General features: G+C 40.4%; 2 protein-coding genes across 5 annotated transcripts; one reads left to right on the top strand and one right to left on the bottom strand.

The window, feature by feature from the left end:
- Window positions 1–21,157: 21,157 nt before the first annotated feature.
- Window positions 21,158–107,561, bottom strand: C7H2orf76 (chromosome 7 C2orf76 homolog). Of its 4 annotated transcripts, none has more exons than XM_033860269.2 (7): window positions 107,408–107,450; window positions 76,744–76,812; window positions 73,712–73,856; window positions 48,024–48,074; window positions 35,878–35,915; window positions 28,857–28,938; window positions 21,158–21,348 (listed from the first exon to the last, which is right to left on the bottom strand). In XM_033860269.2, the coding sequence occupies exons 3-7, from the start codon at window positions 73,842–73,844 to the stop codon at window positions 21,272–21,274; spliced, it is 381 nt and encodes a 126-aa protein (XP_033716160.1). In that variant the 5' UTR covers window positions 73,845–73,856; window positions 76,744–76,812; window positions 107,408–107,450; the 3' UTR covers window positions 21,158–21,271. The 4 variants fall into 4 exon arrangements, with proteins under 4 accessions (XP_033716160.1, XP_073663895.1, XP_073663896.1 ...); XM_073807794.1 differs by having other exon boundaries at window positions 107,356–107,416; XM_073807795.1 differs by lacking the exon at window positions 107,408–107,450 and adding an exon at window positions 104,858–104,884.
- On the top strand, window positions 107,543–112,580 carry DBI (diazepam binding inhibitor, acyl-CoA binding protein). The gene is made up of 4 exons (XM_004311175.4): window positions 107,543–107,681; window positions 108,710–108,827; window positions 110,896–110,958; window positions 112,291–112,580. The coding sequence occupies exons 1-4, from the start codon at window positions 107,673–107,675 to the stop codon at window positions 112,362–112,364; spliced, it is 264 nt and encodes an 87-aa protein (XP_004311223.1). The 5' UTR covers window positions 107,543–107,672; the 3' UTR covers window positions 112,365–112,580.
- Window positions 112,581–144,179: the final 31,599 nt, after the last annotated feature.

Consider the following 144,179-nt stretch of genomic DNA (forward strand, 5'->3'; position numbering starts at 1 on the left):
TGGTCCCGTGAGCCATGGCCGCTGATGCCTGCGCGTCCGGAGCCTGTGCTCCGCAGCAGGAGAGGCCACAACATTGAGAGGCCTGCGTACCACAAAAAAAAAAAAAAATGACGAGGGCCCAAAGCAGGGCACTGGAAGTGGCAAGAGAAGGGGAGGGCGGTCTCGTGAAATGTTAATTCCAGGAATTCTGAGCTGACTCGTCTTGAGGAGATATCAGAAAGCAGTGAAAGGCAAAGAAGGATATCATTCTCTCCAGCTACAATTAGGAAAATTTTTCTAGTACAGCTGGTGAGTCTGAGGAACCTCTCTTTTACCCTTAGATTCCCTCCTGGCTTCCTTACAAAGACAGTGTGACAGCTGCTTGTGAGCAGGCTCTAAACCCCAGCTACATCACTTACTAGCAGGGTAACTAAGTGTGTCAATCTAGTCGCACTCACTAAATGCTGCTGGGTCTCTCTTCTGATGGCCTAGCTTGTCCTACAGAGGTTGCTGACTCTTGTTGTGGGAAAGACACTCAGACTTAGCATTTTAAAATATGGCTTTTGTCATTCATGGAAGGTCTACATGAAGGGAACAACCACCAGGCAGAAGCTAGGCAATTAGAACAACGCAGTCCTTATCACAGGTCCCCTCTACATACACCACCCAAGATCCACCCTCCCTGCCACCTGTGCCCTGAGGGCCTTGTGCCACAAGTGCACACACCTCAGAAGGTATTTGAAAGGATGGCTAATCATATATGTTTTGATAAGAGGTCAGATATCCATTTGGAAACAAGGGGGATCTTGGGTTTTGTTTAGAAGAACAAAGGGGAGTGTGACCTTGAAGATCCGGAAAGAGGGCATGATGTTTGTTCAAAGATATTAAGGATCGTTTTTGACTACTTGTGTTTTTAACTAAACATGTGATATGAAGTTCTGTTGGTTATGGAGGAAACTGATTTCCTCAAAAGCCTTTCTAGATAACAATAAATCTCTCTTCACTCCTGAAGAAGGATGTTAGATTTGGACAAAATTCTGTGCTTTTTTTTTTTAAAATAAAACAGAATTGCTCTCACTTATATTTCGATTTCTTGTAATAATAGAGTTGTTCTGGGCTTCCCTGGTGGCGCAGTGGTTGAGAGTCCACCTGCCGATGCAGGGGACACGGGTTCGTGCCCCGGTTCGGGAAGATCCCACGTGCCGCGGAGCGGCTGGGCCCGTGAGCCATGGCCACTGAGCCTACGCGTCCGGAGCCTGTGCTCCGCAACGGGAGAGGCCACGACAGTGAGAGGCCCGCGTACCGCAAATAATAATAATAATAATAATAATAATAATAATAATAATAATAATAATAGAGTTGTTCTTCAGTTAGATAATGATAATAATGATAATAATGGGAGAATGATTTGTACAATATAAATACTTCCCTCAAACATTCAAAAATGAGGATCCCAAACTTATCTATAGTGACAGAAATCAGAACAGTGGCTTTTGATGGTGGAAAGGCAGGAAGGGAACTGAAAAGGGGCATGAAGGAACTTGCTGGGGGATGGGCACGTTCTGTAAAGATACAGGTAGGGATATAGATTGCACATTTGTCACACCTCATGGAACTGTACACTTAAGGTCTTTGCATTTTACTATATGTAAATTATACTTCAATTTTTTTTTTTTTTTTTTTTTTTTGCATTACGCGGGCCTCTCACCGTTGCGGCCTCTCCCGTTGCGGAGCACAGGCTCCGGACGCGCAGGCTCAGCGGCCATGGCTCATGGGCCCAGCCGCTCTGCGGCATGCGGGATCCTCCTGGACCAGGGCACAAACCCGTGTTCCCTGCATCGGCAGGCAGGCTCCAACCGCTGCGCCACCAGGGAAGCCCTATACTTCAATTTTTAAAAACGAAACAGGGAAAGAGCATGCAAGCAGATTTCCAGTTCAACATGATAGACCAACCATATTCATTATATCATCTCCTCTGGAAACTCCAATAAAATGAGGATAAAGGAATAGCATAGGTATAAGCCTATGAAGACAAAGAGATTAAGAAAGTTCATCCAATTTTTGAAGATGGACAGTGAATAGAGGAGTAGGAATTGCCAGAATGAAGAAGCTCTGAGTAAAGTGCTCACAGAAAGTGATAAGAAGCTGGCTTACTACCTTTCTGGACCCTGGGAACCTCGGGTTGTCCCCAGGCAGGAGACTGGAAATTTATCCTCTGGACTCTGGGTCCTGCAGCACCATTCAGCAGGTCCCATCCACCCACAGAGCGCTTTTAAGAAGCTGTTTAGCACCTCAAGCTTAATATAAATGGACAGACATTTGACGAATACCTCTACCACACAAGAAAGAAACTAAAGCAAACTGGGAAAAGGAACCCAGAGGAAACAGAAACAATGTAAGGAACAGAATAAAACATTTCAATAAAACTACACCTAACATCTTTAGAGAGAAAAGAGAAGATATTGCACCCATAAAATAAGAAAAGGACACTATAGAAAGGAAATAGAAAACAAAAAATTGAAAATCAAAAACATGAGAGCAGAAATCTTTAAAAATCAATAGAAAAGTAGGAAGATAAAACTTCGTAAATTTCCCAGAAAGGCAAATCAGAAGACAAAAGATAAAGGCTTTAGAGGAGAAATCCAGGAAGCAGAGAAAACAGAGAAAAAAAGAAATCATCAACCTATACAAGAAAACTTCCCCAAACTGAAAGACACAAGTTTCTAGATTAAAATGGTCCACCAAATGCCCAACCCAAAGCCTTAAAACGCAAGCACCAGGTTGCGAGATTTTATCACACCTGGGATAAAGAGAATGTTCTATAAGCTTTTAGAGAGAAAAAAATGGTTTACCTACAAAAAGTAAGACTTAGAATGTCCTCTCAACAGCTTCCTTTAAGCTAAAAGCAATGGGACGATGCCTTCAAATTTCTGAGCATCAGTGTTTCAGCCTAGATTTCAATACCCACAAACAGTGTCTGAGAGAAAAACAAAGACATTTTCAAACATTTCAAAACATGGACCTTCTGTGTGCTCATTTTTAGGAAACTACTAGAAGCTGTGCTACAGCACAACAAGTGAGACAAGAAAACAGTAAAGTATTCAGGGAACAAAGAGGACAGGAAAGCAAGGGAGGGGAGTCCCAGATGATGACAGTGGGAAGCCCCCTGTAATATTTTTACAGCAGACCCAAGGAGCAGCCCATCCTGGTTGGAGCAGGACAGAGGTCTCAGAAAGCAGCAGGCCAGGGAGAAGAGGTTATCTGATGTGCTTCAATAGTTGGGAAAAACTACAAAAGGCTTAGACCAATCTGATGGGGAAACGTATGTATGTGTATATAGACAACTACACACGTGAAGGTGGAAAGCATTTACAAATTCCCAAGAAAAGGCACAATCATGGTATACAGTCGTAACAGTGTAAACACCGAATGTTGATCTAACTAAAAACTGTTCAAATACAGTGTGAAAACAGGGGGCAGAAATGTGAAAGTAGCATAAAAGAGTTAAATCCTCATCTACCTATAACAGGTGAGTCAATAGATTCTTCCACAAATGGACAAATCAAGGAAAGGAATAGGAGCATAGAAGATGAACTGTGGAGATAGACAGCAGAAGGAACTAATACAAGAGTTTAAAATAGTTGCTCTTGGGTTTTGAGACTAGGGAGAGGAGTTAGGTTGGGAAGCTAGTGTAAGGCTTTCAGTACCACTGGACAATTTTTTAACTTGGTAAAAATAAAATAAATATATTTTTTAATTCTCCAAAAAAGAGAGGTGTTTCTTTTGATAATTTGGGAGTAGAATTTAATTCTGTTCTCTATTTTTATTAAATTGTCATTTTGGTTGGTAACCAAGAGGCTACATTGCCCTTCCTTAAATATTAGGTTGGGCCAACTTGGTATAGTGTGTATGAATCTGCAATTGCAAACATATGTGTAAAAGAAATTTCATATTTTTTTGATTTTCTGAAGTCCGATTCCAAGTCCCTATCTGGCTTGAAATTCAACCTCAGTCATTATTGAGCTTCCTTATGAGCTTCCTGCCTGAGGGTATGCAAAGGTCCTGGGGCCAAGCATTCCAGAGACTCTTAGTCTTCAGTTCACAGTGGCTTTCCCAGAAATGCCTGTTGTCTCAATCCCTGTGGTTCTGAAAGGCTGAGAAACCTGGCTCCTCACATGAAGAGTGGAGGCCCGGGGTCTTGGGTGGAGTTGGAGTGCTGCCCCTGCTTAGGGCTAGCTCTTTGCCTCTGAGGCCAGACCCCCGCGAGAATGCAGACACCTGTTTATGGTAGAACCCACAGGCCTCCATCCTCGCCTGCCTTGGGGAATCACTCCAGCTCCCCAGTCTCACCCACCCTCCCTTCCAAAATCTGCCTGACCAGCTAAGGCTTTCAGGAAAGACTTAAAGAATTTATCTTCAAGTTGCTTCTGCTTTCAACCCTTCAAGCACCCCTGGGCTAGGACACCAAAGAGTCCAACTACCTTGGAATGAGTGGAGGGAAGAATACAGAGGACCACACACAAATCCCTGTCTCTATACTACTCTGTCCTCTTGAGCTGGAGACTCTGAGGAAGGCTAGTCACCATGCCTTTGCACAACAGGTCCCAACATATTTCCATCAAATATAGGAGACCTAAGACCGTAGAATGCTCACTGGGTCAGTGGAGTCCCATTCAGCCCAGGGCTGTAAGAATTTGGAAAAGGGAGAGCTGGGGAAGTGTTGGACTAGCTCCTACATCAAATCTTCTCCTCCTTTCCAGACTCTGTGTTTCATCTTACACTTGACCAAGTCTTTCATCAGCATCTTAGTCTGGAAGCATCTACCAGCCGTAGATCTACAGCACTGGGGCTGAAATTAGACATCAACAGAGTCCCCAAAGCTGTAAAGAGACCCTGCTACCTCAGACCTACTCTCAGGCCCCACTCCTCGCACCACCTCAGCCCTCTGTCTGCCCAAAAAGTTTTCTTCTAATAGCCAGACTGAAGCTAAACCATGAAGAGAACCCACGGAGGCAATTCTGCACCACGGCAGATGGGATTTGAATTCTGTTCACTAACTTAAAGTGATGTTTTAAAGTTTTTTAAATAATTCAGAAAAAAACCACAGGGTTTTTTTGTAAACTATTCAGGGTTAATGGCATTGCCTAATCATGTGTGAGAACATCCAGCCTTCAGAAGGGAAGAGAGACACTACCTCCCTCGTCCAAAGTAATTCCTGTGTCCTTGAGGTGGGAGTCTTTGCTCCCAGAGCTGTGGGCACTGCTTTAAGGCTCGCAAAAAGAGAGCTTCCAAGGCCTTCCACCAAGTGGAATGTATGCACAAACCTCACTGGTTTGGGAAGGAATTGGTTCAAGTATCTCACCTCAGCCAAACAAAGGAAGTTGTATATAATGCAGTCTACAGTAAGTCCCCTACATACGAACCTTCAAGTTGCAAACTTTCAAAGATGCGAAAGCGCGTTCACTCGTCAAATCACGTAAGTTAGGCACCATGTCTGGCATACGTTGTCACGTGTGTACATTCTCTACAAGTGGTTGTGCTTTTGTGTACTTTACTGTACAGTACTGTATAGAGTACAGTAGTACAGTATCTTTATTTCAAGCCCAGGATGTCCTGAAGCAGGCGTAAAAGCAGCAGTGATGTAGCTGGTGCTGCTAAGAGGCGCCAGGAATTGGAGGCCCAGAGGAAGGACGAAGAGAGACAAGAGGAAGAGGTAACTGAAGAACGGAAGAGACTCACGATGCAGGAAGTGGCAAGGGGATTTTCTTTATTTGAGGAGGCCCTGTTAGTTTTTGAGGCACAGGACCTGAACGTAAACAGTACACGAAGGTTGCAGCAGCTGTTCAGAATGCAATCCAGTGCTACCCTGTCATCTATGATGAGAAAAAAAGAGCTACTACCCAGACATCACTGGATCGTTTTTTCAAGAGGGTAGATAGAAGTGAATCCAGCAAGGAACCAGATCCTGTGCCATCAGCGTCAGACGTGAGTGACATTGCAGCCTGCCCTCCATCTCCTATTGCTGACGACCCTTCAGCTCTACCATCTCCCACCTCCTCTCCCTCCTCCAGTCAGTAACTCTTCTGGCCTGTTCACTCGATGCCAGCCCCTGGATGACAGCTGTCCTACTGTACGACTGTACTTTTCAAGGTACTGTACTGTAAGATTAAAAATATTTTTATGTTTGGTGTTTGTTTTTTATGTATTATTTGTGTGAAAAATATTATAAACCTATTACAGTACAGTACCATACAGCCGATTGTGTTAGTTGGGTACCTAGGCGAACTTCGTTGGACTTAAGAACAAATTGGACTTACGAACGTGCTCTCAGAATGGAACTCGGTCGCATGTGAGGGACTTGCTGTACTTGGAAGCTTTCAACAAAGCCTCTATTAAAACTTGCTTGCCACCTTTCAGTCCTTAGCTTTAAAAAATAATCCTCCTCAACAAATAAGTAGGAGCATTTTCTGAAACGTTAACACATTATCGGTATTCGTTGTAGAAATAAACAAGATTATAAAGGTATAGCTGACTAAAGGTAAGGCATTGGCTTTGTAATTAGGCACTGGTTTCAGAAACAAATCAAAATTTTAGGCAGTAGAAACCACACAGTCACTTTGTACATGAGTACAACATACCATTTACTGGTTGAAGGCTTTGACTTTCAGCTGACGGACTGCAGGGCCGACTCAACAGGTGTACGAACCTCCCCACTAAGCACAGTCATTGACGGACGCCTCGGCCCTCTCTGCCCTGGCGGCTCTGAGGCCCAGCAGCCTCTGCTGACACCTGCTGGTGTCCATAGCAGAGTTTCCTCCTCCTGACCCGCTGCCTGGACTTCTGGTCTGTGTAGTGGATATTGGCTAAAACAGCAGGAAAGGTGTTATAGTAGAGGGAGAGCTGCTCTATAAGATCTGGATATTAATGGCCAGGCATTAATCAGCACCAATAACGAAGCCCAGGCAGGTATCTAGAAAATTCAAAGGGTGAAACCGGCTTTTGCAAGATTGCTTTTCCCAAACAGGATATTTGTCTGAAAACCATCCATATCCACCTCTGTGGAACCCATTCATTCTACCACTCCCGATCTCCTCCCCATTTTAAGCAAGTTATACCCAGAGAACAGAGAAAGGGCTGGCCTTATTCTCTTCAAAAGGGAATTTAAATTGTTCTGCTGTTGTTAATTAACTCAGTCCTAATTGGGAACAATGCCAACCAGAAGAAAGGGGACATGCACACGAAACACTTGACAGGTAATGTGCGAAGGGTGAGCTGCATCCGGGGACAACGCTCCTCAGGAAAGGAAATGGGATGGGAAGATTTCTTGGAAAAAAGAAAAATGAATTCTTCCCTGGGTCCAAGAACATTGTTGGGCTGTGTTGTTGGAAGCAACAGGTCAAGCAGAGAGAATTGGCAAGCAGCAGGAAACAGCTCGGCTCTACTGCCCAACGTTTGATGCGGGATAATCTCACCTGTCTAGATTGTCCCTAATTGGGACGAATAGTCTCCTTTGTGAAAATAGCAACACAATAGTTCGTCCCCAAATAGAGTATGTGTGTGCCAGGCACAGAGCTAGGCCATCTTACCGAAGCTCAGAGCAATCCTGTGTTATTATCCCCATTTAACAGGACAAGAGACTGAGACCCGGAGAGGCCGAACCGCTTGCCCAAGGTTACACCTCCACGCCAGTGACAGTGTGTGTGTGTCCTTCCAACCCAGGGCTGTCTGACTTCAGAGCCAATGCTCTTTCCTCCTCCTCATGCTTTCCTAAAGCAAACATTGAAAGATAAATAATTCCAATGCAGGCAAAAGTGCACCATTTGCCTTTTTCAATTTGTATAATTTTAAATGTCACCACAAGTTCACTTCTAAGTCACTTTTAAAACAACTAACTTTGTTTTAAGGCGAGTGGGGAAAAAGCCCTGCTGTAATTTGTACAGTTGTAGAATCCGCTGTGCAGTTTTCTACTCGGCTTTCCAGGGACAGTTCAAACAGAAACAGATGACAGTCTAGGACACTTATCTTGCCTATTGCGAATACCCACCACCGCGTTTTTTTCCAGCTGGTAAAAAAGCCGTCACACGAGGTACACAATGGCCTCCAGGCACACACAGGGACTGCACGGCGAAGAGAGCTGTCAGCTGCATGCCTAGGCACGTGTGGCAGCAACCAACTTCAGACGAATAAACACCAACTGTAACAAGAGTTTTAATCTCATTTCCTCAACTGCATTAGAAGCACATATGCATTCAGGACTGCTGGCCGATTACCGCAGGGCCCAGTCCATATTAGTTTACAAATCTACATGACTGTCCTTCAAGTGAAAGAGCGTCTAGAATTTATCCGGTCTACTTTGCTAAGCGATAAGCTTCAAGAATCTATAAAGTTTTGCTTTAAGATTCAAATATAATCCTAAAGTCATTCTTTCATTCAAGAAATATTTGTGCTGGCCTGTTAAGTGTCAGCACAATGCTACATACTGCCGATAGCCTGTTAGGAGACTGACTAGAAAAGGATGTTTTAAGAGTAGAGTTAGAGAGACAGGGAGTGCTGCAGGGGGCAGGCATTTGCTATTTTATACAGGGTGAGCAGGGAAGCCTTCTTTAATGGCATTTGAGCAGATATCTGACAAAAATGAGGGGGCAGCCCATAAAAATAACTGGGAGAAAAGGCATTGCAAGCAGTGGGAAGAGCAAGTGCAAAGGCCCTGAGGTGTATGTTTGGCATGTATCAGGAAGAGAACCAAGACCAAGGTGGCTATTGCAGAATGAGGGGAGATGTTAGATAAAGCCACAGAGGTGGCAGGGGCTGATCACTTAGGGCCTTGTATGCCTCAGCAGGAAACTGGCTTTTTCTCTGAGTGAGGGTTTTAAGCTGAAGCATGACAGGATTTGACTTATGTTCTAGAAGAATCACTGTGACTGCTGGGTGGAGCATTGTAGTGGGGTAGGAGTGGGAACAGGGAACCCAGTTAGATGGCTACTGCAATAATCCAGGTGAGGGATGCTGGTGCCTCGGACCAGGTGGTAGTAGTGAAAAAGGCTACTACTGGGCTTCCCTGGTGGCGCAGTGGTTGAGAGTCCGCCTGACGATGCAGGGGACACAGGTTCGTGCCCCGGTCCGGGAAGATCCCACATGCCACGGAGCGGCTGGGCCCGTGAGCCATGGCCACTGAGCCTGCGCGTCCGGAGCCTGTGCTCCGCAACGGGAGAGGCCACAGCAGTGAGAGGCCCGCATACCGCAAAAAAAAAAACCCCAAAACAAAAAGGCTACTACTGGACACTGGATATACCTTAAAGGTGGAACAAACAGGGCTGGCTGATGGACTGGATGTGGAGTATAAGAGGAGAAAGAGAGATGACTCCAAAGTTTTTGGTCCGAACACATGGACAACTAGAGTTCTTTCCTTTGCTGGGGAAGACTGAGGAGGGACCAGGTTTGGGGAGAAAGCTCAGAAGCTTGGTTTCTGACATGTTAAAGTCTGAGATATCTATTAGTTGATGCCTATTGACCATCTTAATGGAGAGTAGCCAGTTAGATGTACACACGCAGGATTCATGGGCGAGATCTGGGCTGTTGTATAAAGTCAGGAGTCCACAGCATCTAGTAGTCATTTAAAGTTGTGAGATGCATGAGGTCATTGAGGGAGTAGAAGGGTTGAGAAGATGAGGAAGGACCAGCAAAGGAAATCAGGATGAGTTGTAAGGGGCTCATGAGGAAGCTAAATGAAGACCATGTTTGCAAGTAGGAGTGCCAAGTCAATCTCTGTGTCAAATGCTTCTGATAGGTTAAGTAATTTGAAGACAGAGAATCATATTCCTTTGGCAACAGGGAAACCATTGGTGATCCTGACCAGACCCATTTCAGTAGAATAATGGGGATGGAAGCCCAACTGGAGAGAGTTCAAGGGAAAATGGGAAGAGAGAAAGCAGAAAAAAAAAGAGGGTATGTATAACCCTGTTAAGGAACTTTGCTGTAAAGGGCAAATGGGACCACTGCTGTGGGATGGTCAAGATGGGAGACGTTACAGCACGTTTACATGCTGCTGGGAATGATCCAGTGGAGAGGGGAGGTGAGACGACACAGGAGAGGGAGAGGCTGACTGCTACGGTGGAGCTCGAGAGGCGGGATGGATGCACGAGTAGAGGACAGACTCAGAAAGGAGCACTGCTCATTCACTACCGTCACTGTGGTGGAACAGAAGCAAGCTATCTTCTGATGACCACTGTTTTCTCAGTGAAATACGAAGCAAGGATAACAGCTCAGAGTTAGAAAGAGAGGAGGTGTTAGAACTGAGGGCCAAGGACAGCGATGGAACCAGGGAAGTCTTAAGAACCGCAGGGCAGCGTTAGGAACTCACTTGAGCTCAGTAGTCATGAACTAAAGCTTTGTCAGTCAACATGTCCTCAGGCAGTCATGCAGCTATTCAGGGCAGGTGTGGAGAAGGCAGAGCATGGAATTAAACCTGGGGGCTTGGGGGTAGTGAGGGTCCTACAAAGGCATGATAATGGAGGACCAGAAAATCTCAATTAGGTTAGGGGAGGGACAGTGAGAAGACAGTGGAGTCAACGATGGTGGAGTCTTGTGAGGTTGAAGGGCTGTGGGAGAGGGCACCAGAGGGAGAGAAAGGGAACGGCAGTAGGCAGCGGTTGATGAATGAGAGGCATGATGCCGAGACGAAGGCGTGGACGAGGATGTGGTTACTGATGATAACTATGGCTAAAGTTTGACTGTAGGAGCAGGTGGCTGAGACCGCTGAGCTGGCCAGTGACTGCAAGGCCCCTGGTACTGGAAGGCTTGCCTATACCAAATGATGCCAGGAGTAGTATTGGCATGAGCCAGGAGCTGATCTGAGTTTGCAAGGAACAAGGGGGACTGGCACTGGCCCTACAACAAGGGGGTGGGGAGGCAGGCGATGTACAGTCTGATGGCATAAGGCACAAAACTGGGGGTTACGTGGAGGAGGAAGGGGCAATGATCAGGAAATTCAATGGGATTCTTGTATTTCACTAAGTAGGATTTAACAACAAAAGGATTGAACATGACAGTCCTTGACCTTTCTGGCTCTCATTTCCCAAGAAGTGAGAAATGGGGGGCAGAAGCACCCACAATCTTATCCTTATCACTTGCCTTAGTCCTGTTAAAGAATTAGAGCCTCAAGCGTACTCTACTCACTCATGGACCACAAGAATATGATTATTGGGGGTGGCATTGTTCCTGTGTACTGGACTTAATAGGAAGGAGGCTAAAACCAAAGCCTCGAATCTCTAAGGCAACATTCCCAGCATTTTCCAAACGGTTTGCCTTCACGTATTTCAGGAGTCGTATGACATCACCTGGGACCTGAAATGGATTTTCTCCATCTTAAATCTCGCTGCCTATGAATGACATTACTTACTGAATACTCACGTGAAGAACCAGAAGCACAGAATAGAGTCGGGTCACTGCTCTCTAAAAACTCACATTGCAGAGCAGCATGACACACACCCTGCATATTCCTTTTATTTCTTAATTTTTATTGGAGTATAGTTGCTTTACAATGTTGTGTTCGTTTCTGCTGTACAGCTAAGTGAATGTTATACATATACATATATTCACTCTTTTTTTAGATTTCCTTCCCATTTAGGTCACCACAGAGCACTGAGTAGAGTTTCCTGTGCTATACGGTAGGTTCTCATTAGTTATCTGTGCTATACATAGTAGTGTATGTATGTCAATCCCAATCTCCCAATTCTTCCCACCCCTCCTTCTCCCCTTAGTAACGATAAATTTGTTCTCTACCTCTGTGACTCTATTTCTGCTTTGCAAATAAGTTCATCTGTACCATTTTTCTAGATTCCACATATAAGCAATATTATACAATACTTGTTTTTCTCTTTCTTACTTCACTCTGTATGACAATCTCTAGGTCCATCCACGTGTCTGCAAAGGGCACTATTTTATTCCTTTTTATGGTTGAGTAATATTCCATTGTATATATGTACCACATCTTCTTTATCCATTCCTCTGTCGATGGACATTTAGGTTGCTTCCATGTCCTGGCTATTGTAAATAGTGCTGCAATGAACATTGGGGTGCAAGCATCTTTTTGAATTATGGTTTTCTCTGCATATATGCCTAGGAGTGGGATTTCTGGGTCATATGGTAGCTCTATTTTTCATTTTTTAAGGAACTTCCATACTGTTCTCCATAGTGGCTGTTATCAATTTACATTCCCACCAACAGTGCAAGAGGGTTCCCTTTTCTCTGCACCCTCTCCAGCATTTATTGTTTGTAGATTTTTTTGATGATGGCCATTCTGACCAGTGTGAGGTGATACCTCATTGTAGTTTTGATTTGCATTTCTCTAATAATTAGTGATATTAAGCATCCTTTCATGTGTTTGTTGGCCATCTGTATGTCTCCTTTGGAGAAATGTCTATTTAGGTCTTCTGCCCATTTTTTGATTGAGTTGGTTTTTTTGTTGTTTTTTTGATATTGAGCTGCATGAGCTGTTTGTATATTTTGGAGATTAATCGCTTGTTGGTTGCTTCATTTGCATAAATCTCCCATTCTGAGGGCTGTCTTTTCATTTTCTTATGTTTTCCTTTGCTGTGCAAAAGCTTTTAAGTTTAATTAGGTCCCATTTGCTTATTTTGATGTTTGCTGTAGGTTTGTCCTATATGGCCTTTATTATGTTGAGGTAGGTTCCCTCTATGCCCACTTTCTGGACATAGTTTTTATCATAAATGGGTGTTGAACTTTGTCAAAAGCTTTTTCTGCATCTATTGAGATGATCATACAGTTTTTATTCTTCAGTTTGTTAATGTGGTGTATCACATTGATTGATTTGCAGATATTGAAGAATCCTTATATCCCTGGGATAAATCCCACTTGATCATGGTGTATGATCCTTTTAATGTGCTGTTGGATTTGGTTTGCTAGTATTTTGTTGAGGATTTTCATGTCTATGTTCATCAGTGATATTGCCCTGTAATTTTCTTTTTTCGTGATATCTTTGTCTGGTTTTGGTATCAGGGCGATGGTGGCCTTGTAGAATGAGTTTGGGAGTCTTCCTTCCTCTGTAATTCTTTGGAAGAGTTTCAGAAGGGTAGGTATTAACTCTTCTCTAAATGTTTGATAGAATTCACCTGTGAAACGATCTGGCCCTGGACTTCTGTTTGTTGGAAGATTTTTTTTTTTTATTGATTTAAAAAAAATTTTTTGGCTGCGCTGGGTCTTCGTTGCTGCACGCGGGATTGCTCTAGTTGCGGCGAGTAGGGGCTGCTCTTCATTGCTGTGCACGGGCTTTCTCATTGCAGTGGCTTCTCTTGCCACGGGCTCTATGCGTGTGGGCTTCAGTAGTTGCAGCACATGGGCTCAGTAGTTGTGGTGCATGGGCTCTAGGGCGCATGGCCTACAGTAGTGTGGCACATGGACTCAGTGGTTGTGGCACATGGGCTTAGTTGCTCGGTGTCATGTGGGATCTTCCTGGACCAGGGATCAAACCCATGTCCCCTGAATTGGCAGGCAGATTCTTAACCTCCCTGCACCACCAGGGAGGTTCCTGTTGGAAGCTTTTTAATCACAGTTTCAACTTCAGTACTTGTGACTGAGCTGTTCATATTTTCTATTTCTTCCTGGCTCAGTCTTGGAAGGTTGCATCTTTCAAAGAATTTGTCCATTTCGTCTAGGTTGTCCATTTTATTGGTGTAAAGTTGCTTGTAGTAATCTCTTATGATTCTTTGCATTTCTGTGGTGTCCATTGTAACTTCTCCTTTTTCATTTCTAATTTTATTGATTTGAATCCTCTCCCTTTTTTTCTTGATGAGTCTGGCTAATGATTTATCAATTTTGTTTATCTTCTCAAAGAACCAGCTTTTAGTTTCATTGATCTTTGCTATTTTCTTCATCTCTGTTTCATTTATTTCTGCTCTGATTTTTACAATTTTTACAATTTCTTTTACAATTTCTTTATTATTTTACAATTTCTTTCCTTCTACTAACTTTGGGTTTTGTTTGTTCTTCTCTCTCTAGTTGCTTTAGGTGTAAGGATAGGTTGTTTGAGATTTTTCTTGTTTCTTGAGATAGGATTGTATTGCTATAAACTTCCCTCTTAGAACTGCTTTTGCTGTGTCCCATAGGTTTTGGATTGTTGTGTTTTCATTGTCACTTTTCTCTAGGTATTTCTTAATTTCCTCTTTGATTTTTTCAGTGATCCATTGATTATTTAGTAACATATTGTTTAGCCTCCATGTGTTTGTGTTTTTTACAGTTTTTTTCCTGTAATTGATTTCTAATCTCATAGCGTTGTGGTTGGAAAAGATGCTTGATATGATTTCAATTTTCTTAAATTTACCTAGGCTTGATTTGTGACCCAAGTTGTGATCTATCTTGGAGAATGCTCCACGTGCACTGGAGAAGAAAGTGTATTCTGCTGCTTTTGGATGGAATGTCCATTAAGTATCAATTAAGTCTATCTGGTCTAATGTGTTATTTAAGGCTTGTGTTCCCTTATTAATTTTCTGTCTGGATGATCTATCCATTGGTGTAAGTGGGGTGTTAAAGTCCCCCACTATTATTGTGTTACTGTCAATTTCCCCTTTTATGGCTGTTAATATTTACCTTGTATATTGAGATGCACCTATGTTGGGTGCATATATATTTACAATTGTTATGTTTTCTTCTTGGATTGATCCATTGATCATCGTGTAGTGTGCTTGTCTCTTGGAACAGTCTTTAAAGTCTAATTGTTTTTTTTTGTCTGATATGAGTATTGCTACTCCAGCTTTCTTTTGATTTCCATTTGCATGGAATATCTTTTTCCATCCCCTCACTCTTAGTCTGTATGTGTCCCTAGGTCTGAAGTGGTCTCTTGTAGACAGCATATACATGGGTCTTGTTTTTGTATCTATTCAGCCAGTCTGTGTCTGTTGGTTGGAGCATTTAATCCATTTACATTTAAGGTAACTATCGATATGTATGTTCCTACTGCCACTTTCTTAATTGTTTTGGGTTTGTTTTTTTTTTTAAGATTTTTTAATGTAGACCATTTTTAAAGTCTTAATTGAACTTCTTACAGTTTTGCTTCCATTTTATGTTTTTTGCTTCCATTTTATGTTTTTTGGCCACAAGGCATGGGGGATATTGCTTCCATTTTATGTTTTTTGGCCACAAGGCATGGGGGATATTAGCTCCCCAACCAGGGATTGAACCCACCCCCTGCATTGGAAGGTGAAGTCTTAACCACTGGACCTCCACAAGGAAGTCCCTGTTTTGGGTTTGTTTTTGTAGGTCTTTTTCTTCTCTTGTGTTTCCCGCCTAGAGAAGTTCCTTTAAAAGGAACTATGCCAACCAGGGATCGAACCTGTGCCCCCGGCAGTGGAAGCACAGAGTCTCAACCACTGGACCACCACGGAAGCCCCGTATGTTTCTTTTAAATCATTATACATTATATGATCCTCTCACTAACAACCAAAAAATGAGTCTCCAAAGGCCATTATCCAAAATCAGTGTTAGTATTATAACCCAAAATGCACACTTGGGGATGGGGGACTGGTCTCAGGTCTGATTCATTGAATAAATACATCTCCTTTGATGGAGGGAAATGACAAAAGCCGTGCTCTCCTCTACCATGTCCTCACTTCCCATAAATGCTGAAGGTACAGAGGGAAAAGGTCGATAGTGACCATGAGCTTCACGCTGGGGGTTCAACATGAGAGATGGGTACTTTCCAGGGCCACAGATACCCAAGACCCCCCCATCACGACAGTGGAGTTCAAAATGTTCACCTCAATCCAAGTAAGAAACCATGTCACGTATTTCAGTTACCTTTGCTAATCTGATTAACCATGAGAGCCTTTTAAGAGTAAAATGAAGGGAAGCAACCTGTAACCAATAATCAGAGCCCCTCCCCCAACACACATGCATGCCCACACAGCGAAGAAAAGAGGACCAGAGTCTGGATCCTTGGACACCATCGTACTTGGACTTCTCTGTGCTCTAGAGATGTAGTTCAGCAACCTCAGGCTCCTCCAGCCCCTGCCGCCACATACAGGAAGTGGGAAAGCCTCACTCTCCCCTTGTCCACCCTCCTCAGCAGTGAGCAGCAGTTTTCCCAAGGGGCCCAGGCCAGGCCATCTCTCTGAGTGTCCCGCATAGGCAGGAGCACCACCACCTCTCCCGCATGCATCTGCAACAGGCAGAAAGGGAAGGGAATGAAACACCTTTGCTGTGGCAAAAAGCTCCTCAGATTCCCATAAAACTAGGTGATTATTAAGTGGGGCTAGGGCCTGTATGTTCCTTTGGCACAAGAAGAGAAAGTAAGTTCAACTGAGAATGGCAAAAATGCTTGGAGAAGGGGTGACAATCAACAAAAACTGGACACAGTCTCTCGGCCCGTGGTTGACAACCTTCCTACCATGCTTCTCCAAGTGCCCGACACCCCTTGTTTTCAGTGAGTGGCAGAACGTTCTTTGACTTTCCAGATTTTAGGCCTTGGGAAAGTGGCTTAACATCTGAGAGCATCAGGGTTTGGGGCTCCAAATTGAAGTTGATGCTGCTGCACTGCTCATAATAAGTATCATAAGACATCTGATGAGCACTTACCTCATGCCAGGCCCTGCCTACTAAGTCCCATGTAGGCAGTGTCTCACTTGATCCCCAAGACTCTGTGAGGTGGGCATCATCATCTCCACTTCACAGATGGGGCTACTCACAGCTCTACCCAACTCGAGAACTTGAATAATGGATAAAACACATGCAATATCTGGTGTACAATGATGATTCAAAAAGAAAATGAGACTTCTATATATAAGAGAATGATATTTTAAAATAATCAAATGATAATGCTTTAAAATGCACATTTAAATAATGATATGTGTGCAGAAAAAAAAGCTCCTAAAGTATAAACACCAAGTTATGCAAAAAAAGTGACCTTTCAAGGGGATTTTTACTTTTACCTGAGTTGTTTTTAACAAGCATATATTACTTGTATAACTTAAAACACACTCAAAAGATCAGAAACATTAAAAAAATACATAGAAAAAATAACCTAGATGGAATATGCTGAAATATTAATGGCAATTGCCTGATTGATTTTTTTCCTTTTTCTTTTAATTTCTACACATGCATTAGTTTTTACTAATTCTTAACACAAATACATTCTCCTTAAATATACAGATACAGGCTGTTACCACCTTCACCTCCCAATTCTAGGCCCCTCCCCAGAGGTAATCGATGTTATCAATTTGGTGTATATTCTTTTGTGTATATGTATATATGTGTATACAATGTGTATATTCATATACACACACGTATTATATATACTCATTACATATATATTATCATTTGGTGCCTTTTTTAAACAAACGACATCAGTTTATGAGTCTCTCTGCAATTTTATCCATCAAGATGTCTCAAAGATTGTCCCATGTCAGTAAGTAATATGAATGTGCCCCATTGTTTTAGATTAAGTAGTAACCCAGAATATAGATATACCAAACGTCATTTAGATACTTACAGCATTTAGGTTGTTTACAGTGTTTTTCTACTACAAATAACACTGCAGTGAATTCCCTTATAAATACCTCCTCCTGCAGGCATGAGAGGGTTTCTTTGGAACAAATTTTAAGAAGCGGAACTGCGGGGTCAACAGAAGATGTACATTTGTTATTTCAATAGATAGCACATCAAATTGCTTGACCAAGTGACTGCACATGACTTTATACTCCCACTGGCAGCGTAGGCACACATCACTGCCAATACTTGTTATCAAACCCTTTACTTTTTGCCATCTTGATGAATGGAAATGATACCCTGCTGTTGTTTTAATTTCCTTGAATAACAGGATGTGCATCTTTTCACATTTTTACAGGCCATATATGTTTCCTTTTTTTTTTTTTTTTTTTTTACAAATGTCTTCTTTACAAAATGTGTCCATTTTTCTGTTGCAGGTTCGTCCTTTTCTCATTGACTTGTAAGAGTTCTTCATATATTCTGGAACCTAATCTTCTGTCTACCTTGTAAGTGCAAGTAGTTCTTCCCAGTCTTTGCTGGCCTTTCAACCCGTTTATAATTTTTCTGGGGGGAGGGGGAATCTAGTTTCTCATATAGATACATCAAACTCAGAAAATTACGGCACTTGCACATTTTGTGTTTTAAGAAGGCCATCTCTACCCCCAAGGTCATAAAAATAATCCATTTTTTTCCTAATAAATTCATCATCTTGTTTTTCATGCTTATTTAATCCATCTGAAATTTTAGTGAATGGTAGGAGGTAGGGTCCTTAATCATTTTTTTAATGCCTAGACAAGGGATAAATATCCACCTTTCTTCACTGATTACAAATACTACCTTTATTATATACTAAGTTTCCATATACAGCAGTCAGTTTCTATTCATTGATTTTTTTGGTCTACTTCTGTATCACAACCAAGATGTTTTAATTACTACAGCTTTAAAATATATTTTGACATCTGCTGGCAATCCCCCCTCCTTTTTGTTTTTCCAAATTGATCTTGGCTATTCTTATACATTTGCTTTTCCAAATGAACCTTAAAATCAGTTTGTCAAATCCCAATATAAATCCTGGGATTTTGATTGAGGTTGCACTGAAGTACAGATTAGGTATAAATCGACATCTTTACTACATCAAAGCTGCCATCTATAAACATGTAGTATCTCTCTTTTTACATCTTTTATATACTCTAGTTAACATTTTATAGCTTTTATGCACAATTTAAGTTCATTATCAGGCACTCATAAAGTCTCTTATTAGTTCTTATAACTTGTCAGTTGATTCTCTTGCAATCACATTGTCTGCAAATGAATGTGTAGTCTCCTTTCCAATGTCTGTGGGTCTCACTACTTTTCTTTTCTTATTGCACTGGCTACAATAAAAGGCAGGACAATTATGAATAGTACTGGTAATAGTGTCCTCCCTGTCCTATTCATCTAATAGGTTTGCTTAAGCACTTCTCCATTAGTAGGTTTTCTGTGGGTAACCTTCAACAGGTTAAGGGGATTCTGTTCTATTCTATTTCTATTCACGCATGGGGTTGCCCATCATCAGATGCTTTTTGGGGGCAACACTGAGATAGCACAATTTCTTTCTTCTTTATATATATATATATATATATATATATATATATATATATACAGAGTCCGGACACGCAGGCTCAGCGGCCATGGCTCACGAGCCCAGCTGCTCCGCGGCATGTGGGATCTTCCCGGACCGGGGCACGAACCCATGTCCCCTGCATCGGCAGGCGGACTCTCAACCACTGCACCACCAGGGAAGCCCTTCTTTATATATTTTGAGAATTATGTACATTGATAAGTTTTCTATGTTTTGAACCAATCTTTCACTCTTGGTTAAAAGCCCTTTTTAGTCGTAATGTATTTTAGTTTCTGATTTTTACATCTGTGTTTACAAGTGAAAAAAGCCTATATGTAACTTTCTAATAAGGAAAATAAATACACGCCAAAACAAAGGATTAGACATATGTACATATTTTTGCATTATATGTTAAAAAGAAAACATACAGGTAAAGGTATGCTTAATTTTTCTTAAAAAAGAAACAAAGTGTGTGTAAATTGAATGTTTGCAAAATAATCAAATGGAGTATGCTTTAACCTGTTCTTCTACCTACTAAATTCCCTATTTGGGTTGATGGTGTCACCATCAATCCAGTCACTCGCTCCAGGAAGAATCATTGAAGTCTCCACTCCTCCTCCTACACCTTCCACACCAGCCATTCACCTAGTCCCAAAGATCCTACGTCATACCTCTCCTGGGAGGCCACAGGATGAAATGGGCAAGGTGGGGAATTTAAGAAAGACCTCGATCCACTCCCAGTGCAAATTACTGCATTGCCTTGGGTAAGTTACCATACCTCCCTGGGCCCCAATTTCCTCAGCCATAGATAGATAAGATACTATCAAGACTAGAGAGTTGTGGTAAAAATTAAATAACACATGTATGTACCTAACACAATGCCTGCCATCTAATGCATGACCAAATGTTAGCACTATGTCAACAAGGTCTCCTCTTCTACATTCCCCCCTTCTGTCAAGTCCTAGGGGAGTCCTTCCAATCTTCCTCTGGACTACGACAACTGTCCTCTAGTCTTTCTGCCATCTGGACATTGCTGCCAAAGCTTACGTTCTAAAATACAAATCTAATCATGTAATTTATCTGTTTAAATCTTTTCACCGGCTCCCAACTACCTACTAGATAAAATTTCCAACTCCTCAGCATAGCTTATAAGGCCTAGCTCAACAGACCTTCTGCCCTTACCTTCCTCTACTCCAAGTGCTTTGTCTTTAAACAAAGCAACGCATCTTCTGGTTATGTTAACCAGACTTTCAAGTTTGATTTTTTAAGCAGAATAGGCTTTCTTAAATTAGCCTATACCACAATGAAACCAATTTGCCCTTCTAGCAGTTTTAAGCTTCATGGAATAATTCTAGAGCCAACTAACCTCTCTCAGAGTTCCGATTAGATGCATGCTGGCTGAAAGGCCCCCTTGAATTCACTACTCTTCGGGTGCTGGTAGTCCGTCATTAAAGTATTATGTTATTTTGAAAGAATGTATCATCCATGACTTAGACTTGTTCTCAATGAACAATTTTCTTCCAGAAGTGCAATCATCCTGCTATCTTCTCTCTCCAAATAAGAGTTTGATTCTATTATAGTTTGCTCCTGAAGTCAGGAAACACAGCTCAGAAAAAAACATTTCAGCAATGTTATTTGTGTGGGCTTAATACAAAAAGAAAGAAAAGCCCTTTAACATCAGAAAACCTCCCTAAAATATACCCAATTCAATTTCATGTGTGGTGGTGTGTAACATGGTAAGTGAAAAGATGGCATTCATGGTCATAAGAGACTCTTACAATCCCTGCTAGCCAAAGCTAGTAACAGGGGTCTAATTAGAAACTATGGAGAAAACACAAAATAAACAGAATGACCTTAAGTCTTATACTCTTTTTAAAGAATCCAACATGCAAGTCACCAAAATGACCTCTAATTTCAGAAAAACAAATTATAACTAAAGAACCAGCACTCCATGGTGATTTTTGAATCACTATTTCTTTCACTTAAAAAAATCACGTTTTCCCCATAAATAAATATATTATTTTACAACAAGAAAGAAAAAAATGAGACCTGCAGAAGAGAGAACACACAGCAGATTCTACCTCAAATGGCAGAGCTTGGGATTAATTTTTTTAAGTTTATTTGTCAATTTAAAAAACTCACTAGTGGAATAAAGAGCTTAATACAAGTAGGCAAAAAGGAAGTCCTGTGAAGTTTTCACCAGGATGAAAGGGGATTAGCTTTGTAGTTCTTATAGTCGTCTTCACAGAAGAATGCAATTTCAGTTTCATTGGCTGAAAAAAAAGAAAAATAGAAAATGGAAAAAAAATTGAATGTAAAACTAGATTTTAAACAAGTATGGAAATCCATTTCTTTGATTCAGTGCTTTAGTTGCCTAAAGTTAGAAAGATGAGTTACTTGTTTGATTTCACATTTCACAAAATCAACAAGAAGTATAAGTTGTGGTTATAAGACTCTAGAATTCAACTGATTAAAAAGAAAAATAACCAAAAACATTAAAAACAAGAATTAACACATGAATCTGGTTTTCAGGAAATCATAAAATTGCCCATTTATAGTCCTCTTAACAGTCCTAGAAATAATAAGCCTTTATTTTTTCTTACTGAAGAAGGAGGAAAACACTTTTTTTTTCCCCTCTCTGAAATTGGCCTGTAGGTATAATAATTTAATACTTAGAGGATCAGTAGAATATTTTACAGATCACTTTACATTCTCCCTCATGACCCATCAAAATATGTGTCTGAAGAAGTTAATTTTTTGCCTGCTTATGACTAATTCATGAGGCTTCAACAATATGCAAAGTGAAAGACACAAATTGGCTTCTACCGCAATACGTTCAAATACCTCTAATTATTCACAGGGGATATGGCACAGCTAAAGGACCCACAAAGGTTCAGAGCAGTCACAATTCTTTCAACTTAACAGGTCAAGGACTCTGTCTTCTGAAACAATAAGTCAGCGACATTATTAATTCAGAATGGAGACAAACCTGATGGAAAGCCTTCCAATTATTAAACATGCGATTCTTTAAGGCGTCACGCCAACAAGTTCCACATTTGTTTTTTAAATTAAACCAGAAGTTAATACAGTCTGCTTAGCTTTTACAGAAAGAGCAAAAGGGCCTTCAGAATCTTGACAAGAAAACAGACAAGATTATTTGTAAGGAATACTGATCACACAATTAACATATCCTCCTAAAACTGACAAGTGAAACTCTTCAAGCCAAATAAATAGGATAATAAGGAAGGATGCCAAGGATTACCACTGGTCTCCTAGTTTACAGCTCTCATCTCATTAGAATTTATCACAGAAGAACGAAATTAAAGAACTTAGCATGACATTTCTTTAAAAATGCTTTTTGCTGCTTTTAAGAATACCAAATTTAATGTTTCTCAAACCTAAATTACCGTGCTCTTTACAGAAAATACAGAAATACTGAAAGAGGAAAATAAAATCACCCATAGTCTCAGATCCTCATTCCAGTCCTACCGTATCTTCAAGATTAGATGAAGATTAATCTTGATAAAAATCAGATTACAAACTTTTGTCACAATAAGCCTGGATGTGCGTGGAGGGTGTAGGGGATGGAGAGACACAGAGGAAAGAAGCTGGGAATCAATGAGAGGGGCTGTAAACAAATGCACCCTGGGCAAACAGTAAGTTAAGGTACAGTGAAATTTTACAAGAAAATAGCATTTAAAAGAACGGCTAACAGCTCTACACTTGGAATCAAGGGGCTTCAAAAAATTCAACATTCAAAGAGAAGATATTTTGAGATCTATCCTTCATATAAAAAGCTCCTGGGGTTTCCTTTTTTGAAGAGAAGCAAGCCCAAAGGTACACTACATAATTTGCAAGTGATTCTAATATCCTCCTCCTAATGGAGAATGAGCAAAAGCCCCCTGTTCTTAATAATCACAATGCAAGGTTTCATCCATGATGTGCTATTTACATACAGAACTTTACATCGTGCTTTGCCCACACAGCACTTTGCTCAATACACACTAACTGTAATTACAATTTTACTTACTGCAGTTGACATTTATCTCTGTACCCCTTCTGAGAAACTAATATATCGTATGGCTCTTCAGGACACCAATAACAGGTTTAGAATTAAGCGGATAAAACGAAAGAACTGACAAAGCATTTTTGTTTTGACACACAGGTTCTCTTCGTTCTAATTAACTTACAGATCAATCCATTATCTACATAATACATATAATACAGACTCAAAATGAGATCATCTAGGTAAAGATTTTATTTTCAGATGAATGAATTTTTTTCAGGAAAACTAGATTGACAAATGGGTTAAAAACTCAAATGGTCCAGGCTGATGAAAATTTTTCACCCTTAAGTCGGAGAATAACACACAAATTAAGAGTTAGTTGCTCTGAACATTCAAAAGAAAGACATAAAATGGATTTTAAACTTTAGTAATGTGGTCCTCAAACAGAAATAGAATATAATGTCTTTTTTAAACCTATAGAGCTCTGTTGAAAATGTTTGAATGATTTCACGTATTTAGACTGCAAATCGACTTGCCAATCAAAATGAAAACAAATAACGAACGATTTTCAAGACCTCTACATACCACCCTTTCCACCATTATCCCTTAAATTCCTGCTTCCCAAATTCTATTTAAAATGGCTCCAGAAGAACCCTCGGGAAGTCTACCACATGCCAGTCCCCTAGGGCACCTGATTTTAAATTAAATGTGCTGCAGGCGGCAGTGCACTCAGGTGCACAGTGCTTTGGCATGTGAATCTGAAATGAATGTGCATTCTCAAATCCAATAAATACACTCCAGCTCATCCCTTTGTCTTACTATCAAATGAAATCAAGTAAGAACTCTCCAAATACATTTGCGGTTCATTTTAATACTGACTTTCAAGTTTAATAAAATGAATGCAAGCTAGGACATCACATGTTGGATATGAAATTAAGAATTTTATAAAGTTTCCATTATAAAATACACATATATACACCTTGAACAGTAGAATAATGACTTCAATTTTTTTAAATATAAGAAAAACAATTTTAAATGTAAAATCTCAAGAAAAATTAAGTGCAATGTACTTAAACTCCTCAACTAACTTATTTCAATAAACTCGCCTACCAACAAGGATTTAGTGTATAGTTTCTAAATCCCTAGGCTTGTACTAGTCAGTACCAAAGCTGTGCACAGCACAGCAACTGTCATCTGAGGAAGGAGACTGAGACGTGCATCCTGACTGCAGTACAGATAATTAATGATCGGGGCAGACTGTCATCGGGTGGGCTGTAATGTGAAAATAACTGCAGATTATTGGCAAAAACAAAAACAGAAACAAAAAAACCACAAAGGGCCAGGTGTGATTTCTGCAGCAATTTGAGACCAAAAGGACAAAGTTTCACCCTCTCCCCTGGTCCAGGACTATACCCCGTCCTTGCAAGTTTCACAAAATCCTAATCTACAAATCATTCAAAACCATGCTCTCTGCTGAGTTATATTTTTAGCTTTTCACCAAAGGAGGTCAACAATCCAACAGATAGTTCCAAACTACTGTGTCTTTTATTTCGTAGCTGCTTGAGCGTCTGTTTTCAAGCTGGCAGAGAAGATTTCAAACTAGTTTGAAGAAAACAAATAGTAAAATGAATCTGACCTTTGATAGACTGGACACTGTGATTTCCACAACAATGAGGGGAGGGCAAAAAGGGAAGAAACATGTCTGGGAGGTTGCTTCTGACCCTCTTGCTCTGGGATCTCAAATTCCCTGGTCCCACCACCTACTTAATCGAGTACAAGACCACCGCTGTTATGATGTTAACGTGAACAGCCAGTTTAACGCACTGTCAAAGGAGAAAAGCACGTATGCCCCAAGATATTACTACTGAAAAGAGAATGGGAAAGGGACCCAAACCTTCAGGAAACACAAATCAAATATGATCCTGATAAAGAAGTGGGAGCCAAGGAATCCTATAATATGAGCTGCTTATCCAAGATCACCCAGAGGTGCTAGGCACAAAGACTGGGTTCTGGTTGTGGGCAGACAACAGGAGTGACACATAAGATGAAAACAAACCACAAGGGAGTTTGGGAATTATTACAAGATCTGGCTTGATGCGAACTCTTCCCACAGATGAGCACTTATGGTTTGGCCGCCTGTATCTTGTTTTAAAATATTTCCAATGAAACATAACTGACTTTAGAAGAGTTACCCTACCCAAGTTTCTTTCCTAAACCAGAGAAGATTCAAAAGATAGCAGCAGTAGAATGTAGCGAAATGAAAGAGATAAAATATAACCCCAAAAATATTTAACACGCAAATTTATTACTTAGGGGAATTAGTCCATAAAACCACAATTGTTAATAACAAGATGAAAATCTTTAAATTATAAATAACAATTCTAGGTAAGGCCTTCTTCTTCCTTCCACAAAGCAAATCTTTTTATTTATGTATTTTAGAACTAAATCCACAAGCAAAAACCTCCCCTGACGTCAAGCGTAGGCAGAATATACAATTGGGATCTGCAATGTAGATAAAAGGCCAGAGAATTTCTCGGTGAGAAAAGAAATCTTCAAACCAGTTTGTTCCCCTCATTTCCCCCCTCACAGTCTTTCTATTCCTTTCATGTTTTTTACAGAAAAGTCCTAATGATACATTTGTTACATTGGCATTATTCCCATGGCAATTGGCTATGATAGCAGAGTGACAGCTCTATAGAAAGATCAAGTGGTAAAAAGGGAGAGAGTGATGACTTAGAATTTTTCTCTTAAACCTCTTAAAACCCTAACCAGGCATGGCACCGGGGGAGGGAAAATTCCCTAGAAAAATCACACACTTCAAGTAACACTTTTACCATCTACTTGCACTTAGAATTTTTTGCACTGCTCTAGGCAACAAAGGGGAACATGCAGGAGAGGGGATCATTCCTCACAGGGACCAAAGTAACCCTCAGGCAGGGCTGCAGGCTTGCCATGGCAGGAGAGCAGTTTGAAGTACCACCCTGAAACCAGTGGAGAACCCACAAAAAGGATCTGATGCTGATCTAAGATCTATGGCCTTAAAACAAGAATGACAAAAAGAGGGATTTGATTTACACCGTTATAGGTGGTTCGTTACTTAAGTCTGAAATTAGTAACAATTAAACCAACAACTTGATGTTTTAACAAATTCAAAACATTTGCCAATTGCTTTCTCCAAGATGGCTTCCAAATAAACTAAGTATTTTTGAGGGCCTTTACATGCATTGCTCTAGATACTTTCATATACATTCTTTTACTCAACCCATGAAAACCCTCTGAAATAGGTTTAATTATTTCCGTTTTGTTTTACAGAAATCAAAGTAGAAGTTCAGAGAGGCTAAATGGCTTCCAGGTCACAAAGCAAGCAAAATGTGGAGCCTTCATTCAAACCAATTTTCTCCAAATTTAGGAGTTTATTCCTTAAAATTGGGTCCTCACTTTACAAGTAATACATGTAAATAGTAGAAAAGAGTTTAAATTATCAATGCAAGAACAATTAGATAATGTGGAGAATAAAGGGAAAAAGATTAATTACTGGCAATGCCACCACCCAGAGAAACCATTTCTATAATTTTAGCATATGATCTTTTCTCCATATACATATACAGACATGTAAACACATACATTTTAAAATAATAATGGTATCACACAATATAGTCTATTTCCATTCAATAAACAAAGCTCTACATCAATGAATCCCAAACAGAGAAGGTGAGAGATAACACCTCAGAAGGCATATCACAACCTGGGGGGAGTCACAGAGTTGAAGAAGCACTTCTGTTGGCTTGGTAATAGATATGACAGAAAATTAAGTTTGAGAAAGTCTTATTCGTCAAACTGACCTACAGAAAGTTAGAGGTAATACAGCTTCCAAACAATAGTACGAGAGAACATTCATTTCCTAACACTCCCTCAGATACTACCACGTTCTTCACGTCTGCTAGTCTTATAATCACTGCTTGTTGAAGGTCACCCAGACATTAGGTGGCAGAGTCAAGCTGTGAACCCAAGCACTCTGACTCCAGCCTCTAATTCTTAACCACTAGAGTAGAAAATTACAAAAAATAGTATCTACTTTCATGTGCATTTCTCTCATTTCTAATAAGGCTGTACTGTTTTTTATGTTAGCTATTTCTTCTATCAGTAGAATTTATTTCTCCTTTTTATACTAATTATAAGACCTCTTTAAAAAGTCAGGCTAATAACTTTTTCTTTGTCATATATGCTGCAAATATTTTTTCACAATTTATTGCTTCTCGTTTAACTCTATGTGGTCAAATCTATCATTTCTCCCGGCTTTATGGCTTCTGGCTTCAAAGGCATGCCCTTTCTAAGGGCATGCCCTTCTCCCCAAGATTATGAAACTACTGACTTACGTTTAAGAAAATTTTTTTACACTATCACATTTAACCTATAGAGAATTTATTTTGGAATGAAGACTAAGAATTTAAATTTGATTTTCCCAAATGTTTTGGCAATGGGCCCAACGTTTTCTGGCTAATTCATTCTTTCCCCCACTTATCTGAGATGTCAAAATTTTGTTATACTGTGAAATTTCTTTTAGTTGGTTTTTGGATTTTCCAGTCTTTTCCATGGAGTTATCTGTCAATTCCTATATCAATACCAGTCTATTATACTAATTATAGTTTTATGCTTAACAACAAGCAGTTGTTAAGTGCCACCTGCTATAATAATATAATAGCAATTGAAGAAATAAATGCCAAATTGAAAATTGTTTTTCCAAATAACAGCAATCAATCTCATGTATTCACAATAAGGAGACACTGAATCTAGCCAATAGTATAGACTTAAACACAGTAAACAAGTCTGACGTTATACAACATGGTATTTAAAATCATATTTAAATTGGAAGATATGTCAGGAACCCACTTTAGCCACATGTGTCATTTAAAAATGAATTCCTGACAGATGTGACTAAAATAACTCAATAAAACACCTGTCAAAAAAATGTAAGGCTTCCTAACATGGACTTCATGAACTTTAGAGTGTTCCTTAACCCGTGCATATAAAAAAATTAGAAAGTAAGTATGATTTGCGCTGTTTCATTAGAGTCACTGACCACAAAGGCATGTCAGAGGCATAATGCCTTCAACTGCTCACATCTCTCTCACAAACTTCATCCAACTGCCACATCATTTGTAAGTGTACACATAAGTAGAATTATAGTGACATCTAATGGTCATAAAACACGTCACACAGCACTTCTTTAAAACTACATGCATATTCCAAGTTGAAAGGCTAAATCAGGCAATTGTTCAACTGTACACACTAGGCTCCTATTTGAAATTCCATGACTTGGTCGGCCCCGAGTGATCCGGATGACTAACAGAAACTACGCTGCATGTTACACAAACAACATCTCACTTCATTATTCCACATGAGTTCTACCAGGCCCTATTCTCTTAAACTATCTGCTCAAATGATGCTGATATGAGTAAGTAGGTTATTAAGTGAGTAATAACCTGTCAATCACTTAAAATAACCCTCCGCAGAATTCTGAGCATACCTTCTGGAAAGAACTATTTGCATTCTGAATGTTTGGAGAGCAGATATCTACTTCCCTGGGTCAAATGATCTGAATCTACATCATTCTTGTCCTTTTCCTCTGAATAATTATACGGTAGTGTAAAGAGCACCAAGGGTACCATTTACATTGCATTAAGTTATCCAAATATAATCAGCCAGGTATCACCATACAGGCCAGGAAAGCTAGGGCCCCCTCCAACTCTACATGGCACGCACACTCCTTCTCACCGATTCCAGCTGCTTTCAGGGTGCTGTCTTCTTTTAACAGGAGTCTGTCATCATCTTCCAAACTCAACACAAGTTCATTTGTCTAGAAAGAAAGAAAATCTGCATTTTACCAGTACTTATATGTGTTTCATACTTGGTAAGATTCCTCAAAGACAACTGAATTGGTACTTTGGGTCACAGCAATAATTTACATTCTGCTGCCATCATTGTAGGGAGAGAAGTGAACAGATAGATACACAGCGAGTACCTGCTAAATGCACACACTCCATAAAGCACTGGGGAGACAGTGCTAGAACACAGAGCTTTGGAGCTGGAGATGGGTTAAAACTCAGGTTCCACCAATATCCAGCTGCGTGGTCTCAACAACCACCTCTTAGAGGTCTCAACAAACAAACCTCTCTTAGAGGTGCTCTTATTGTGCTCATCTGTTAGAAAACAAAAAAAGTAGGGGGAGGGATGCATCTTCTTACTACCCTGTGGAGAGGATGAAAAGAGATGAAGCATAGAAAACCCTCAGGACAGTGTCAGCCACACAGGGAGTACTGTTAGCTGTCACTGTTTTGTTATCATCATCATCATCACATCCTCACAATAATCCAGGAGGAATCAGAGAGGTTAAGATATAGGCCCAGAGTATATGGCTAGTCAGCCAGGGGGCTGAGGTTCCAGCTTTGGCCAGTCTTTTTTTTTTTGTTTTTGAATTTTATTTAGTTTTCTATACAGCAGGCTCTTATTAGTCATCCATTTTATACACATCAGTATATACATGTCAATCCCAATCTCCCAATTCATCACACCACCACCGTCCCCCATGGCTTTCCCCGCTTGGTGTCCATACGTTTGTTCTCTACATCTGTGCCTCAACTTCTGCCCTGCAAACTGGTTCATCTGTACCATTTTTCTAGGTTCCACATGTATGCGTTAATACGTGATATTTGTTTTTCTCTTTCTGACTTACTTCACTCTGTATGACAGTCTCTAGATTCATCCATGTCTCTACAAATGACTCAATTTCATTCCTTTTTATGGCTGAGTAATATTCCATTGTATATATGTACCACAACTTCTTTATCCATTCGTCTGTTGATGGGCATTTAGGTTGTTTCCATGACCTGGCTATTGTAAATAGTGCTGCAATGAATATTGGGGTGCATGTGTCTTTTTGAATTATGGTTTTCTCAGGGTATATGTCCAGTAGTGGGATTGCTGGGTCATATGATAATTCTATTTTTCGTTTTTTAAGGAACGTCCATACTGTTCTCCATAGTGGCCGTATCAATTTACATTCCTACCAACAGTGCAAGAGGGTTCCCTTTTCTCCACACCCTCTCCAGCATTTGTTGTTTGTAGATTTTTTGATGATGGCCATTCTGACTGGTGTGAGGTGATACCTCATTGTAGTTTTGACTTGCATTTCTCTAATAATTAGTGATGCTGAGCAGCTTTTCATGTGCCTCTTGCCCATCTGTATGTCTTCTTCAGAGAAATGTCTACTTAGGTCTTCTGCCCATTATTTGATTGGGTTGTTTGTTTCTTTAATATTGAGCTGCATGAGCTGTTTATATATTTTGGAGATTAATCCTTTGTCTGTTGATTCGTTTGCAAATATTTTCTTCCATTCTGAGGGTTGTCTTTTCATCTTGTTTGTAGTTTGCATTGCAAAAGCTTTGAAGTTTCATTTGGTCCCATTTGTTTATTTTTGTTTTTATTTCCATTACTCTAGGAGGTGGATGAAAAAAGATCTTGCTGTGATTTCTGTCGAAGAGTGTTCTTCCCATCTTTTCCTCTAAGAGTTTTGTAGTGTTCAGTCTTACATTTAGGTCTCGAATCCATTTTGAGTTTATTTTTGTGTATGGTGTTAAGGAGTGTTCTAATTTCATTCTTTTACATGTAATTGTCCAGTTTCCCCAGCACCACTTATTGAAGAGGCGGCTGTCTTTTCTCCATTGTATATCCTTGCCTCCTTTGTCATAGATTAGTTGACCATAGGTGCGTGGATTTATCTCTGGGCTTTCTATCCTGTTCCATTGATCTATATTTCTGTTTTTGCAAAAACAAAAACAGTCTGACTTCTGAGAGAAGCAAATTTGCCTCTGCTGAAAGTCCACATATCTAAACACCCTGCTGACAAACACTTGGTCCCATGTCATGTTAACTAACACTTCTCGTGTGATTTGGGGTGGGGGTAGATGAGATTGCTCTCCGATGCTATTCACAAATTCAGTTAAACATCATAAATACAGGAGGATTGCTATCTGCCCGTAAACAGCACCTAGTAGTGAGCACTAGTTGGGCACACAGTACCACCTGTCAACCAGAACGCAGCTGTTTAGTGACGGATTCTCTTTCTAGAATATGGCTGAGAGGGAGGCTCAGCAATGAGGCCTCTCAGCAGCCAAAAGAGCTGACCCAGAAGCCATGCTCCAAAGCTTCACTCACTAGAGAGCACAGCGGCTTAACCTCCAAAACACACAGATTAAAAGGGGGAAAAAGAACTTCACTAAAGACATCATTAATTAATTGATTTAATATTTATTTATTAAATAAATAAATAAATAATATTTATTTCATAAATATGCACCAGGTCTTAGTTGCAGCACACAGGACGCTCCATGCTGCACGCGGGATCTTCGTTGCAGGCTGCAGGGTCTTTAGTTTTGCAGCATGTGGGATCTAGTTCCCTGACCAGGGATTGAACCCAGGCCTCCTGCATTGGGAGCGCGGAGTCTAAAGAAATCATTTTAGAATAGGTAATACGTACTCACAATACAAAATTCTCCAAGTACATAGGGACAGAGTGAGAAGTAGTCTCCTCCCAACCCCATCCAACTAGTTCTTCTCCAGAGAATTTGTACTAATTCTTATGTATCCTTCCAGAGACTGTCCCTGTATGTGTACATGCAGGTGGAGGTGGAGATGTGCATGTAAACTTTTTCACACAAATAATGGCATATTATATGCTGTGTTCTAACACCTTACTTTTTTCTCTTAAAATATCTTAAAGTCATTCAAAATCAGTGTAAGAGCTGCCTCATAACTTATCAAGGTTGCAGCATATTCCAATGAAAGTATTAACTCTCCCTCTCTGTCCCTACTGATGGACATTCAGGTTGTTTCCTATGTCTTCCTACCATACACAATCCTGCAACAAATATCCTTGCACATATATTATTTTGCATAAGTTTTATCTGTAAGATAAATTCCTAGAAGTAGAACTGTTGAGTCAGAGAGTAAGGGCAATTTTTATTCTGACAGATACCGCCAAATTACTCTCCAAAGAAGCAGTACCCATTTATACCAATGCTACCCATCACTGAGAGTCCCTGTTTCCCACACCCTCACCAACACAGTGTATTATCAAAATCTTTTGATCTCTGCCAATCCAGCAGATATAAATTAAGTATAGTCTTAATTTGTATTTATTTTAAGTAAAGATTTGAATATTTTCTATTTTTTAAGAAACTTGTAGGATAATTTTTTAAATGGAATTGTAAAGTTAGGCCTTTTCTGTAATATAAGTTAGAAAATTTTCTCTTGTTTTTCAGTTGTTCCTTCATTTTTCTTATAGTGTCTTTTTTTAAAAAGAAGGTGCTGAATGTCTGTTGAATAAATTAATGAATAAAGTAAAATGTATCAATCTTTTATTTTCCTATCATATTTGGACCTTCAGTCTAAGATTACTTTTAAAATTCCATGTTTACTTCAAATATTTTAATTAATTTCATCTTTTAAACTTTTAATCATAGAGAATTTCAAACATACAATGTATACAGAATAGTACAATTAACCCTCCTGTATCCATCACGTGGCCTGAACAAATTATTCACTCATGTTAATCTATTTCATTTCTACCCTCACCTGTGGGTTTCATCTTTGATTTATGTCATTAACCCAATGAGTACTTATTTTGGCATAAAGAAAAGGATATGGATTCAATTTAACTGTTTTCTAGATGTCTACCTAGTTCTTCCAATAACATTTACTGAATCCTCCATATTTTCTCCATAAATTTGAAATGCAATATTTAATATATATTAAATTCCTATATATAATAAGGTCTATTTTGGGGCTTCTAATTCTGTGCCATTGAACTAACAGTTCATGTGACAGTACCACACCATTTTAACTAGTATAGTTTTATAAAATGTCTTAATATGTGCCAGGGTTAGTCACTTCCATTTCTCTTTTTTCTGACTATTCTTCATTATTTATTTTTTGCATGTTAGTTTTATAATCAGTTTCTTTAGCTCATATATATATATATATACACACACACACGTCTACACACACACATATATATACAAATACATATATACACACAACTGTAGAATTTTATTTCGATGGCATTAAGTTTGTAAATTAACTATGAGAGAACTGACATCTTCTTGCTGTTGCATCTTCCCATCCAAATATCCTAATATTTCCACTTAAGTCTCATCTTGTACCCCTCTTTACATGCTTTACTTTTTTGTTAAATTGAGGTAGAATTTCACATAAAGAAAATGCATATATCTTAAGAGAAGTTCAGCTCAATGAGTCTGGACAACTGAATACCCTCACTGGCATTTTAAAGTCTCCTTCTTAAAGATCTTGCATATTTCTTACTGAGTTTATTCCAGAGTGTGACTTCTTCCTTTCATATATTTTTAACAAGGATAGCTATCTGGTTTCCAAACTCACAAAATATAAGATAGAAATTATGGTTTCTCTTTCAAATCTTTTTGATAGGAATTATGACTTTACAAGTAGCCTACTGATTATAATCAAAATACAGACACACAAATACATTTTCTTGATAAAAAATAAATCATATTATGGTAATTATTTGTAACTATTGATTCATTCAATAAACACTGAGCTCATCATCCAAACAGGAGGCTCTGGTGGGAAGGTATCCAGTCACCTTTTTATTGTGATGGCAAGAAATTTCTGTGTATACCTGGTAATTGTAATTAAGAAAGTCTTTGGACCTAGAAAATTTGAGAAATGGGGAAAATGCCTTCCGTGAACAAGTTCATTAAGATACAGGAGTTATTTGGAAGTCTCTCCCTTTGGCTAAGGAAGGAGATTAAAATTACAGGTGGGTTGGAAAACTGACAGTCTGAGCCAGTGATGCTTATAGGCCCTGCAAATGAGGAGTAGAATGCACATGGAAAAATGAGAAAAATGTCTGGTAGTTGGAAAAGGCACAAATGAGGACGTGTGGGTAAAATTTTCAAGTCTTAAAACCATATCTGTGAAAATATATTGACTTCTTCCTTACAAAAGTTAAAGTGGAAATTTGAAGAACCATCTCTGGGGTATATAGTCTGTACTTAACTAGAATGATTATGGTTTAGATGCAAGTTTATAAAGCCAGATCCCAGAAACATTCTAAGTGACTTAATTTGTTCTGGGACTCTTTCTTTAAGTAAATACATTGTTCAACTAAAAAATAGGCCCGAATTTTTCAACTCTAACATGCCAAGATGGAACATATGTTTTAAATATAAGAAACAATTCTAAGATATTTCCAACTATAGCAGGAAAATTTCCTGATTCTTTTAAAATGTAATAATACTGATTATTTGAATATTATGAACTAGGTCTTCATTAAGGATAAAGGAATAATTTACTTATTATTCCTTTTAGGATACATGAGCTCCATGATGTAAAAATGCAACACTAAATGGAGAATGACAACCTTTTCAAAGAGCATACTGTTTCATTTTGACTTCATTTTATATATTTCCCTTCTACAATCAGACCAAGCTTCCTACTCTCCATGTTTTGGGGACAAGGTTGTAAAGGGTCCTGGCTTGGAGAAGAGAAAGTGGATGGAGTCTGTGGACAGATACAATTCTAGCATCGATACAAAGTACAGATCCCACACCACAGTCCCAGACACACACAAGCACTAAATTTTAAATAGTTTGACAATGGATACTGTCAAATTTGTATATATAATCCTCGGTATAAAAAAATAAAGTTACTGGAAAGACCCAGCTTGATTTTAGCCCAGGGAAACTGATTTCAGATTTCTGACCTCCAGAACTATAAGAGAATAAATGTGTGTTGTTTTAAGCCATCAGAAAAAAAAATGTTTTTGAGTTACTAATTCATAGTCAACAGACATACCCTCAGGCCAACTTCTTTATGATCTTTTGTTATATGTTTATTTCAAAGCTGATTGAGTTTATGGAGGGCATCTATGACTAGAGAAGAGAATGAAATTAAATGAATTCATAAAATACTTCCTTCAAAAATTGTTATGGAAACACTCCTACGAATGAGGCATTGTGCTAGGTATTGGAGATATGAAGAATAAGATACAGTCCCTTGTCCTTGAGTAGTCTGTATAATAGAGAAGGTTATTACTTTACTGAGAAGTCTACACAAGGTCACTGAGATTCAAGAAAAAAGATCACTCTGGTCTATCTGTATGAGAAGCAAACATAAAAACATCGCTCTAAAAAGGTAAGAAAACAGAAACGGAAATATACTATAAACACATAACTAATCAGTCCTCTTTTGGGGAAGGCCATGTCCTCTGTGGAACTAATAGGTCTGTTCCCAAGAGCCACAGTCCAGGGCCTTCTCTCATACACCGGAAGAGTCAAATCAGAAAAAAACACGTTATTTTCATCTGCTTTTGGCTCTCTTCTTCTGGTACAGAATTAAGAAAATCAAAGAAATTGGACTGACAGATAATACCTGACTTCCTTTATATGTAACCTGAATTAATTTTACCACGTTTTATGCTTATTTTATGTTACACATTTGCTTGATATATAACGTTGCTTTTTTTTTAAATTAACACTTTCTTTTAAAGGATCTACTAACAGGAATATGACTTAGAGGTCTTTTTTTTTTTTTCCTTTAATGGAAAAGTAAGGCTATAGAAAGGGTAGCTACAAAATTAAAAATGCTATTATAATGGAAAATATTTTAGAAGTACATGTGTTCATTCATTGATTCACTAAGTCAACCAAAATTGATTACTTGCTATGTGTGTGCCAGATACTGTACCTACAAAACATACCTTTGATTTATGTGGTTGATGCACAATCTTTAGTTTATCTGAAAGAAAAAAAAAACAAGTTGTCTTTTTACTAAAACTATTCTAAAACTTCATTTCAAACTATTAAAGTGAGATGAGGGGAAGGTGGCAGCTATGAAATTGAGAAATCTGAGTCTTTGCCTTATGATCAGGTTCACTTAAACCTCTCGTACACAGTAAAGTAAAAATTACATTTGCATATCATTAAAATTAAAGATCACTGTATAAAGATATTTTAAAGCACAGGCCTTTGACACACACAACTGTGTTTGTACCATAACCTGAAGTCAACTCAGCACAGTTTCCCTTAGAAGACAGGTGAATGACATTATTCTACCCTGTTTGTTAGAGTCGCTAAATGCTAAGATTAGCAAATAAGGTTTAAAAAAAACAGTCTGTCTTAAATTAAGACAGACTTTGTTAATGTCTAGTACTACTACTATTACTAATCTATTAATCTCTCAGAATAGATTCAGTGACAGGAGGTCAAATCATACCAACAAGTTGTTACCACTCTCAGAATTCAAACACCATCAAGGATCACTGGTAATCTGAGCAAGGCTGCTAATACCCAAAGACTACTACAGTTTCCTGGTTTGGAAATACTACACAGGCTCACACCATCTAATCTGCTTTACTCAATTCAGAAAGTATCCAATTCTCCACTCAGTTTTATCTAATCATTTAATTAATGTGTTATGATTACATGTGTTATTATGTCTGAATAAACTCTTAACCTTAAACTAAAATTCATTTCTATCAATCACGCTGTTTGATTCAACAAGGAATTCACTGAAATGAAATGAAACAAGATTAAAAAGGAACAAGATAAAACCCCAGAAAAGGGAGGAACCAAGATGGCGACCTAGAAGGATGTGCTCTCACTCCCTCTTGCGAGAATACCAGAATCACAGCTAGCTGCTAGACAATCATCGACAGAAAGACACTGGAACTCACCAAAAAAGATACCCCACCTCCAAAGACAAAGGAGAAGCCACAATGAGACGGTAAGAGGGGCGCAATCACAGTAAAGTCAAATCCCATAACTGGTGGGTGGGTGACTCACAGACTGGAGAAAAATTATAACACAGAAGTCCACCCACTGGAGTGAAGGTTCTGAGCCCAACGTCAGGCTTCCCAACCTGGGGATCTGGCAACAGGAGGAGGAATTACTAGAGAATCAGACTTTGAAGCCTAGTGGGAATTGATTGCAGGACTTCAACAGGACTGGGGGAAACAGAGACTCCAGTCTTGGAGGGCACACACAAAGTAGTGTGTGCATTGGGACCCAGGGGAAAGAGCAGTGACCCCATAGGAGACTGAACCAGACCTACTTGCTAGTGTTGGAGGGTCCCCTGCAGAGGCGAAAGTGGGTGGGGGGGCTCTGCTCACCGTGGGGACAAGGACACAGACAGCAGAAGTTCTGGGAAGTACTCCTTGGCGTGAGCCCTCCCAGAGTCTGTCATTAGCCCCACCAAAGAGCCCAGGTAGGCTCCAGTGTTGCCTTGCCTCGGGCCAAACAACGAACAGGGAGGGAACCCAGCCCCACCCATCAGCAGACAAGTGGATTAAAGTTTTATTGAGCTCTGCCCACCAGAGGAACAGTCAGCTCTACCCACCGGCAGTCCATCCCATCAGGAGACATGCAAAAGCCTCTTAGATAGCCTCATCCACCAGAGGGCAGACAGCAGAAAGAAGAACTACAATCCTGCAGCCTGTGGAACAAAAACCACATTCACAGAAAGATAGACAAGATGAAAAGGCAGACGGCTATGTACCAGATGAAGGAACAAGATAAAACCCCAGAAAAACAACTAAATGAAGTGTATATAGGCATCCTTCCAGAAAAAGAATTCAGAATAATGATAGTGAAGATGATCCAGGACCTTGGAAAAAGAATGGAGGCAAAGATCGAGAAGATGCAAGAAATGTTTAACAAACATCTACAAGAATTAAAGAACAAACAAACAGAGATGAACAAGACAATAACTGAAATGAAAACTACACTAGAAGGAATCAATAGAATAACTGAGGCAGAAGAACAGATAAGTGACCTGGAAGACAGAATGGTGGAATTCACTGCTGTGGAACACAGTAAAGAAAAATGAAAGAAAAGAAATGAAGACAGCCTAAGAGACCTCAGGGACAACATTAAACGCAACAACATTTGCATTATAGGGGTCCCAGAAGGAGAAGCGAGACACAAAGGACAAGAGAAAATATTTCAAGAGATTATAGTCAAAAACTTCCCTAACATGGGAAAGGAAATAGCTACCCAAGTCCAGGAAGCGCAGAGAGTCCCATACAGGATAAACCCAAGGAGAAACACACCGAGACACACAGTAATCAAACTGGCAAAAATTAAAGACAAAGAAAAATTATTGAAAGCAGCAAGGGAAAAACGACAAATAACATACAAGGGAACTCCCATAAGGTTAATAGCACACTTCTCAGCAGAAACTCTACAAGTCAGAAGGGAGTGGCATGATATACTTAAAGTGATGAAAGGGAAGAACCTACAACCAACATTACTCTACCCGGCAAGGATCTCATTCAGATTTGATGGAGACATCAAAAGCTTTACAGACAAGCAAAAGCTAAGAGAATTCAGCACCACCAAACTAGCTCTACAACAAATGCCAAAGGAACTTCTCTAAGTGGGAAACACAAGGGAAGAAAAGGATCTACAAAAACAAACCCAAAACAATTAAGAAAATAGTCATAGGAACATACCTATCGATAATTACCTTAAATGTGAATGGATTAAATGCTCCAACCAACAGACACAGGCTTGCTGAATGGATACAAAAACAAGACCCATATATATGCGGTCTACAAGAGACCCAGTTCAGACCTATGGACACATATAGACTGAAAGTGAGGGGATGGAAAATGATATTCCATGCAAATGGAAATCAAAAGAAAGCTGGAGTAGCAATACTCATATCAGATAAAATAGACTTTAAAACAAAGAATGTTACAAGAGACAAGGAAGGACAGTACATAATGATCAATGGATCAATCCAAGAAGAAGGTATAACAATTATAAATATATATGCACCCAACATAGGAGCACCTCAATACATAAGGCAACTGCTAACAGCTATAAAAGAGAAAATCGACAGTAAAACAATAATAGTGGGTGACTTTAACATCTCACTTACACCAATGGACAGATCATCCAAAATGAAAATAAATAAGGAAACAGAATCTTTAAATGACACAACAGACCAGATTTAATTGATATTTATAGGACATTCCATCCAAAAACAGCAGATGACACCTTCTTCTCAAGTGCGCACGGAACATTCTCCAGGATAGATCCCATCCTGGGTCACAAATCAAGCCTCAGTAAATTTAAGAAAACTGAAATCATATCAAGCATCTTTTCTGACCACAATGCTATGAGATTAGAAATCAATTACACGGGAAAAAAACGTAAAAAACACAAACACATGGAGGCTAAACAATACGTTACTAAATAACCAAGGGATCACTGAAGAATTCAAAGAGGAAATCAAAAAACAGCTAGAGACAAATGACAATGAAAACACGACGATCCTAAACCTATGCGATGCAGCAAAAGCAGTCTTAAGAGGGAAGTTTATAGCTATACAAGCCTACCTCAAGAAACAAGAAAAATCTCAAATAAAAAATCTAACCTTACACCTAAAGGAACTAGAGAAGAAAAAACAAAACCCAAAGTTAGCAGATGGAAAGAAATCATAAAGATCAGAGCAGAAATGAATGAAATAGAAACGAAGGAAACGATAGCAAAGATCAATAAAACTGAAGGCTGGTTCTTTGAGAAGATAAACAAAATTAACAAACCATTAGCCAGACTCATGAAGAAAAAGAGAGGACTCAAATCAATAAAATTAGAAATGAAAATGGAGAAGTTACAACAGACACCACAGAAATACAAAGCATCCTAAGAGACTACTACAAGCAACTCTATGCCAAAAAAATGGACAACCTGGAAGAAATGCACAAATTCTTAGAAAGGTATAACCTTCCAAGACTGAACCAGGACGAAACAGAAAATATGAACAGACCAATCACAAGTAATGAAATTGAAACTGTGATTAAAAATCTTCCAACAAACAAAAGTCCAGGACCAGATGGCTTCACAGGTGAATTCTATCAAACATTTAGAGAAGAGCTAACACCCATCCTTCTCAAACTCTTCCAAAAAATTGCAGAGGAAGGAACACTCCCAAACTCATTCTATGAGGCCACCCTGATACCAAAACCAGACAAAGATACTACAAAAGAAGAAAATTACAGACAAATATCACTGATGAATATAGATGCAAAAATCCTCAACAAAATACGAGCAAACAGAATCCAACAGCACATTAAAAGGATCATACACCATGATCAAGTGGGATTTATCCCAGGGATGCAAGGATTCTTCAGTATACGCAAATCAATCAATGTGATACACCATATTAACAAATTGAGGAAAGAAAAACCATATGATCATCTCAATAGATGCAGAAAAAGCTTCTGACAAAATTCAACACCCATTTATGATAAAAACTCTCCAGAAAGTGGGCATAGAGGGATCCTACCTCAACATAATAAAGGCCATATATGACAAACCTACAGCAAACATCATTCTCAATGGTGAAAAACTGAAAGCATTTCCTCTAAGATCGGGAACGAGACAAGGATGTCCATTCTCACCACTATTATTCAACATAGTTTTGGAAGTCCTAGCCACGGCAATCAGAGAAGAAAAAGAAATAAAAGGAATACAAATTGGAAAAGAAGAAGTAAAACTGTCGCTGTTTGCAGGTGACATGATACTATACACAGAGAATCGTAAAGATGCCACCAGAAAACTACTAGAGCTAATCAATGAATTGGGTAAAGTTGCGGGATACAAAATAGATGCACAGAAATCTCTTCCATTCCTATACACTAATGATGAAAAATCTGAAAGAGAAATTAAGGGAACACTCCCATTGACCACTGCTACAAAAAGAATAAAATACCTAGGAATAAACCTACCTAGGGAGACAAAAGAACTGTATACAGAAAACTATAAGACACTGATGAAAGAAATTAAAGATGATACCAAGAGATGGAGATATATACCATGTTCTTGGATTGGAAGAATCAATATTGTGAAAATGACTATACTACCCAAAGCAATTTACAGATTCAATGCAACCCCTATCAAATTACCAATGGCATTTTTTACAGAACTAGAACAAAATATCTTAAAATTTCTATGGAGACACCAAAGACCCCGAATAGCCAAAGCAGTCTTGAGGGGAAAAAACGGAGCGGGAGGAATCAGACTCCCTGACTTCAGACTATACTACAAAGCTACAGTAATCAAGACAATATGGTACTGGCACAAAAACAGAAACATAGTTCAATGGAACAAGATAGAAAGCCCAGAGATAAACCCACGCACCTATAGTTAAGTAATCTATGACAAAGGAGGCAAGGATATACAATGGAGAAAAGACAGTCTCTTCAATAAGTGGTGCTGGGATAACTGGACAGCTACAGGTAAAAGAATGAAATTAGAACACTCCATAACACCATACACAAAAATATACTCAAAATGGATTCGAGACCTACATGTTAGACCGGACTGTATAAAACTCTTAGAGGAAAACATAGGAAGAACACTCTTTGACAGAAATCACAGCAAGATCTTTTTTCATTCACCTCCTAGAGTAATGGAAATAAAGACAAAAATAAACAAATGGCACCATATGAAACTTCAAAGCTTTTGCACAGCAAAGGAAACCATAAATAAGACGAAGAAACAACCCTCAGAAAGGGATAAAATATTTGTAAATGATTCAACAGACAAAGGATTAATTTCCAAATATATAAACAGCTCATGCAGCTCAATATTAAAGAAACAAACAATCCAATCTGAAAATGGGCAGAAGACCTAAGTAGACATTTCTCCAAAGAAGACATACAGATGGCCAAGAAGCACATGAAAAGCTGCTCAACATCACTAATTATTAGAGAAATGAAAATCAAAACTACAATGAGGTATCACCTCACACCAGTTAGAATGGCCATCATCAGAAAATCTACAAACAACAAATGCTGAAGAGGGTGTGGAGAAAAGGGAACCCTCTTGCACTGTCGGTGGGAATGTAAATTGATACAGCTGCTATGGAGAACAGTATGGAGGTTCCTTCAAAACTAAAAATAGAATTACCGTATGATCCAGCAATCCCACTACTGGGCATATACCCACAGAAAACCATAATTCAAAAAGATGCATGCACCCCAATATTATTTGCAGCACTATTTACAACAGCCAGGTCATGGAAGCAACCTAAATGCCCATCGACAGATGAATGGATACAGAAGTTGTGGTACATATATACAATGGAATATTACTCAGCCATAAAAAGGAATGAAATTGGGTCATTTGTTGAGACATGGATGGACCTAGAGACTGTCATACAGAGTGAAGTAAGTCAGAAAGTGTAAAACAAATATCATATATTAATGCATGTATGTGGAACCTAGAAAACTGGTACAGATGAACCGGTTTGCAGGGTAGAAGTTGAGATACAGATGTAGAGAACAAACGAATGGACACCAAGGGGGGAAAGCGGCGGGGGGGTGGGGATGGTGGTGTGCTGAATTGGGCGATTGTGACTGACATGTATACACTGATGTGTATAAAGCTGATGACTAATAAGAACCTGCTGTATACAAATAAAATAAAATTCAAAAATTAACAAAAAACAATTAATACTAAACTTTCTTTGGGTTATTTGTATGGAAATATGTTAATATAAATGTTTCAGACATTACATGAAATTCCTAAAAATCTTATATGTTCTTGTATAATGTTATAAGTCATAATTCTAGTTATTATTTTAAAATGTGTATCTCAGAAATAACTAAATTTCTTTGTCAAATCCATTATTATGAACTTTCATCAAATCTTTAACTGTGGCCATTTTTAAGTCTTTTGTCATTTACAGACAGTTCTGGGTGTACTCTGATGCTTTTGCAAAAATGTTCCTATAAAAGGGTTTCATCTTCAAGGAATTCATGGAAAAGACTCTGACAAGCACAGGTTTCTGGTAACTGACTATACTGCTGAACTGAATGAATAAGCATTTTCAGAACTCTAATGGAAAACTGATGAATTCATAAAAGTGCTAACAAAAGATCAAGATGAAAAAAAATTAATTACATGGGACTGAGTGAACTGATGAGGATGATTATAATTTTTGTGACTTTCTGTTTGAATAAAAAATATATATCTGTTTAAAAACAACAAACCTTGATTTAACTATGTTCTAATAATACAGAAGAACAGGGTACCTATTCAGTTAAGAACAAGCACCCTGAATTACCCATTATTAAATAGTCAACTTTCAATTACCTATTGCAATTTTTTAATATAAGGTCAACCTAATCCCTGGACTATATGTATTATTAAGAAATAAAAATAAATCTAACCTAAGTGAAATACACACACTTAGGATGTAAATATGCCACAACTGCTAAAAATAAGCTTACAATGTACACAAGAAAATAAACAAATGTGACTTGTGAATTATCTATTATACTGAGTTACCTATTACACTCTTTTTCTCACTGCAAATATATATCAGTTTGTTACTGGAGACTAAAGAAGCCAACAGTAGTTTTTTTTTTTTAAACAAAAGGACCTTGCAATCAATTTGCAAAACTGTAGTTTGACTTTGCCAAATGTTAATCATGTTCTATATATTTTGCTAACAAGTCTTTAAATTAGAAATATCTTTGTTCTGATAGGTTCTAGAACCCCACAAGAAGGAGGCCACATTTTTAAGAAATGTGGTGAAGAAAATTTAAGAAATTTTCAACGGATTTTTCTCTCCAACAGAAATTGGTAAGACTTGGGAAGAAGGTAAGAAAGGATAAATGACAAGGTAGCAAAAGATGTTGTATTAATGTCTCTTTCTTTGTTAAATCATCTCTTTCACTTGTTTTTCCCTCTTAAAAAAATAATCTTCATTATTAACAGAAACAACTTCTGTGGATATTGTTTCCTTAATGCAAATTCCTTGAGGAAAGCAACCTCATAAAAATAAAAACAAGATCTTATGTTTGTGGAGTATGTAATGTGTTCACACGTGCATTGTTTAATCTAATCTCACACAGCCTTAGAAACAAACAGGATTAGCAGTCCCATACTGCACAACAATCAACATTTACTGCACACATGCACCATGCCTAAACGATAAGGATTTAGAAATAAAACAACATCCCCTGTGCTTTATGAACACATTGTCTGGCCAGAGTAAATCAGTAATAGATGTAGATGCCAATTAAATGGGAAGAAGGGCTCTGAGAAATCTCAGACTCTTGGTGGCCTGGCAGAGAGAACTGGACCTTTGTCCAAGGGCACAGAAATGGCAACTAACAAAAATGAAATCTGAGTCTGTGCCCTTTCCACTCCCCAACACCCAGTGTGTTCAATCCCATAGAATGTAGCAATACTGCAGGACAAGGACAGGTGAGAAAGTAACACTTCAGCCTTTCTTGTCAAACACAAAGTGGCAGATTGTTAAAGAGCCAAATAAAGACAGTCAGTTGAAATCTATCAAAGCCATGGCGGTTCTCTAATTTCTTCACAGATAAATGTATCATTTTTCCTGTCAATTCATCTGAGTAGTATAGAAATAACAGGACAAGAGAATGTTAAGAAGGTAGAATAATATGAGAGGTACATTATCCACTACCATGGAAAAACAAAAAGGAACAAGGAAGAAAAACAAAATCAACTGGAAAACAATGTTTAAAATGGCAATAAATACCCATCTATCGATAATTACCTTAAATGTCAATGGACTAAATGCTCCAATCAAACGACATAGAGTGAAAGGCTGGATAATAAAACAAGAACCTACAGTATGCTGCCTACAAGGGACCCACTTTAGGGTGAAGGACACACATAGATTGAAAGTGAGGGGATGGAAAAAGATATTTCATGCATGGAACCATAAAAGACCCAGAACTGCCAAAGCAATCCTGAGGAAAAGGAACAAAGCAGGAGGCATAACCCTTCTAGACTTCAGACAATACTACAAAGCTACAGTAATCAAAACGGTGTGATACTGGTACAAAAACAGACATATGGATGAATGGAACAAAATAGAGAGCCAAGAAATAAACCCACACACCTACAGTCAATTAATCATTGACAAAGTAGGCAAGAATACAAAATGGGAAAAAGTCTCTTCAGCAAGTGGCGCTGGGAAAGTTGGATAGCTGCATGTAAATCAATGAAGTTAGAACACACCCTCACACCATGTACAAAAATAAACTCAAAATGGCTTAAAGACTTACACATAAGACAATACACCATAAAACTCCTAGAAGAAAACATTCTCTGACATAAATCATACCAATGTTTTCTTAGGTCAGTCTCCCAAGGCAATAGGCAATAGAAAAATAAACAAATGGGACCTAATCAAACTTACAAGCTTTTGCACAGCAAAGGAAACCAGAAACAAAATGAAAAGACAATCTACAGAATGGGAGAAAATATTTGCAAATGATGCAACCAACAAGGGCTTAATTTCCAAAATATACAAACAGCTCATTCAACTCATCAATAAAAAACCAAACAACCCAATCAAAAAATGGGCAGAAGACCTAAATAGACATTTCTCCAAAGAAGACATACAGATGGCCAATAGGCACATGAAAAGATGCTCAACATCACTAATTATTAGAGAAATGTAAATCAAAACTACTAGTACCACCTCACCCCGGTCAGAATGGTCATCATTAAAGTCTATAAATAACAAATGCTGGAGAGGGTGTGAAGAAAGGGGAACTCTCCTACACTGTTGGTGGGAATGTAAGTTGGTGCAGCCACCATGGAAAACAGTATGGAGGTTCCTCAAGAAACTAAAAAATAGAACTACCGTATGATCCAACAATCCCTCTCCTGGGCATATATCTGGACAAAACTATAATTCAAAAAGATACATTCACCCCTATGTTCATAGCAGCACTATTCACAATAGCCAAGACATGGAAACAACCTAAATGTCTACTGACAGAGGAATGGATAAAGAAGACATGGTACATGTATACAATGGGATACTACTCAGCCATAAAAAAGAACGAAACAATGCCATTTGCAGCAACATGGATGCAGCTAGAGATTATCACACTAAGTAAGTCAGAAAGAGAAAGACAAATACCATATGGTATCACTTATATGTGGAATCTAAAATATGACCCAAATGAACCCTATCTACAAAGCAGAAACAGACTCACAGACATAGAGAACAGACTTGTGGTTGCCAAGGGGGAGCAGTGTGGGGGAGGGATGGACTGAGAGTTTTGGAGTTAGTAGATGCAAACTATTACGTATAGAATGGATGGGCAACAAGGTCCTACTATATAACACAGGGAACTATATTCAATGTACTGGGATAAACCATAATGGAAAAGAATATAAAAAAGAATGTATATATATGTATAACTGAGTCACTCTGCTGCACAGCAGAAATTAACATAACATTGTCAATCAACTATACTTCAATTAAAAAATAAGCAAATAAAACAAAAACAAAAATTTTTTAAAGCTACTTCAGGCAAATGAAAAGGACAAGAAAGCAGAGGTGGAAATATTTATATCAGACAAAATAGACTTTATAACAAAGGCCATAAAGAAAGAAAGGACACTATATAATGATAAAAGGCTCAATACAAGAAGAGGATTACACTCACTAACATATATGCACCCGGGACTTCCCTGGTGGTCCAGTGGTTAAGAATCCGCCTTCCAATGCAAGGGACGTGGGTTCGATCCCTGGTCAGGGAACTAAGATACCACATACTGCGGGTCAACTAAGCCCATGTGCTCTACAGCCTGCGCCCCACCTACTGAGCCCGCACGCCACGAGAGAGAAGCCCGCGCACTGCAACAAAGAGCCGATGCAGCCAAATAAATAAATTAATTAATTTTTAAAAACATATAGCACACAATATAGGATCACATAAAAACACAAAACAAATACTAACATACATAAAGGGAAGAAATTGACAGGAATATATTATTTACCACCGTGATGATTAACAGTCAGATATTTTGATGATTTCATGATCTAAAACTGATCTTTTAAAATAACTTACATGGAACACAAGTTTGAATACACACCCACACCACGCAAAAAGGGAAACTATATGTAGCTATGCTAACTTTAAGTGGCATCTGCAGGCTGATTCAAGTTTAAGGTTATATTTCAAGGCATGATACTTTGAAAGCCATGAAAGACGAAAGTTGAGAAGTTTCATATTTAATTAATCATGCTTTTTATTCCTTTCTCTTATTCAATATTTAGTATGTAAATTCTTTAAGTCCAATAAATCAAAGTACTTTCCACTCAGTGTCTTTAACTTCTGCTTGACTACCCCTTGTGACCTCACAATTAGTCTCTGGATATTAAAATGCATACACACGGTGAAGATTGTGATTTCAAAGTATTTTAGGTCAGAAGTTGCTCTACCAAATGGCAGCAGAATTAAAAACCACTCCAAAAATGATCTAGGGTAATAAAAAATTTATGCTTTAAAAATGTCTGCACCAATTAACAGAAATATTTATTAGGTGCATTGTAATTCTCAAGTGAAGTCTCAAATTCAAAGTTTGGTAAGTGGCACTACGCGGAAGGTTAATAACTGTACCATCTTTATAATAAATAATGAAACCCAGCTTCTCGCCTTATTACTACATTTTAAAATCAATAATTGCAACATATAAAATTACTATGTAACATGCTCAAGTTACTGGCATCTAAAATGTTAAACCTCTTCTTATAATTCCTAGTCTTTAATCATTTCTTCTTTTCTGATTACCTGACAAAGAAACTCATCTTAAACAGTTTGCCAAACATGCTATTCCTCACAAATAGGAGGAATATACAATTCATACACTTCCCTACACAATTACAATTTAATGATATCCTAGAATTCCTATATTTCTAAATAACTTCCATAGTGGTTTTTATATACACAGAGTAAATTCATTTTTGAAAACCAAATTTAAAATTCACATCAATATAAAACTAATGTGAAATTATATTAATATATATCTTAAAAGACTAAGAAAAATTGGTTACCATATTTATAGTTTCTGAATGGTGGTGGCAGGCTGGTCCTCAAAGGGATATCTGTAAGAGAAAGATTATTTTTATTATAAAATATTCAAATAGACATAGTATTAAATGAATTAGCATTTTATTATACAATAGCATCTTATACATTTGAAATATACAGTATGTATGTGGGAGACATTATTATATAGTTGATGTTCATTTAGCACATGAATCTGAGAACCCCTTGGGGGGGTTAAGTTAGTAGTGGAAACCAATGATCTAGAACGATCTTAATACTCTTACCAAATTTCAGACAACCTACCATGTAACAACTCTAACTCAGCAAGGAAAACAGAACAAAAACAAAGTAAAAAAAATTTTTAAACAGTGTCCCAAATAGTAGAATTAGTTTTAAATAATAATTAAACCACAACCCCTACAGAGGGCAATTAAGTAACATATATCAAAATTACATATGCATATACCTTTTGACCTAGCAATTCCACCTGGAGAATTTACCATAGAGGTATATACTTTGCACACTCTTGTGCGTGTGTGTATGAAACGACCATACATACAAAGGTACTAACCGTAGCACTGTTCGCAATGCCTGGAAAAATCCAAGTATCCTTCAATGGGGGTACTTGCTAAATAAACTATAATATGCCCAAACAATTAAACATATTTTTCAACTGTAAAAAACAAAAAAGGATGAGGAAGAAGCTCTCTACTAATATGATAAGATCTTCAAGATATGTCAAGAGTAAAGGAGGCATAAGGCAGAGCCTTATTTTTAGTAAGCCACCTTTTAAGTAAAAGGGGGTAAAAATAAGAATATATGTTTGCATTTGCTTATATTTTCATGGGAGGGAGCATGATGCACTGGTCAGATAGAGAGCAGAAGTGGCAAGGAGAGGGGTCTCCCTGGTGGCGCAGTGGTTGAGAATCTGCCTGCCAATGCAGGGGACACGGGTTTGAGCCCTGATCTGGGAAGATCCCACATGCCGCGGAGCAACTAGGCCCGTAAGCCACAATTACTGAGCCTGCGCGTCTGGAGCCTGTGCTCCGCAACAAGAGAAGCAGCGACAGTGAGAGGCCCACGCACCACGATGAAGAGTGGCTCCCGCTTGCCGCAACTAGAGAAAGCCCTCGCACAGAAATGAAGACCCAACACAGCCATAAATAAATAAATAAATAAATAAAAGAAAAAGGAAGTAGGATAGCTGAATATTAAAAAAAATAAAATAAAAGAAGTGGCAAGGAGACTTCTCACTCTATTCCTTTTTACATTTTGATCTTAAAACCACAGGAATGTGTTATCAAAGAAAACTCTAAAAAATCCCACACATCTGAACTAGGAAAACTGTTTAAGTACATTTACCTTTTAAAGGTCAAATACATACCAACATTAAAATATAATTTATTCATTTATGTTATATGCATTTAAACTACCTACTACCAAATATTCCACATACAGGGTAAATAAGAAGTTACCAAGACAAGTCCCCACTCTTGAGAGCACATGCTCCCTGTGAATCCTGTAAAAAGCTACTGAGTTGGCCAAAAGGTTCCTTTGGTTTTTTCTGTAAGATGGCTCTAGTAGCACTTAGTTGTCTTTAACTTCATTCAAAACAATTTTGTTAGATTGTATTGTGACAGCTGTCATATCAGAGTGCATTTTTTAAAAAACGTATCAAAATTGGTGAATTTTTGTGTAACCATTTTAATACTGAAGATGGAAGAAAAAAAGCAACATTTTCAGCATATTATGCTTTACTATTTCAAGAAAGGTAAAAATGCAACTGAAACGCAAAAAAAAAGACTTGTGCGGTGTATGGAGAAGGTGCTGTGACTGATTGAACTTGTCAGAAGTGGTTTGCGGAGTTTCGTGCTGGAGATTTCTCGCTGGATGATGCTCCATGGTCGGGTAAACCAGCTGAGGTTGACAGCGATCAAATCGAGACATGAACTGAGAACAATCAATGTTATACCACACAGGAGATAGCCGACATACTCAAAACATCCAAATCAAGCGCTGAAAATCATTTGCACCAGCTTGGTTTTGTTCATTGCTTTGATGTTTGGGTTCCACATAAGTTAAGCGTAAAAAAGCTTCTTGACCGTATTTCCACATGTGATTCTCTACTTAAACGTAATGAAAATGTTCCGTTTTTAAAACAAATTGTGACGGGCGATGAAAAGTGGATACTGTACAATAATGTGGAATGGAAGAGATCTTGGCGCAAGCGAGATGAACCACCACCAACCACACCAGAGGCTGGTCTTCATCCAAAGAAGGTGATGTTGCGTGTATGGTAAGATTAGAAGGGAATCCTCTATTATGAGCTTCTTCCAGGAAACCAAACGATTAATTCCAACAAGTACTGCTCCCAACTAGACCAACTGAAAGCAGCACTCGACGAAAAGCATCCATAACTAGTCAACAGAAAATGCATAATCTTCCATTAGGATAATGCAAGACTACAAGTTTCTTTGATGACCAGGCAAAAACTGTTATAGCTTGGCTGGGAAGTTCTGATTCATCCGCCGTACTCACCCAGACACTGCACCTTCAGATTTCCATTTATTTCAGTCTTTACAAAATTCACTTAATGGAAAAAATGTCAATTCCCTGGAAGACTGTAAAAGGCACCAGGAACAGTTCTTTGCTCAAAAAGATAAAAAGTTTTGGGAAGATGGAATCATGAAGTTGCCTGAAAAATGGCAGAAGGTAGTGGAACAAAATGGTGAATACGTCGTTCAATAAAGTTCTTGGTGTAACTGAAAAATGTGTCTTTTATTTTTACTTAAAAACCAAAGGCACTCTTTGGCCAACCCAGTATGTTCACAGCCAGGGCTATGGTCTCACCAGCCGACATTAGAATCACCCAGCCCGCTGTACCAGTAGATCAGACTCACAGCAGGCCAGTCCCAGGCATGTTTAAACACAAGACGAAAACCTGTTGAGATGATTCTTTGACAAACAAAATCACAGGAGGCCAACCAGATGACAGGAGTAAATGAGGCCGGGCAAACAGGAGGGGACTGTGAGGTATGAGCAAGCATCCCGTTAAAGGGGGCTGCAGCCCATACATTCTAATCTGTTGCGCTAAAGTCTGGGGGATCAGGTGAATTTTTCTGACTTGAAAATACTGTAGGCCAAAGGAAACCTGTCTGAAGTCCAAATTTGCCTGCCTGACCCCCATCTGAAACGTCTGTCTTAGGCTTAGCAGAGCACAGACCCTCATTTTATCTTTTGTTTCTCACTTACTTATGAATTCTGGGCCAAAGAAGTATTGACTAAACATCGGAAAGGAGAATTAAATTTAATTTATTGCCATTTATATCCCCTGAACTAGACAGCGAAAACCCCTGAAGAAAGGGCTGAGGTACAGAACAGATAGCTCAACGAAACTGTTTTCACTTAGAGATGTCTACAGTCAAGACACCAAATCACTGCCTTACGTTCGGTCTAGATTTCTGAGAGGAGAGACAATGACAGAGGCGAACAGGAGCCCCTTTTCTCTTTCTCTCTTTAGATCTCAGCTCAACTGTCACCTCCACAAAGAGGCCTCCCCTGACAGCCCTACTAAGACAGGGGTCTTCTCTCATATTCTTCCCTTCATAACATTTTTTACAATTATAGTTTTGTCTGTTTACTTAGTTTGGTCTCTCTTTCCTATTAATTCATAAATTCCTGGAGATTAAGACACAGTGGCCTGTCTTCCCAAAACCTACAACAGTGCCTGGCACATTACAGGTTAATGAATACTGGTTCCAGTGAGAGCAAGTACTACAGCCTATTTTCTTCATCATGTTGCCAGTACCTAAAAGAGTGCCTGGCACATGGCAGGTGCTCAAAAATATACATGAGTGAATATGTATCGTTTAATCCCTTTAATCAGCAGCTAAGAACCCTGAGGTCTCAGGAAGGCAGGTGGTCAGCACAAAGCATCAAGAACCAGGACTAGAATCCAGCCCTCCCAACTCCCATCTGCTGCACTAAGAAGGGTAGGATAAAGCTGGTATCTTCCGTGGTGGCAAAAGAAAAGATTAGACGTTAAACACATTATGGTGAGAAAAAGGCTTTACATATAAAAATGCTCGAAGAGGAGGAGAAAAAGAACAAACACTTCCTTGTGAAAAAGGGTGTTTCCCATTTTGTACCACTACGAATAAGGCTATGAGTATTCATACGTGGACAGACATTTTCATTTCACCTACAAGTGGAATTGGCTGGATTGTAGGGTAGGTGCATGTTTAACTTGTTAAGAATTTGCCAAATCATCTTCCAAAGTGGTACCTTTTTAACATTCCCACTAGCAACATATAAGGAGTTCCAGTTCTTCCACATCCTAGCTGAAAACTAGTTTTTAATTTCTAAAATTTTTTCATTTTAGTCATGTTAGTGGGTGTGTTATGCTCTCACTATGGTTTTAATTTGCATTTCACTAAAGACCAGTGATGATGAGTATCACTGAATATGCTTATTTGTCATCCATACATTTTCTTTGATGAAGTGCGTGTTCAAATATTTTGCCCATTTTTAATTAGGTTGTATGTCTTATTACTGAGTGGTAACAGCTTGGTTTCTTTTCTAGTTATTATTATTCTAGACACAAATCGCTTGTTTATATGTTTTACAAAGTCTTTCCAAGTCTATGGTTTGCCTCTTCATTTTCTTAAGTATATTTTAAAAAGCAAAACTTTTTAATTTTGATGAAGCCTAAGTTTTTTTTTTTGTTTATTGTGCTGTATTAAGAAATTTTACCAAAATCAGTCCCTAAGATCTTCTCTTATGTTTTCTTTCAGAAGTTTTATGGTTTCAGCTTTCAAATTCAGGTCTTGAACAAAAATTGTTTTTGTGTATCGTAGGAGGTAAGAGTTGAGTTCATTTATTTGCATATGGATATGCAGTTGTTCCAACACCTTTTTAGAAAGATGACCTCTTCCCCCTAAAATGCCTTGCTCAAAAACCAATTAAACATATACGTGTAGGACTATTTCTGGACTATTTTTCATTGATATATATGTCATCTATATATCAATACCACACGCACTATCTTGCCTGATATAGCATTATAGTAATAAGTCATGAAACCAGATAGTGTTAAGTCTTCCAACTTTTTGTGACTTATTTATATATTATAGGTCTTTTTTATTTTCCTTATAATTTCTAAACAAGTTAGAATAACTTGTTTATAAACTTTAGGATAAGTTTGACATTACCTGAAGGAAAAAAGAAAGTCTGTTGAGATTTTCATTGGCATTGGAATCCACACGTTATTTTGAGGAGTCATGGTGTCTTAACCATATCGAGTTTTCTGATCTATGAACACAGTCTATCTCTCCACTTACTTAGGTCTTTTAAAATTTCTCTCAGTGATGTTTTGGAGTTTCCAGTGTAAAGTTCTCACAGCTCTATCGAATATACACTAAGTATTTCATATTTTTTGATGCTATTACTGTTTTTCAGTTTCCAACTATATATTGCTAGTAACACAATTAATTTTTGTATATTGATTTATATCCTTCAACCTTGCTAAGCTCAACTTACTAGTTCCAGTACTGTTTTTATAGACTCCATAGGATTTTCTACATAGATAATCATGTCACCAGTGAATAATGACATTTTCTTTCTTTCTAATTTGGATGCCATTTATTTCTCTTTCTTGTCTTACTGAACTGGCTAGAACCTCCAATGCAGTGTTGAATAGAAGTGATTTCTAAAAAACACCATGCCTGGTTCCTTATATTAGGAGAAAAGCCCTCAGTTTTTCACCATTAAGTATGATGTAAGGTATCAGTTTCTCATAAATATCCTTAATCAGGTAGAGAAAGTTCTCTTCTATTCCTACTTTACTGAAAGTTTCTAACAGAAGTGGATGCAGCATTTTGTCTTCATCTATTGAAATAAATACATGGTTTTCCTTTCTTAATCTATAATATGATGAATTACACTGGATGATTTTTGAATGGTAAACCATCCTTGCATTTCTAAGATAAACCCCACATGGGCATAATGTATTATTCCTTTTTAAATATTGTTGGACTTGACTTGCTAAAATTTTATTAAGAATTTTTACATCTTTATGCGTGAAAGTTATTGGTTGTCAGCTTTTTTTTTTTTCCTTCCTAATTGCTTTCTCTGATTTTGATATCAGGATAAGGATGACCTCAGAGAATGAGATAATAATAATAATTCCTTTTCTTTTATTTTCTGGAAGAGCTTCTGTAGAATTGAGATTATTTCTTCCTTAAATGTACAGTAGAATTTACCAGTGAAGCCTTCTGGGACTGGAGTTTGCTTTGTGAAAATGTATTTTAGTTACTGTTCATTTTAAAAAAACAATTATTCAGGTTGTTTGTTCCTGTTTAGTGAGATTTGGTAGTTTGGGTTGAGTCTTTCAAGGAATTTTTCCATGTACCTAGGATAACATATTTATGGCACAAAGTTGTTAAAAATGTTCCTGTATTATTCTTTCAAACTCTGTAGAGAATTGTAGAGATATAACAACTCTCACTCCTAATACTGATAACCTGTGTCTTCTCTCTCATTTTTTTCCTGATTAGGCTGGCTAGCACTTTATCAATTTTATTAATCTCAAAGATCAGCTTTGGCTGTTATTGATTTTCCCTATAGTTTTTCTATTTTCTGCTATGATCTTTTTTATTTCTTTTATTCTGCTTACTTTGGGTTTAATTTGCTTTTATTTTTCTAGTTTCTTAACATAAGGGCTGATATCACTGATTTGAGACCTCTTCTCTTTTTTACATTAGGCATTTTTAGTACCATAAATTTTCCCCAGTACTGTTTCACCAGATTCCCACAAATTTTGAAAAATTGTGTATACATTTTTATTCAGTTCAAAATAGTTTCCCTTTTCCCTACTTTTATCCATAGGTTATTTAGAACTGTGTTATTCAGTTTCCAAATACCTGGGGATTTTACAGAGATATATCTGTCACTGATTTCTAACCTAATTCCACTGTGGTCAGAAAACAACAGTACAGAGGAAGACACTGGAACTCACCAAAAAAGATACCCCACCTCCAAAGACAAAGGAGAAGCCACAGTGAGACAGTAAGAGGGGCGCAATCACAATAAAATCAAATCCCATAACTGCTCGGTGGGTGACTCACAAACAGGAGAACACTTATATCACAGAAGTCCACCCACTGGAGTGAAGGTTCTGAGCCCCACGTCAGGCTTCCCAACCTGGGGGTCCGGCAACAGGAGGAGGAATTCCTAGAGAATCAGACTTTGAAGCCTAGTGGGAATTGATTGCAGGACTTCAACAGGACTGGGGGAAACAGAGACTCCACTCTTGGAGGGCACACACAAAGTAGTGTGTGCATCAGGACCCAGGGGAAAGAGCAGTGACCCCATAGGAGACTGAACCAGACCTACCTGCTAGTGTTGGACGGTCCCCTGCAGAGGCAGGGGGTGGCTTTGCCACACCGTGAGGACAAGGACAGTGGCAGCAGAAGTTCTGGGAAGTACTCCTTGGTGTGAGCCCTGGCAGAGTCTGCCATTAGCCCCACAAAACAGCCCGAGTAGGCTCCAGTGTTGGGTCACCTCAGGCCAAACAACCAACAGGGAGGGGACCCAGCCCCACCCATCAGCAGACAAGCGGATTAAAGTTTTACTGAGCTCTGCCCACCAGAGCAACAGCCAGCTCTACCCACCACCAGTCCCTCCCATCAGGAAACTTGCACAACCCTCTTAGATAGCCTCATCCACCAGAGAGCAGACAGCAGAAGCAAGAAGAACTACAATCCTGCAGCCAGTGGAACAAAAATCACATTCACAGAAAGAGAGACAAGATGAAAAGGCAGGGTGCTATGTACCAGATGAAGGAACAAGATAAAATCCCAGAAAAACAATTAAATGAACTGGAGATAGGCAACCTTCCAGAAAAAGAATTCAGAATAATGATAGTGAAGATGATCCAGGACCTCGGAAAAAGAATGGAAGCAAAGATCGAGAAGATGCAGGAAATGTTTAACAAACATCTACAAGAATTAAAGAACAAACGGATGAACAATACAATAACTGAAATGAAAAATACACTAGAAGGAATCAATAGCAGAATAACTGAGGCACACAAGAATGGATAAGTAACCTGGAAGTCAGAATGGTGGAACTCACGGCTGTGGAACAGAATAAAGAAAGAAGAATGAAAAGAAATGAAGACAGCCTAAGAGACTTCAGGGACAACATTAAGGGAAACAACATTCGCATTATAGGGGTCCCGGAAGGAAAAGAGAGAGAGAAAGGACCAGAGAAAATATTTCAAGAGGTTAAAGTCGAAAACTTCCCTAACATGGGAAAGGAAATAGCTACCCAAGTCCAGGAAGCGCAGAGAGTCCCATACAGGATAAACCCAAGGAGAAACACGCCGAGACACGTAGTAATCAAACTGGCAAAAATTAAAGACAAAGAAAAGTTATTGAAAGCAGCAAGGGAAAAACGACAAATAACATACAAGGGAACTCCCATAAGGTTAACAGCTGATTTCTCAGCAGAAACTCTACAAGCCAGAAGAGAGTGGCATGATATACTTAAAGTGATGAAAGGGAAGAACCTACAACCAACATTACTCTACCCGGCAAGGATCTCATTCAGATTTGATGGAGACATCAAAAGCTTTACAGACAAGCAAAAGCTAAGAGAATTCAGCACCACCAAACCAGCTCTACGCAAATGCTAAAGGAATTTCTCTAAGTGGGAAACACAACAGAAGAAAAAGACCTACAAAAACAACCCAAAACAATTAAGAAAATGGTCATAGGAACATACATATCGATAATTACCTTAAACGTGAATGGATTAAATGCTCCAACCAACAGACACAAGCTTGCTGAATGGATACAAAAACAAGACCCATATATATGCTGTCTACAAGAGACCCACTTCAGACCTACGGACACATACGGACTGAATGTGAGGGGATGGAAAATGATATTCCATGCAAATGGAAATCAAAAGAAAGCTGGAGTAGCAATACTCATATCAGATAAAATAGACTTTAAAATAAAGAAAGTTAAAAGAGACAAGGAAGGACACTACATAATGATCAAGGAATCAATCCAAGAAGAAGATATAACTATTATAAATAAATATGCATCCAACATAGGAGCACCTCAATACATAACGCAACTGCTAAGAGCTATAAAAGAGGAAATCGACAGTAACACAATAATAGTGGGTGACTTTTACACCTCACTTACACCAATGGACAGATCATCCAAAATGAAAATAAATAAGGAAACACAAGCATTAAATGACACAACAGACCAGATAGATTTAATTGATATTTATAGGACATTCCATCCAAAAACAGCAGATTACACTTTTTTCTCAAGTGCACACAAAACATGCTCCAGGATAGATCCCATCTTGGGTCACAAATCAAGCCTCAGTAAATTTAAGAAAACTGAAATCATACCAAGCATCTTTTCTGACCACAATGCTATGAGATTAGAAATCAATAACAGGGGGAAAAAAACCGTAAAAAACACAAACACATGGAGGCTAAACAATATGTTACTAAATAACCAAGGGATCACTGAAGAAATCAAAGAGGAAATCAAAAAATACCTAGAGGCAAATGACAATGAAAACACAACGATCCAAAACCTATGGGATGCAGCAAAAGCAGTCTTAAGAGGGAAGTTTATAGCTATACAAGCCTACCTCAAGAAACAAGAAAAATCTCAAATAAAAAATCTAACCTTACACCTAAAGGAACTAGAGGAAGAAGAAGAAACAAAACCCAAAGTTAGCAGATGGAAAGAAATCATAAAGACCAGAGCAGAAATAGATGCAATAGAAACAAAGAAAACAACAGCAAAGATCAATAAAACTAAACGCTGGTTCTTTGAGAAGATAAACAAAATTAACAAACCATTAGCCAGACTCATGAAGGACTCAAATCAATAAAATTAGAAATGAAAATGGAGAAGTTACAACAGACACCACAGAAATACAAAGCATCCTAAGAGACCTCTACAAGCAACTCTATGCCAATAAAATGGACAACCTGGAAGAAATGCACAAATTCTTAGAAAGGTATAACCTTCCAAGACTGAACCAGGACGAAACAGAAAATATGAACAGACCAATCACAAGTAATGAAATTGAAACTGTGATTAAAAATCTTCCAACAAACAAAAGTCCAGGACCAGATGGCTTCACAGGTGAGTTCTATCAAACATTTAGAGAAGAGCTAACACCCATCCTTCTCAAACTCTTCCAAAAAATTGCAGAGGAAGGAACACTCCCAAGCTCATTCTATGAGGCCACCATCACCCTGATACCAAAACCAGACAAAGATACTACAAATAAGAAAATTACAGACAAATATCACTGATGAATATAGATGCAAAAATCCTCAACAAAATACGAGCAAACAGAATCCAACAGCACATTAAAAGGATCATACACCATGATCAAGTGGGATTTATCCCAGGGATGCAAGGATTCTTCAGTATACGCAAATCAATCAATGTGATACACCATATTAACAAATTGAGGAAAGAAAAACCATATGATCATCTCAATAGATGCAGAAAAAGCTTTTGACAAAATTCAACACCCATTTATGACAAAAACTCTCCAGAAAGTGGGCATAAAGGGAACCTACCTCAACATAATAAAGGCCATATATGACAAACCTACAGCAAACATCATTCTCAATGGTGAAAAACTGAAAGCATTTCCTCTAAGATCGGGAACGAGACAAGGATGTCCATTCTCACCACTATTATTCAACATAGTTTTGGAAGTCCTAGCCACGGCAATCAGAGAAGAAAAAGAAATAAAAGGAATACAAATTGGAAAAGAAGAAGTAAAACTGTCACTGTTTGCAGATGACATGATACTATACACAGAGAATCGTAAATACGCCACCAGAAAACTACTAGAGCTAATCAATGAATTGGGTAAAGTTGTGGGATACAAAATAAATGCACAGAAATCTCTTCCATTCCTATACACTAATGATGAAAAATCTGAAAGAGAAATTAAGGAAACACTCCCATTTACCACTGCCACAAAAAGAATAAAATACCTAGGAATAAACCTACCTAGGGAGACAAAAGACCTGTACACAGAAAACTATGATACTGATGAAAGAAATTAAAGATGATACCAACAGATAAAGAGATATACCATGTTCTTGGATTGGAAGAATCAATATTGTGAAAATGACTATACTACCCAAAGCAATCTACAGGTTCAATGTAATCCCTATCAAATTACCAATGGCATTTTTTTACAGAACTAGAACAAAAAAATCTTAAAATTTGCATGGAGACACAAAAGGCCTCGAATAGCCAAAGCTATCTTGAGAAAAAAAAATGGAGCTGGAGGAATCAGGCTCCCTGACTTCAGGGTATACTACACAGTAATCAAGACAGTACGGTACTGGCACAAAAACAGAAATATAGATCAATGGAACAAGATAGAAAGCCCAGAGATAAGCCCACGCACCTATGGTCAATTAATCTATGACAAAGGAGGCAAGCATATACAATGGAGAAAAGACAGTCTCTTCAATAAGTGGTGCTGGAAAACTGGAAAGTTACATGTAAAAGAATGAAATTAGAACACTCCCTAACACCATACACAAAAATAAACTCAAAATGCATTAGAGACCTACATGTAAGACCGGACACTATAAAACTCTTAGAGGAAGAACACTCTTGACATAACGCACAGCAAGACCTTTTTTGATCCACCTCCTAGAGTAATGGAAATAAAAATAAACAAATGGGACCTAATGAAATTTCAAAGCTTTTGCACAGCAAAGGAAACCATAAACAAGGCGAAAAGACAACCCTCAGAATGGGAGAAAATATTTGCAAACGAATCAACGGACAAAGGATTAATCTCCAAGATATATAAACAGTTCATGCAGCTCAATATTAAAATAACCAAACACCCCAATCCAAAAATGGGCAGAAGACCTAAATAGACATTTCTCCAAAGAAGACATACAGATGGCCAAGAAGCACATGAAAAGCTGCTCAACATCACTAATTATTAGAGAAATGCAAATCAAAACTACAATGAGGTACCACCTCACACCAGTTAGAATGGGCATCATCAGAAAATCTACAAACAACAAATGCTGGAGAGGGTGTGGAGAATAGGGAACCCTCTTGCACTGTTGGTGGGAATGTAAATTGATACGGCCACTATGGAGAACAGTATGGAGGTTCCTTCAAAACTAAAAATAGAATTATCATATGATCCAGCAATCCCACTACTGGGCATATACCCATTGAAAACCATAACTCAAAAAGACGCATGCACCCCAATGTTCATTGCAGCACTATTTAAAATAGCCAGGTCATGGAAGCAACCTAAATGCGCATCAACAGACAAATGGATAAAGAAGATGTGGTACATATATACAATGGAATATTACTCATCCATAAAAAGGAACAAAATTGAGTCATTTGTTGAGATGTGGATGGATCTAGAGACTGTCATACAGAGTGAAGTAAGTCAGAAAGAGAAAAACAAATATCATATCTTAACGCATATATGTGGAACCTAGTAAATGGTACAGATGAACCGGTTTGCAGGGCAGAAATTGAGACAGATATGTAAGAGAACAAACATATGGACACCAAGGGGGGAATGTGGCGGGATGGGGTGGTAAAAAAAAAAAAAAAAAGAATTCTTTTTTTACACTTCAAAAAGTTAAACATAGTCCAGAATAGGAAAATCTACAGAGACAGAGAGTAAATTAGTGGTTGCCAGAGGCTAGGGGAAGGGGAGAAGGGGAATGACTGCTAGTGGGTACAGGGTTTCTTTTTGGCATGATGAAAATGTTCTGGAATTAGACAGTGGTAATGATCGCACAACTTTGTGAATGTACTATAAACCCCTAAATTGTACACTTTAAACATGTGAATTTTATCATATGTGAATTACATCTCAATAAACCCATTATTTAAAAAAAAGTTACATCAGAAGCATGCATATTAAAACATAAACCCAGAAAAAAGAAAACATTGCATGACTCAAATCCTTTCAAATTTATCAAGATTTGTTTTTATGGGTCAGAATATGATCTCTTGGTAAATGCTCTCTGAGCACTTGAAAGGAATGTATATTCTGCTATTGTTGGATAGAATGTTTTTAAAATATCAATTTAGGTTGATAGTATTCAAGTTTTCTATATCCTTACTAATTTTCTACTTGTTCCATCAATTACTGAGAGAGGGGTGCTGAAATCTCTCACAATAATTGCAGCTTCACCTAATTTTCCTTGTAGTTCTACTAGTTTTGACTTCATGTATTTTGAGGCTCTGTTGTTAGGTGCATAAACATTTAGGATCATTATGTTCTCTTGACTAATTAATGCCTTATCATAATAAATTGAGAGCCTTTATCCCTGTAATATTCTTTATTCTGAAATTAACAGTCACTCCAGCTTTCTTTAGATTAGTATTAGCATAGTATAACTTTACCTTTAACTGATCTTTATCTTTATATACAAGAAAATACATTTTTTGCAAGCAACTTGTAATTGAGACTTCCTGTTATATGTCTGCATTTTAGTTGGGGTGTTTAAACCACTTACAATTAATGTGATTATTGATATAGCTGGGTTTAAACCTACCATTTTGCTATTTGTTTTTTATTTGTCCATCTATTCTTTAATTCCTCTTCCACTTTCCTTTATTTTTTCAATATAAAGCATTTTAAAGTATTTGACTATAGACACATAAAACTATTTAAATGATGACAAATTTAACCCCAAAAACAGTGTTCAAAACTTCTGCACCTTCTGAAAGACAAGGCATCCATGGTCTCTTGGGTAGGGGTAAGCAGGAGGACCAGACACCAGATCTTAGATGCTCTGTCCTAGGACTGACATCTATTACTTTCTCCTCCAGCATATTGGTCAGGAGTTCTATCTAAATGAGCCCATGGACAGCTGGTGAGCAATCATTACAAAATGTGATGTTGTAGGTACCAAGTAGAAACACAAAAGAAGTTGTTAGTTTAGCAGGCGAAACTGAGTCTGGAGCACAGGAGAGAGACCAAGGAGAAATCAGTTAGGAGGGGAGAGAAAGACAGTGTGACTGGGAGAGGAAGAGAATGTCCTTTGCCTAGTGACTGGGAGAGGAAGAGAATGCCCTTTGCCTAAGTCCAAAACCCAACTACCTCCCGAAATCTCATTTGGGAGACATGGCTTAACAGTAGCAATCAGGATAAAAAAACAAAACCTAAGGATTTAAGAGATCATAGACACAATATGAAGCAACCAAGAATAATTTTAAATTAAGATGCATGAACTGAATTACCTTTTTTAAGAAAAGGCAGATGATAGGCACTTGGGTTGTGCTTCAATGTCTAGGCTTTTGTAAACAATGCTGCAATGAGCACTGAGGTGCACGTATCTTTCTGAATTAGCGTTTTCATCTACTTTGGATACATGCTCAGGAGTGGAACTGCTGGATCATATGGTTGTTCTAGTTTTAGTTTTTTGAGGAATCTCCAAACTGTTTCCATGACAGATTAGAAAAGAACAGAACTATCATCTCCCTTTCCTTTTTTCTTTCTTTCTTTTTTTTTTTTTTGAAGTATAGTTGATTTGCAATATTAGTTTCAGGTGTACAACATAGTGATTCAATATTTTTACAGATTATACTCCATTTAAAGTTATTATAAAATAATGCCTATATGTCTCTGTGCTGTATAATATATGCCTGTTGCTTCTTTTACCTTCTTTTAAATTGACTATTTGACAGTTTTTTATGATTCTACTCTATCCCCCTTTTGTTGGCTTATTAGCTGTAATTCTTTAATTCGTGTGTGTGTGTGTGTGTGTGTGTGTGTGTGTGTGTTTGCTTTAAGGTTTTTAGTAAATATCTTTAACTTATCAGTCTACCTCCAAGAGATACTGTAACACTTCACATATAGTAAAAGAATCTTATATCCGCATGTTTCCATTTCTCCCTTGTTGGCCTTTGTGCTATTGCTACCATATATTTTCCATAAACCCCACAGCAGATTATTGTTTTTCTTTAAATAGTCAAATATCTTTTTAAAAATATTTTTAAAATAAGGAAAAAAAGCATTTTCTGTTTACCTTCATTTACGAATTTTTAGTACTACTTCTTTGTGTGCATCCAGATTTCCATCTGGTATTATTTTCCTTCGGTTGGAAGAAGATCCTTTAGCATTTCTTATAGTTCAATCTCCTGGTGCTAGACTCTTTCTGCTTTTGTATGTCTGACAAGGCTTCATTTCTGAAAAACAGGAACAGAATCCTAGGTTGACTTTTTTTCCTTCAATACTTTAAAGATGATGCGCCACTGTCTCCTGGCATGCATTGATTCTGATGAGAAGGCTGTTGTTGTTTTCATCTTTATTCCTTTAATGTAATGTGTCCTTTTTACTCTGGCTGTTTTTAATGTTTTACCTTTATTACCAGATGTAAGCAATTTGATCGTGCTATGCCATGGTATAGCTTTCTTCATGTTTCTTCTCCTTGGGATCTGTTGAACTACTTGGATATGTAGGCTTATAGCTTTCACCACACTTGTAAAATTTCAATCATTATTTCTTTAAATAGGTCTTCCCTCCCCTGTCCCAGCTCCTCTCCTCATGACCTCCAATTACATGTATATTTGGCTATTGGAAGTTACCCCATACCCCCCTACTGCTCTATTTATTTTTCTCTCAGTCTTTTACCTCTTTGTGCTTTATTTTAGATAGTTTTTGTTGCTATGTTTTCAAGTTTCCTTATCTTTTCTTCTGCCCATCTGATCTACATATTAACCCTAATCAGTGCATATACATCTCAGACATGGTATTTTTCATCTGCAGTTCAATCTGGACAATCTGGGACTTTTCTTCTTTTTTTTTTTTTTTTTCATATCTTCCATCTGTCACATGCGCAATCTTTCCTCTACTTTCTTGAACATTTGCAATATAGTCATAATAACTGTTTTAATTGTCATTGTCTGCTAATTCTACCATCCACAGCATTTCTGGTTTGGTTTCAAATGATTGATTTCTCTCCTAATTATGATTTATATTTTCTTGCTTCTTTGCATGATTGGTAAGTTCTGATTTGATGCAGGACATTCTGGGTTTTATCTTGTTGAATACTGGATATATTTGTATTCCTATAAGCATACTGAGCTTTGTTCTGGAACACAGTGAAATTACTTGGAAACATCCTTTTGAGTCTTACTTTTGAGCTTTGTTAGGTAAGAGAAGATCAGAATTTAGCCAAGGGTTAATTTTGCCCTACTACTGCAGCAATACCTTTCTAGATACTCCACCCAATACCCTATTAATTACAAGGTTTTCCATCCTGACTGGTGTAACTACAAACTATTCCCAGCCCTGCATGAGTTCTGAGTATTTTGCCTTCTGCTACCATCAGGCGGTTCTCTACCTGGCCTCCTTACACACACATGCTGATCGTATTCAACTGAAGATTCAGGCTCTGCAAATCTTTAGAGCTCTCACTTTGTACAGCTCGTTCCATTCCAGTACTCTGCCCTGTGAACTCTGTCCAGACTCCACTCCAGGATGCCAGCTGTGACACATAAACTCATAGAATTCTCCAGCCTCTGCCTGGATTCCCCCACCCTGCTCTGTCGCCTACATGCTCTCTCCCACAGTAAGATGGCACAATCATAGGGGCCACCTTGTTTGTTTTTGCTATCCCATCTTGTGCTATATGATGTCCAATATCTGAACATCACTGTTTGATGTATTTTGCACAGTTTTTCAGTTGTTTCAATTCAAAGAAAAAGTTCAGTCCCTGTTACTCCACCTTGGCTGAAAGCAAAAGGCTGTAACATATCTATTATATTCTGAAAATGATTTCCTACTTTGTACTAAGTTTTTCTTTCACTTTATGTTTTCCCACCTTTGAACTTATTAACTTTGGAATCTAATGAACTTTTACAGAAGAGTTCAGGATTGCAAAATTCTGCAAAAACCCACTTAGTATTTCATTATTGGAAAGTTCAGTAGAAGGCAACCAGTAATTTTACTCATTCATTCAGGTCCCCATAAAAGGCATCCACAGAAAAATTAATTATGAGAAAAATAAGGCAACATAATAAATATACTGCTGGCAATTAGGATGCCACAAAGGAGTCTGAGATGTTAAAACACATGTTTCAATATAGAAATCAACAAAGTCTGGAAAATTATTAAAGTACCAATGGACAACAAAATAATTCTTTACCTCATGGTAAAGGCTCTAAAAATAGAAGTGGTATAATTTGTAATTTTTTCTTAGATGCTGGATCTACATTTAAAGATTTTTAGGAAAGCACAAAGACCTAAGGGAAAAAAAGAAACTGACTAATTCAATGACTAATCTGTACAAGCAAGAATACCAAAGACCTAACATTAATCAGAACACTGTGCCAACATTCTACCCTGATGACGGGTTCTATCAGGTATTAGAGTAAGACTTCAAAGTTAAGCTATATCAAGATGCTTTTTACTTTAATCATGAAATAATCTAAACATTAAAAAGTATGGAGAATAGAACAAAAGTTCATTTAACCCATCAACCAAATTTAACAAATGTTAACATATTGTCATAACTACTTCAGATCTTTACTATTTTTTTGTTAAATAAAACATTATGGATACAGTGGAAACCTTTTCTATGTCCTTCTGTAGTCCCATTAACCTCCTTCCCAGAGGTAAGCACTAACTATCCTTAAGTTAGCATACCTTCGTCATTATATTTTCATTCTGTTGTCATAGCCACAAAAGATAGAGTATTATTTTGTGTTTCAAATTTATAGAGTTAAGTATTTAAACTAAAGAATCTACAGTACATTTTCTACTACAAACAAGAGACCATCACCTCAGCACTGTATTGAAGGAATGGCCCCTTTGTGGTAAGGTGATAATGTGCTACGAATTTGCTACTACAAAATTATCCTGTTCCTTTCTAAATAGGAGGGGCACCAAGGGAGTGCTTCTTTACAGAAGAATGCCAGATAATAAATGCAGAAGTAGTCACAGAGTTAGAAAAAAATCCCAGTTTCTGCAACCACCAGTGATTCAGGTAAGGATCATCAATAGACACTAAAACTATCGGAAACAACACATGCATATCGTCTCAATGTTTATCGCTCCACACACTACTTATTAGTTAGAAAGATACCTTTACAACAGAGAAATCTGGTAGGCAGCACCTTAACCAAATGACCTAAATACGTATCACCAGAACTTCCAGGTCGGTGAACACACGGAGATACCAGGGAGAATGGCGCACTCCGAGAGGGCATGGAAGCTCTGCACCCTTTCTCCATGCTTTGTCCTATGCATATTTTCTACCTGGCCGTTCCTGAGTTTTATCCATTTGTAATAAACTGGTGATCCAGTTTGTTAAATAAATAAATAAATAAATACCGCCAATAGTGGGGCAAAGCAATACCAAGTGCTTCCCGATGAGATGCAACTAGGAGGAATCACCAACATCAGGGATCAGCAAACTATTTCTGTAAAGACCAGTAATAAATATTTTAGTTTTTTGTGAGCCATACAGTCTGTCACAACTGTGTAAGTGCCACTGAAACACAAAAGCAGTACATATAATATGTAGACAAATGGGTGTGGCTGTGTTTCAATCAACTTTGTTCATAAAAACAGGTGGCAGGTCAGATTGACCCCACAGGTTGTGGTTTGTAGATCTGCAAGCTACATGGTAATCCTGCCAAAAATGTTTAACCTGAATCTAATCATAAGAAAACAATCAGACAAATCCATGTTGTGGGGCATTCTATAAAACACAGACCTGGATTTTCCTTTAAAAAAAATCAATGCGATGACAGATAAATGAAGGTGGGGGCTGCTCCAGATGAAGGGGATTAAGAAGATGTGACTCGCCTTGAAAAGACTCCGAAGAGCCTTAAATGCATGTTCCTAAGGGAAAGAAGCCAGTCTGAAAAGGCTACATACTGTATGATTCCAAGTACATGATATCCTGGAAAAAGCGAAACTAGAGACCGTAAAAAGATCAGTGGATGCCAGGGGCTTGAAGAGAGGATGAATGGGTGAAGCCTGGAGGATTTTTAGGGCACTTAAACTATTCTGTATGATAATTCATTTGTCAAAACCCATAGAACTTAACAGCACAAAGAGTGAACCTTAATGTATGCAAAGCAAAAAACAAAAAAACATTTAGGAGGACAGGGGATCCCAGGAAAGAATGCAGAGGGTGACAAGAGAATACAGCTGTACTGCAAATAGATGAAATAATCTTACTGAAGAGGGTGAAAAAATGGCGCTGACCTAAATAACTTTGTCAATGGATAGACTTTTGTAAGATTAAGGCAAAAGGAACTGCACAAAAGCACTGTACTCTAGTTAATATCACGTTGTTTCCCACAGAGTACCAATTAACCACTCTGATACAGCTATACCTGTATACTGGAATTAAACAAGTAAGTAAAGGAATGGCAGATGTTAGGAGTCAGGTTCCTCACTGTTGGATTGGGGATGTACAGATAAGCAAGGGGAGAAGGCCGGAATGATCCACGTGATAATGGATTAGAGTTGGAAACATCAGTAAGAATTCATGTTTAACATACAGATTCAGATGGTAAACATGAAAATATTTACACCTATGCATAAGTATACAGGTTCATATATTTCTTTGCTCTGTCAGTTAAGAGAGCCTAGAAGAAATGAAACCCCAGTAATAAAGAGTATACCTAGCACTCAGATCTTGGCTTCTAATACCATTCTCCAGTAAAACAACCAGGGCTCCTAGAGAAATGGCTGATTCTAGGACTGGCTCAGGATATACAAAATTAGCCTGGAATATCTTAAAGTACCAGAACTACACACAGATGGCATATGTCAAAGGGGCACAGAAGCCAACTGAAAGAGTTTCCAATGACCAGATCTAGAATAATTTGAGTAACAAAATAAATAAAATCTCCCATGCAAAAGAATTCCAAGTAAATTAACTCCCCACTCCTCAACTGCGTACTGTGCATAGTGACTTCCTTCCAAAGGGTACATTATGAGCAGGGAGACAACAGAGCAACCTTACAGTGGGGAAACCTACATTACTTCAGCCAAGCGATCAAGGTCAACATCAACAGTCATAAATCATGTAGAAAGTAGGTGCCCTGGATATGATGTGATAAAAGTGACACTTTATCTTTGTGATTTTCCTCTCAAAAACCCATAACCCCAGTCTAATCATGAGAAAAGCATCAGGAACATTCCAACAGAGAGGCATGTTATGATAGGCCTGACCAGTACTCCCCAAAACTGTCAAAGTCATCAAACTGGGAAAATCTGAGAAATTGTCACAGTTCACAGAGCCTAGGGAGACATGACAACTAAATGTAATGTGGTATCCTGGATGGGATCCTGGAGCAGAAAATGGACCTCAGTAAAAACTAAGGAAACCTGAATAAACTATGGACTGTAATTAATAATGCATCAATATTGGTTCATTAATTGCAACAAATGTAGCATATTAATGTAAGATGTTAATAATAGGGGAAACTGTGGAGGGGAGAATTAGATATAAACAAATATATAAAAATTAAAAAGATAAAGAAAATCTTTCTAACTATGCTAGTAGTCACCCAATAGAATAGACTGCTCTACAAAGTAACACATCACCAGGAGTAACAGGGTATGAAGAATGAGCTCTGAATTGGAAGGTTGGATAAAATCCCCACAGCTTTCCTCTGTTTAACAGATGAAATAATTTTACATTCAGAATCAAGATCTAAAGTATTACAAAGTATTAAAATGCTTCCAAATCAATGAATAATTAAAATGTCAAATTATCTAGATAATTGGTTCGTTTATTTATTCTGAATCTAGAAAATTTGTCATCTATATAAGGTAATATATGGTACCTCTGTGTTCAGAATATCTGATTAACATCAGATATGTTAATAATAGATTTATTTGTTTTGTTATATTTATATGCTTACATATAAATATAACCTTAAGTATTTATTACTGATATATTTATACTTATTTGTAAGTGTTAGTTTATATTTACTATACTTATGTACTATATTTATACAGCTTTAGATTTTAATGGCATGGTGTAGTGGTACCATGATTCTCAATGCAGAATGGATCAAACTTAACCAAAGATTCTTGGCTAAGGGAGAAATACAGACAATTATGGGAAGAGACAAGGTTACGCTATGGATGGCAAAAAGTGACTATGATAAGAAAAAAACAGCTAGAAAGGCAAGAAGGCATCTAAAATAACCCCAAAAGGTCATTCACCACAATAAGCATTTCTGTCTGTGTACAAGATTCGCTATGCCACAATGTCAAACATCCTTCCAGCTTTAAGTGTTCAAAACATTACAGCAAGGCCAACAGGCACATGAAAAGATGCTCAACATCACTAATTATTTAAAAAATGCAAATCAAAACTATAATGAGGTCAGACCAGTCAGACCAGACCTCAGACCAGTCAGAATGGTCATTATCAAAAAGTCTACAAATAATAAATGCTGGAGAGGGTGTAGAGAAAAGGGAACCCTCCTACACTGTTGGTAGGAATGAAAATTGGTGCAGCCACTATGGAGAACAGTATGGAAGTCCCTTAAAGAACTAAAACTAGGGCTTCCCTGGCGGCGCAGTGGTTGAGAGTCCGCCTGCCGATGCAGGGTACATGGGTTCGTGCCCTGGTCTGGGAAGATCCCACATGCCGCGGAGCAGCTGGGCCCATGAGCCGTGGCCGCTGAGCCTGCACGTCCGGAGCCTGTGCTCTGCAATGGGAGAGGCCACAACAGTGAGAGGCCCGCGTACCGCAAAAAAAGAAAAAAAAAAAAAGAACTAAAACTAGAGTTACCCTATGATCCAGCATTCCCACTCTGGGGCATATATCTGAAAAAGATGAAAACTCTTACTTTGAAAAGATACATGCATCCCAATGTTCATAGCAGCACTATTTACAATAGCGAAGACATGGAAGCAACCTAAATGTCCATCGACAGATGAATGGATAAAGAAGATGTGGTACATATATAATGGAAGACATATACATATATATACTCAGCCATAAAAAAGAGTGAAATAATGCCATTTGCAGCAACACAGATGGACCTAGAGATTGTCATACTGAGTGAAGTAAGTCAGATAAAGACAAATATCATATGATATCACTTATTTGTGGAATCTAAAGTAATGACACAAATGAACTTATTTACAAAACAGAAAAAGACTCACAGACATAGAAAACAAACTTACGGTTACCAAAGGGTAAGGGGTGGGAAGGATAAATTGGTAATTTGGGATTAACAGATCCACACTACTGTATATAAAATATGTAAACAAGGACCTACTGTATAGCACAGGGAATTATATTTAATATCTTGTAATAACTTATAATGGAAAAGAACCTGAAAAAGAATATGTATATATATATATATAACTGAATCACTTTGCTGTATACCTGAAACACTGTAAATCAACGATATTTCTATTTAAAAAAACACTAGAGCAAGATGAACTAAATTCAAAGACTCTTTTGACACTGAGTGAATCCATTTACTTCAGGGATCCTCTTAAGCAAGCAAGGCAGTAGACAAAAATAAAGAGGCAACTTAGTGTCGTGTTTAGGAGTGCATGATGTGCAGCTGAACAGCCTGGGTTGGGCTGTAGCTTTGCCTTGTATTAGCCATGTAATCTCAGGCAAGCTTCTTCACTCCTCTCTCTGTTCCTTACTTTCTTCATCTGTAAAATGGAGATAATAACAGTTCCTAATTTAGAAGGATGCTGTGAGGATGAAATGAGATAACCTACTTAGAGTTCTTAGCACAGTATCTGATACATAGTAATGCTTGCTATTATTATTATTAGTTCAAAAATTTCTCGGTAATAAGCTATTTGGTCTTTGTTATGTACACAATTCATAAAGGGTAAATTCACCAGCTTTGCAGAGTTCCACAGTACCTCAAATCAGATGACAAAGATAGGCAGAGAGCACACAAGCCAAAAAGGTCTGAACCCCAAAGTTTACCTTTTAATCAGTGGAACACATTTCCCACATGCACAATAGAAACAAGTAGTGGCTATACTATTAGTAGCACAGGTGAAAGATGTGAGTAGGCTGCGCTGAGCATCTAGCTGTGATCCACACCACTGCTCTAATGGGGAGCATTCTATGGTACTTGGGAAGGAAAGAACACAGTGACCCCCGGGAGAATACATCTGCCCCTGGCGGCACTGGAGCAGCTTGAAGATTACATCTCATTCTCAAGGACTTCAGAGAACCTATTCTGCACTGTACCAAGAACACCACAGCACTCACTGTAGTAACAGTAAGAAACACTGTAACCCATAACACACACAAAGATTTTAAAATAAAAAATGTAGGCATTTGTTTTTATTTCAAAACCTGAATATGCTTTTGGCGATATCTTTTCAAAAGCAGGACCCTCTTTAATTGGCAGTATCTCAGTACCAGCTCTCAATCTCTCCATAACAAGTTGACTGACTAGTTCGTTTTCCCTATGGGTTTATATACCTCACTTTCTTCTTAAGCAAGTAATACTGAGCAGTGAAACCACTCAAGATTAGACAAAAAAAAAAAAAGTAAGGGAGAAGAGTTTAGAAATTTTACAAAGTCAATCAGCAAATAAAATGTCAAGAATTAACTACATTTCTTAAAGTTAGCTATACACACTTACATTCCACACACATAAAACAAGATGTTGGTCTCCCAATAACATTCTCCAGTAATAGAGTCAGAGCTCCTCTGAGAAATGGTTGATCCCAGGGCTGGGGCAGAGAAAGAACAGGACATGTCTGGAACATCTTAGACCAAAAAGTAAGGAAGTGCTCAAAGAAGGATTGGGGACATGTTAAAAGGACATGGACCCAGACTGAAGGGGCTACCGCCAGCCAAAATGGGGATGATTAGAGCATCAAAATAAAATAATCATAGTAAAGAATTATAATCCTTTGAATAAAGTAAGAATCCTTGAGTCCACAGTGATATAAACAAAAGATTAAATAAATGGGGCGGGGGGTGAGAATGGGCGGGTAGGGTAAAAAGCTCTTCCTTACTGTAGCAAAACAACTAATGTATCTAGAAGGAATGATGGAATAAGAAAAATCACCATTTGCCAATCATCATCATAATAACTGATTCAGGCAAGAATCATCAAAGGATGCTGAACTAGTGGATGAAAGTTTAAGAAGCAACAGGACATTCACATAGTCTCAGAATATACCCCTACAAGTTAATTTTCAATTACAATAAAAATGTACAGTGGAGAAACCTGGCAGTTATCACCTTAACCAACTGATTAAAGTCACCATTGCCACTAATGGGGGCAGTCGACAGCATGTGCGCCCTGGTGTAAATGCACCAAGAAGTCAGCATTGTTTCAATGATTTGAAATTGAAAACTAAGGAAACCTGAATAAACTATGGACTGTAATTAATAATGCATCAATATTGTTTCATTAATTGCAACAAATGCAGCATACTAATGTAAGATGTTAATAATAGGGGAAACTGTGGAGGGGAGAAAAAGCATAACCTAAATCTAATAATGAGAAAACACCGGAAAAACCCACCTGCATTCTACAAAATAACCGGACTGTACTATTCAAAATTGCCAATGTGATGAAATACAATAAAAGACTCCAGGATAAAGAAATTAACTCAGATTAAAGGAATTAATTAATCTCAATAAGGTCTGTAAAGTAGATAATAGCATTGTTTCAACATTAAGTTCCTGATTTTCATCACTGTACTATGTTTATGTAAGTGAATTCCTTGTTTTTAGAAAATACACACTGAAATATTTAGAGGTAAAAGGGAATCATGTCTGCAACATACTTCTAAAAGGTTCAGAGAAAAGAATGAAGTGGGAGAGTAAGAGAGGAAGGGGGAAGGTGGAGGCGAGAGAAAAACAAATGTTAACAAAATGTTGACATTTTGGGGAATCTGTGAAGAGCATCCAGGAGTCTCTGCAACTTTTCCGTGTCTGAAATTATGTCAGTTTTTAAAAATTAAGTTGGATATAAAGTACTACATCTGTCAAAACTCACAGAACAGTACACAAAGATCTGTACATTATATCATAAGATAATAATAAAAGCTTATTCTAGATGTTTCATCAAATGTTGATGATTGGAACACTTCAGTAATTGAAAACAGAGGTTAGAAACCCACAAAGGACCAATCAAAATGAAGACTAAATTCAAGCCTGCTGTATGTTAAGCTTGAAATGATACGGTAGCACCAGTGAGGCTGCCTGTCACTTCTGTGCCCACAATGACCAGCAGCTCTCATGATTTCCTGGCTGTACAGAGGCCTGCCACCTTCCTGTCACACTCCCCAGAAGGCCCTCTTGTGCTCAGCCGGGTAACACTACATTCTCTTACTAATCAGTCTCCAAATACATAAACCCGTTTGTTACAAGCAAACACAGACCTTAATTTTTTTTTTAATTAAAAAAGGGAGAAGCCAAACATGACAGTGACAATCTCTGATGAGGGCAAACATGTTGCTGAATAAGCCTCAGGGAAACACTGCCGCTGATGCCAAGGCCCAGAGCAGAAGCCAGCCTCATACCTGGCTTAGAACACAGGTTAATATCTTTCCAAGTGTTTTTTAAAGATTACTATCATTCTCATAGTCAACAATATTTTTCAAAACACTAATAAAACAAAGTGGCTGAGATGTCTCATACCTTGCTTTAGAAATACTATAAATTCCTTTACAGTTTGGTCCAAATGAACTCCATAATATACTACAGGTCTGAAATTGCGATGCTCAAATGAACGAATGAGGCGAACCGTAATGGTCACATCTTCGGAAGCCATGTGAAGAAATTCCTGTGGCAAGGGGACAATGACATCAACTCATAATTATCTACAAGCCTGTACTTCCTCCATCAGCTCTTGGGCACCCAGCCCATCTCTCCCACACTGCACAGTTAGCAACACAGTCCCCACACCCACGCCAGATTCCGGGACAACCAAAGGGTCCCAAGGTCACTCCCACCTACCCACTGCGATCCTGGACAGCTTCATCACAGTCACTGATGTTCTGACTGGTCAAAAACTGACAGGGCACAGAAGATGAACACAGTTGACTCAAGGGTGTGGGTGTGCATGTATGGGGAGAAGTGGGTTGCACTAAACATGTGACCACTCTGGTTTGGTACACCAGCGATCTCCTCATTTGGCCCTGAGATGAAGTACACTTATATTAGCATCAACTATCAGGCTACATTTTGTTTTGTTTTGTTCTTTTTGTTTTGGCTGCGTTGAGTCTTCGTTGCTGCGCGCCGGCTTTCTCTAGTTGCAGGGAGTGGGGGTTACTCTTCGTTGCGGTGCGCAGGCTTCTCATTGCAGTGGCTTCTCTTGTTGTGGAGCACGGGCTCTAGGCACACGGGCTTCAGTAGTTGTGGCATGCGGGCTCAGTAGTTGTGGCTCACAGGCTCTAGAGCACAGGCTCAGTAGTTGTGGCATGCGGGCTCAGTAGTTGTGGCTCACGGGCTCTAGAGCACAGGCTCAGTAGTGGCGCATGGGCTTAGTTGCTCTGCGGCATGTGGGATCTTCCTAGACTGGGGCTCGAATCCGTGTCTCCTGAATTGACAGGTGGATTCTTAACCACTGTGCCACCACGGAAGCCCCAGGCTGCATTTTAATTTCACAAATGTTGCCAGATTTCAGGAAGGATTTAATCATGTGCCACGGTATCATCCACCTTCCACACTATTATTTGAATATGTTTATTTCATCCTAAAACTATGTACTGGGTTGGCCAAAAGGTTCTTCCGGTTTTTTCTGTAAGATGGCTCTAGTAGCACTTGGTTGTCTTTAACTTCATTCAAAACAATTATGTTAGATTGTATCGTGACAGCTGTCATATCAGAGTGCATTTAAGAAACAGAATTATCGGGGCTTCCCTGGTGACGCAGTGGTTGGGAATCTGCCTGCCAATGCAGGGGACACGGGTTCGAGTCCTGGTCTGGGAAGATCCCACATGCCGCGGAGCAACTAGGCCCGTGAGCCACAACTACTGAGCCTGCGCGTCTGGAGCCTGTGCTCCGCAACAAGAGAGGCTGCGATAGTGAGAGGCCCGCGCACCGCGATGAAGAGTGGCCCCCACTTGACACAACTAGAGAAAGCCCTCGCACAGAAACGAAGACCCAACACAGCAAAAATAAATAAATTGATTAAAAGAAAAATTGGTGAATTTTTGTGTAGCCATTTTAATATTGAGATGGAAGAAAGAAAGCAACATTTTCGGCATATTATGCTTTATTATTTCAAGAAAGGTAAAAACGAAACCAAAATGCAAAAAACTAGATTTGTGCAGTGTATGGAGAAGGTGCTGTGACTGACTGAACGTGTCAAAAGTGGTTTGCAAAGTTTTGTGCTGGAGATTTCTCGCTGGATGATGCTCCATGGTCGGGGAGACTAGCTGAAGTTGGTAGCGATCAAATCGAGACATTAATTGAGAAGAATCAACATTATACCATGCAGGAGATAGCCAACATACTCAAAGTATCCAAATCAAGCGTTGAAAATCATTTGCACCAGCTTGGTTATGTTCATTGCTTCGATGTTTGGGTTCCACATAAGTTAAGTAAAAAAAACCTTCTTGACCATAGTCCCGCATGCGATTCTCTACTTAAACATAATGAAAACGTTCCATTTTTAAAACAAATTGTGACAGGTGATGAAAAAATGGATACTGTACAATAATGTGGAACGGAAGAGATCGTGAGGCAGGCAAAATGAACCACCACTGACCACACCAAAGGCAGGTCTTCATCCAAAAAAGGTGATGTTGTGTATATGGTGGGATTGGAAGGGAGTCCTCTATTATGAGCTCCTTCTGGAAAACCAAACGCTTAATTCCAACAAGTACTGCTCCCAATTAGACCAACTGAAAGCAGCACTCGACGAAAAGCGTCCAGAATTAGTCAACAGAAAACACATAATCTGCCATCAGGGTAACACAAGACCATGTGTTTCTTTGATGACCAGGCAAAAACTGTTACAGATTTAATTCTATCATCAAACCAGGAGGTATTATACTCATTTAAGGATGAGGAAAGACTCAAGAGAGATTGTGCTAATTGCCCAAGGTCATATAGCTGATAAAAAATGAAGCCAGGATTCAAGCACCAATTTAATTCCAAATCCCATGCACTCTCTAATGCACTGTTCGAAAAATCATCCCAAACTATTTCCTCCAAAAAATCTGCAAAGTTGCCAATGTTTTAAAAATAAAATTATGGTATATTTCTAATTAGTAGCAACTACTTCATGCTTTCAACTTTGCATACAACTTGCAGCCATAATACGCAAGTACTAAAAAAAATACCTGTAATGAGGGGAAAGCAGGGAGCAGGGGGTGGGGGAGGGGTTGGTGGTGGTGGTGGGATGAACTGGGAGATTGGGATTGACATATATACACTAATATGTATAAAATAGATAACTAATAAGAACCTGCTATATTAAAAATAAAATTCCAAAAGAAAAAACCCTGTAATACTAATAACATAAGAAAAGATGTCCAACCTCACCAGTAATCAGTGAAATTCAAAATAACAATGAGATATATTACGCATCAAACTGACAAAGGAAAAAGTCTGACAATACCTAGCGTTGGCAAGGGTGCAGAACCAGTTAAGGCTGGCATCCAAACAGGTTCTACTTTTGGAGACAATCGGGCAATATTTAGTAAAGCTGAAGATTCACATACCTTTCAATCCAGCAATTTCATTCATAGGTAGGTGTCCTGGGGACTCTCTCACACACGGCACAAGGAGAACTGTAAAAGAACATTAATAGTAACATCATTTGTTAATCGCAAAAACTGGAAACGGCTAAATGTTCATCAGCAGGAGGATAGATAATTATGACATTTTCATACAATGAAATTAGTTCAAGCAGTGAAAATGAATGAACCTGAACTATGCACATCAACAAAGATGAAATCTCAGAAAGAGTAAGGTGAATGGAAAAAAATCAAACTGCAAAAACATCAGAATACACCACCATTTACATAAAGTTCAAAAGCATAGCTTTTATTATGTTTAAAAGGAGATGATTAATTGTTCTTTCTGAGGCAGAGAAAGGATTATGCAATTAGGGAGAAGTAAAACCAGTGTTTCAATTATACTGGTTGCATTTTATATCTTAAGTAGGATGTTAGGTATAGGGAGAGTATAAATTACTATTCTTTAAGCCTTTCAGTGTCTCCAAAATACTTCATAATATACACAAATAAGCCACACTAATTTGGCCTAGAAAGTCTCTCTGAATCATAGAATGCTTACACAAATATTTTACTAAGTTTGAGAGAATATACAGCATATTATGCATGAAAAGCAAAGGTTCAGCTGTTTTAATGCATAAAATAATTTGCAATTACAATTAGTATACTGTTTATAATTCAACAAGTGGTTTTTAAGGAACTAAAAATAATATTTTCCCTCTAAATTAAATCTTTTGATAATTCCATTATTAAATTAAATCTTTTGATAATTCCATTATTAGCTACTACACTATTTGTTACTTTTTGTTGTTGTTTTATCTAATTCCTTTATTTTTGAGTATTGCGCAGCAAATTCCAGATTTCATATAATTTCACCCTATAACACTTCAGTATGTGTCTCTAACACTGAACACTTAAAAAAACTAAAATGTCATTATCATACCTAACAAAACTAATAGCAAATACTCAGTTTCATCTAATACTTAGTCCATGTTTTGATTTTCTCTGTCCCCAAAATGTCTTTTTACAGTTAGCTTGTTTGATTTAGAATCCAAAGTCTACATACTTTATTTCACTTATATATACAAAATTTTTTAAATTAGGAACATACAGTACAAGCTCTTTATAACCTGCCTTTTAACTTAACTTCTTATGCACATTTGCCCATGTATTAAATATTTTTCTTCAATGATTTTAAGGTCTGTACAACATTCCATACTTCTTACCTCCAACATCTTATTATTGGACATTTAGCTTATTTTCAAATATACACACATGAGAAATGACTCATGAGAAGTAGAAAACCTGGGCTCAAGATGAATAAGCATATTTGTTAGATTTTTTGATACTGCCAAATTGCTCTGCAGTGGGGCACATCAGTTTTCCCATGAACAGTGTATTCCTTGCAAAACACTAGGTATTATAATAGAAAAATTATTATTACTTTTATCCACATCAATAGGTACAATAATATCTTTTTATTTATTTGCATTCTTTAGTGTGGTTAAACATGACCGAAAAACAAACAAAACAAACAAAACAAAAATCCCTTACAAACCAACAATGAAAATGTAAAACATGTCAGAAAAGTGGACAAAGATATGAACATAAAAATTTCCCAAAAAATATATTATTTTTTATGAAATTTGGTTTTACAGTGCTTCCCAAAAATTCTGACCCTAGAATCTACCAAATAATGGCAGTTCAGCAAGACGTTTACAATTTAAAATATACTGAGGTACTTAATAAAGAATCTCTCTCAAGAAAGGGATATTATCAAAGATTCCATATTTTAGAAGCAGTGTTAACAGGGTTTGTGAAAATTATGACCAACTTCTTCCTCCTCTCACCAAGTCCCCAGAACAACAAAGAAGTCCTCCAAAGCACACCACACACATACACCCAAACATGCTGGGAAGCCTATAATGCAGTCCAAGTCCCCAAAGAGTTTAGAGCTGGACGGATCAAACTTAATTATTGACTCTACCTCTTAGCCCCAACACATAGTTGGATCTCACACAGCTGGATCTCAATAAATAGTAGCTGCTTTTATCAACAGTCTACTTGGGATTAAATAGGTTTGGGCATAAAGACAGCTCATGTAGGCAGCAGATAAAGATACAAGATTCCCAGGTACAATGAAATAAATGATACAAACGGTCTAACCAAGGAGGCTGGGCAAGCTAGCACATGCATGCCTTATGAAACTTTTCTAATTGTAGGTTTGTTTTTTTCACTTAATAAAAAGCTGCCCAGATATTGTACTTAAATAGCTGAAGTTTTCAATTTAAAACTCCAAATTTGCATTAATATCTAATTTTGGTCAACAACATATGGTCATCTTCATCAGAAATTTGTTGTAATTTATACTCAGTAACTAAACCATATTAGCTACTATCAGAATGAAGCCATTATTTAATTTGCCTCAAGGACTGTTGGAAATACAGCTTGTTAGTTTAGGGAGCCAGACATACTGTAGAGACAGCTTGGAAAGCCAGTATTACAAACTATAAATGTGACATTTTCCCAGAAGGCTTGACCTACTTTAAAAAAATAGAGTCTATCATACAGAGTGAAGTAAGTCAGAAAGAAAAAGACAAATACCGTATGCTAACACATATATGGAATTTAAGAAAACAAAATGTCATGAAGAACCTAGGGGTAAGACAGGAATAAAGATGCAGACCTACTGGAGAACGGACTTGAGGATATGGGGAGGGGGAAGGGTGAGCTGTGACAGGGCGAGAGAGAGTCATGGACATATACACACTAACAAACGTAGTAAGGTAGATAGCTAGTGGGAAGCAGCCACATAGCACAAGGAGATCAGCTCGGTGCTTTGTGACCACCTGGAGGGGTGGGATAGGGAGGGTGGGAGGGAGGGAGACGCAAGAGGGAAGAGTTGTGGGAACATATGTATATGTATAACTGATTCACTTTGTTATAAAGCAGAAACTAACACACCATTGTAAAGCAATTACACCCCAATAAAGATGTTAAAAAAATAAAATAAAATAAAATGAATCTGATCAAGTTTAAAACGCATTCCTCAAATGAAGGGACAGAGAAACCAAAAGCAATAATTTAGGGGTAAATTAACAAAAAATATTCAAGGACATGAAAAAAAGATCTGAATAAATGAAATGATAGACCATGTTCTTAACGATGAAAGCGCAAAGTTGTAAAGAAATCAATTCTCCCTAAATTAAAATATAAATTAAATAAAATCCCAATCAAAATATAAAATGGTGGTCTGGATTTATCACAAATACTTCTAATCTGGATGAAAATGCTTGTGAACTTAGCAAAGTCATAAAAGAAAAAAAGAGATCAGCAGCACCAATTATTAAAACACACTACAAAGTAACAACAGTCAGATATATAATAGTAATACATGAACAAGCTAGTATGATGTTCATATATTTACAAAATGCAATAACAGAAATGTTAAAGGACAATCAATCTAAGGTAATTTAAGCTGTGACACTGAAGACTGACAAATCAATAGAACACAATAGAAAACTCAGAAATAGACTCAAGATTCGAGAATTTAGCATAAAAATGGCATTTCAGGGCTTCCCTGGTGGTGCAGTGGTTGAGAGTCCGCCTGCCGATGCAGGGGACACGGGTTCGTGCCCCAGTCCGGAAGGTGCCGCGGAGCGGCTGGGCCCGTGAGCCACGGCCGCTGAGCCTGCGCGTCCAGAGCCTGTGCTCCGCATCGGGAGAGGCCACAGCAGTGAGAGGCCCGCGTACCGCAAAAAAAAAAAAAAAAAAAAAAAAAAAAATGGCATTTCACATTTGTGGGAAAAGATAGTTTATTTAATCAATGGCATTGGGAAAACTGGTCAGACATTTTAAATTTTTTTTAATACATCTTTACTGGAGTATAATTGCTTTACTGGAGTATAAGTGCTAGTTTCTGTTGTACAACAAAGTGAATCAGCCATATGCATACATATATCCCCACATCCCCTCCCTCTTGAGCCTCCCTCCCAGCCTCCCTATCCCACCCCTCTAGGTCGTCGCAAAGCATCAAGCTGATCTCCCTGTGCTATGCGGCTGCTTCCCACTAGCTATCTTACATTTGGTAGTGTATATATGTCATTGCTACTCTCACTTCACCCCAGCTTTCCTCCCCACTGCTGTGTCCTCAAGTTCATGTCCTCTATGTCTGCGTCTTTATTCCTGCCCTGCCCCTAGGTTCACCAGTACCTTTTTTTTTTTAGATTCCATATATGTGTGTTAGCATACGGTGTTTTTCTCTTTCTGACTTCACTCTACATGACAGACTCTAGGTCCATCCACCTCACTACAAATAACTCAATTTCGTTTCTTTTTATGGCTGAGTAATATTCCATTCTACATATGTGTCACATCTCTATCCATTCACCTGTCAATGGACACTTAGGTTGCTTCCATGGGTACTGTAAATAGTGCTGCAATGAACATTGTGGTACATGTCTCTTTCTGAATTATGGTTTTCTCAGAGGATATGCCCAGTAGTGGGATTGCTGGGTCATATAGTAGTTTTATTTTTAGTTTTTTAAGGACCCTCCATACTGTTCTCCATAGCGGCTGTTATCAATTTACATTCCCATCAACAGTGGAGGAGGGTTCCCTTTTCACCACACCCTCTCCAGCATTTATTGTTTCTAGATCTTTTGATAATGGCCACTCTGACCGGTGTGAGGTGATACCTCATTGTATTTTTGATTTGCATTTCTCTAATAATTACTGATGTTCAGCATCTTTTCATGTGCCTCTTGACCATCTGTATGTCTTCTTTGGTGAAATGTCTGTTTAGATCTTCTGCCCATTTTTCAACTGGGTTGTTTGTTTCTTGGATAATGAGCTCCATTAGTTGTTTGTATATTTTGGAGATTAATCCTTTTGTCCGTTGTTTCATTTGCAAATATTTTCTCCCATTCTGAGGGTTGTCTTTTCATCTTGTTTATGGTTTCCTTTGCTGAGCAAAAGCTTTTAAGTTTTATTAGGTCCCATTTGTTTATTTTTGTTTTTATTTTCATTACTCCAGGAGGTGAGTCAAAAAAGATCTCGCTCTGGTTTATGTCTAAGCATGATTTTCCTACGTTTTCCTCTAAGAGTTTTATAGTGTCCGGTCTTACAGTTAGGTCTTTAATCTATTTGGAGTTTATTTTCGTATACAGTTTAGGTAGTGTTCTAATTTCATTCTTTTACATGCAGCTGTCCAGTTTTCCCAGCACCACTTATTGCAGAGGCTGTCTTTTCTCCATTGTATGTTCTTGCCTCCTTTGTTGTAAATTAGGTGACTATATGTGCACGGGTTTATCTCTGGGCTTTCTATCCTGTACCACTGACCTATATTTCTGTTTCTGCACCAGTACCATACTGTCTTGACTACTGTAGTTTGTAGTATAGTTTGAAGTTGGGGAGCCTGATTCCTCCAGCTCCATTTTTCTTTTCAAGATTGCTTTGGCTATTTGGGGTCTTTTCTGTTTCCATACGAATTGTTAAATGTTTTGTTCTAATTCTGTGAAGAATGTCATTGGTAGTTTGATAGGGATTGCACTGAATCTGTAGACTGCTTTGGGTAATACAGTCATTTTCACAATATTGATTCTTCCAATCCAAGAACATGGTATATTTGTCCATCTGTTTATGTCTTCTTTGATTTCTTTCATCAGTGTTTTATAGTTTTCTGAGTACAAGTCTTTCACCTCCTTAGGTAGGTTTATTCCTAGGTGTCTTATTCTTTTTGTTGCATTGGTAAATGGGATTGTTTCCTTAATTTCTCTGATTTTTCATTGTTAGTGTATAGGAATGCCAGAGATTTCTGTGCATTAATTTTGTACCCTGCAACATTACCCAATTCATTGATTAGTTCTAGTAGTTTTCTGGTGGCATCTTTAGAATTTTCTATGTATAGTATCATGTCATCTGCAAACAGTGACAGTTTTACTTTTTCTTTTCCAATCTGTATTAAACTGGTCAGACATTTGGAAACAGGTAATGCTGGATTCTTACTTCATACCTTATACAAAATAAACCATATGTGGAACAAATATTTAAACTAAACTGTAAAATCACAGGAAGGCATCAAAAAATGGGTATAAAATTTTATAATCTTAAGGAAAGACCTTTCTAAACAAATAAAAATCAGCAACCATCAAGGAAAAGGATGACAGATAAAACAACAAAAAAACGTAAAAAAATCAGTATCTTAATAGAAACATGGGTAAAGGTAATTAATAGGCAATTGGCTGAATTGTTAAGTAGGCAATAACATGAAAAGATGACCAACTTTTCTAGTAACTAAAGAACTGAAAATAGAAATACTAAGATATCAAGTTGCCATCAGATTGGTAAAATATGTTTAAATTAAAAACTGGCCACACCGGTGTTGGCTAGAGTATAGAAAAATAAATATTTTATATACTCTTGCTAAGAACATAAAATGATACAGCCTTTCTGGAGAGGAGTGGGGTAATCTATATCAAAATTTTAAATTTGCCTACCCTTTGACATGGTGATTTCTCTTCTACTAATTTACCTGGAAGATAATCACATCAAATATTTTAAAAATCCATGCGTTTATAATGATATGGTTTAAAAAGCCAATTAGTCACTCTGGAAGCTAAAAGGGCATTTATTTGTTTTTCTGGAAACTGGCTTACCAAGGTGGGGAGGTAGGCATTGAAAATAAGAAAAATAATCAAATTCTTATACAGACTGTATTTCAAGGTTACCAAATGGCTGATGAAAAAGTTCTTCTTTATAGAAGAATTACAGCTCAAAAGCACTGAAGGAATGATAGAATTTAAAAATCATGATTTACAAATTTATCAAAATGGCTAAAATAAAACAGTGATAACATCAAATGTTGGTGAGGATGCAGAGAAACTAGATCTTTCATTCATTGTTGATGGGAATGCAAAACCGTATAGCCACTCTGGAAAAGAATGGCGGTTTCTTACACAACTAAACATGTCCTTATCATAGACCTAGCAAATACACTCTTGAGTATTTATGCCAGAGAAATGAAAGCTTATGTTCACACAAAAACCTATACACGGACGCTCATAGCATAGTCACGTGTAATACCCCAAAACTGGAAACCCAAATGTCCTTCGACATGTGAATGGTTAAACCAACTGTGGTATATTCAATATCATGAAACACTGAGTAATAAAAAGGAATAAACTGTTATACACGTAACTATTTTGATGGATCTTAAGGGAATTTAAACTGAAAAAAAACACCAATCTCAGAACATTACATACTGCATAGTTCCATTTATATGTCACTCTTGTAATGACAAAATTATAGAAATGGAGAACAGCGTTCCGGAGGTCAGCGGGGAGGGAAGGAGGTGGCTGTGGCTATAAAAGGGTAACATGAGAGATCCTTGTGATGGAACGGATTCTTAACCATGGTGTTATCCACATTTATCTACATATGTGATAAAACTGCATAAAACTAAATGCACATGCACATGCATACATAAGAAGATGTAAAACCAGCGAAATCTAAATCTGGTCCATGGATTGTATCAACATCAATTCCCTGGGTGTGATACCAGACTGCACTGTGATACCAGAAGCAGGATGTTACCCTTGGGGAAAACTGGATGAAGGGCATACAGGATCACTCTGTATTATTTCTTACAACTGCATGTGAATCTACAATTACCTCAAAAGTTGCTAAAAGCCATCATTTTGAAAACCCTAATGATATAATGAATGTAGGCAATGATCATAAAAGGGTGTCAAAACCATTAGATAAAAGATGGATGGGAAACTTTAGAATGAATACTGCAGGGGCTGACAACAGTTGAACTTAGTAATCAAACTTAACAAATGAACCAAGCCTCTGGATCTAACTCCTGGTTTATGGGCTATGATGGTGTCTGGAAGAACAAGTTAAATAATACCATAAGGAGGTCATCAGCCAAGTTCAGACTGTGGAAAATTCTACTGAATAAATGACTTGTTTTCTTCAACAAATAATTAGCATGAGAGATATAGAAGGAGAGGAAGGTTATAAACCAAGAGACTTAAAAGAGCTGTATCAACCAATGTTTAGACCTTGCACGGATCCTTATTTGCATAATATTAGATGATATTAGGAATTAATATCAACTCTGTTTATTTAATATTATTATGCTTCTGGGTCTTTAACTTAAAAGACTGAGGTATATAGGTGAAATGGTATTATGACTGGTACTTGCTTTCAAATACTCTGACAGGAAAAACAATTATGGATGTGTAGATTATTTTAAAAATTGTAGAACATTGGTAACTGCTGAAGCTGGGTATATGTGGGACCTTATCATACTACTCAATTTTTATATGCTTAAAACTTTTCATAGTAAAATCATTTTAAGAGAAGATAAGTGCACAAAGATGTAGATTCAAGGAAGATTTTTTTCATTGACGTGTTTCTAATAGTTTACAAAAATAAGAATCCATCTAAATGTTCATCAGTGAAGACCTAGTTAAGTAAATACGTCACACCATGAAATAAAATCCCCTTGCAGACATTAAAGGGTGAAATGGATCCAGGGATACTAACTTTAAAAGATGGCTATGACATATTAGTGAATATTAGCTCTTGCCTGTTACTTGTTTTATATATCTTTAATATTGTTTGATGTTTTCATAATGATTATGTGTTTTGAAATTAGGCTAATTTCCCTGTATACTTACATTTGCACTTTCCTGATGTATGTGGTATACAGCAACAAAAAGTTACTTTTAAAGCTAAAGTATTTCTACTTCCTTTAAGAAAAAAGAGCTAACTGAACAAAGCAAACAAAAGAGAACTTATCAAACACTATACAGAACAGAGAGGGTCAGAAACTTAGTTACACTACTGATACGTATTGAGGGACGTCAACTAAACCCGAAAAATATTCAGCAGTGAGGGGCACGGGGAGCAGGTCACGTGCCCAGGATGAGTCTACACCTGTCCAAGGTGCACGAAAGGCCTTCCATACTCAGCCCCTCCCCACCCCTGTGATGGTATTCGTCACCATCACAACCCACTTTGCGCATGTCACCCCAGCAGCAACAACTGCCCATGATTTCCCCACGTACCAGGCTGTTCCAAGCCTCTTCTACACCTTTCCACCGCGAGCTTTTCCCCAAACTCCCTGTGCCCCTCGCCTCTTCACCTTACCACACAGGCAGCCCCCAAAACCCGGCCTGGGACCACCTGCTCCAGGACAGCATCACAGTCAGCTCCTCCTCTGCCCCAGCTCAGCTAAAGACCCCTTGGTCTTCCCACAGCACCTGACCATGTCATACTGCAGTCATCTGTTCATGGTTTATTTTTGTAAACCAGCAACGTGTGTTTCATGAGGCACATCAGAGCCCCCATCAATGTCTGGATAACTGCAGGGCTGAGGAACACTGGAATTCCTCCTGACACATCAGTCCTGCACTACAGACATACTACCCAGCGTCTATGAGCTTTTCCAGGGTCATGAAAATGTTTGAGACCTGAAGAAAAACCTTACTGCTCCAGAATATGAAAACCTTTAAAAATCAAAATTAACATTTAAGTAACTACCTACAACACATAACATTTCAAAAGCAACTCAACCCTACTTATAATTATATGTTAGATTTAATACAGGATATAGGTCCATTTTTTACGATGTAGGGTGGGGATCTTAAAAGTAACAGTGCCTAGGGCTTAGGAAGGTCTTTAAACTTCCCTGCCTAAAAAAACCTGTTCTGGCTGGTACTTTACCCAGCTGGTTTGAGATAATGAAGAAAAACCCATAACCAAAGCAAAGCAAAACTCTTAAAAACAAGCAAAGCAAACACAAAATCCATGCAGGAATGACCTCACACGGAGCTCCCACGTCCCTGACAGGTAACCGCTGCATCATCAGAGCCAAGAATAGATGTAGTCCAGCACCCTCCCCTCCTGGACCAGCCTTACGGGTCAGGTTGAAGCTGCTTTTTACGGCCCAGGATCCAGCAGCGTGAGCAGGGAAGGTGGAAATTCAGCATGGAATGGTCAGGGAAAGTCCAGACAAGCTGCAAGCCAGGTTCCCTAACAGCCTAACACCTCTCAGCTCTCAGCTGGCTCCTCTCCCCCAGGCAAAGTTCTGAGCTAAAGAGCTGTAAACCACCTTGGTGGGGGGTGGCTCCTGAGCTGAACAAAAAGCTCAGAGCCCAGCATTATGATAAGCACAAAACATGCAAATGCATAAAATACTCCATTGATGACCTCTCTCAGCTAAAAACAACAAAAAAAGTAACTACAGCCAATTCTGGTTACTCGCAGTGGATAAAAAGTAACTACAGCCAATTCTGGTTACTCACAGTGGATAAAAAGTAACTACAGCCAATTCTGGTTACTCACAGTGGATAAAAAGTAACTACAGCCAATTCTGGTTACTCACAGTGGATAAAAAGTAACTACAGCCAATTCTGGTTACTCGCAGTGGATAATGTCTGTAAAGTGTTCGTGAACACTGAATTCGTGAATACCGAACCACTGCTCCTAGGGAAATACAGGGCCAGGTTCTGGGGAGCCTCTGGTTCCTCTAGCCACAACATTTTCATCAGCCAATAAATACATAACCTTGTTTTATGTGCATTTCTGTTTAAAGACACCTTATTTGACATATATTGTTGATTCATAAACGCTGAACTCACAGCCAACAGTATTACAAGTCATGCCTGAACAAAGCTTACCTGATGCACGGATTTTCTCTGTAAGGCACACGCAGCCCTCTTGCACTTAGGAACACTAGATGGCACTACGTTTGGGGGTCATTTTAAACAGTGACATCACCAACAACAAGCATAAAAATGTGAAAAGCATGGCACTAAATAAAGCACAATGCAGACAACTGTTTACAATATGAGCTGAAACAAGATGGCAGCAAGTTGCCTGGTTTGACCTCAGCTGGTAACATGAATTTTGTTGACTCAAGTGTGTCACTGGGGAATGCGCATCGGGGAATGACCAAGAAAGTGCCTGAGTATTGCTTTCACTCACAAGCAAATTTTAGTGAGTAGGCGAATTCACAAATACACAATCTGTGAATAATGAGGACTGACTGTATTACCAAAAAGAAAAAAGAAAAAAAAGTGCTTTCCAGTATTTGAAGAAAGCATGCTCTTGACCTTTTTGTCCGAGAATGGAAGACAATCCAAAATGTCCTTAAGAGTTAGAAGCTTTAAGTGTAGAAAAGCACTCAGCACTGGGGCAGTTAGCATGGAGACGATTTTACAACCACCAGGCAAAAGAGTGCACTGGCTGACTTTCCTTTCCACAACAGGCAGGAGAAGGGTGTACGCGACTTGAAAATTAACAGACTCCTAAGGTGAAACCTTTTGAAAAACTACAATATTTTGTAAAGTTATATCTACTCCCTAAATTTAAGTACTGTAAAATCAAAATTGTCATATATGAAGTTTCCTTTAAACCTTGTCTTACCCATATGAAAAAGGTACAACTTTCAAAAAACTAACGTTCTAACCACATACAAAAATATATATGTGTATTACTCACACTAAGTGCTTAATTTTCCTCTAGATTTAGGAACTAATATTACAGGGCAAAGAGTCTATTTGCCTTCCTTTTGAAACAAATCAATAAAAAGAAGAAATACAGTTTATTGTTCTTTTACATGAGGAAACTAAACTGGCATAGATGATCAGGTATAAAAGTAGGAAAAAGAAGAGTTCTGCTAAGATTCATCATTACTCAATATGTAAATGATTCTGACAATGATGTTGGAGTAAATAAACATATGTACTACTAAATATCATCCAAATATGTCATTTTACCCCTTAAAAAGTTGTTTAAGGGAGAGGGAAGAAACCTCCAGAGAGGGAGAGGAAAAAACCCTACATTCTCTTTATTACTCTTCTTAAAAATACTGACCACCTAGCACACTGCTAAGTAGGTGAATGAGAAATGTTTTAAAGAGAGATACAACCTTGGCAAATCAGTAACTAAAGTTCATAAGAATGACAAATTATAATCAAGTCACATTTAAGACTATGCCTAAAATGTTAATTCCATTTATCTATTCTGGCCTACTTCAAAAGCATAATTTTTTTTAAACTTTTAAACGGAAAACAAAATTTTATTCTAAAAATAGATCTTGGTAACAATGAAATACCAAAAGCTTGTCATTATAATAAAAAGAAAAAAGTTAACAGAAATTTGCTTTAAAAATTTTCAGAAGCATAATTTTTGAGAAATGAAACTACACATTTATAGAGTAGGACCACGTGAGGATCAAATAAACATTTGAAAACCTCTTGGTCTTTTTCTTCCAAATGTTTAGTTGTATAATTCATATCAAAACCCTACTATAGGGACTTCCCTGGTGGCGCAGTGGTTAAGCATCTGCCTGCCAATGCAGGGGACACGGGTTCGAGCCCTGGTCCAGGAGGATCCCACATGCCGCGGAGCAACAAAGCCCGTGCACCACAACTACTGAGCCCGCGCTCTAGAGCCCGCGAACCACAACTACTGAGCCCACACGCCACAACTACAGAAGCCCGCGTGCCTAGAGCCCATGCTTTGTAACGAAAGAAGCCACCGCAATGAGAAGCCCGTGCACTGCAATGAAGAGTAGCCCCTGCTCGCCGCAACTAGAGAAAGCCTGTGTGCAGCAACGAAGACCCAACGCAGCCAAATAAATACATATTTTTTAATTATTAAAAAACCCTATTATATTAGAAAACTCAATTTATTCATCTTTCACTGACGTGAAACTTTTGAGAAAGAGATTTTCAATGTACTAACTTATGAAAGATGTAAAGTCTTTGACCTCAGCCATTTTTAAGATAGTTTAAAAAGATAAAGTCTCACACCTTAGGTGCTTAAGATAACATAGGAGGTGCAAAACAAATATTAGTTAAATCAGACGACCACACAAATACTTCTCCATGCTATAACTGCTTTACTGCAAGATGACATTAGCAGCTGGCCTTTCCTGAGGAAGAGTCAGTCAATCAATTCTAGTAAATAAACCCTTGCTGTTCACCCTGAGTACACCACCCACTGACAAATCAACACCTACAATTCCACAGACCTGCCTCTGTGACCTTCAATTTGGGGAGAATACACAAAATCATAATCTGTTTTCTCTGCTCACAGCAGGTAAGACTCTCAGAGAACTAACTATTCTGGGCAGTTGAATTTTCCAAAGGGTTTGAGACTTAACCATTTGGAAAGAATATTTCACGCACTTTCCTTCTTGTTTTAAACAAGGTACACTGAACGTAAATTCGATTTTTCTTGATACACAATCATCAGTGAGAATGTTAATCCTTGTACAGTGTGTGCGGGAGATGATTCTCCATGGCGCTCTCACGCTTCTGCACGTCTTGCGAGCAGAGGCGCTGGCTGCTCTAGCTCTCAGACATCTTTTCAAGGATGTGTGTATAGCAAACAACCCAGGAAGACAGAGATATTCTCTCCCTCCAGAATAGGGGGCAGGTTGGTTTGTTGTCCACTATAATAAAAATAACGTCTCTCTCTGGGCTAAGTTTGGGCAGGTTCGCTTGCAGTTCTTTTTTTTTTTTTTAAAGTGTTGCTACATTGTCTTTCCAACAGTACATTTATTTATTTACGGACTGCACCATGTGGCATGTGGGATCTTAGTTCCCCGAGCAGGGATCGAACCCGTGCCCCCTGCAATGGAAGCACGGAGTCTTAACCACTGGGCCACCAGGGGAGTCCCTGCTTGCAGTTCTTTATAAAATATTTGGATTAGCTAAACTCAGGGTTCTACAGCTGTGGACTCACGGGGCAAGAGGAAATGACACAAACAGGGAGCTCATGCTATTGGCTGTGCTGTAATGCAGTCCCTTGTCTCAGACCCAGGAGTTCCATGTAAACTGTGACAGGCTGATCTGTCAGCTTCTGAGTAGGATAAAATCCCAAGACTCTTCACAGTTCTTGACAGTGTGTGACAAGGATGGGATGCTGGCAGAAACATGGCTTTCTGGAACAGAAAAGACAAAGGTCCCACAGGTTTAGGGCGTATAAGAAGATTCCCTGGGATCCAGAAGCAAATGTTCTTGTCCAAGTGGTGGGTGTGGGGTTGTAAGGGTTAATTAACCTTTAGAGGATGAGCAGCAAAAGGGAGGATTGAAACAAACTGCCCAACGGCCCTTTGGTTGTTGATCACTCTCCTTGGGGTGGGAGGGGAAGGGATGCAACCATGGCAATGAGGCGCAAGCCCTGTGGCCCCAGATGAGAGGCAATGAGGCTGTAGCTGTTAAGTAGAGTCCCCAGAGCTGAAACAAATTATGTCATCAATGGGGGTCTAGAGCTTTTGGGTAACTGAAAAATTCATTAAGTTGAGCCATGAATAGCCACCGGGTCATATGAAACTAAACATACGTGTGCCTTGCTAACTGGCACAGAGTTCCTCTCCCCCTCTGTAACCCTGATCCCTCCTCTTGCCCCCTACCCTGACATCTGCTTTAAGGAGGGGCATTAGGGGTAGCCTGAGGTCTCTCTGTCCCCAAGAGAGACTGAAGGCCTTATGCACCCAAGCATACTGAGGAACTTCAGGGAAAGGAGGGACTCAAATGTTTATGGCTCTGTGGATACAGGCACCCACGGCTGTCCTACCTGGCCCTGTGCAGGAGGAGGTACTCAGATTCAGCTAGTGGGATATGGACACGATTCACAGCAGGGAAAGGAAACTAACATGAGGGAGTAGATGGGATGCTTCAGGCCAATTCAAAGTACTGTTGTTGTTTCTACATCTGATTGTACAAATGATGCATATATATATATATCCTTATACTTCCCTGTCTACAGTGCCAAAGGAGATTCTCCCCCATCAGGAAGAGCTATAGGTAGAGAAATGCTAGTGGGAGAAGCTTCCCTGCCGTTTGTCATCAGTGCGTGGGTTGGGACATCATACAATTGCCCTATCCACTGATGTTCAAGGTTTTCAACATATAAAAAATGTCCTGTTGGTTGGCAAGTCAGAGACCTCAGTCTCAATGGTCTTGTGCTGTTATCACACCTCCACCAGCTAAATCCAGGGCTCTACTCAACAAGTAAAGTTTCTTGGGATTATGTGGATGGATTCATAATGCTCAATCCCTTTGGCCATCAAGGAACAACAGCTGTCTCCTCAGCCTCCTACCACCAAGAAAGAACCCTAGCACCTCGATGGTCTCTTTGGGTACTGGAGACCGTGTGTGCCTGGGATGGCTCTGTGATGTGTCAGTGTGGCCAGGCGGAGCTACAGTCCCCAGAATGCCCTTTCTGGTATGCTTCTGGTTACTCTGAGCCACAAGGGATATTTCCTCCTGAATGTTAGAGGAAGAAGCATATTTTGTATGTACTTTGTAGCATACACATTTTGTAGATGTAATTAAAGTCCATAATCAGCTTACCTTAAATTAATCAAAAGGGAGATTCTCCTGGGCGGGCCTGACTTAATCTGTTAGAAGCCCTTTAGGAGGACTTAGGCATCCCTGAGCTCAGAGACTCTAAATCACACTGGGGTCTGCACTTGCTCTCCCTTCCCCGGGGTCCTTCCTCCTGAGCGCTGCTTGAGACCATGAGCCTCAGCTGGTGTCTGTAGGGTCCAGTCTGCTCCTCATGGGCCCTTCCTGACTACCGGCCTCTGAACGTCTAACCTACTTAGCCAGTCCCCACCATGGAGTAAGCCAGTTCCTCGTGTGATATGTGTGTGGTATGTGTGTGTGTGTTCTGTATTTTGTCTTCTACTGGTTCTGCTGCTTCTCCAGTTGAACCCTGATTGATAAAGTCCTCACTTGGACCCTCTACTTGGTCTTTTAACCTACAAGGCAGTATCCTGAGTGGAGCCCAAACCAATCAGCTGCATTGAAAGTGGTCTAGCAAGCTGCGGTACATCTCTACCTTTGGGCCCTACAACCCGACAACCCCTTTGAGGTACCAGTCACTGTGGCTGATGATTTTGCGAACTGGAGCCTCTAGCAAAGGGAAGTCAGCCTCCACCCAGAGGCCCCTTTGGGTCTTGGGCTCCTCACCCCCCTGACACAGCTTGTGATTCTTCAGCCTAATATTCCCATTCGGGAGTGAGTCACCTCCAGCTCAATGACTAATAAGATGGGAAGAACCAAACAGGTTCCCTTATCAAATGGAAATGATATGTTTAACAACTTAGCAAGCTGAGCCCTATGTGCATATCAGTCTGATTTGGAAAAGTGGCAGCTTTCCCTTAGGGGAAAACTTTCTTCTTCACTCCACCACTTGAACCAAAGTTACTGACTCAACAGGACCCTCTGTTCACAGCAAGGTTCCCCTAAATGCCTGGGCCTAGTTCACAGATGGTTTGGCTAAGCTGAAACCCAGCAGTGTCCACTGGCCTACTGTGAACGTTCAGCCGAGCTCCAGCTGTGAAAAACCAAAACCAGACATGTTCACTCTGCTCAGTGGCAGAACTGAAGGCTGTTCCCATAGCTCTGGCTAATATTCCCATAGGTGAATCTTAGGTTTTACTTACTCTTGAGCTGTTGCCAAAGGCCCAGCTATTTGATCTACCTCTTAGAAAACCACAGAGTGGCAGATCAAAGACACTTCTCTAAAGGGCTGTGAATCGTGGAAACAATCCTCAGAAGAGTAGAAGAAAATTTCTTTCTTCCCAACACAGTAGACCTCCCAAACCTCCCTAACATCCACAGCTACTTGGGACTGTTAAGCACTGAAACCGCCGCCTAAGAAATCAACTAAAAAAGAATTCTCACTCTACCTCCCTCATCTCCTCCTGGAACACACCCTAGAATGGCAGTTGGTTCACTGAACACAGCTACCCCCAGAAAGGGATCATCCTCTCTCTGCTGTTTCCTGGGAAATGATCAGGACAAAGAGGAAGAGAGTGGAGGGGCAGTTATAGAGACCAGTGTGAAATCCTGGGATTCCACCCAGACCGTTCCTGTGCATAATGCTTCTTTCTTTCCCCTTCAGGTACCCCCAGCCAGCCTGACTGGTACATCTTCCATGTGGCAAGGTGGCCAAAAGGGGGCTTAGGGGATTTGAACATAACTCTGGTTCAGCTTCCTGGGTTCTCTTGTTGGACTAACAATGACGTAGATCACACCGGTGGAGTACGCTTCAGGCCAGAGTGGGGGACCTAATGGGTCCCCGTAAGTTTTATAAAAACTCCCTTCAGGGAATAGGAGTTGATTAGAAAAAAGGTGAAGTTATAGCTTCTGGAATGGGACACACACATTTCTGTGGAGGTGGAGGGAGGGAAGTAACCTCACCACCTGGGGAGAGAACAACTGTGCCCCAGGAGATAGGGGTGGGAAGGATCATTCGTTAACTATCTTTTATCTTTCAGAATTGCCCCAGAGCAGTTCTCATGAAGCAGAATACCCTGACAAGGTTCCCCCAAACTGGTATAAGCACCTTAAATTTAACTGACTCCTGAATTTGCCACCCCTGACAGATGGCTCTGACCACAACGATAACCATCACCAACAAATGTATCAGAACATCTGTCCCAGCTCCTGTACCTCTCCTACAAAACACCTATCAAGGGCTTCCCTGGTGGCGCAGTGGTTGAGGGTCCGCCTGCCGATGCAGGGGATGCGGGTTCGTGCCCCGGTCCGGGAAGATCCCACATGCCGCGGAGCGGCTGGGCCCGTGAGCCATGACCGCTGAGCCTGCGCGTCCGGAGCCTGTGCTCCGCAACGGGAGAGGCCACAACAGTGAGAGGCCCGCGTAACACCCCTCAATTAAAATGGCACAAGGTCAGATCCACTGAATATGTCTCTGTCCTTATCTTCATATCACTTTGACGTCAGTGAAGGAAGATCACACTCAACTTCTCAGAAGCACTCAACACGGCTGAAGAACTTGCTCATCCTTCTCTGCCTCTGTGACACCACTTTCTCCAGCTGTCTCTTACTGCACTGCTCCTTTTCTATATCTCTTCCAGGCTCCTCTCCTCTTTAAGAACCTGAAATGTTAGTGCTCCTCTGACAACTCTCTCAAACACATTTCCAGCCCTGAGGTCGAAACTGGGTTGGCTACTTAACTTCTCTACTTAGATATCACCAGGCATTTAACATTTAACATACCCCAAGCTGAACTTGGCAGTTTAAATCTCACACCTACCCCCAACCCTGATTTCCCCATCTCAGTCGATTATACAATCATTCACTGAGTTACTCAAGCCATCAGCAAAGGATTCCTCCTTTCCCAACTCTCTAGCTAACCCATCAGCAAACCTTCTCAGCTCTTTCCCCAAAACATACCTTGAATTTCCCCATTTCTCTCCATCTCCCTTACTGCTACACTAGTCCAAGCCTCCACTGTCTTTGTCTCTATTGGAAAAACAGAAAAGCTTCCCAATTGGTCTTTCCACCACCAGTGTGGTCCCCTCAATCCATGTGGCATATAGCAGCAGGAGTGATCTTCTAAATATGTAAATCTGAGTATGTCTCCCCTGCTTAAAATTCTTCAAAGGCTCCCCAGAACCCCTAAAGTAAAGAAGTGAACTCATCATCATGGCCAGCAAGTCCCTGCATGATTTGGCCCCAGACCCCATCTCCCCCGGGCCACCACACAACAGTGACACTGGCCCCTCTTTCACTTCTTCCAACACATCGAGCTATTTCTGGTCTTTACACAGGTTGTTCCCTAGCTTGAAACATGCTTGCTTTACTGGATCTTCCCTGTCCTTCTGTTCTCAATGTAAATGTCACCTCATCAGAAGGACCTTTCCTGACTGACTCAACCCCACTTAGTCCTCCTTTGCTCTCAGCTTTCCCCGCACTGTGACACAATAATGCATGAGGCAAAAAGGGCTGTGTTTTTAGTACCAATTTGCTTATTTCTGATTTTTAGATGAATGCTGTTGTGGGTTGTACTGTGTCCCCCCTAAAAAAACATGTTGAAGTCCTAACTCCCACCCAGGACCTCAGAATGTGACCTTATTTGTAAATACAGTTGTTGAAGACGTAACTCATTAAGGTGAGATCATACTGGAGTAGGCTGGGCCTCATATCCAATATGACCAGTGTCCTTATAAAAGAAGAGGGCCTTGTGAAGACAGAAACACAGGAAAACACCATGCGAAGATGGTGGACTGAAGTGATGCACCTACAAGCCAAGGAATGCCTGGGGCTACCAGAAGCTAAGAGAGAGGCATGGAACAGATTCACCCTCACAGCCCTCAGAAGGAATCAACCCTGCTCACTGATTTTGGACTTCTAGCCTCCAGAACTGTGGGACAATAAATATCCGTTGTTTTAAGCCACCCACTTTGTGATACTTTGTTATAGCAACCCCAAGAGACTAATACAAATGCCAAATTGCAAAGACATATATAGAAGGGAAAGGTGTTCTTACAGAGGGAGGTGGTGGGTAAAGGGGCAAAAGTGACTGTTTTAACATTATGTTTGCTTAAACTAAAACTTTCATTTTCAAAAGTAACCTCATTATTAAAACATGAACTAGAGTTACAGTGAAGCCTCACTACCACTGCATTATTGTGATTTGCAGGAAAAATATATATTTGGTCTTCATCCACAGTTCCTGGCTCACAGCTCCCAAAACTCTTGGAATTTCCTGAACGATGGGATGATATTTGGTCTCTTGTCCTCAGTTCCTGAAAACACTTCAGGGAAGGTGACTTTTGGGATCCCACCCAAAGGCGGGGGCTGGTTGTCAGGAGAACCAACTTTCGGTCCCACTCCCTGCCGGAAGTTGAGTCAATCACCACTGGCCAGTGATTTAGTCAATCATGACTACGTAACAAAGTCTCCATAAAAAACCCAAAAGGACAGCTTTTTGGACCTTTTCAGACAGCTTCCACATTGGGAAACCAGAACACTTCCACATGCCCCCATGCTTGGCCCCATCCACCATGAGGACAGAAGCCCCTTTGTTCAGGACCTTGACCTTCGTATCTCATCTGGCTGTTGATTTATATCCTTTTATAATAAGTCAGTAATCTAGTGAGTAAACAGGTTTCCCTGAGTTCTGGGAGCCCTTCTAACAAACTAAGTGAACCCCAAGAGGGAGTCGTGGGAACCTCTGATTTACGGCCAGTTAATCAGAAGTATAGGTTACAACCTGGACTTGCAATTGGCATCCTGAATTGGAGGAATCATCAGAACCTCCAATCTGTAGCTGGTCAAAAGCACAGGTAACAACTTGTGACTGGTCTCTGAAGTGGAGGGAGGTCTTGTGGGACTGAGCCCTTTGTCTATGGAATCCGATTCTACCTCTGGACAGACAGTGTCAGAAATGAGTTGAACTTTTGTATACCTGCTAGCATCCAAGAACTGATTGTTGATGTGGGGAAGTCTCCACACACACACATTGGAACTGGGTCCAGGAACCCAACTCAAACAGGCCAAAAAAAAAAAAAAAAAAAAAAAAAAAAACTGTCTGTTATTACACCAATCCATATTAAATGGTACTGCAAACAGTTCCTGAAAAATTATAATGGAGTCAATGAAGAAAAGCCACAGACTCCTCAGTCTCAACTCTACGACCTTATAATGAGGATAGGAGCAAGTTCTTTAACCTCTAATTTTGTTATGAATTTGCTTCAAGGTTTCTGCTTTAATAAACAGCATTAATGATGATAATAATAGCTACTCAGCATGTGTCAAACATTGTGTTAAATGCTTTAGAAACATCATTAATAATCCTCAATTACCTATCAGCAAAGCAGGTCCAAGTGTCCCCATTTTACAGATGAGGAAACAAAGGATGTGTGAGTCAAGAACAATGATGCTAACTCAGTAGCAGAGCCAAGACCAGAACATAACGTCTTGTGACTTCCATCAAGAGCTACCTATTATATCACACAAATAATGTATTTGGCAGACTCTAATACAGAACAACCAGTTTCACTGGAGCAACGTTCCCATTACTTTCACACTTAATCAGAAAGTACTGTTAAGATAAATTCAAAACTTACTTTTTGTATCACTCATCCCAGGAAGGATGCTTTTTAAAATAAACTGTTTCTAAGGTAATATTTTAAAATGTACATTATACAAGCACTAGCTAAAGTTGAATTTGGCCTTACTGAAACTCACTTTTAATGGCAAACCAATAAGTATCTGACCAGTTGGCTTTGTTTTTTTTTTCATTTAAGTATAGTCGCTATACAATATTATATAAGTTACCACTGTACATTTTTTAAAGGTTCTACTCCATTTATAGTTATTATAAAATATTGGCTATATTCCCCTACCACTTGGCTTCTTCACAAGAAAAATATCCTGCTATTGAATTTGGTAAGTTTCAAGCTTAACCACATGTAACAGCTTTCACATAGCCAAAACAGAACTAATGCTCTCCTGAAAAGAATGGAGAACAATGAGTCTGTATTCACCTTTAATAGCCAGAACTTAAGTTACAAATTCAGAATCTAGTGTAATTCACAGAGAAAATAATACTAATGATTTTTAAGCGGTACTGTTCTCTGCTTCTGGGAAGATGGAGTAGATGTACTTTTCCTTATGCTTCCTGCTAAAGTACAACTAAAAATCCTGGACATTATCTATAAAACAAACATAAGAGGATCAAAAAAGTGGAGGGAGGGTGGCAGACTGGCCAGGGACCTGTAGACCTGAGGAACAACATGGTGGAGTGGTCCCTGGGTTTTCATACGTCTCAGACACAGAGCTGAAGAAGTCAGCAACCCAGAAACACGAACAGGTGCAGGGAAAAAAAAAAAAAAAAAAAGCTTGAACAAAGCCTGCTCTCTCTAGCCAAAGGACCAGGAAAGGGACAGCCTAGCCAAGACAGAAAACTTTTAGACAAATGAGCCCTCAAATCCAGCCAAAAATCACATAAAAAACTGCAGCCCCACTGCCATGAGCAAAGGCAGAGCTAGAGCCTAGACGTCTACCCTTCCCAGGCTTTAATGAGGAGCCCCAGCCCCTGCCAGGGTCACATCAGAGAAGGCTGACTGGGAGCTGGACAATAATGAGCTTGACTCCCTGCATCTCAGAGTCAGTGGAGACCACCTGCAGAGCTCAGACTTCCACCTCCACAGTAATAAAAGGCCTTCCCCTTCCACACTGGGGCGCTGTGGAGAGTTTAGCTAAGCTACTCCACAGTATTGCTACCTCGGCATCCATTTTGCTGGCTGTGTGGCCCATAGGGACCTTAAACTGAAACTTGCCCCCTCATGCAAGCATGTGCCCTAGATAGCAGCCCTCAGAGTCACAAGCAAATACGAGCTCCTGATATGACTTCTCCAACAGCCCCTGTGATCACCAGTTTCCCCTGCCTCCCAGGGCCTGCCCCTTACACACCCCTTAGATAAAACCCCCATGGAGCTTACTAGAACCCTGTACTTCCCATCTGAATTGACCAATCTGGCCTTAGCCTGGGAACCCCAAAGCATTCCACCCATAGACCCTAATAAAGCCATGTGCTCCAGGCCCTGTTGCTCTCTCTCTCTCTCTGCACCCAGTCTTGACCTCGCCATCTGGCCCCTCGAGGAGTGCCATGTACTCCCTCCAGGACCTGTGAGTCATAAACTTCTCTATTTCAATTTCTCTATGGTCCTCTGCTGGCCACAGCTCACCATCCAGCAATCTGTGCTCCACTTAACAAATGTTAATTTAACAAAGCAGGTAGTGTCAAAGGGGGCCCTGTGGAGAGTCAGGAAGCTCTCACCTCAAGAACCCAGAAAAAGCAAAGCAAAACAAACCAAAGTAGGCAGAAGGAAAGAAATAATAAAGAACAGAAATCAATAAAGTTGAAAATAGAAAAATGGTAAAGAGAAAGTCAATGAAAAAAGAGCTAGTTCTTTAGAAAGATCAAAAAAATTGACAAATCCTGTGCAAGACTGGCAAAAAAAGAGAGAAGATGTAAATGACCAATATCAGAAACAAAACAGAGAATATCATCAAAGGGTCTGCATACACCACGAGGGTAATAAGGGAATACTACGAACAAACCTACATATGCGCATTTCACAACTTAGATAAAATGGGTCAATTCCCTGAAAAACACAAACTACTACTGCTAATCCAATATGAAATAGATAATCTGAGTGGGAACTATTAAGGAAACTGAATTCAGAATTTTGAAACTCCCACAAGAAAAATCACCAGGCCCAGTAGGTTTCACTGGAGAATTCTACAATACACTTAAAGAATTAACATCAATTCTACACAGTCACTTCTAGAAAACAGAAGAGGAGGGAACATTTCCTAATTCATTTTATGAAGCTAATAGTTACAGGATAACACACCAGACAAAGACATTATAAAAAAGAAAACCACAGACCAATATCCCTTATGAATACAGACATAAACATCCTTAAAATATTAGCAAATAGAATTCAACAATATACACAAAGAATTATACACCACGACCAAGTGGGGTTTCTTCCAGGGAAGCAAGTCTAGTTCAATATTCAAAAAGCAAGCAATGTAATCTACCACATTAACAAACTAAAGAAAAAAAAATCACAAAATCATACCAATTGATGCAGAAAAAGTATCTGACAAATTTCAACATTCATTCATAATGAGAATTCTCAGAAAGAGAGGAGAACTTCCTCAACTTGATAAAGGGCACCTACAAAATAACCTACAGCTAACATTACACTTAATGGTAAAAGACTGAATGCCTTCCCCCGAAGATCAGGAACAAGGCAAGGATATCCACTCTCATCACTCTTATTCAACATAGGGCTGGAAGTTCTAGTCAGTGCAATAAGGCAAGAAAAGGAAATAAAAGGCACATACGTCAGAAATTAAACTGTCCCTATCTGCAAATGAATCTACATAGAAAATGCCAAGGAACAGGAATCTAACAAACACAAAACAAACAAATAAAAAACCACTTCTAGAATAAGTGAATTCAGCAAAGTCACAGGATACAAGATAAACAATTGTACAAATACAAAAAAACAATCGTATTTCTATATACTAGTAATGAACACATGGACACAATTAAAAGTATAATACCATTTGCAATCACTCAAAAACAATTAAATGTTCAGGTATAAATCTACCAAAACATGCACAGGACTTACACTGAAAACTACAAACTGCTGATGAAAGAAACAAAGATCAAAATAAATGGAGAAACATGCTGTGTTCATAGACATGGTAAAAATATCAATTCTCTCCAAATTGATATGCAAGTTTAACACAATTTCTGTTCAAAATCACAGCAAGATTTTTTCTTTTGTAGACACGGACAAGATTATTCTAAAATTCATATGGATTGGGAAAATAACTAGAATAGCTAAAACAATTTTGAAAAAGAATAAAGTAGGAAGAATTGCTTTACCCAATTTCAAGACTTATTATACAGCTACAATAATCAGAACTGTGTGGTACTGGTGGAGGAATAGATACATAGATCAACAGAAGACAGAACCCAGAAAAGACCACATAAATATGCCCAATAGATTACTGACAAATGTGCAAAATCAGTTCAATAGAGGAAAGATATCTTTTCAACAAATGGTGCTGCAGCAATTAGACATCCAAGGGGGCAGGGGAGGGGGGGGAGAACCTCAACCTAAATCTTACACCTTATACAAAAATTAACTAAACCTCATTATGTTAATTTTAAAATGCAAAACTATAAAACTTTTACAAAAAATAGGAGAAAATCTTCAGGATCTAGGGCTAGGCAAAGATTTATTAGACTTGACACCAAAAGTGTAATCCACAAAAGAAAATATTGGAAGAACTGGATTTCAACTTATGCTCTGTGAAAGACTGTTAAGAGGATGAAAAAACAAAATAAAAACTGGAAGAAAACATTTGCAAACCACATATCCAACAAAGGAACAGTATCTGGACTATATTAAGAACTCCCAAAATTCAACATTAAAAAAAATCCAATTTAAACACGTGCAAAAGACACAGAGAAATTTCACAGAAGAGATATACAGATTGCACAAATAAACACATGAAAATATGTTCAACATCGTTAGTCATTAGGGAATGCAAATCTAAACCATAATGAGATACCACTACACACCTATCAGAATGCCTAAAATAAAAAAGTGATAACACCAAATGCTGGCAAAGATATGGAGAAACTGGATCTCTCATTCACTGCTGGTAGGAATGTATAAGGTAGGAATGTATAAGGGTGTAGCCACAACAGCGGTTTCTTACAAAACCAAACATGGAATGGCCATATGGCCCAGATTTGCACTCCTGGGCATTTATCCCAGAAAAATGAAAACATGTTCACAGAAAACCCTGTACATGAGTACAGATTCTGTACTAGCAGCAGCTTTGTCCTTCAACAGGTGAATGGTTAAACAAACTGGTTCATCCATATGATGGAATACACTCAGCAATAAGAAAGAACTACTGGTACACACAACAATCTGGATGAACCACCGGAGAGTTGTGCTGAGTAAAAAAGCCAATCCCAAAAGATTACAAACTACGTGATTTCACTTATAGAGCATTCTTGAAATGACAAATTATAGCAATAGAGAGAACACATTCCTGGCTGCCAGGAGCAGGGGAGGGGGAGGGGCAGGAGGGAAGCAGCTGTGGCTATCACAGGGCAACATAAGGATGATGATGGAAATGTTCTGTATCCTCAACATATCAATGTCAATGTACTGTTTGTGGCATGTACTACAGTTGTACAAGCCATTACCACTGGGATAAATGGGTAAAGCGTACAAAGGATCTTTGTGTTATTTAACAATAAGAGCACATAGGGACTTCCCTGGCGGTCCAGTGCTTCCACTGAAGAGGGCACAGGTTCGATCCCTGGTCGAGGAACTAAGATCCCTCATGCTGGGGGAGCTGGGGAGCACATAAGTCTACAATTATCTCAAAATAAAAATAAGTTTTTTTTTTAATGGCATTATCTCAAAACAAAGTTTTTTAAAATGGCATTATCTCCAAAAGAATTATCAGCCAAATCATTTGTCATCAGATTTTAATATTTCTAATTTTTTTTGTTGACAGGCAATAAAAGAGCTCACTAGAAAAATCATCTCTAACAACCTAGTTCCAAAGCATTTACCAAGTGCTTGTCATGTGAAACTAGGAGCTAGGTTAATAGGCAAAGATGAGGAAGACAATGTAGATTTAGAAGAGAGTTTATACTTCTAATGAAGCTGAACAAGAACTACAGTACTGAGCGCAAGATAACTTCATAAAACACTTCATTATTCCTGCCCATAGTCATAAGTATTTCTAAACAGAATACTTGACCACTGCACGACCAACTTACATATAAGTAACTCTAAAGTCTTCCCTTCCTTCCTTCCTTACTCCCGGCCAGTGTAGGACACTTTCCGCCAGGAACCCTGACCCCCATCCAAGCCCTGGTCTCCATGTCTCAACTAAGCCCAAACCAACCCCGACCCCGAGCCATGCTGGCTGGGCAAAATCAGGAGAGGGGAAAGGTGAGAACCACACACACACCCATTCTCCTCTCACCCAACTTGCTGCAACTTCTCTGAATACGAACACCCAAAGGAAGAAAAGAATGGCAAAGGGGAAGGGCTGGTTGAGACCTCCAGCTGCCAGGCCTCCCCTCACCAGTTACATCATCAGAAAAGGAAAAGACACATAAGAGGAGAAAAGGAATAAAAAAAAAGAAGAAGAAGAAAGAAAGGAAAGAAAAGCTATGGTACGTTTTTACGCCATCCCCTCAGCTGTCACCTCCCCACCCTTCACAAAACAAAGGTGCCCAACTCTGCCCAGCTCTCTCCACTCCTGTCCCAGAAGCATTTCGCAAGTGCCTCTGAACCCAAGTCCCCCTAAAACCGAGTTCCCTTACCAAGTTCATGATTAATATCTTTACCCAAAATTTTATTCCCTTTCTTGTCCCCTCAGACCCCAAACCTGTGCTAACTGAGCACTAATCAACCAGAGTCAGATGACTACAATTGCTGTTGTCGATAACATCTTTAGCGTACTAAAATTGCTATTACAGACATCATCATTAACGTACAAACTCAGGTTGGTTCTCCAGGGCAAGATGAGCTAACAGATCCCCAAGCCATGGACCACCTGGCCAGAGAATGGTAAACCAGAGACATCTTGACTCCCAAAACTAGAAACTACAATTAAGAAATGTCACAAAACAATGATTAATCCCAGCCTCTTTGTTCTTCCCCTTTTAAAACCCCCCCTAACTCAAAGATCAAGTTGGAGTGGCTAGGAGGCTTCTCCCACTCCCTTGCTTGGTGCCCTGCTGTACCGTAAACGCTGTGCATTCCTTCACCACAAGCCCATGTTAGTAGACTGGCTTTGCCGCCCATCGGGCGAGCAGACCCCAGTTGGGTTCAATAACACCTCCTTCCCTTTAAAACACACTGTTCTCCTCCCAGCTTTGGTGGAGCCATGCCTCAGGAGTCACATTCCAAGAAACTGGAAAACAAATACTAAATGAATATAATCCATCATTTGTGAATACTCTAACCCTTGCCTTCTACTGAAGCTTTACTGTAAAGCTTTTTATTGATTTTCACATTTTAATGGTTAGGTTACTCTTAGAAATTAGAGGTTTAGTTTATACCAAGAAATATTAAACTATTATCCACACCTACCAGGCAAGAACTGCTTTCACCTGTTAATATAACTTGCCCGTCTGGCTTTCCACTGAGACCCAGCAAGTGAAGCCTGTGAGTAGTCAAAACTGGCAACCCAAGGATGTGAGGGCAAGCTGCAATAATGATAATGGCCTCTCCACTAACTAGGACGGTCGATCAGGCTAACGAGCTGGCTCATCAGGTTCCCATCTTCCCTTAACATATCAGGTGTTCTGTTTCCAAGGCCGGGGGTGTAACAAAGCGACTACACGGCCCTTGCACAAGAGTTCATCTACTTTAACCCACAGTTTCACATTCAGTTCTAATAAACTTAGTTTCTAAGTTCATGGCTAATCAGAAGGAATATGTTTCATAGAGAAAAAAGCACTCTGTTCATTCACCCAAAATTTAAGTGCCTAACAAGTGCCAGGCACTTGGAGACGGAGCGTTGATTTATACACAGTGATCCCTGTCTTCCCTGGCTTACGTAGGCAAGGGGGCTCAGACAGTAGAAGAGTAAACTAAAATAAATATAAATGTAAAGAAAATAATTACAAAAAATAATTACAAACTGTGATTGTTGCTAAAAGGATATAAACAGAGCCAACGAACTTGTCTTTTCACGGGATATGAAGAGCAATTTCCTTTCCAGTACTGTCAAAACATAGAATTAAAAAATTCATACAATTTATTAACCCCAAATACACTCTAAAATTTACTTTTAAAAATTAAATCCCAGCTGCTGACTTGTTACCCTCTATGCTAAAAGCTGAATGGCATTTCAAATCCCTAGACTAGAGATGGTAATGCAGGGCATAAGGCAGTATTTCCACAGATGGAGGTTACAAAAAATAGGTCACTGAGAAGTGAGGGAAGGAAGCAGTAAGACAAAAAGCATGCCTTCAGCTATTTCAAAACTTGGCCTAGGCTGGGCCCTCTAACAAGGAAAAACACTCTTCTCCTCCTTGTCAAGATCACATAGCACCCTGCTCCCTGGGATCCACAATCCCTACTAGTTCCATACTTTAGTTGCTTTAAGCAACTTTTATAGACTAACCTGGGCACAAAACCACCATGTGCAAGGTTGGTTTTTAAGGAAAGTGGAGTATCTTCCAAAAAAAGGAACCAACAAATCAACCCCACTTAAACTGGAGACTGCCAAGTTAATTTAAAACACTAGCCGTGCTCTCTGCAATGTTTAGCTCCATTCAGAACTCAATCACACCAGCCAACCTTGGAGGAATATAAACAAAATTACATTATGAGAGGTACCTAACCTTTTCAGATGTGCCAAACACAATAACCTCGTGTTAAAACCTACTGACTGGGGCTTCCCTGGTGGCACAGTGGTTGAGAGTCCGCCTGCCGATGCAGGGGACACGGGTTCGTGCCCCGGTCCGGGAAGATCCCACATGACGCGGAGCGGCTGGGCCCATGAGCCATGGCCGCTAAGCCTGCGCGTCTGGAGCCTGTGCTCCGCAATGGGAGAGGCCACAGCAGTGAGAGGCCCGCATACCGCAAAAAAAAAAAAAAAAAAAAAAAAAAAAAACCTACTGACTGGAAGATATATTTGACTGCAAATCTGACCCACACAGGGAATAATCTGAATTTCCATCAAGAAGGCTGTAAGCACCAGATGATGGAGCAAAAGTGAATCCAAGCTCCATCTGAGCCTAGGAGTGAAGACAGTTCTGAACTGTCATTTTGGAAGACACTCACATCTCTTACAATTCAAATGTAATTTCCCCAAAGTTAATTCCAAAATTTTTGTTAGTTTGGCTTTGCTTTCTCAAACAAGATTATTCATTGACTTGAAGACTAGATGTGTTCCCTGCTATTGCATCTCCACTTCTTCCCTTTTCACAAAGCCTGACCTCTATTAAGTTAGGAACTTATATCTGAAAGCTTCTACCTAGACTTTCTTTAGTCTAAACACCTCAGCTATAAATTAATGGCACGGGGGAGAGGGGGGCTGGGGGCGTGGATCTGTACTCCACTCATCTCGTTACAAATTAGGAATTGGAGAGGAATGGTCTCTTTTTTGAAAGCTCTCCAGAGAATTATTTTCCATCAATTCCCTCCTTGCACCCAGCTCCTTTGTAACCGCTGCCACAAAATTCTCCCTTTGGGTCTCTTAGGCATCACCCTCAAACTCTCCCATCCACCTGTGCTGTTCCGTTCTCCCATGGAGAACATCGGCCTCTGTAACAACCTTGCAAAGCTGCCCCCCTCAGTCTCCTCATTCTCTGCTCAGAAGCCTCTAACTTCCCATTTCACTCATAATAAAAGTCAAAGTTCTGCATCATGTAGCCAGCCTGCCACCTCCTTAACTCTCCAGCCTCATCTCCTAACTTTCCCTCACTCCCTGCTCACACATTTACACTAACTTTCTGCCTGGAATGCTCCCTCCTCTCCTTGAGGGGCTCTCTCAAATGTTACCTTCCCTTAACCCTCCACCCGCCCCCCCCCCCATGTAAAACTGCAAACTTCCAACTCCCTATCCCCCTAGCAAACTATTTAACTGATGTTATTCACTACTAGCCCCAATGTAAGTTCCAGGAATGCAAGGATTTATCTGTTTTATTCACTGCTGTATTCCCAAGGTCTAGAACTGCGCAAGATACCCGACCATTCAGTACGCATTCATGAATGAAGGAGTCATTTACTTAACAGATATCTGCTGAGCACCTAGTCCGGGCCAAGTTTGTTAAGTCCAGACAAATAAAACACTGTCCCTGACTTTGACGCACCAGATGGATTACTGCACACAAACAAAACAGGACTGCAAACTACGGCCACCAGCAAGCCACAGAACGTGCCAAAAATTCAAAGGAAGAGGTCTCGGTTTTGCCCTTCGGGAACACAGTCCAGCTTCCCACCCTCGCGAGATTCTCCAGGGACCATCGCCAGAGGGCCTCTTCTGGTCCCCTGAGCGGGGTGGGACCCTCGCCCTCCCCAAGCCCGAGAGGTTACTTGTCCAACGGTGCAACTTCCGGCCGGACACAAGATTTAATAAAACAAATTTTAAAACCTCCGCCCTTCAGCTTCCACCCCCCCTCTCCTCTGCCTCGCAGGTCACCCCCTTCAGTGGCCCGCAACCGAATCCTCACCCCGACCTGGCCGCCCTCACAATGGAAAGCGCCCTACTTCCGCAGTCCCCACCTGCTCCCGGCGTCCCCTGCGTCTCCTCCCTGGTGCGCATGCGCGAGCAAACCCTCCTGCGTTGCGGAGAGGCAGGCCGTGAGCGAGGCTGGGCACGCCCCCAGCGTACAGCTGGCTCCTGATTGGCTGCCTCTTGCTCTCCTGAGCGCTGTTGGGGAGGCCTGCGGCTGCGCCTCTGAAGGCGCTGGCAGTTGACTCTTGTGCGACTGCTTACTGCTCCTCGCCGTCTTCGCGGGCTTCCTGGAATCGTTGCAACGCCGCCGGCATGTCTCAGGTATAACGTGTGCCCAGCCTAGCTGCGAAGGTGCCACGGGGCGGGAGGCTGGCGCGGGGATCATCCCGCAGACACAACCCTGCAAGGTCTTTAACTTCCGGCTCTGCTGTTCTTCCTGGACCCATGCCCAGCGCACTCTTTGGACAGAGAGCCCTGTAAGCGGAACTTTCCGTGTTTGGACTCACAACACCGCTTCTTAGCCCGCAACTGCTGGCAAGGTGCCCATGGGGAGGACTTCGCAGTGAAGCAGGAATTGGGGTTGGAGGCGAGGGTCCTAGGAAGACAGATAGGATGTAGTGGGTTACATGGATCGAAAGAGTAAGGGGACCGTGTGCCCCATTCGGAAGGACACGGCAGGAGTAGGGGCGCCATACAGAGTGGAGAAGCAAGGAGGCTGTGGTTGAGAGCTTGGAGGTCAGGGAAAGTAGGGGCTGAGTGTCCGGCGTGAGGAGGGGTGACCTAGAGGTCTTTCCCTCCTTCGACTGTAGACGCTTTTCTGGGACCTAGCAGTGTGGGGCGACCTTTGGCTCCTCTACCCTCCCTCCAGTCAGGCACTGGGTCAGAGGTCGGCGCTGGATGCCCTCTCTCAGGGGGAGGGGGCCAGCGGGCTCTGGCCGCTGACACCGCTGCGCTCATGCCCTGTTCCTTTCTCAGCTATTTCAGTCACGCAGTGCCAGCCCTATCCGCAAGTCAGGGCTGTCCTGGGACCCTGTTCTGGCCAGGGAGTTGGCCACGCTGCCTTTTCTGTGAAGTGTATGCCCACTGCAGGCAGTCGTAGGCTGTCTCCTTCACCTCTGTTTCCAGTACCTGATACCTAGTATAGTGAGAGAGCCCAATGCATAGTTGTTCATCAAATGAGTGAACCGATGTGCTTCCCCTCCTGGTTTTGCTGAATCTTTCTAGCCGTGCTGTTGAGTTGAGGAAAGACTGCTTTTCCTCACCTGCACTGCAAGAGGAGTGCTGCCTTTCCAGCCCCCCCATCCCCACTACTGTGCTCTATTCAGGCCTCTTCTCTCCCTCGACTTTAGGCTGAGTTTGAGAAAGCTGCTGAGGAAGTTAAGCACCTCAAGACCAAGCCAGCAGACGATGAGATGCTGTTCATCTACAGCCACTACAAACAAGCAACTATGGGTGACATAAATATAGGTATGCTGAGGTTCATCAAATGAGTGAGGGCCGAGACTCATCAAAGCAGGCTCAGCAGCCTTGGTTGGTGCTGGAACTCTTAATCCCTGGGTGGGAACCTCACTCTCAAAACCACCCACAGCCCTACTGCCCTACTCTTAAGGCAGTTCATGGGATTCCTGAGGTTTAAGCTGGGAGAGGTTCCCCAGAGATCATGTTCCTGGATGGTGTTCACAGACCCTGCACTGTTCTTGGTTTCTTGGTGGCTCATATAGCAGTATTCAAATCCTAGTTTGGGAAGAACTTTACTCATTCCAGCATTTTCCATCTATTTGGGAGGAAGCAAAGATCCCAGCTTGGGAGAAATTTGCTCCAAGCTCTCAGATCAGTAGTAGTTCTGTTGAACCCTACTGCTTCCACCCCAGATGGGCAGGATCAAAGTCAGAGCACTCAGCAGCTAGGCCAAGCCTGATGGCGGGAGCAGAGAAGCAGCTGGCTTCCTGCGGCAGGTCGGAAGCGTTTTTGCTGATAGCAGTTCCAGATGACCATTTGGCCCCTGTCAAAAAATCTTGGTATGGATTTTGAGGCCTTGGTTTGGACAACCATATTCTGCAATCCTGTCTTTTCTGCCTTGGACAGTTTTCATTCTGCCCATAAGTTCCTGAAACTCAGGAGTATATGGCAACAGCACGATGCAGTCTATGAAAGGATTCAGAGGTGGTGGCCATAGTAGCGTAGAAGGAGGTCACCCCGCCCCTGTTCAGGAGGGCAAGTGTAGCCCCCAGTTCCACTGCAGTTGGGGTAGAAGGTGGAGCTGGTGGGCTGGCTGCTAAGGATCCTGGGCAGTGCCAGATCAAAGATTACAGGGCGGGCTTAGTTCAGAAAGGTCTTGTGGTGAAGGTGAGTTTTACCCTGGGTTTATAAACTCTGCATCTTCCTAGGGAGGCAGGAGAGATGAAATGGGGGTCACCAGAATGGCTGAGAAGCTTTTCTGACAAACACAGTTTTCACAGAGACTGGCCTCTGCCCTGCTTTCACATAAGTATAGGTAGACTGGCTTGGGAATCTTATCACTTCCTGATTAGCTCCCTCTAGGGCTGCACTGTCCAATACGGTAGCCACTAGCCACATGCAGCTATCTAAATTTAAATGGCAAATACTTAAATAAAATCAACAGGCCAGTCCCCAGTCACACAAGCCACATTCCAGGTGCTCAGCTGCCATAAGTGGCAGGTGGCCCCTGAGTTGGACAGTGCAAATGTACAACCTTTCCATCATCACGAAAGGGCTGTTAGGATGTGCAGTTCTAGGATTCTGTTGATGATCCTGCAGGCGCAGTCTCGCTCAGGTATCCCTGGGAATGCTTCCTGGCAAGCACTTGGGGGGAGACTTGATGTTTCTCAGACACAGTGGTCCAGGCTATGGGCACTGCGATCGTTCCCCTTGGCTTTCTTCTCAGTGTGGCAGTGAACGAGGTCAGCAGGGAAGTAGTAAGTGTGTTTTCCAAGTGCAACTGATAACAGGTCTATATGTGTAAACCCATGGTATAACTTAAAGGAATCTTGCCCTCATGAACAGAATTCCCACAAAACAACAAGAAATAGACTAACAATTTGGTAGCAGAATGGGGCAAGGATATGAACAGACAGTTCACAGAAAAGGACACCCAGAAAACTGATAATAATGTGGGAGAGAAATTGGGTGGGAAAAGTGGGAGGAAACTTCATAGTATTCCCCTTGTGGTGTTTGAATTTTAAACCAGATGAATGGATTATAGTACTTGTTTAAAAAAAAAAGAAAAAAAAATTAAAGTACGGTTTTTAAAAGAAATTTTGGAGTTATTTAACTTACAAGACAAGGACTCTCTAGTAATGAGAACAGTTTTCCTCCTACTTTCTCTAATTTTAAATTTGGATTTCTGTACATGTGGGTTTCTGAAGGCAGAACCCGCCGTACTAGACCCATTTAACTCCATAGCAGAGCCTAGAAGGAATAGTGTAATAAAATATAGCTTTCATGGCAAGAAGATTGATAAAGTTCCTTATTAGAACTTGCAGCAGGTCTCATGTCTTTCCCTCTCTTGTTTAAGAACGGCCTGGAATGTTGGACCTCAAAGGCAAGGCCAAGTGGGATGCCTGGAATGAGCTGAAAGGTAATTGTTCTAATATGTTTCCCTCATTTGGGAAGCCTAGTAATGAAATACTCTTCATTAAGGAGTATAAGGGGTGAGGAGAGAGAACACAGTGGATGAGGCACATGCTGGGGAACCAGTTTGACCGGGGCCAGAATGGAAAAAAAACTGGGCCGCCTACTTATTCTTCTAATACCATTTATGCCTTTTCCAAAAACACCATCTCTGAGTCATGGTATCATCTGGAGAGAGGAGGGGCTGGGGACCAGGCCACTAACAGACTGGGAGGTGATAAGAGTTGGCTTGGCCTTTATATGTATTTAGAATAAGGGGTGGTTTCCTGTCCAAACCTCCCTCTCCCCCACAAGGCCAGGCAGTGACCCTCTAGCCCAAGCAGCCCTCCCCGGTTCCCTTCCAGCCAGAAAGGCACCTAAAAAAAAGGAATGAACTAATGCGTGGCAAGCTGCTGGCACATCGTAGCCTTGGTGAATGGAGCTATTATGCGCTAAGCAACAGCAGGCAAGAAGTATCCCAGCTCTGACTTAATCACGTGCCACCTGCAGCCGTAAGACCCAAAAGTTGGCACTAAAGTGCCTGCCAGCTTTTGTGCCCTCGCTAGCTTGTTTCTGAATAAGCCCTCTGTCTTCCTGCAAATGAGAAACACTTGAATTCAAAAGGGGCCAGAATACAAAAAATACACTCCTAGGATTTGCAAGTAACTGGAAGAGGAATGCCCGTCTGACTGTCCATTCTCATTGGGCATTTCCATACCATTCCCAGGCCCCATGTACTTGCCCTTGCTCCAGAACACACTCTGATTCTCAGTGAATATCTCTCCTTCACCGTAGAATCCAGGACTCTGGGCATCACTGTCTCTGAGGGGTATCGCCAGTGTCCCCTATATTCCCCTCCGAGAGCCAGCTGCTGTGCTCAGAGTCCTCAGAACTTTTCTCATAGCTTCTCTCTGGGGAGTAGAGGGTGCCTGGCTTTGTTTTTTCCCTGGCAGCTTAACAGCTCTGGGAGATAAGAGCCCGATAGAGAAATAGGTGATAGGTCAAAGCCAACTGTGAAAGTCAGCAGGACCAATAGTCACTGCAGCTCCCCATGTTAGGCTTGACATGACAGTAGGGGGACTCACATCGGCTCAGTGCTTTATGGAGCATTGCCTGTGGATCAGGCTTCTCGAGGACTTGAAGTCAAATCCTGGCCAGGTCTGCGAGGTGTAGGTAGGAGCACCACCACCCCCTTCACAGGTGAGAAATTGAGCCTCAGAACGTTAAACCAGGGTTCTAAAGTCTGCTACCTTTCTACCATGCTGCCTCTGTGACAAATAATCTTGTTGATGCCTTACAGGGACTTCCAGGGAAGATGCCATGAAAGCTTATGTCGACAAAGTAGAAGAACTAAAGAAAAAATATGGAATATAAGGGACTGGGTTTGGCTGCCAGCCACACATTTCACCTAAACTGATCTAATACCTTGTTTTTCTAATACTGTGGATGAAGTTAGTAAGTAACTAGTTAACCCAGTTGCTCAAAATAGCCCAGGATATGACACTAACAGAATAGGCGCTGAAATGGTTACTGATCCTTGCTGAGCAGTTTTTATCAATAGATCAATTAAAAGTATGTTTGTTACTTTAAGTCTTTGATAACCTGGGTTCTTGAAATAATGTACTCTGTTGCGATCGCTCTTCCTCACTTTTTCTAACAGTTTCATCTGGAAGTGTTTGAGCTTACCCTTCTCACCCTCCTCTGTGCTCTGCTGGAGGGTGGGCAGGCACTCCCACCTGTTGAGACCTGGCATGTGCTCACCTCTTGTGTGGAGGAAAAGGATTATAGAAGTGGCCTTTCCCACCTCCTTCCCGCAACTCCAGCCACACTGGTCAGGCGGGCTGAGATGTCAGTTTGCAGCTACTGCCAACCCTCTGTCAGGAACATTGCTGGCCGCAAGCTCTGAGGAAGGCAGGGTTGATGAGTGTCTGAGGCCTGTCTGAGGTCCAACCAGTCCATGGTTGCAGAGCAAACAAGCAAGGGTGGAAGCCCCAGTCAGGGTGCAGTGTGCATCTGCAGGGAGCATTCCCAGAGTCCGTGTGGAAGCTTGGCCACAGGCAGCTGGGCAGGCAAAAAACAAGTGGGGAAAGCGAGGGCTTAGCAGGGAGGAGGGCAGTCAGGACCTAGGAAGGGCAAGGGGTTAAGGTTGCAGAGAAGAAAGGCTGGAGCTTGACTTTGGAGGATGCAGCCGGTTGCATAGTAAAAAGGAAGAAAAGGAGACAGCTGTGAGACCCTCCCTGCCCCATGTTCCCTGTCAGTCACTTCCACAGTCCTACAGGGGAAGCACTCCTATTTCCATTTTGCGGGTGAGGTTGCTAAGGCCAAAAGGAATTCAGGAGAGGCTCTCTGAGGCCAGGAAGCTTAGTTCTCCCTTCCCGAGCCTGTACCCTGGTGTTAGACATAGTTCAGCCTTGCTCGACAGTGAGACCTGAGCATTACAGTGACTTGGCCAGGGTCACTCAGCTGGTAAAGAAACTCAGAACCAGCGTTCAGGTGCAGATCTCCCTGGTCCAGATACCTGTACCATCCAAGGTGGCCTCACAGACATGAGCAGCATTGTGATGGGAGACACAGGAGCAGCAGGGAGGACAGGCGTCTGGTGGGGCTGGCGGACGGCAGGCCTTCAACGCCGAATGGGACTAGGTAGTGGAAAGTTGGTAACCAAGTTAAAAAGTACAGACTTTTTTTTTTTTTTTTTTGCGGTACGCGGGCCTCTCACTGCTGTGGCCTCTCCCGTTGCGGAGCACAGGCTCCGGACGCGCAGGCTCAGCGGCCGTGGCTCACGGGCCCAGCTGCTTCGCGGCATGTGGGATCTTCCCGGACCGGGGCACGAACCCGTGTCCCCTGCATCGGCAGGCGGACTCTCAACCACTGCGCCACCAGGGAAGCCCCAAAAGTACAGAATTTGACCGTAGGTGATGGGGAGCTGCTGGGGAGTTGACATGGTCAAAGGCATTCAGACGGTCAGTCTGACTGTATCAGTAATTATTGAAAGTAGCTAATCGTCCTGTTCCAGCCCAGGCTGCCCAAGGAAAGCTAAGCCCCACAGCTCAGATGTAGATGGTAAGGTCACCCCAACAAAGCAGTAAGGTCAAGGTCCAAAACGCAGACACGCGGCCCAGGGGAGGTGAAATCCTGAATAGCAGTGTCACTTGTGCAGCGCCAGTTCCTGGGCACGGATGTGACTGAGGGTATATGAGGCAGGGAGCCCACAGTCCTCTCCCACCTCGCTTCACCCAGGCTGCCAAGACCACCCAACTCATGGGCATCTGTGAGCCCCGAGGGAGGCAGTAAGGAGTCATAGCCACTCGCCTGTACCCATTTTTGGATCATCTTTGCTCGGTTATTGGCTGTTTCAGGAGTAAACCAGAGGACAAACAGTCTTACATAGAGGCAAGGTATGGCGCTTGTCCAAACAGACCTGGTCCAGGGTCGGGCCTAGCGCACCCACCCCAGGGTTGTGAGAAGCTCCTGGCATACAGTAGGTGCCCCAGTGTGTAGCACTTTATCAGGAATTTCTCTCTCACCCTCCTTCAAACCAATTTTTGTCGCTGGCAACATCCCTGGCAATATCTATCAGAGTCAGGGACCTAGCGCAAGAGCAAATTATCACTCCTTTGGTAATACTGGAGAGGGTGTGGATAAGAAAAGCACCTGCCTAGTATCCTGCCCTATTTCTAGCTTGTGAAAGGCAGCCAGGGGCTGTGCTCAGGCTCCATGTCACTGCCTCGCTGCCAGCCGGGATCCCAGAAGAGTGGGCCTGAGCTTAAGGAAGCCCTGATAAAGATAGCGCAGTCTGGCCCCCTGCAGTTAGTTACACTCCGCCAAGACTGTACTGTGATGACTCGTATCTCTTCTCCAGCAGATGCCAATTGCAGAGAAACACTGGAGTGAAAAGGCGGACCCAAGGCCCCTCTGCCCACCACTGGCTTGGCCTCTGATGGGTGGCCGTCCTTTGCGGAGGACCTGCAGAGCCAGGCTCCCTCTCAGTCTCTTTGCTTCAGTTCTGAATGTTATCCATGGTGCCTTGAGGTGGGGACTACACCTCCTAGCTGTGTAATGGGAGTTACTGTGTCCATTATTCAAACGAGGAAATGAAGACTCGGGTGATGAGTAGACCCAAACCCAGGGCCCTCTGGCTGGGGAAGGCCTTTCTCATCCCCTTGCGTCGCGTCGCCTCTCGTGACTGCTGGCTACCCCTCCCTTTGCACCTCCTTCGTCTGTCCCATGACCGTGGTGCCCCCTATCTCGCTGGGCCAGCGTAAGACGCTGCGGAATCCCACACCGGCTGGCAGCTCCTTCCTGAAGAGTGGCTTCGAAAAGCAGGTCACCTCTCCAAGGCTGCAGTGGGGTCCAGGCGGGCTGTACAGTTCAGGCACCTCGGGTGATTCCGAGGCTCTGCCAGGTTTAGGAGAGGCCCTCCCCACTCGCTATAAAGTAGTGGTACCGGTTTCTCCGAAAGCAGTGTTGGTCTGGCATTCTGAGAACATGTCACCAGTAGCCTTGGGGGCTGTGCCTGCTCTCGTCGCCTCTGCAGGAGTCTACGTACAGCCCAGGGAGGGCTCACAGGTCTGGGGAAAAAATGCGATAGGCAGTGGGGAGCAGGCAGGACACCGGTCTTCACCCCCTCCTCAGGTACACCCCGCACTTGGGTGGGACTTCTTACCTCCAGTCAGACTTCGGTGACAGACGTACATGTGAATCCCACTTCAGGCTCTCAGGTGCTGAATCACCTATCTTCCTAGAGCCACACTTCCTTCATCTGGAAAATGAGCCGATAAGATGGGTAAAGTGCTTAGCGTGATGCCCAGCAAACGGCAGCTTGCTAGCAGCCTGGAGGGCTTCCCTTCTCCTCACCCTCAGTACTTCCCTCCCCAACTGTGTGGACAAGCCTTGGCCTTGAGGACACAAACTGCTGCTCCCCTCTTAGCAGCGCTTCAATAATTGGGGCTCAGCCATGGCCCAGGATGTTCTCCCTATTCCAAAGTAGTTCCGAGATCCAAAAGCCTGGGAACTGCTGCTGTGGATCAGGGACCGGGCATCTTGGGGGACATGGAAAGGCCACTGGAGTGCAATCTGGGAACCTTGGCTCAGCCATTGCCCTAGTTACACGGACATAGGGCAAGTCATGTCACCTCTGTAAGCCTCAGTTTCTTCAATAAAATGGGGCTGAGCAGAAGGTCATGTGTCCAGCGTAGAAAGGAAGGAGAGCCAGAGGTGGGGAACAAGAAGGCCCCAGGGATGGCTGGCTTGACAGGAATCAGGCTGGGAAGTTGTGAGGGGGCGGTTTAAACAGCCAGATGAATAAAGGTGTGTAAAATTAAATTACAGGTATTGGACATGAAAGGATGCTCCGCATCGCTAATCATTAGAGAGATGCAAATCAAAACTACAATGAGGTATCACCTCACACGGGTCAGAATGGCCATCATCAAAAAATCTACAAACAGTAAATGCTGGAGAGGGCGTGGAGAAAAGGGAGCCCTCTTGCACCGTTGGTGGGAATGTAAATTGATACAGCCACTATGGAGAACAGTATGGACGTCCCTTCAAAAACTAAAAATAGAGCTACCATATGACCCAGCAATCCCACTACTGGGCATATACCCTGAGAAAACCATAATTCAAAAAGAGTCATGTACCACAGTGTTCATTGCAGCTCTATTTACAATAGTCAGGACATGGAAGCAACCTAAGTGTCCATCGACAGATGAATGGATAAAGAAGATGTGGCACATATATACTTTGGAATATTACTCAGCCATAAAAAGAAACGAAATTGAGTTATTTGTAGTGAGGTGGATAGACCTAGAGTCTGTCATACAGAGTGAAGTAAGTCAGAAAGAGAAAAACAAATACCGTATGCTAACACATATATATGGAATCTAAAAAAAGGAAAAAGGGTGGTTCTGAAGAACCTAGGGGCAAGACGGGAATAAAGACGCAGATGTGGAGAATGGACTTGAGGACACGGGGAGGGGGAAGGGTAAGCTGGGACAAAGTGAGAGAGTGGCATGGACGTATATACACTACTAAGTGTGTGAAGTGGATAGCTGGTGGGAAGCAGCCACATAGCACAGGGAGATCAGCTCGGTGCTTTGTGACCACCTAGAGGGGTGGGATAGGGAGGGTGGGAGGGAGACGCAAGAGGGAGGAGATATGAGGATATACGTATATGTATAGCTGATTCACTTTGTTATAAAGCAGAAACTAACACACTAACGTAAAGCAATTATACGCAATAAAGATGTTAAATTAAATTAAATAAATAAATAAGTAAATTACAGGTATTCGGAGTTGAGGATGAGCCCAGAGAAATAACCAGCGGAGGCAGGCTTTAAGGGGCTGTGGCTTTGCGCTGGCTCAGGGCAGGACAGCACCTCTGCCCTCAGCAGCTCCCAGGGAAGAGACGGTCAAAATGTTTCTTCCCTTATTCATTTATTTGTTTGTTTGTGTGATTGCACACAACCTCTCTTTTGAAAGGGCTTGAGGTAGCTAAGGACAGACCCCCCCAAAATGAGCAAAGCCCCATCAGGATCCTAGGTCTAAGGATAACTCAGACGCCCTCCTTGTTTTGAAAGAGCTGTAAACCAGAAACTGCAACAGAGGTGCTCTTGCATGCCCTCTCTGTACACCTCCAAACAGAATCCCCCTTGCTTCGCAACAGCCGCCTGCCTTGAATACAACTCAACCCTTGGAGGACCAGGAATTAGTCGACCTACAGCTTTTTTCTTATTTTGTGATTTTTTTTTAATTTATTTTATTTATTTATTTTTGGCTGCGCCGGGTCTTCGTTGCTGCGCACGGGCTTTCTCTAGTTGCGTCGAGCAGGGTCTACTCTTCGTTGCAGTGTGCGGGCTTCTCATTGCGGCGGCTTCTCTTGTTGCAGAGCACGGGCTCTAGGCGCACGGGCTTCAGTAGTTGTAACACGTGGGCTCAGTAGTTGTGGCTCACGAGCTCTAGAGCGCAGGCCCAGTAGTTGTGGCGCACGGGCTTAGTTGCTCTGCGGCATGTGGGATCTTCCCGGACCAGGGCTCTAACCCGTGTCCCCTGCATTGGCAGGCGGATTCTTAACCACTGCGCCACCAGGGAAGTCCCATTTTGTGATTTTTTGATAAGTATTCTTGCTAAGTAATCAATGAACTAGTGTAAGTCTAGACTGAAAATATTTTCCTTTTTATGTAGCTGTAAAGATAGCCCCACAAAGGCTTTCCAGAGAAATCAGCGAGATATCAAAAACAGCACAGAACTCTGCACTTGGTGCAGGGTAGCCTAAGTGTGTGACTTGTAGGGCCCCAAAATGCCCTGTTAGAGTGGGTTAGATTGTGTTCCCCCAGGAGATACATGCAAGTCCTAACCACACACACACACACACACACACACACACACACACACACACACACACCCAATACCTGTGGATGTGACCTTATTTGGAAAGAGGGTCTTTGCAATTTAATTGAAACAAGGATCTCAAGACAAGATCATCCTGGATTAAGGCTGGGTCCTAGTGCAATGACGGTTGTTCTTATAAGAGGAAGGAAAGGGAAATTTGAGACCAAGACATGCACAAAGAGGAGGACAACGTGAATACGGGGACACAGGTTGGAGTTACATATCTAGGAGCCAAGGAATGCCAAGGACTGCCGGCAACACCAGGAGACAAGAGAGAAGCGTGGAATGGGTTTTCTCTGACTCCCCAGAAGGAAGCAACCCTGCCCATACCTTGCATCTGGACTTCTGGCATCCAGAATTGTGGGAGAATAAATTTCTGGTCTTTTGTAGTTACCCAGTTTATGTGATTTGTCACAGGAGCCCTAGGAAAGTGATATGCCCACTGATCCCCGTGTGGCCGCTCATGGGCTGGTCTCTTACACCAGTAGCCCTTCTCTAGAAGACCCTGAATGTCTTGGTCAAGTACAAATGAGACACCATTATGTGGAGGGCTCTCTTGTGAATACGTGATTGGGCTCACCTCTGTTAGAAATCAGGGGCCTTAAAGGCATGGGAGTGAGCACAGTTCTGGTGGAAATCATGAAAAAGCTAGGGCTCAGGTTGCTGCCAAGGTGACCATACTTAGAAATCACCCACCGGCACCAGGGCATGAGCATCTGGTAGGAGATTTGCCAAAAGAAAGGGGAGACTGCAAAGTGGGAGGGGTTTGGAGGGACTCATTATCTCAGCCCTTCGCACAGTTTTGCCTAAGTGTGGCCCTGAGGAACGTTGCCAGTTCACCAGGCCATATAATTTGAATCACAAAGTGGCCACTCTTATTCTTTCTGACCTTGAGTAAGTTTCTTATTTTCTCTGAGCCTCAGATTTTTTTTTTTTTTTTGGTCTATAAAATACGGATAATCTATATGGTGCAGAATTGACTGAGATTTAATAAATGCCTAATACACAAAAGAAAAATGAATACATAATAGCTATGATTAATCAACAAAAGTGTTTGGGTTTTTTTGGGTTTTTTTTTTTTTTTTGCGGTACGCGGGCCTCTCACTGTTGTGGCCTCTCCCGTTGCGGAGCACAGGCTCCGGACGCGCAGGCTCAGCGGCCACGGCTCACGGGCCCAGCCGCTCCGCGGCATGTGGGATATTCCCGGACCAGGGCACGAACCCGTGTCCCCTGCATCGGCAGGCGGACTCTCAACCACTGCGCCACCAGGGAAGCCCATGGATTAATCTTTTTATGGTTTTAAGATCTGAGAGGTTCTGGCTGAGGTAGCCAAGACCCTTCCCCAATATTAAACTGTATATCCTTTGTGCTCGTGTGTGCTTGGACCAGCACCCCTGCTTTTGAGGTATAATTCCCCCTCCCCTATTCCTGGGGAATTAGCCCATCAAGGTCCTAGAGTATAGGAGGGATCATTTTTCCTGAAGGTCCCAGCATGAAAATCCTAGGGAAGAATGATTGCCTGGGCCTTTTGACCCTCTTTGAATGATCTCATGGCCAGCGGCATAGAACACCTTAAGTGGCCAGGCCTCAGTGGAAAGTTCGCCCATCCTCCAAAATCTCTAACTGTAGGGACATGATAAGCGGGAACTGCTTGCTGGCATCTTTCCCAGAAGCGTGGAAGAAGCTGTTTGCCACAGCAAAGAATGATGTCAATAAAACCTCTTACCTGAGATTTTTTTTTTTTTTTTTTTTTTTTTGCCGTATGCAGGCCTCTCACTGTTGTGGCCTCTTCCGTTGCGGAGCACAGGCTCCGGACGCGCAAGCTCAGCGGCCATGGCTCACGGGCCCAGCTGCTCCGCGGCATATGGGATCTTCCTGGACCGGGGCACGAACCCGTGTCCCCTGCATCGGCAGGCGGACTCTCAACCACTGCGCCACTAGGGAAGCCCTTACCTGAGATTTTATTTGGACACTTTATCTGTTGCTGTGTAACAAGCCACCCCCCAAATTAGTGGCTTAAAATAACAACTATAATTTCATCATCATTTTCATAGTTCTGGGCTTGACTAGGCTCAGTTGAGTGGCTCTTGTTCAGGATGGCTCATGTGGTTGCAGCTAGATGGTGGTGGGGATGAGGTCACCTCAGAGCTTCCTCACTCACATGTCTAGCGGTTAATGCTGGCTGTCAGCCAGAGCACCTACACACAGTTCTCCGTAGGGCTTGGGCTTCCTCACAGCATGGTGGCTGAGCTCCCAGAGTGAGTGGGACCCAGGTAGAATCTGTACTGCCTTTTATAACCTAGCCTCAAAAGTCACATGGTATCACCTCTGCCATAGTCGTAGCCCACCCAGATTCAAGGAGGAAGAACACGGACCCCATTCTTGATGTGAAGAGTATCATAATCACAGTGTAGGAAAGGCCTGTGGGATGGGAGGCACTGTGGCAGCTGTTTTGGGTTATACATAACCTGCCAGAGATTTATGGGCATATTGCATGTGGCCTCCATCAAACGGTCCTTTCCAGATAACTGAACCACTACATCCTCTTTTTGCTTAAGCTAGTTTGACATGGGCTTCTGTCATTTCCTGGCTACACTATAACGCACATCTCACAGGGCTACTTTAAGGATTAGATGATTGATAATGCTTGCAAAACTCATAGCACAATGCAAACTATAGGAGCTCCGTAAGTGGAAGTTCCCTTCCCCCCTGATCCTTCCCTTCCAGTGACTCTTATTTCCCCTGTGGCTAGTGAGAATTTGCAACTAATGCCATCTGTGTTGCAAGACAGCAGTAGCAGTAACCTTTACCACCATGAACAGTTCATATCACGTGCTTACAGTTACAGTCAGGAATTTTGTAGTACATTTGCTCCAGCCCAATACAGACAGAACTCTGCTCTTAAGCTGTGATCTTTGTTCCTTCTACCCACCAATTTAACATCTCCATCAATATGATCCCAAGCTGGAACCTTCACTGACTTCACATTATAAGCAAAAGATTTTGCAAATTGATTTTTAAAGAGTTTTTAAACAAGGCTTTTAAGATACAGTTTCTTTACATTATATCCCAAATCTCTAGACAGACATCACTTTCATACCCCAGTCCCAGACTATGCTGCTTTTAAAAAAAAATTTTCTCTGATTTGAAAAACAATGTGCATGCATGGCAGAAAACTTGGGAAATACCGGAAATATGAAAAAGAGAACAAGTTACTTCTCATAATCGTATAGCATATAATGGGAATCACATTGTATATAAAATTCTGTAACCTGATTTTTCTCCTCTAAAAGCATATCATGAAAAATGTCTGCATAATATTTGCATTACATTGTTGGACTGTAATTTAATTAGTACCCTGATGGACAATATCCAATTTTGCTATTATTATAATATTTTGTTAAACAATTTTATATACAGGTCTTTGAAAACATGTTGATTCTTCACCCTTAGAATGTCATTTATTGATTCAAAATGTATGATCTTTCATACATATTTTTAAGTTATTTCCATAAAAAGTTCTTACTGGTAATGTACAAAAATGCTCTTTCACTATCACATCCTTGCCAGCACTGAGTATTATCACTTAAAAATTATTTTGTTTTTACAATTTGGCAGGTAAAAAATGGTGTTATGCAGTTTGAGACTCCCTTGAAAGTGAGAGGGTTTGATGTCTTCTCCAGGTTCCTACCTCTAGTGGCCTCTGCTCCTCCAGACTCTCCCTCCCTCTGTCTCAATCTCTCTGCCATCTTTTGCACAGTTTCAGCTCGTTTGTTTGGAGCAGACGTTTCTTTCTCAGTTCCGGCTCTTCTCTCCAAAGTCTCAATCTGCCTGGGAGCATAAGACCAGATGTTTTCCATTAACCGAGGTCACGTGTGTTAAATGGTTAACCAGGAAGGCCCTGGAGGCGGCAGGAGTTCCCAGTTGGACTGCACCCAGGAAAGCCGCGTGGGGCGGAGGCGCATCCCCTAGGCTGGGCTGGCCGGATGCCACAGGCAGGGGGACATCAAACGCCTAGCCTTTCCTGGAGTCTCTGCAGGCTGAATATGAGGATGCAATCCTCCTGCACCACACAGTCAAGACGCACATGCTTGCACAGGATCCTGAGCTCTTGGATGGGCGGAAGGAATGGTGTTCCTGGCTGGGAGGGAGGAAGCCGCCTTCCTGCAGGGGTGGCCCCAGGCCAGAACAGAGGGACACACAGATTGAGGGAGGGTCTGCAGAAGCAGGTGATGCAGAGCAGGAAAAACTGGCCTTCTTTTAGCCACACTGAACTTTGAAGGACTTTTTAAGGACTTTCAACTTATTTCTGTCCATTTAGTTATGAAACGTTACAAACCTACAGAAAAGTGAAGACTCTTTTTTTTTTCTTTTACAGTGATCACCCGAGTATCCCCTAACTCGATTTTTACCACAGCATTTTACTCTAGTTGTTTTATCAGATAGCAATCCATCCACTACTGTATCCAGCGACCTGAATGATTTATTGGATGCAGCTCAAAGTAAGTTGCAGACATTAGTATGCTTCTCCCTGAATACTTAAGCACATATATTATTAAGTAGAGTTCAACATTTGCTTACAGTTTTATTATTTCTTTGGGGTAAAATTTATTTACAAAAAATGCAAAAATCTTAAATGTACCAACTTATAAGTTTTAACAAGTGCATGTACCTGTACAACCCAGATCCCTATCAAAATATAGAACACAACCGTCGATCCAGGAAGTTCCTTCATGTCCCTTCCCAGCCACTGTCTGTCATCATGCTCTCAGAGGCAAACATTGCTCTCATTTTTTTCTACCATAAATTAGTTTTGCCTGTTCTGCAACTTCATATGGGTGAAATCATACATTTGTATCCTTTGTGGGAGGCTTCTTTCACTCCATCTAAGGACACTTTATTATGTACGAGAAAACTATCAAACTATAGGGCCAGCCAGAAACCCAGTTTTTATTTGAGACGAGGGAAAAACTTTTTGTTAAATAGAATTTCATTTAAAACCACAGTGGGAAACACCATTCAGAGAGTATGAAGACAAGCCACAGGGTGGGAAAATATGTTTGCTGTATGTCTATCTTACAAAATACCAGTATATATAAAGAATTCCTACAGATCAATAACAAAAAGATAACCCAATGGAAAAATGAATAAAAGACTTGAACTTCTCAAGGAGGCTATCCAAGTAGCCAAAAAACACATGAAAAGTTGCTCAACCTCACTAGTCATCAGGGAAATGTAAAACCATGATGTGAGACAAGTACACAGCCATCAGAATGGCAAAAATGAGAAAGAAAAAAAAAATGTCAAGAGTTGGCAAGGATGGAGAGCAACCAGAACCCTCCTACACTGCTGATGTCTCATCAGCACCAATATTTCAGCTCAAATATTTTTTTTTACAACTGTGTGGCAATATACCTACTAAAGCTAAACATGCATATACCCTATGGCCCAGTAATTCAATGCCTGGGTATACACGCAAGTGAAACGCATACACATGTTCACAAAAAGACTTGTACAAAAATGTTCATAACAACACTATTCACAATAGCCAAAACCTGGAAACAACCCAAATGCCCATCAACAAGAGAATAGATAAATAATGTTCACACAGTGGCATAATAAATGGACAAACTACAGCCTCATGCAACAATATGGACAAATCTCATGATATTACAGGGAGTGAAAAAAAGACAAAAGATAGCATAGATATCAAACTGCTTAACAAAATATTAGCAAATCAAATCCAGTGATACATAAAAAGAATAAAGTGAGATTTATTTCAGCAATACAAGTTTGGCCTAACATTGCTTTAATTCATACCAAAAGACTAAAGAAACAAAATATGATTACTTCAAAAGATGGAGGAAAAGCACTTGACAAACGTCATCTCCCCATTCATGACAGAAACAGAAACTCTCAACAAACTAAGATCACAAGGAACCTTTTTCAACTTGATGAAGCGTATAAACAATACAACTACAGCTAACATCCTACCTAATGGTGAAAGACTGAATGCTTTCCCTCTAAGATTAGGGACAAGGTACAAATGACCACTCTCACTTCTATTCAACTGTGTACTGGAGGGTCTAACAAGGCACTGTGGTAAGAAAAAGAAATATCTAGGTTGGAAAGAAAGAAGTAAACCTATCTTTATTCAGAGATAATATGATTATATCGAAAGAAAAACTCAAGGAATCTACAAAAAAGCTGCAACTAATAACAGAGTTTAGCAATATCACAGGATGCAAGAGCTACTCTTCTACTAACTTTCAATTTATCAGATATGTGTTTTGAAAATATTTTCCGCCAGTTTGTGGCTTGTCTTTTCATTCTCTTCACAGTGTCTCTCAAAAAGCAGAAGTTTTAAATTTTCTTTCGTGGATCCTGCTTTTGGTATTTTATCTAAAAAGTCATCACCAAATCTAAGATCTCCTAGATTTTGTCTTATGTTATCATCTAGGAGTTTTATAATTTTGTATTTTACATTTAAGTCTATGACCCATTTTGAGTTAATTTTTGTGAAACATGTAAGGTTAATGTCTAGAATAATTTTTTATTACAAGTGGATATGCAGTAATTCCGACACCATTTGTTGAAAAGACTACCCTTTGCTCCCTTGTCAAAGATCAATTGACTGTTTTCCGTTCCATTATTCTCCTTGTCTATTCTAGTACCTGATACCACACTGTCTTGATGACTGTAGCTTTATTAGTCAACTGATTTTTGACAATGGTTCCAAAATGATTCAGTGGGGAACGGGATAGACTTTTTGACAGATGGAGCTTAAAACAACTGTAATCCATACGGAAAAAAAATTAAAGCTGTCCCTTTTTTCATACCATATATAAAAAATTAACTCAAAATGGATCATAGACCTAAATATAAAAGGTAAAACTATAAAACTACTAGAGGAAAACATAAGAAAATATTTGAAACCTTGGGGTAAGCAAAGATTTCTTAGATAGGACACAAAAAACACAAAGCACAAACCATAAAGAAAAAAATTGATAAATTGCATTTCATCATAATTAAAACCTTTACTCTTCAAAGATGTAATTAAGAAAATGAAAATGAAAGGGCAAGGCTAAACTGGGGGAAAGATATTAGCAATACATTCACCTGACAAAGAAATTATATCTAGAATATATAAAGAGTTCTTACAACTCAATAATAAAAAGAAGATAAAGAATCCAATTTCTAAAAATTGGTAAGAGATTCTAAGTCACTTCACAAAAGAAGATATACAAAGGGTAATAAGCCCAAGGGAAGATACTCAGCATCATTAGTCATCAGGGAGATGCAAGTTAAAACCACAGTGAGATACCATTACATATACACTAAAATGTCTCAGATTAAAAAGACTGACACTACTAAGTGTTGAAGAAGATGTGCAGCAACTATATATTGCTAATGGGAATGTAAAATAGTGTGACCACTTCCCAGTTTGGTAGTTTCTTATAAAGTTAAACAGACTTTTACCCTATGACCGAGCAATTTCTCTCTTTAGTGTTGACGAAAGACAAATGAAAACACATGTCCACTCAAAACCTAATACCCAAATGTTCATAGCAACTTTATTCTCAATGGCCAAGAAACAATTCCAATATCCATACAGGAGAATGGAAAAGAAAATTGTTGTGTACTCATACAACGGAATTACTACTCAGCAGTAACATGGAACTACTGAGACACGAATGGATATCCAAAACATTAGCCTGAGTGAAAGAAGTCAGACACAAGAGTACATATTTTATATTTTACTTACATGAAACTCTAGAAAAGACAAATCTGATCTACAATGTCAAAAACCAGATCAGTGATTGCCTGGGGCCAGAATGGAAGTGCAGAATTGTTTGAGAAGGAATACAAGGGAATTCTTTTGAGTGATATAAATGTCTTCTATCTTGATTGTGGCGGTCTACATGAATATATAAATTTATCAAAACTCATCAAAATGTATATTTAAAATGAGTGCATTTTATTGTATTCAATTATACCTCAATAAAATTTATGTTTTTTAAAGTAACAAAAACAAAAAAAGCACCATTAGAGACACAAATTAAGTTGTATTTTAATTACACCTTACATTTTAAGTCTAATAAAATTTGGATACACTTCCAGTCTTGCCAAAGAAAGAAAGGCTGTCACATATGTGAAAACTATACTAGAAAAAAGTACTATAGAAGAGACATGTCTCGGGAAAACAATGATAATTAAGTTCGTGTTCTAGCAATGGAAATAATAGGTAATTCAAAGGCAGAGGTCCTGGCGTGCCAGGAAGTTATCCTGGAGAAGGCAGAATTTGAGGCAGACATCACAGGCAGTAGAATTTGTGTGAGAGGCAGAAGGCATTGCAGGTGGAGAAACCCCAAGTCTAAAGCTGTGCAGGTGACAGTGGCCATGAAATATCTGTGTAGGAGAAGACTGGGCTGTCACATGTAGGCCTGACAGCCCAGGGCCCTGGAAGGAGGATGGGGACCTACCCACAATTGTGTAGGAAGACAGAACAGGGCTGGAGACAGTCCAGAGAGAGCCAGCTATGGTTCTCAGAGGGATATGCAGAGATGGTATAACTGCTCCCTGGATGGAGTGGGCCCAGGTCTGGAAGAAGGAAGGCCTGAGGGCCTGATGAGCAGAGTGTGAAGCCCCCAGGGAGTCAGCCCTAGGACAGAGTGCTTAAAGTATGGGACTCACTTCAGTGCCAGCAGGCCTGGATTCAAATCCTGGCTCTGCCACTTATTACTAACCTCTCTGAGATGCCATTTACTCATCTGGAAGGGGGGTTGTTATGAGGATTGAATGAAATCAAATGTATTCAGATGCATAAAGCGCCTGGCACCCAGCATCTACTCAGTAAGTACAGCAGTTTTTATTGTGAGGAGGGAACAAAGACTTAGTGTACAAATTCCAGAAGATGAGGTCAAGCAGTTCATACCTATTATATACGTATAGCCAAACCCCTTCACTGAGTTCCTATGATATCCTGCAAGTATGTCTCTTGGCAGACTGATCACATGCACGGAATTTAAATGATCTGCTTATGGGTCTGTGGTCCCCACCCCCTACCAGACAATGGAATTGGAGCTGTACTGGATACACAGTAGACAGTCAGGGCCTACTGAGAGACTGAACCTTTGTAGGAAGCACAGACCTTTGTAGGAAGCCAAGGGAAGAACTCTGACGGTGCCATCCGTCACTGTAGGGGTCCCAGCAAGCTTACACAGGTCCTCTTGCCTGGCTTACTGTACAGCCTCTTCTTGTGGTGGCTGGAAAGAGCGCTGTGAGCGCAGACTTCTGCTGAATCCTGAGCTTTTTATGCAGAGCTCAATCCTGGACCCCACTGCCTGCCTCTTGCCACCTGCCTGGTGGGACCTGAGGGGTGTCTGCTTCTCTGGCTTACCTCCTGGTACTTCTCCCCTCCCCCAACAACTACAGATCCAGTTGACCTCAGGCTGTGGCACCGTTGTGCGTTCTTGAAAGAAGCTGGTCCCTCCTTTCCCCCAACTGGTAACTCCTTCCTCTATCCCACCCACGCCCATGGATACAATTCTATCCTGGGGCTCTGGGTGCTGTATTACAATTATTTGTTAACACAACTACCTGCTCCCTCCTGGTGAGGTCCTTGAAGACAGGGAATGTGTCTTCTCCATCTCTGTATCCTCAGAGCTTAGCCACATAAATCCTCAATAAATATTTGTTAAATGGTTGGATGGCTGGATGTCAAAATTCCATCTACTTCTTGCCGTACTCCACCTTACCCCCTTCAAAGATATTTCACAATAAATTATATTAATAAATCTTCATTGCAATCCACCATTACCATAATTACAAGAATGTTTTTTGCTATAACAGCTACGCCAAAAATCTCAGAGACTCTTACCATAGAATTTAATTGTTCACTCATGGGAAGCCCAAAACCAGTTTCCCACTCAGTGGATGGCTCTTTCCAGGACCTTGACTCTGCCTTCCCCTACAGCCTTGGAGTTCTCTGTATTCAGCCTGCAGACTGGGAAAGAAGGTGGAGGTTTTTACGGGCCAGGTCTGGAACTGACATGTATCACTTGTGCTCATAGCACACTGGCTAGGATTCAGTCATACAGCACCCAGACTGTAAGGGAACCAGGAAATGTGGTCTGGCTGTGTGTGCCCGAGAGAAGAGGAAATGGATTTGCTTGGTAGCCCGCCCTGCCCTTTACGTGGGTAGACTATTTTAATATCAGAAGGGCTTTTATGATTAGAGAGGAACAATTCCTACCACTTGTATGGAAATGAATGCAGCCTTTATTAAACACAATTTTAATAAACCACATTTAGAGAACAGTTTTTCATAAATATTTGAACACTGATTACAGACTTAATTCAATAAATTTCCTCAACAAGTTAAACTAAAATTAGAGTCTTATCACGACTGATTATTTGAAGCTTCACATACTCTCGTTCAAGAGTCAGTAAATTATGGTTCACCGTCTGCTTTTGTAAATAAAGTTTTATCAGCCCCCAGCCATGCCCTTCATTCAGAGGTTGTCTATGGCTGCAGAGCTGAGTAGCTGCAGAAGAGTCCACATGGCCTGCAAAGCCTAAAATATTAAGTATCTGGCCCTTTAAGAAAAAGATGTAGACTGAAAGAAAATACCCACAAATACACCATGGGATACATCTTATAATCATCACCCTTTTAGCTGTTTTTTAACCTTTGTGGGATTATGGTGGGGTTTATTCTGATAACTTCTAGGAATACAGTAAAAAGACCTGAAAAGGAAGGAGAAGGGAAGGAAGGGGAGAAGGAAGGGGAGGGAGAGGAGGAAGCATATGCTTGCTTTATGGGGACTCTTTTTTTTTTGTGGTACTCGGGCCTCTCACTGTTGTGGCCCCTCCCGCTGCGGAGCACAGGCTCCGGACGCGCAGGCTCAGCGGCCATGGCTCACGGGCCCAGCCGCTCTGCGGCATGTGGGATCCTCCCGGACCGGGGCACGAACCCATGTCCCCTGCATCGGCAGGCGGACTCTCAACCACTGCGCCACCAGGGAAACCCTGGGGACTCATTTTTAATTAACTAGGACAACTAGAGGTTTTATCTCCCAGAACTCAGGAAATGCAGTCTAGGCAGTTCTCTTCTTTTAGAGTCTTGCCTAATCCATCATCTTGCAGCACACTCTCGGGCTCTTTCTACTTTGTGACTTTGTGTGGCCATCGGTGCTGCTAGGTCCTTGCTACTCTCCCTGCTCATCTCTCCCTTGCTCACATTGCCTGTGCTCACTTATTTCCACTTGCAAACACAGAGAATATGTTGGACGGATGCAGTTTTATAAACAGAGCCTCAAGAAATAAGAGATCCATACATTATCAACACCGTCCGTATTATTGAAGTTTATTTAAAATACTATCTTTTTGTACACATTACATAAAGTTTTCCCTTTCTAGGTAGCATTATAGTCTCATGTCTTTTTACACTAAAATTGCTCTTAACAGCTACAACTATCCTGCTGTTTGAGGCCAACAGCAAGATACTCCAGGCCCCTCCTCACCTTTTGCTACTCCCTGGACATGGAATCAGGTACCTTCTAGCGGAGTCCTGACTCCCTTTAATGTAGAATTATATTAGAATACAAAACCTGGGTACTTAGAATTAGGCAAAATAATAGTAATCTTCTGCTGTCATTTTTGAAGTTATAGACCCGGAGAAGAAATGTCTTTTGAACGTGTCATTGCTCACCTTTCAAAATGATTCTTTTTTTAATGCTAGGAAGACAGCAATCTTGAAAACTTGACTTCACAGAGACAGAAAAGTTTTTCTGATTTCCAAAAGCTTCCCACTACTTATCAAAAGCAAAGCTTGGGGGGCTGAGAACAGACTGTTGGTTAACTACAATATAAAAAGGATGCAGAATTTCACCTAAGGGGTGTTTTCACTCCAGGAGAGGGAGAGAAGGACAGGAGGTGATCCTGGAGGGTCTTCTCTTACCCCTCCCTCCTCTAGCTGAATATGGAGGGAGGGGACCAAGTCCCATAAGAGTAAACTACCCCAGGGCTTCCCTGGAGGCGCAGTGGTTGGGAGTCCGCCTGCCGATGCAGGGAAGGCGGGTTCATGCCCCGGTCCGGGAGGATCCCACATCCTGCGGAGCGGCTGGGCCCGTGAGCCATGGCCGCTGAGCCTGCGCGTCCGGAGCCTGCGCTCCGCGGCGGGAGAGGCCGCAACGGTGAGAGGCCCGCGTACCGCAAAAAAAAAAAAAAAAAAAAAAAGAGTCCCCATAAAGCAAGCATATGCTTCCTCCTCTCCCACCCCTTCCTTCTCCCCTTCCCCTATTACTCAGCGGACCGGAGGCAGAACAAGAAGAGGCACACGCACATTTGGAGGGACCCCCGCCTCGCCCGCCCAGTGCTTTTTCTTGTAGCCTCCCTGCTGAACTGGCCCTTTGCGAGGCTGGCGGCTCTGCTAGGGGCGGGGCAGGGGGAGGGGCGGGGCGAGCTCGCGCTGTACTTTGGATCCTTGGCCTCTAGAGGGCGCGCTGAAGCCTCGACTCGCCAGCCTCATTGAAACCCGTGAACCACGTCCCCGCCTCGGAAGCATATTCCTCCTCCTTGGAAGCTCATGTCAGTTTCACCAAAGCGTTGTGTCAGGCCTTACTTTTGTAGGCTGTGTTGCAATGAGGTAGGGTTTTTTTCCCTCTTCTAAAAGTGAGTTATTATAATTTGAATGTGGTTTCTAAATATGTGCCATTCCACCCTGGAGATTTTCATATCCCTACACACAAAGACGTGTGAGCACCCCTGCCTTTGAAAGTGACTCTGGAAGGTCTGTCCCCCCACGGGGCCGTACCTTGGGACATCCTGGGACAGCACCATTCATTTCAAAAGCGAAATCTGCTCAGAGCTTCTCACCTGTGAGCTTCTCCCCCAGGATGGGAGCAGAACCCGCCTTTGCAGACACTCCCTCCTTGTCTCTATTTTCTGGATTTCCCCCCTTCCTTTCAGCTCCTCTCCAGAAATACTTAGGTTTAATGTTGTCTAGGAATATTTGCCTTTCGAAAAAGAACAGAATGTTCTGGCCTGTTTCAAAATTGGTACTCCACCCCTACCACCCGGCTCCTGCTGAAAATGGAGCACATTTTCTCTAATTTTCAGTGTGAAAACCTGGTAGGGATGAATTCTGTAGGTTAGACGCACAAAAGTGGGGCACTCCTCCTATGAGTGAGTACTCAATCCAAGTTTTTAACTCTCAGACTTGCCCACAATGAACCTCTAGCAACTTGCAGATTGCAGTTTAAATTTTCCTACCCTGGTTCCTGTGGAGGTTTCTCCTTGTGAGTTTCTGCTCTGTAAATGAGATTCTTTGTATCTACCTGTCTGTCTCTCCCATTTTGAAGGCAGCAGTTTGCCCTGTGACCTCACTTCTCTTATGGATCTAAGAAGAGTTATTTTCAGTTTGCTCAGTTTTTTACTTGTTATATGGAGTGACAGCTTCTATACTTTTCACATGCTGAACCAGAAATCAAAAGTCTGCATGTGTTCTTTTTTATTTCTTTATTTCCCTGTAAAATTTTGCTTTTTTCGATTAATATTGATACAATAATCTTTCTTCATTTTGTTAATTCCTCATTATTTCTTTAAACTTTTATTAATATCTACTTTATTTGAAGTGATTTGAACCTTCTGATTCACTTTGGTTTATGTTTCACTCCTTTTAGCTTAGAAAGTTGAATATTTAATTCATTTATTTTTAAACAATTTTGTTTTCTACTAATTTTTTAAAACCTACTACTTTGGTCTCATATAATTTTATCACATTTTTCTTGATGATAGCGACAATAATTAATGGCATTTTGTTTTCAGTTTACCTTAGTTGTTACATATTTATATATAGCTTTTGCTTTAATCACATTCTAAGTGATTAAACTCTTTTTTATAATTTAGTATTATTTTTACTATCTGACTACTTTATTTTGATTCTATTGTGATAGGAAACTGTGGTCTCTTCGATAAATAAATTTTACAACTACCTGAGATTTTTCCATGGCCAACTACAGATATTTGAAAGATGTTTCATAGGTTTGTTGAAGTGGAATAATAAGTCTTTGCTTTAAGAAGTTTCCGTGACAGATGTAATGAAGTTCCACACGTGTTACGGTGTCTGAGACCAAAAAACAAAAATTCAGGAGGCTTAATAAATAAAAGGCTTATTATTATCTCTCAGTTGCTCTGGGTGGTTGACCCTCTAGGTGTGTTGACTACCACGGGTTACTCAGGAATGCAGTTACTCCCATCGCACAACTGGGACTCTCTGATCATGATTGCAAAGGAAGAGAGAGAAAGCAGGTCACACATCGGCTCTAACATGATTGGCCCAGAAGTGAGGCATCAATTCTACTCTTACCCTATTAGGCAGAATTTGTCATATGGACTTGCCTTGATGAAAGGGGCCTGGGAGATGAGGGGAGAACACATGATTATATAAGGTACAGCTAAAAAACATCAGAGAAAGACTGTTATTCTAATATGGAGTGATCTCCACCGTATGTGGAAAATATAATATAGCCTGCTTTTTGGTGTAAAAATGGGAAATAAAATCAAAAAGAATACAAGGGCTTCCCTGGTGGCGCAGTGGTTGAGAGTCTGCCTGCTAATGCAGGGGACACGGGTTCGAGCCCTGGTCTGGGTGAATCCCACATGCCGCGGAGCAACGAGGCCCGTGAGCCACAACTACTGAGCCTGCGCGTCTGGAGCCTGTGCTCCGCAACAAGAGAGGCTGCGATAGTGAGAGGCCCGCGCACCGCGATGAAGAGTGGCCCCCGCTTGCCACAACTAGAGAAAGCCCTCGCACAGAAACAAAGACCCAACACAGCCAAAATAAATTAATTAATTAATAAACTCCTACCCCCAATATCTAAAAAAAAAAAAAAAAGAATACAAGTGCCTACTTATCAGCTGCAGGGAAGAGATAAGGCAGAATTGTAGAAACTCTCTGAGTGTATATTTTAATATAATTTTGACTGCTGAGATTCACAAATATTTTATATGTGTGTAATTAAATAAAATGAGAACACTGAAAAACTGAACCAATCACCTTATTTGTTGAATATATAATATGAAATAAAGATAGAATTATTTCAAGTGGTTTACAGCAAAACATGACATTAGATATAATAATTTTAAACATATATAATCAGTTCAACATATCTAGTATCCATATAGAGAAGCTTTTGAAGTCCATTTGCTTTTTTGGAAAAGTTTAATTGAGGTGTCTTATGTTCTAAAGTCATTGAGTCATTATAGTGATAGTTACATTATAATCTGTTATTAAAATACCATTGGATATTTCACAACTACAATCCTTTTCATAGAACTGCCTCTTAACAGTAGGATGGTGTTGGCTGAAGAATGCCTCAATAGTGATTTCCTCTTTTTCCTTACTTGGAATAGAATCTGAATAGTATCTATAGTAAAGCTTTGAAAATGTTTTCGTTTGTGTAATTTGGTTAGAGTTCTAAAGTAATACATATGTAAATTAGGAAACATTAAAATTGTGTAAATGGTGATTTTATTTCTTTACGTGGGGTGCCTAGTAGACTGGACGTGGGATGCTTGGAATATTAGATACTCAGGATAAAGAACAAAGTCTTGATAAAATCCTTGATATAATCTGTCTCTTCCCATAAATATCCTGGATTACCAAGCATAAAAGCAACTGAGTTTCTCTATTGCCATCCTAATCTTGAGTCATTCCTGTGTTTATTAAATACAACTTTTCATGAGGTAGTTTCCCGTAGCGTCATACTGCAATCTATGCCTCTACATTTTATTAGGACCTCTAAAGCGTTACTCATAATCATTATTGGCCTACAAAATAACTCTTTACACGTAAAAGGAGAATTGCCACAACTCAAAACTTATAATACCTCGATATAAAATAAAATGACTAGGTATAAAAATAAATCTAATTATAGATGTGGATTATTTGAAGCACACAGGTAACTAGATGTGTTAGTATAGCCTAGTAGTTAACTGCACTGCCTTTATTACCAGCCGAGCCCACCAGAACAGTTGGGTTTAAGTCCCCACGGTTCTCCTAACCAGAGGGTGATATTTAGACAAGCCTAAATTTTCTTTGTGTTTACTATACAATAAACAGCAGTGCCTGAGTCACAGATTTGTGAAGGACAAGGAAATTAACACACGTGATTGCCTTCATAGCACTGAGTTATACATTGTAATTGCTCTTTACAGATTATGCACTCAAATTGAGACAGGCCTGGGACCTGGGACCCTTTGCCGCCCTGCTGCAAAGCTTGCACCTGGACACACCTCTCCTGGAGCTACAAAATACAAAGAAACTACATGGGACTAAAAATAACTGTGTGCATGCCCCGTGGGGGCAAATTCTGGACCCAAAAGATACAAAAGGCAAAAAAAAAAACAAAACCCAACTGCCATTTCTGCAGAGCCTGGAGCAAAAACTTGGTGTTGGGAGCAATAGCCCCATACTGCGCATGCCCTCCAGCATCCTCACTCAACACCACAAAGGGGTGGGCAAACCACCTCAGCCACCTCCTGCCCAACCCCTGACACGCCCCTACCCTCACCCCCGATAAGGAACCAGCTCGTGTGACCCCCCCCACCCATAGTGAGTGAACAAGGGAACCTGTCACTTGTTCTCGCTCCCTCCTGCAGCCACTTCAGGGGCCCCAGTGAAGCCTTGCCTGAATTTCTTGTCTGGCCTCTAGTCAGTTTCTATTGACCGGGGAAAGCCAAGACCCCTGGTCGGTATCAAAACTCTTCAAAGATTCTTAGAAAACAACTTTAAATATCTCCACATGTCACACAAAGGTAATTGGAGAATTTTCTATCGGTTCACATGATAAATGTAGCTCAAGCATGTCTCCAGGAAGGATCATCGAGAGCCTCGGAACTTGAATCCCAATCTCTGGGAATGACAAAATGCCCTTCAGAAACTTAAGACAGGAGTGTCTTATCCCAGACCACGGTTGGAACCCTGGGGAATCTCACTGTTCTTTACTATTGTATATTCTTTTATTATACTGGATGCATACTAGGGCCCACAGATTTGATTCTCAGGCATCTGACTTTAGACAACTCCTTGTTCCTCCTCCCTAAAGGAATCCTCTGGTAAAGCACAAAGGTGGGGTTAAAACGTTTTTTCACTGATTTCTGGATGCAAACTTGATTTCTGTGACCACAGAGTAGGCAGAGGTTGTATCTATTTGCACCTCCTGCCTCTTAAGTCTTTCCAGGCTCTCTCAATCAGCTCCAGGATCTCCAAGGGGACAGAGCTTAAGGCAAAAGGTTTCTTAACATTATTTTCCTATGTATGTGACTGGAAAATGAAGCAACAAAAACATCAGAAAGAAAAAGGATTTGGGGTCTCACAGAGAGGTTTGTAAGGGTAGCTGGATCTCTTGTAAAAACCCATGTCAGTGTCATCCTCTGACAGAGTCCAAACCCACCTAAAATGGAACTACCTTCACCCACAGTAGAGACCGGGGAACTCTGGAGAGCCTGACAGCCCTTGGCCTAATCTTAGAGAAAAAATGGCCTGAGGCATGGACTGTACACTTGGGAGGGGAGTCACATCAACGAGGAGCTCCAGACCCAGAGAGCCCAGAGGTGAGCATTTCTGGGACTACAGGACTCCTTGCTACTGGAGCAAAGGCAGTGATGAGTGTCCCAACCTGAAGCCAACAACCTACCTCTGAGGAACAGAAATGTCTGATCATAGACAAGAGGGTCACAGAAAGATACAGACACCCCAAGAAAAGAGTGAAATTCAAGGATCCTCATGTGTAGCAAGCACCCGCTTCCATCCCCTGCAGGACTTCTGTCAGCCCAGCCATATCCTGGTGCCAAGACCCTGGTGCTCTGTCCTTCTTCAGCCCTGTTCTGGTTTTGTCTTTGGGTGTGTGCCTCTTGACATTAGCCAGAAAGGTTTTCTACTTTTTCTCGGAGAAAAATTTCTCACAAAGAAAAGTTTCTGTGTAGGCAGTAATAAAAGAATTTTTTTCATATTAAGATATAGGGAAGTTGGGCTTCCCTGATGGCGCAGTGGTTGAGAGTCCGCCTGACGATGCAGGGGACACGGGTTCGTGCCCCAGTCCGGGAAGATCCCACATGCCGCGGAGCGGCTGGACCCGTGAGCCATGGCCGCTGAGCCTGCGCGTCCGGAGCCTGTGCTCCGCAGCGGGAGAGGCCACAACAGTGAGAGGCCCGCATACCGCAAAAAAAAAAAAAAAGAGAAAAAGATATAAGGAAGTCATTCTGGCTTATACATGAGTTCACTTGAATTTTATGCTAACTAAAATAGCCTCTTTGTGGCCTATCAAACATACATTGTAAATACGCTTTAATTATCAAAGAAAAGGGCACATTGACCAGAAATAAAGAATGTCCGTGTTAAAAATAAAGATTAAATGCCTCTCTTTCTGGGAAGCCAATGCTGGTACTTCTTTAATGATAAGACTCCCTTCCCAGGTGCCAAGGCCATATTGATTCACTGTGTACATGCTGGTCTGTTTTTTTACTTTGAAGAAATGTATCCCTGACTTGTTAATGTTCTTTGTTCTGACAAGATATAAAACTGTGCTGGAAACCATGCTTCTCTGGAGCAACTTCTCAGAGCAATCTGGAAGCTGGCTTCCGGGCTAGTCCTCAGTTTAGCTCAAATAAAACTCTTTTCTATTCTTATTATTGATTGTCTATTGATTATTTTCCTCAACAGCAGTTTTTATGCTAGCAAATGCTCTGAAGAAGGTGGTCTGTTTCTCATAATCAAGGATGCTTCTTATTTCTACATGTTTTTTTTTTCTTTTAAAGAGTTGTGTCTTCTGCTTGTGCTGTTTTGTGTGTGCCTCCTGACATTATCCATAAAGTTATGTATTAATTTATATTAAATTTCCTTATACATTTACTTTTCTTTTGAATTTTGTATTCCATTAATCTCTCACTCTATCCATGAATCAACACAAAACTATTTTAATTTCCAGTTCTTTCTTTTTAAATAAATTTATCTATCTATTTATTTTTGGCTGCATTGGGCACGCAGGCTTTCTTTTAGTTGCAGCGAGTGGGGGCTACTCTTCGTTGCGGTGCACGGGCTTCTCGTTGCGGTAGCTTCTCTTATTGTGGAGCACGGGCTCTAGGCACACGGGCTTCAAGAGTTGTGGCATACAGGCTCAGTAGTTGTGGCGCACGGGCTTAGTTGCTCCGCGGCATGTGGGATCCTCCCGGACCAGGGCTCAAAACTGTGTCCCCTGCATTGGCAGGCGGATTCTTAACCACTGCGCCACCAGGGAAGCCCCATTCAGTTCTTTATAATACATGTTAGGGTACATCACTCTCTTTTTTCAGATTTTTCACAAATATTATTTGTTTATTCTTCTTGTCAATAAAATTTCTACCTGCACGACACAATCAAATGGTATCAATATAGGAGTCAAACTCAATTTATAAATTGATTAAAGGCTTGTTGGTTTCTTGATATTGTTAAATCTTCCTACCTACACTAGCAATGTTATTTTTGATTTGTACAGATCTTTTTTGATAGTTTTCAGAAATATCTTACCCCAACTCCATTTGATTGGATTTTTAAAGTATAATTTTCTCTAGAATTCTGTCAATCTCTTTTTTACATCTCTGAACATAATCACATGGCATTTTCATTATTTTTATTAATGTGATTAATTGTATTAATGGATCTCTCCTGTTAGTTAATACCCATGTAATTAATTTCATTGATACTGAAACACACTTTCCCACTCACTGCATAAGGTGCTTGATCACGATATAATGTTTTAACGTATTGATGTAATTATTTCTAATATTTAATATTTTTACTTTCATATTCACATATCTTATTTGTCTGCGGTATTTTCTATGACTCAATCTAGGCAAAATTCCGGTATCACACATATTTACCATCCTAAAAATTATTCAGAAGATTGACTACTTTATAACTCTTGAATAGTTTAGGTAACATTGGTTTATCAATTAGCTCTTCACTGGTAGAATTTCTCTCGACTATAAAAAATTGGTGCCTTTATGTGTGTGAGGGAACTCTTCACAAATGTCTGTTTCTTTTATAGATATTGTTTAGAATCCCTATCTTCATGAGGATAAATAATGATAAAATATACATTCCTAGGATATATATCATGTGCATTTGTACATTAATGTGCATTGAGTTGTATACATTTCTCTCTATATTCTAATATCAACATTTGACTTCCAGTTCTTCCTGTGCTCTAACCAAGTTTTTTGTGTGTTTCCATTTCTCTTTTCATAACTAAATGATAGCTCAGTTCAGGAATCTGTCGATTAACAGGAAATTAGATTTCAGCAGAACATCATGTCAGGGAAGCACGGACTCCAGTAAGGCGCCCGTGCTTTGCTGTCATTCCTCATGTCTTAGACCTCAGCATTCTCTGCTGTGTCCCTTTGAGCCCTTTTTTGCTTCCAGGGACCATGGAAAAGAAAAGGCTTTTCCAAATACTCTAATCAGTGTCTCTGGAGATGCTCACTAGAAAATTGTGGTTGTTTGTGCTAACTGGTAGCTGAGACAAAGTTTTTGAAAGATGTTCTCAACTTCCCAAATCTCTACTGTCATTGACACTACAGGGGAACAGATAATAGCAGTTTTGTAGGGACATGAGGACCCTCATGGGCTGTCCTAACCATCACATTGAGCCCAGTGCCATGCCAGAAGGAAGATGTTTGGTCTTATGTCCATTTTGGTTAAGATGAAAAGAGTCTCCTCTTTTCATTCCAGCTTGGAAACACTCGTGAATTCAATAAATTTCATTTAGTTTTATATGGTTATTCTTTTAGGATTGTACTAATATCAGGGTATCCATATTCTACCTGGATCTCTGAATAATTATAGGTGATATTTGCCTGTAGAATAAATAATTAGATCTAAATTAAAAATTCCTATAATCACAATTTTTCAAAAATGTACAACCATCTGTAAAAAAATGACAAGATACACATAAATCCTAGGAATATATGCAGTTTATTAGACAAACATAACTGTGCCCAAATTTGAGAAGGCGTAGTGGTGAATTAAGCACATTGTCAACTCCTGACTCTGCCCCCTACAAAGAGATGTCATTTAGGCTTCCCGGGCCTCAGATCTCCTCACCTCTAAAGTGGGAATAATAAAATGCTTCACAGAATTCTAAAAGTTATATGTAAAAAACTAATAATAAAAACTCTCAGGCTTCCCTGGTGGCGCAGTGGTTGAGAGTCCGCCTGCCGATGCAGGGGACACGGGTTCGTGCCCCGGTCCGGGAAGATCCCACATGCCGCAGAGCGGCTGCGCCCGTGAGCCATGGCCACTGAGTCTGCGCTCCGCGACGGGAGGGGCCACAGCAGTGAGAGGCCCGCGCACCGCAAAAAAAAAAACAAAACCTCTCACACTAAGGATATACAGGTTATTTCTTTTCATAGCAAAAAATCTAGAGAATAAAAAATGAGTTTTAAAAGGAATGTGTGTGTGTCAGAAACAATGGTAAGTAGACACTAGTGGATTTCAGTTACCACAATAAAACAGGCCTTATGTTTCCTCCAGAGTCTTCTAACTATGAATGGGAATATCAGTCAGTGGTAAATGATACAGGGCCTCCACAAATTTGGTGATAGGAATAATCTTCGTATCTCAGGCCATAGTTGCATTTCGGGTGAATTTCTTTCTTCTTTATCATTATAGCTTCCTTTATTTTGCAAGATGCACATCAAGGTCAGATTAGATACTCCAGTATCTGACTGTAGCCATAAACAATCACCTCTCTCCCAGATCTTCCCCTGAGCCTATAGTCACCCAAAGCATCCTTGTCTTAGTGAGCAGCTTTGCATCCTTTTACACCCTCTTCTCCATATTTCCATTGTATTTGACTGTTTTTCATAATCTCAGTTAGTGGCTGGTGAACAGCTCTGCACTAATCAAGGCTTGTTTTCCCACAGTCAGCCCCTTTGTTCTCATGAGTCGTGACCCCGGGATATCCAGGCTCAGCCCTGCCTGCTGTGGAAAAAACACACGGTTCCCTAAGGTGGTCAGAGGGCTCTACATTTTATGTTTATTGTCTTATTGTTTACAATGTGCAGTCATTTATTCTTTCCTCTCAGAGGTTTTCCTTTGCGTGTCTGTTTGTGTGTGTGTAATATTTATTCACATAATTTTGCTTAATACATTTCTTTCCACACAAGACTAAATTTAAAATTCTCTATACATTTTCAATTATAATAATAATGCAGTAATAAATTACAAATGAACAAATCTTCATATTTTATTTAAAAATCATTTATTGAAAGCTAATCTCCAGATTATCTGGAAAAATAAAGATGTAAATTGCTATGAACCTGGCATTCCAATTAAAGTCCGATTTTTAAAAGTATATAAATGTTTCCTCAAATTATCCTAGTTTCACTAAAGAAATTTTATTTTACCCTTTTCATAAGTTTTCTCCCGTTGCGGAGCACAGGCTCCGGACGCGCAGGCTCAGTGGCCATGGCTCACGGGCCCAGCCGCTCTGCGGCATGTGGGATCCTCGCGGACCGGGACACGAACCCGCGTTCCCTGCATCGGCAGGCGGACTCTCAACCACAGCGCCACCAGGGAAGCCCCCTTTTCATAAGTGTTTAAGTTTACAACCTGCTTATCATTTTACCCAAGTATGGGGAAACTGCCTGGAGATGCAAAGCACAGTAAAATAATTACATGAAAAGAACAAAAAGAAAGTAAATATTAAATAAAAGGTATTGTAGCTGACAGCATTAAAATTGTTGTTTTTTTTTTTTAAGTTACATAGCTACAAGATGATTCACGGCTGATTAACTGTTGAGCAGTTTTATTTATGAGGAAACAGTACATTTGATAAATTACAATTCACTAGACAATCCTAGATTTAATTGATTAAAATGTATTGTGTATATTGATTTACTTTTTGGATTGCATTCGGATACTGTTAGACCTTTAATTTAAAAACATGCACATATTATAGTTTACCTATGTAGAACTTTATTTTCCACTCTTGTGGGGAAAAGCAGAAGAATCCGAGATCATGTTCTACATTCCGAGAGTGTTTTACTGCTTAATCATGTTTCTTGGTTTCACATTTTAGACTTCTTTATTTATAAGAAGTATCTTATGTGGTCTTTGATTAAAAACTAGATAAAGGCAGAAACATCAAGTTGGGGGTAATAAAGAGACTCCAAACTGAAAACCAAAACAGTCAAAACACAACTAGTTGTGCAGCTCTAGAGAATTTTATTTTTAATTTTTATTGGAGTACAGATGATTTACAGTGTTGTTTTACCTTCTGCTGTACAGCAAAGTGAGTCAGGTATACATATACATATATCCACTCTTTTTTAGAATCTTGTCCCATATAGGTCATTACAGAGTAATGAATGGAGTTCCCCATGCTATACAGTAGGTCCTTATTAGTTATCTATTTTATATATTGTAGTGTGTATATGTCAATCCCAATCTCCCATTTATCCCTCTCCCCTTTGCCCCCCGGTAACCATAAGATTGTTTTCCACACCTGTAACTCTATTTATGTTTTGTAAATGTTCATTTGTACCATTTTGTTAGATTCTACATATAAGCAATATCATACAATCTTTGTCTTTCTCTTTCTGACTTACATCACTCAGTATGATAATCTCTAGGTCCATCCATGTTGCTGCAAATGGCATTATTTCAATCTTTTTTATGGCTGAGTAATATTCCGTTGTCTATATGTACCACATCTTCATCATCAATTCCTCTGTCGATGGACATTTGTTTCCATGTCCTGGCTATTGTAAATAGTGCTTCAGTGAACACTGGGGTGCATGTATCTTTTCAAATTATGGTTTACTCCGGGTATCTGCCCAGGAGTGGGATTGCTGGGTCGTATGGTAGTTCTATTTTTAGTTTTTTAAGGAACCTCCATACTGTTCTCCACAGCGGCTGTATCAATTTACATTCCCACCAACAGTGCAAGGGGGTTCCCTTTTCTCCACACCCTCTCCAGCATTTATTGTTTGTAGATTTTTTGGTGATGGCCATTGTGACCTGTGTGAGGTGATACCTCATTGTAGTTTTGATTTGCATTTCTCTAGTAATTAGTGATGTTGAGCATATAAAAAGTAAATGAACTTTTAAATCAGTTAATTTTGGCATCTGAATACAAACTGTTTGTTAGTATCACCTATGTACAATAGATAACAGTTAAGAGATGAATAGCATTTTCAAACACCTGTGTGTCCTTTATATGCACGCTCAGCACACTGAATTCTGTGTTAATGGTCCTCTCTTCAGCAGGATATTTTTTCTTCTCTGATTGTGCATCTCTGCATTACCAAGTCTCACAGAACTCAAATTTCTGGCTGAGAATACCTTCGTTTTTGTTTTTGTTCTTCCAGAGACAAATCCTCATATCCTCTTGGTTTTTCAAGCATCTTGAAAAGACAAGAAAAACTGTAAAACAGGAAACTGATGGTTTTCTGTTGGATGTTCAGAGCAAGATCTGTTTACTTCAAACCATTCACCTCTGCAGTCTTTATGATATATGCATAGACAGTCAAGGCATATTGCTTGTTCCTCTGCATCTTTACTTAGTACATCCTCGTGATAGGTTGTCCTTGATTTTCTTAAACACATCACAAGAGGCAAATCCATTTTATCTGAGGGTGCAAACTTTGAGCGTACAGGGCATTTAAATCCTCCAAACATTTGAGCCAAAAGGTGAGCTAGGGGGCTTCCCTGGTGGCGCAGTGGTTGAGAGTCCGCCTGCCGATGCAGGGGACGCGGGTTTGTGCCCTGGTCCGGGAAGATCCCACGTGCCGCAGAGCGGCTGGGCCCGTGAGCCATGGCCGCTGAACCTGCGCGTCCAGAGCCTGTGCTCCGCAGCGGGAGAGACCACAACAGTGAGAGGCCCGCGTACCGCAAAAAAAAAAAAAAAAAAAAAAAAGGTGAGCTAGTAAGAATCCAATCACAAGGCTTGGCCCACCAGTGCTTCTTGCTGGTTGGTCCTGCAGCTGCCCTGACCTTGGAACTGCTGTGGACTGAGTCCTGGAAGCCATACAGGCCACTGCTGCTGTTGGGGTTGCAGAAGGGAAACTGCACAGTGTGGGCTTTCCATGTCACTGTCTCCACAGCCCAGTGAAGGAGTGGCTTCCCTGGGTTGCTGCGGTTACTGCAGCCCTGCCCAAGGCACTGGGCTGGAGCATGCCAGGCCCCTGAGCCTGAAATGTCCCTGCAGTCCTGCCCACATTCCCACTGGCCCCTCTGCTTCTGCTGGAAAGTAAGGCTTGGCCTGAGTTCACAAGGGTGCAGCCATTCACAGAGGTCAGGCCGTTCTGCTTGGTGCATTTCCCTGCCCAGAGCCAGGTTCGTGCACCCTGTCTCAGAGTCTTAAGCAGCACAGTGAGCAGTCACATAATGGAATATGAAAGATACATCCAGTCTCTGATGTCTACCTTATGTGGTAGGAATAGCAGGTACAGACAAAATGCTCTGCAAAGTACTTTTTACTTTACATTTTATTAAATGTTGCAATGGAGAATTTAGAAGAATTCATTTTAAAAATAAGGCCTCTAATAATTTGAACACTATAGAAAGCTTATACAGGTATGTAACTTTAAGTCAATTAATTAAAATTGACCTAGAATTGAACTTCTGGGCACAGAAGTGTAAGAAGAGTTTAATGAAATGGAAACCCTTGCGTGATGATCAAGAAAAGTGAGAAGGAAAAACAGTGACTCCCAGCAAGTGGCCTGGGATGGAGCTGGAGGGAAAAAAGGTCA

The sequence above is a fragment of the Tursiops truncatus genome, chromosome 7, assembly GCF_011762595.2.
Source record: "Tursiops truncatus isolate mTurTru1 chromosome 7, mTurTru1.mat.Y, whole genome shotgun sequence".
Taxonomy (NCBI): domain Eukaryota; kingdom Metazoa; phylum Chordata; class Mammalia; order Artiodactyla; family Delphinidae; genus Tursiops; species Tursiops truncatus.

Coding starts and splice junctions, on each gene's coding strand:
- C7H2orf76 (XM_033860269.2), bottom strand. CDS start 73,844: ATGGCTTCCGAAGATGTGACCATTACGGTTCGCCTCATTCGTTCATTT. Junction 48,075..73,711: donor TATAGTATTTCTAAAGCAAG/GTATGAGACATC, acceptor TTTCTCTTACAG/ATATCCCTTTGAGGACCAGC. Junction 35,916..48,023: donor ATTCAGAAACTATAAATATG/GTAACCAATTTT, acceptor TTTTTCTTTCAG/ATAAACTAAAGATTGTGCAT.
- DBI (XM_004311175.4), top strand. Junction 108,828..110,895: donor TATGGGTGACATAAATATAG/GTATGCTGAGGT, acceptor CTCTTGTTTAAG/AACGGCCTGGAATGTTGGAC. Junction 110,959..112,290: donor TGCCTGGAATGAGCTGAAAG/GTAATTGTTCTA, acceptor GATGCCTTACAG/GGACTTCCAGGGAAGATGCC.